The sequence below is a fragment of the Fringilla coelebs genome, assembly GCF_963513975.1.
Source record: "Fringilla coelebs genome assembly, chromosome: 6".
In the NCBI taxonomy this organism is placed as follows: domain Eukaryota; kingdom Metazoa; phylum Chordata; class Aves; order Passeriformes; family Fringillidae; genus Fringilla; species Fringilla coelebs.
The window spans coordinates 44,591,163-44,713,058 of NC_140034.1; the positions used below are offsets into that span (position 1 = coordinate 44,591,163).

General features: G+C 43.2%; 3 protein-coding genes across 10 annotated transcripts; 2 read left to right on the top strand and 1 right to left on the bottom strand.

Annotated features, from left to right (window-relative positions):
* Positions 1–3,075: 3,075 nt before the first annotated feature.
* KMT5B (lysine methyltransferase 5B) lies at positions 3,076–31,300 on the top strand. 4 transcript variants are annotated; one of them, XM_084208246.1, is made up of 10 exons: positions 3,076–3,847; positions 10,559–10,798; positions 11,454–11,601; positions 20,802–20,967; positions 22,181–22,290; positions 24,142–24,308; positions 24,952–24,971; positions 25,133–25,269; positions 27,018–27,214; positions 28,547–31,300. In XM_084208246.1, exons 2-10 carry the CDS (start codon positions 10,645–10,647, stop codon positions 30,010–30,012), a joined length of 2,565 nt encoding a protein of 854 aa, XP_084064372.1. In that variant the 5' UTR covers positions 3,076–3,847; positions 10,559–10,644; the 3' UTR covers positions 30,013–31,300. The 4 variants fall into 4 exon arrangements, with proteins under 4 accessions (XP_084064372.1, XP_084064371.1, XP_084064373.1 ...); XM_084208245.1 differs by having other exon boundaries at positions 10,562–10,798; XM_084208247.1 differs by having other exon boundaries at positions 10,562–10,798; positions 27,018–27,205.
* A 29,933-nt stretch (positions 31,301–61,233) lies between these two features.
* Positions 61,234–98,227, top strand: CHKA (choline kinase alpha). 3 transcript variants are annotated; one of them, XM_084207711.1, is made up of 12 exons: positions 61,234–61,628; positions 64,913–65,024; positions 71,902–71,955; positions 75,614–75,727; positions 76,354–76,487; positions 76,755–76,859; positions 77,226–77,284; positions 79,338–79,425; positions 80,307–80,415; positions 80,893–80,999; positions 81,318–81,399; positions 98,095–98,227. In XM_084207711.1, exons 1-12 carry the CDS (start codon positions 61,318–61,320, stop codon positions 98,098–98,100), a joined length of 1,281 nt encoding a protein of 426 aa, XP_084063837.1. In that variant the 5' UTR covers positions 61,234–61,317; the 3' UTR covers positions 98,101–98,227. The 3 variants fall into 3 exon arrangements, with proteins under 3 accessions (XP_084063837.1, XP_084063835.1, XP_084063836.1); XM_084207709.1 differs by lacking the exon at positions 98,095–98,227 and adding an exon at positions 82,175–83,522; XM_084207710.1 differs by lacking the exons at positions 71,902–71,955; positions 98,095–98,227 and adding an exon at positions 82,175–83,522.
* Positions 98,228–108,691: 10,464 nt separating this feature from the next.
* Positions 108,692–121,577, bottom strand: RNH1 (ribonuclease/angiogenin inhibitor 1). 3 transcript variants are annotated; one of them, XM_084207301.1, is made up of 10 exons: positions 121,494–121,577; positions 117,522–117,627; positions 116,285–116,455; positions 114,156–114,326; positions 113,333–113,503; positions 112,379–112,549; positions 111,714–111,884; positions 110,607–110,777; positions 109,692–109,862; positions 108,692–109,472 (listed from the first exon to the last, which is right to left on the bottom strand). In XM_084207301.1, exons 2-10 carry the CDS (start codon positions 117,605–117,607, stop codon positions 109,385–109,387), a joined length of 1,371 nt encoding a protein of 456 aa, XP_084063427.1. In that variant the 5' UTR covers positions 117,608–117,627; positions 121,494–121,577; the 3' UTR covers positions 108,692–109,384. The 3 variants fall into 3 exon arrangements, with proteins under 3 accessions (XP_084063427.1, XP_084063428.1, XP_084063429.1); XM_084207302.1 differs by lacking the exon at positions 121,494–121,577 and adding an exon at positions 119,229–119,267; XM_084207303.1 differs by lacking the exon at positions 121,494–121,577 and adding an exon at positions 119,010–119,061.
* Positions 121,578–121,896: the final 319 nt, after the last annotated feature.

Sequence of the window (121,896 nt, forward strand, 5' to 3'; positions counted from 1 at the left end):
CATAGCATGCTTTAAAACTTTTATGGCATGAGGGTGCCTCCGAGCCTGGCCAGCGTGCTAAAGAGCCAGAACATACATGACAACTCAGCTTTGACACTGGCACAGGAACACTCCCTGATGTCTGTGTCACAGCTGCTGATGCTGGGTCTCTGTAAAAGTCAGAAATAAAACCCCAACACCTGCATGGCAGAGAGAACTGTCAACCAGGTGATGGACTTTTCAATCCTGGTTGTATGTTTGCAGTTCTCCAAATTACCCACTGCCACAGCCTGTAAATCAGATTTGCAAATAAAGTCAGAGTGGGCACACAGGCACAGAACACCATTTGCTCAGCTAGAGCTGTATCTTTTTCAGCTTAAGCTGGATTTGGCTTCACATCAATGGCAAGGTTTTGTCGCAGGGGTGGTTTGGAAGAGGGAGGCTCAGGGCTGCATTCTGACCCTGCAGCCATGGGCAGAGGTCTGGGCCCACACAAAGCCCCAGAGATCACAGTGCAGCAGCAGCTTCAACATGCAACTCAAGTCTAAAGTTCACCTTTTGCTTCTTAAAAGATACGGCTTGTACAAAACCACTCATCACATTAATATTTTAGTAACTACAAATTTCCAGTAAAAACTGGATGACCAAAAGTGTTTATGATATTAGAGCTGTGCTGTCATAGCATATATGGGATGCTGAAAATGTACAAACTATTCCCAAAGTGGGAACACCTAGAAAATCTGCAAAAAGAAAATTTCTTTATAACTAACAATTTGGGAAGACTATTTTGGGAATTTAAAACTACTGATTCTTGCCAATGCACACTGAAACTTATGTAGGTCTTGGTACATGCTGAAAATCTTTTGGTCTAATAGTTCCTCTCCAGAAGTAACAAAATCAACACAGAGATCTTGAGTAAAATGTGACTGAAATTTTTACACCTTTAATGAATGATTGCATCACTCCCATCCTTTGATAACCAAGTAGAAACAACAGAGTTTTATTACCTGAGATTTTTTCATGTTCTGGTGAGGGTTTAGGCTGATGTGGAAACATGGACTTAGAAAGCAAAACCAATGTTGAAACTAACCTAAACAGTTTCTAAACTGAAGTCTGAACATACTATACAAAATATAATAAATTACCCAAATTACATTTAGTGGGAGATAGTTGCCATGTATCTGCTGGTTTCCAAAAAAACCCAAAACAAAACAACCAAACAATACAAAACAAGCAAACAACAACAACAACAAAAAACACCACAAAAAACCCCAAACAAATAAAACTCAACAACAAAAAACAAAGAGGCACATTTAACATAGTAAACTTATTCTTGAAGCATCCTATCATAATTTGACCATGGTTTGATCACCCAGCTTTCTTATTTTCAAAGACAGCATTTTGTTCTATTGAATCAACTGCCTACCATGCAAAAACACTACAATGCAGAAGAAATAACAAACTGTAATTGAATTGGAAATAGTGATTATTTTTTCATTAAACTTTTGTAATTGTTACCAGAAGAAATAACTCTCAGATAAATTAATTTGGGGGGCAGGAAATTGTCCTTCCAGATGTAGCCAGAGCTTTGTCACCAGATCACCTGCTGGAAAGGATGTAAATAGGAGTTTTTGTGTGCTGCTTTCAACCACACTAAGGATTCATCAGCCATTGCCAGAGCTATAGAAAACTCTTGTTGCCATAAAGACTGAAGGCAGCATCTTCCAATCTAACAATATCCAACCTTCCAAGAGGACTGTAGCCATTCCCATAAACCTACAGAGCAACCTGGTGCACTTAAAAGCAATATACACACGTTGTTACTAATATTATCACAGTGCCACTGCTTGCAATGCTGCTGACAGTCCATTCTGGTTTGAACTAAATATTTTAGATGTTTATAATTCACCTGTAAAAGTCTATGTTAACCTGGTTTAGCAACTGGGCAGGCAAAATCTCAGCTTCAGAGGCAATTTCTTGTTATCAAATTAGAGTAAAATCAATTTTCCTAGCAATTTGGCTTGTTGAGATACATGGCATTTCCAAATATCGTCTCACTGGTGTTATTAAAGGAAAATTAAACAAAGTCACGTGCAAAATTACGTTCAGTTGAAAACCTTTAGCATCCTACTATGCATAAAGCTGAGAATTTCGTATTCTGGGTGAGTAGCTGTTGACAGGATAGGTGTCACATGGAAAAGCTTTCCCTCTTTCCCAGACGTTTCTGGTTGCCTTAGAACGAGTGCAAAAAATCTAAAAGCTTTGGGAAACTTATAAAAATAAAGCTCCTATTCGAGAATACTTTGTACTGGCGCAAGCTTATTGTACGACAAAATACAGAATAGGCAGCATGAAACATCAGGCACATCACAAATTCCTGAACTTCCAGCAGGAAAACGTTGGCCTCCGAGCTTTCCGAGCCCCGCCGATGTAATACCGCTCAACAGCTACTGCACGAACAAGCTTTTTTCCTCCACAACCGCGTGTAATACTGCCGGTTCCTGCCCTCGGGCGCTACCGCAGCCGTCCCTCCCCGCCCCGCTATCGCGACAGGGCGCGACACTGGCGCCGCCGCCTTTGTTCGGGTGCGGGGGGCACGGCCGCGCCCCGCCACCGGGGGGCGCTCCCGCCGCCACCGCTCCGTGCGGGCCGCGGCCACCGCGCCCCGCCGCCGCTGCCTTCGGCGCTACGCCGGGGAGGGGAAGGGAGGTGCCGTCCCAGCCCCTCCAGCCCGCGGGGGCCATTTTTAAATGCCTCTCTCAGGCAGGGGTGTGTGTGGGGGGGGAAAGCAGGTGCCGGAAGAGCTGAGTTTACGGTCCCATTCCCCTCTCAGGGGGAACTGTCTCCTCCCGGACTCCCGAGACCAGCACGGCAGGGGATCTGCGAGGCGCCACAAGGAGACACATCCCTACTCCATCCCGGTGCGCGCCCCGCGGCGGGGAGTCCCCCGCGTTTAAAGGGCAGCACCGCGCGGAGGGATCCCGGAGCGGGACTTCTTCCCGCACACACGGCCGTGCGGGACGGCCCGGGCCTCCTTCCCCTCCCTCGGCGGTATCCCTCCGCCGCGCCGGGTGGTCATGGGTCCCGCGGCCGCCGCCGTCCCCGCTCCGCGGCCGGACGCGCTGCCCCGACTGCCCCCGCGCCGCCAGCGGTGAAGCGGCAGCGGGAGGAGGCGGCGGCGGGGAGCGGCGCGGCTGTGGGCGGGCTGTGTTTCCCTGCGAGAGGTGTATCCTTCCGCGGCGGCGGGAGTGCGCGGCGGCGGGTGTCCGCGGTGTCCCTCCGCCGCCGGGAGCGCAGGGACACTCGGCGTCTCCCCGGACGGGGCGAGGAGGTCGCGGGCTCCGCCGGGAGGAACAAGAAGAAACTTCGGGGCGCGGCGGCCAGCACGGCGCTTGCCTGGCTCGGCAGGGCGGCGGAACGAGGGCTCCCCGCAGGGAAAGAGGAGAAGGACGAGGAAGCGGCGGCCGGTCCGCGCCGCCACCCCGCGGGGTCTCTGCGGGGGAGCCCGGGGGACTCTTTCTCGCGGGGCGCGGCGGAGGGATCTCCAGGCGGCTCTCCCCGCCGCCTCCCCCCTGCGCCGCTCGCCCCTCGGCGCCGCCATCTTGGATTTTAATCCGCCATTTTTTTTCCTCCCCCCACTTGGAATTATTTTTTATCACTATCGCCGCTTTTTTTTTTCTCCCCCCTTCCTTAGTTTTCCTCCCCACTCCGCCCCTCCCTGGCTCGGTCTTTACTTTCCCCCGTTCAGCTTCCTCCCTTCCCCCTTCCCCCCCCCCCCCCCCCCCCCCGCACCCTTGCCTTTGATGATTCATTTTCCCCCAGTGGCAGCGGGGGCAGCGCCTGCGGCGGGGGACCCCAGCGCGGGGCGGTGAGTTTGGGTCTCTGGGGAGGGTCTGTGTGTATTCTATGGGGCAGGGAAGGCGCCGGGGCCGTGAGGGGACTGCGCCCCTGAGCGCGGGGGGGCCGTGAGGAACCGCACCCGGGGTCCGGCAGCGTGCGGGGCCCCCGCGGGCAGGGTGGGGGCGGCTGTCGGAGCCCTGACAGCGGCGGGCGCAGCGGGGACCCGCGGGCGGAGGGGCGGCCGCGGGCGGGGCCGGGCCCCGGGGCCGGGGGCGGTGGGGGCCGCGCGGGGCCGGGGCGTGCGGCGGCGCCGGCGCGCGGAGAACGCCAGGGGGCAGCAGCGGGCGCGGGGGCGGCGCCGCCCGGGCCAGACCCGGTCCCGTTCCCCTTTCCGCCGGCCCGGCCCTGCGCTCTGGGCCGGGAGTTTCTGCCAGTTCCAGTAGTTCTGCGTCTGGGTTGGTGGTTTTAGTGACCGTCTCGATCTTGCCTCGTTTTGATGGAATGGCCGGACTAGTTGCCTTGGGAGTTTTTTGGTAGGTTTTTTGGTTGGGGTTGTTTTTTGTGGTTTTTTATCGGAGGACACATGCCATTAGGGAAGGAGTAAGAGGCACGTATTTGTCCAACATCTGTATCTGAAACTTTAAAGTGAAGTTACCCTTAAGAAGTTACTTTCGGAAAGGCGAAAACCGGTGAGTGAGAGGGAGAGTGCTTGGTGTTTTGTCAGGGTGTGTCACAGGCGGTGTGAGAACCTGAAGTGTAGAACTTTGTGGAGTTTTCCGCTGCGTTAAATTCAGCGCAGAGCAACATGTCTCAGGACAAGACGACAGTCTTAAGTTGTGCCGGGGGAAGTTTAGGTTGGACCTTAAGAAGAATTTCTTCACAGAAGGGGTGATTAGACATTGGAATGGGCTGCTCAGCCAGGTGATGGAGTCATCGTCCCTGGAGGTGTTTAAGGAAAGACTGGACGTGGCAATTAGTGCCATGGTCTAGTTGAAAGGGTGGTGTTCAGTCACAGATTGGACTCGATGATCTCAGAGGTCTTTCCCAACCTAATTGATTCTGTGATATGAGACGGCAATATGATCAGTGTTTAATAGTGTAACTATAAATACATACTGGCAGGTTTTTATCAATGAGGTTAAAATGTATTGGTAGGATAAGTTCTCATGGAGCCATGCCTTGTTTCCATAATCTGACCACTATAACTATGGATACAGCTGCTTCAATTTTCATTAATAGTGAAACTTTTCTCTTCAGTTCTTTGCTTTCTTCCTTGCATGTAAAAATATGACAGGAAATCAAGACTTACCTGATTGAAAAGTTGGATGTTATTGTTTCTTTGTCAGGCTGTTTTCTTATTAGGATCAGGTAGACACTGCTTTATACCCACTGGAGCTCACAAACTGGAAATTCAGACTTATTTAAAGTAATTGCTTAATGTATTGCATTTAAATGAATGAGTGGGATGATGTATCCTTGTATACTCTGTAACAGGACTGATTAGGGCTCTTGAATGCTTTTTCTTGCTCTGTTAGCACTGTCCTATTTCAGGACTACACTTCCCAGTATGCTCTTCCCTGCAAACAGCACATGCTTTAAGGCAACAGACTGTTGCCCAAGTCAGCATGGTAAGCGTAAGGTGTGATACTCTTGTGCCAAACCATAGCTGTGGTTTGAGGATGCAAAGAAGTCCCGGCTGATGTACTTCTGACCACTTCCCTGACCTTCTGTAGTCCCCCTGCCCCATAACATCCACTCTTGGTTCAAGCCAGCCAGGTTCAGATTTGTCTGGTGACTCCCCCAGTTTGGTGACCGAATCATTCGGTTACTTGGCTCTGCATTTGTTTTGCTGGCACAGAGGGAGGATGGCATGGAAGAGGGCACAAGCAGGTGTGGGGGCAGCAGTGCTACTTTTGGAGTTATACTGGTTTGGAGTCTTCATTGAACTGTTTGACCCAGCCATGGTGGAGCTGCTCCGAACTGAACCTGAACCCGTGTAAGTCACATAGCTGCACACACACAGAGCTAATTTGTGTTACAGAGAAATCCACGGAGCACTGGAATTGGTGGAAATGTTTGTGTGAATTGGCAAGTGGGAGGAACGGAGGTTCTCCCTCTCCTGGAAGCAGCCAAGCTTTTATATTGTCTCTGTGACTGCTGAACGCTGGAGTTGTTGCAGTGACTGGAGGGAATCACACATGCTCAGCCCCACCCTGAGAGAGCACCCGGTGGGGGACATGGCAGGGCAGAGGAGGAGGGGTCAGGAGCTGCTGAAGTGTAATTTGCTCTTTGACACTCATTTCGTGCTGGTACTGGATTGTTTCTGTGCTGTGCTTGGATTAGTATCCAAATTGACGCACAAAAATTGTGTGGCTGCACAAGAAAAAAAGGGAATGTACAGGCTGAGCTATTGATGAGAGACTGGAGCCTGGGTTTGGGTCGGTTTTGGGTCCAGGTGTGCTCTCCCCAACCTGCATCCTGGGGCTGCAGTTCTGCAACAGTTTGGACTGACCTGAGTCGGTTGTGACACAGTCTTAGAGCCTCCCCATGCCACTATTGATCCATATCCACTTCTGCACTGAACTTATTCTCAGCCCTAACTAGCTGAAAAGAAACACTCAAAAACATTTTTTGGTGGTCCGGTTTACTGAACCTCCAGATTCAATAGTCTTAAGTCTTCTCAACAAGACTTGAGACTGTTCTGAATAGCTTATTAAAGCTGTGCAAGTTTTCCTTCAGCTTTGATTTTTATCAGTCATTTTTATTCTGGTGATCCCATAGGAAAACAAGTTGCGCAGTTTTGTTCTGCTTCCCAAATTCCAAGGTCTGTTTACTTCTTGCAGGGCTATCAGTAATGAAACCTTTGTCTTTTCTCTTGATACCTCTGATTTGTCCAGAATAGCTGAGGCTGGGTTTTTTGTTTTGTTTGGGTTTTTTTTGTTTGGTGTGTGTGTCTTATATTTGCTTTAGATCACTGTCTTGTTGAGGAAAACTTTCTTGCAGCTATTGTTAATTAAAAAAAAAAAAAAAGGCAAGCAAGCCAAAATATAGGTGTTTGAGTTCTTAAAAATAACTTTTTAAAAAAATCCATAAATTATATTTTAATGGAGGTCTGTTGCCTGTCTGTACTAGTTGTGTTTGTGCTTCAGTTGTTGAATGGTGCTTCTGAATGTTACTAACATGCAAATAATGCTCAGAAAGTGTTAATAGGTTTAATAAATTTAGAATCAAGTAAATGAAACTTGAGTTTTCATTTTTAAGAGTACTGTTGCAATGAAATGCCAGATAGCTCAGTGAGAGGTACCAAATGCAATTAATTGAGCTGTATTTTGGCATTTGAGGAAATGTGCCTGTCAAACTAGCATAATACAATTGCTAAAGGCAGTGTGATTTAAACAGTAATGGTGTTATTAATAAAGGGTTAAAGCAGCATTGTGGTCATTTAAATTGAAATACAAAAGGTCCCTTGGGAGCTCTAATTGTGGTGGTAAACTTCACAGTATAGTGAAGTCCTAAGTGGTCCAGGTGCGGTGTTAGATTTTGATGGCAGAGCTCTGTAGCAAGAGTTTTGAAGTATGTGGTGGTGTAAATATATTTGAGTGTTTTCTTGAATGGGAAGGTAGTGTTCATCTCTGCCTTTTCTCCCTCAGTTCCTAAAGGACTTGTCAGTATGAATCTCATGTAGAAAGCAGTGTGAACAAATCACATCAGAAGATCTGTTAAATACCACATGGTGGTGGTTAGTGGTGCATTTCTTGCTTCCTTTCAGGTTTTCTGTTGGCATTAGCAATTGAGATATTCATGGGGAGAGGAATCCTTGCTGTTTCTGGCTTTTGGTATCATGTCTGGAAAGCTGGCTTTGGGTGCTGGGAGAAGGAATCACAGAGTCACAGAATGGGTCAGGGTGGAAGGGACCTCAGTGGGTCCTCTGGCCCAGCCTCCCTGCTCAGGCAGGGCCATCCTACAGCACATGGCAGAGAGCTGTGTCCAGATAGATCCTGAGTATCTCCAGTGAGGGAGACTCCACACTCTCTCTGGGCAGCCTGTTCCAGTGCTTGTTCACCTGCGCAGTAAAGATGTTCTTCCTTGTAATCAGGTGGAACTTCTATGCATCTGTTTCTGCCCACTGAATTGAATAGTGGCTGAAGAATCACACTTGCAGTCTTCAGGTTTGTCATTTGGCTGATATTAGAAAATAGAGGCAGCAGGAGATTGAGACAGAGGTTTTCTTGCTCATTAGGCGGATGAGCCCAAACAAATAATGATTTTTTTTACCAGAATTTTGCTATGCATCATTAAATGGCCTGATTTTCTTTGAGGAGGACTTATGTTGCTGTCTACATCAATCTCTTTTGGAGCAGAACAAAGTGTTTTTCCTAATGTTTAGTACAGTTTGAGTATCATTCTGTGGCCACATTGCTGCTTACCTTTGCAGTGGTACCTTCCTTGTCATTGCTGTTATTGGTTAAGCAGAAGCACGTTAGCACAGACAGTACTTACCCTGCCCAAAGGGCTCTTGCAAAAGATGGGTTTCCTTCTCCGTGCAGAGAATGCCTTTACTTCAGCCCACTGTGGCTACTGGACCTGGTGATTGTCAGAAAGTACCACAGTAAGCATTTCCCCCAGACTGCTGGATACAATACAGGATTCACCTACAGTCAGACTTCATGGTAGGTTCTTTCACCTGTCCTGCTTCTGAGCTGTAGCACAGCACAGTGTGGAGTTCAGTCCTGGTGTACAAAGACACCAAGACTGAATTTCATTTAAGTCCTTAATGTTGTTTCTGTCCTAATGCTTTTCATTACCAACGTTACAAAAACATGGCAGAATTAGGGTTAATTAGAGTATATAGACCTGAAAAATTAATAGATTGAGAAGTAAGACATATGAAGTTTGGGAGTTTACATCAGAGTCAGTCAGTGGCAGATCTTCACAGAGTTGCTCTTCTGACAGGTGGGATGCTTAACAAGGAAGTTTAAAAGGGGTTGTTTGGTTGTTTTTGAAGTTTTATTGTGTTGGGTTTTTTTCAGATGTATGTTATCATAAACTTAGATGTGTATGTTATCAGGCAAGCTCTGTGAAATAAAAAAAGCCTATCCAAGGGTGTTTTGGTGGTACTTTGTAAAAGGGCTAGGTCTACCTATAGTTGCATGAATATAATTAATCTTGAGGTTAAAGAAAATCCCTTCTATTACCGGCAGCAAGAACATTCTTTGTCTGCTAAAACGATCTCAATTCTTTTTCTTGATATTGATGCAGTAACTGAGCCAGCTTTTGCTCAGTGTGATTCTGTTACACTTTGTTGATAGTCTTTACTGCCCTTCTGTAACAATTTGTAAAAGGTTCGAAAACCTGTCAGTTTCTGGGTTATATGTTCTAGTAAGATGCTTGAGCCAATGCGTCTGTTAATATACAACACACTTGTCTTTACTGTGTTTCCTGAATTGCCTCAGTCTTCTGCATCTTTGTAACTAACTTAATTACAAATCATCTGGCCATAAACATTTCTTTAGGTAGCTGGATCACATAGGTGCCTAACAGAAATCTAATCATTTACTACTCTTACCTGATAAAAAGCAGCATTTCTGTAAAAGACAGTACTTCTATCATCTGTCAGTTTGTTGTGACTTTCTTCCATCAGATTGAAATGTGTGTTGCAATGGCCTGTTACCAGCTGTGAGCAGAGCATTGCTTTTTTATATAATTGCAGTAAAGTGAAAAGGCACAATTTACTTCTTTGTGAGGAAGCAGTAGGGAGGAGGGTGTATTAAAATCAAAAGAATGAATTACTAATGTGTAAATGCAATTGTAAAATAATTCTATAAATCAGATCTTTTCCTGCAAGTTATACACAGTGAGACACAATTGTGTACAAAAACATTATTAGCTTTCTTATAATTATTTATGCAAAAGACATTGAGACTACAGGCAAAAACTAGCATGTGCTTTGCTAGACATTTGTGTACTGTAAAAGTGCAACTCTGCTTGTGACCCCTACATAGTATTGGCATGTTGAACCAGGTGTGTTGTGACTGGTTTGTTTTGTGAAATGGAATAGTAAGAGTAGTGGCCTGTATCCTCTAAGTTGTCATTGAGGGTTTCTTTAGCTCTGATTTTTCAATAAAGATGTAACATCTTTTCCCTAACCCCATTCCAAAAATGTCCATTTTCTCGTTGGGTTTTTTCCTTTGTTATTCTAAACGGTGCTCATCTTTAGTTCTTGGAGGAGGCATGTAAAATGGTCTTTGCTGTAGAGTTCCCAGTAGGTCATGAGTTTCATGTATTAGGAGATAAAATCTTTATTGAATATGTATTTGAAAATACTCTGGGTCTGAAGTCACGTAGCTCTGGGCCTTTTAACCCACGTGTACCTATGCTTGTACAGGTATATCTGTGGGTATAGTCCAGCTCTTAAAAATGAACTGCCGTTAGCAATTTATCAGCTTCAGAATTCCATCCTTGTTGCCAGATGCCATTGTAAGTTGTAGGACAATACTTCACCTGTTCACTGTTCTGTATACTGGTGCTAATGAACAGCTTTTCTTTCTTCCTGATGCAAATGCTGATTGCCATCTTTCCTCCCACTTTTTCTTTGGGGGGGTGGGAATGAGGGTGCGTTTCAGTTTTTACTTTTACTACTATTATTATGATTGTTGGGGTATTATTACTATTTTTTTTAAACTCTGTGTCTTGAAAACAGTTTCCCACTAAGTTCTAATCATGTTTGTTTTACTTCCAGTAGGAATTGGAACTGAATTTATTCATCAACTTCTCCAAGCTTTTTGAAAAGTGACTAAATGCAACTGAGTCAGATTGTCTGTGGGTATGAAGTGGCTGGGAGAATCCAAGAACATGGTAGTGAATGGCCGGAGAAGTGGAAGCAAGTCATCTAATGACCATGCACAGACCAAATTGCAGCATGCAGGAAAGGAGAATCCAAAGACGGGCAAAAATGGAGTTGAGAGAAGATCAAGCAGATGTATGTACATGTTTCTACTTCTTAGTGCTATGATTCACTTCCTAGTTTGCCAGCCAGTCTTCTGTCTTACTTAATTCATGAGGGAGGTCTGCAGTCAGCATGGAGCTAACATAGAAATATTAGTTATGTACGTATTTTCTGGATGTGTTAACTCCCTTCAGGAATATAGATTTCTTCAGATCACTTTAAAAGTCAAGTAAGAATAACTGGGTGTAAATTAATTTTGAACTGCTGTAGTTATAAGATGCATGATTGGCACTAAGTGACAACTAGTATGATTTGAAGTGGATAACATAATTTTAAGTACTTGCCCAAATTTCAGTGAGTACACTTGTAGAAGTAAATTCCCTTTTTTAGTCAAGTCACTTACATCAATAGCCATTCTGCAGCCATTCTCCTTAAAACCTTAAAAAAGGTTTTAAGGAATATGGATTCTTATTTTTGCTATTGGTCTGGGATGAAGGATTAAATGCAAATTGATCCTTTATTCAGATGTCCTTTACAGTCCTTTATTCTGCTTCTCCAGGTACTTCATCATCTTCCTCAACTGTTCTGTATTTTTTTCCTCCAGCCTGTGTGTCTGTCTGTCCCCAAATGTATCTGGGCTCTATAATGTCCCTTAAATGATACCTAATTTGTGCTCTCTTATTTGCAGGTAGCAGTGCTTCAGGATTTGAGGGACAAAGTCGTTATGTGCCTTCCTCTGGAATGTCTGCCAAGGAACTCTGTGAAAATGATGACCTAGCAACTAGTTTGGTTCTTGATCCCTATTTAGGTTTTCAGACACACAAAATGAATACTAGGTAACTTGTCTTTATTTTTCTAGAAAAGAATTCATCTTCTTAGTTGTTGTAAATCAGCAAAACCGTGGAATTTTGTGCATGTTTTAAGAAAGTGAAAGAATGTGAATTTGCAAGTAGCTTCTGCCTTCGAAAGAGTGTTGCATGCGAGTCTGGAACTCAGCACTACAAATGCAGCCTTTCACAGGGCTCCATCATAGGGCTTTCCATTAGTCTCATGTATTTGTGCTGTAGAACAGGTTGGTAATAGGCACCATTTTCTAGTTTAAACAGTTAACTAATTGTAAGTTTGAAACCAGTAGTCATTTGAAATTATTCCAAGGCAGAAGCCAGTATTTGGTAACTTTTCTGTTTATTCCATGTGCCTGGATGCTTTATTTTTTCTTCCTTACTCTTAAACATCTGAAGAAAGATGTAGCTCCTGAGCAGTTCAGCGTTGGTGCTACTTGATCTGAAGTTCTGGCAGACCCCTGCTGAAGGAATTGCTGCTCGGATGTGTCTGTATGGATAAGATCAATGTGTACGCCAGCTGGAAACTTGCTTACCAGAGTAGCACCTACTTTTGCACTGTTACACATCCGTCTGAATGCTTTGATTGTGCATTCTGTGTGGTCTCAGGGTTTAGCTGTTTGTGCTTCTCTCTCTGTTACAGATGTATCACTGATGATAACTGTGTTCTATAGTTCTCTCTTAAGCTTGTCTTCATGCAAGATCTGTATTGATAGCTCAATGGAGAAACTGTATATAAACTATAAGTTTCTAAGGACAGGAACTGTATTGCTTACTACTGTGCAATAATAAGAGCTGGAGTTTCCTGGCAGCGCATGGGAAACAGACTCTCAGCCCTTCAAACTGTTGCTGTGACTATTTTTAAAGGACAGTTCACCTGTGCAGCACAGTCACATGCACACAGTATCAGTTAAGTAAATTGCATGTATGCAATGAACTGATTCATTCAAAAATGACTGCTAGATGAATTGGTGTAGTCACATGACATAAATAGTTGTTGGTATAGCCTGAAAGCATCAGCTGCACATGAAATTGAGTGGTGTGGCCCTAATAACTGTAACGACTTACCCCAAAGAGATCTTTCCTTTTTGCTGGAGAGTGCACCATCCCCCTTTAAGAAGAATGTTGTTTTTCCTCTTCCCTCCCAGCTGTTGGTTACAGTTGTACAGTCCAGGGAGATATTCTTACAGTTCAGTTTGAAGTGTCTTTTATATTTTCATCAGTTAGTCAAGCTAAGAATATATGCTGGAAGGATTTTTTTCTTCTGTTGCATGAATGATAGACTGCAGGTTTTGCACAGGTTGTTAGTTCATACGCTTTTTGCTGTGGAAATGCTGTAGTCATTGTTTAATAGTTGGAGAAGCTGCTGTCATGGATGTTGTTTTATGTTGATAGGTTGTCAACTAAAATACTTATTTAATTACTATTTTGAACCAAAAAGCTACACAAAGGCCATCATCATGTATTTCTTCCTTTCTCAGACTTGAAAAACAGTTACAGGCAGTCTTCAAGGACAGTAGTTAATAGTCTTGGAGCACTATGAGAAGTAATTAGGTGAGGCTTGCAGCTCCTACCAGATGCACACCTTCTGCCTCTATCATATTGTCCTATTGAGAAATTTTCTGATGTTGTAATAATTAAAGTCCAGGCATCAGCATAGTTCTTGCTTATCTTTTTGGTGCAGTGATGACACGTGCTTGTTACTGTGGCTGTGATGCTTAGATTATCTTTTTCCATCTAGTAAACTGTAGTCTTTCTAGGGCTCCTTACTGTTGTTTTAATGGCTTTGAGGGAAGGTGAAGGGAAACCAGGTGTGAAAAAACTATACTGCTTCTGAAATGCCAAGTGCCAGTATATTATGCCAAATATTATGATGTAGTAGAATTGAAGATTTGCAGCTTATGTTTGGGCATCTTCTGCTTCAGTGCCATGGAGTCATATTAGTTACATAGTTCATGTGTGGAGGTATGCTTAAAATAAAACAGCCACTTATGGTGATAGCAAAGATTTCCTGTTCCCTTGTTCTGATTTGTTTGAAGATGCCCTGTGAAAGTGTCTGTGCCACTGTTCTGCTGTGCTGTGTGGGAAACATGTAAGAGGTTTGTATTTTTGCAGCCCATTGTAAGTTGATGATCACTTAGTGAAGTTCTTCCTCTTACTTTGGAAGCCAGGTCTGTACTTTAGTATGCATGAGTGTCTTCTCTGTAAGCACTTTTTTTACTTAATTCTTCCAGTTGAAGAGTTTGTAAATTTGATTTGTCCAGAGTATATTGATTGAAGAAAAAAAAAGTAAAGTATATAGGTTGATGTTGAAATGTCCTTTTTTTTCCATCTTTTTTATATTGAGTTAATGATCTTATGGAAGTGTGATGACAAGAACACAATTGTTACTTTACCTGCTGGGTTTTGGTGTTTTGGTTTGGAGGTTTTTTCTGAGCGTATAAAAATAAAGTCCTGCAGTTTGTGAATGCCCACCATCTTGGGAATAGGGTTGTTGGCTCTGTAAACTATCAAGTCAGGAATGTCTGAAAGAACTGAAGACTGTTTCTTAAAAGCTTACAACGGAATCCTCTAATGTGTTTGTCCAGTGTTCCTCTGAAATGTCTTCTTGTCACTAGGGATTTGAAGGACAGTATAACATGTGGCTCTGGAAATGTCCTCAGTGGCTTTACCCAAAAGTATTTTTTTCATTCTTTTGATTTCCAAGAGAAAGCAGGATGTTTTCAGAGCTTCAAACCCTTTTTACAGGCTCAGTTGTCATTCTTTTATCAATTTTGTAGCTCTTATCTCAACAGAATAGCAGCTTAGCAGTTAATAAAAGAAGCCCCATGTCTTAGAAAGTATGTTCTTGTCAAGTATTACTGTTCTAAGAGGTTTTGTTGCTTCTGGTACAAATCCTGTTATATCAGCCTTTGCTAGTTTGTTCTGGTAAAAAACAAAACTCATTTTGCAAGTTACACTTCCTGGGCTGAAAGTTTACAAACACTAGAGATTAAAACTGACACTTGTAAAATGCCAAGTGAGTTCTTGCCTGTCTTACCATTTCTTATTTTTGGGTGCTTTTCCCTAGGCTGAGCACTGAATCTTGAAGTTACATGCCTTAGTGGCTAATCTGCTCTTTATCCTATCTGACAGACCAAGGTGTTACTGTGTAAACCTTAAGCCAGACTCCCAATCATGTTGCTGCTGTTACCAGTCAGTATTGTTTCCTGGTTCCCTAAAGAACCAGCATCATGCTAGGGGATACTGAGAGCACTTCCAAAATGTGTCTCCAAATCTACAAATGGTTTAGGAAGTCAGATATGTTGTGGTCTGTTTGCTGCTCTTAGTGCAGTTACAAACAAGTGCATGATGTGGGTGGTTTTGTCTGAATACATGGGACTAAGGGACCAAGGCTTAAGAATTTCCGTGTTTTCCTTTGGAAACGTTAGGTGCTTGGGGATGAGGTACAGGAAGCTGCTTCTCTCGACGCTGCCTCAACAGCAGTCACTTAGGTGACCAAACTTGACAGGGTACATCACTCTTCATCCCTTAGTCTCCACTAGGCAGTAGAGACAAAAAGCACGAAGCAGTTCCATTGCATTTATGAGCCTGTGCTAAATCTCCTCTGCATTCTTTAGCTCCTTTCAATATAATAATTGAAGAGTTCAGTATTCATCTTGAGTAAGGTCTGGAGGCTGAAAAAGTGATGTGGATTCTGCTAAATAAGGTTATGTGGCCATACAGTCCAGCTTCAGTGTTCTACTGCTATGGAGATACTGGATTAGAGGTACACAACTCTTATGTAGTGGTAACCTGGCTCAAAGGGAAGCTTTTACATTCTTCAAACCTCAGTGTCTGTGTACTTTACAAAATCATTCTTGACTTTTGCATAAAATCTGATTTTTGCATTTTTTCTATATTATTTTTACTGATAGCTTAATTCAGTAAAGTCCTTTACCTTGGTCCTGCTTGTCTTCCTTCATTGTATATAAATCACACAGTGGTTACATTGGAACCAACTGTTTTGCTGTTCCCAAATGTTTTGAATTAAAAAAAATCACAACCAAAAAACCACCCTAAACAATCATGCCCTGCCCCTCAAACCAACACCCACCACTTTACTTTTACAGTTTTCTTATTTGTACTTTTAGCTTCAAGAAAAAGTGTTACATCTTCAAACATGGAATGGTTTGCATCCAGTGGTCATGTTAACTGCTAAATTAAATTCACCATGCGGAGTGTCAGAATAGGATATAGGACAGTGTTAGGTTGTTGGTTTGGGGGGTTTCTGGTGTTCCCCATATTTATTTTTTAAAAGTACTTCTTTACTAAATTGTGAGAATTTTCTTTATTTCTGTTCTCAGCTGTTTTGGAATTTTGACCACACCGATGTTTATTTAGTGTCAGTTCAAGAAATTTAAGTAATGTGGATTACTTTCTTCATTAAAAGTACTATTTTGAAATTTGGCCTTTAAAGAACATTAGTTTTTTTTTCTGTATGAAAACACTGGCAATAAATGCTGAACTAGTTGATCATAACTTGTATAACTAGCTTTGAGGAAAAAATACACTACAGGGTTGAGCAGGGAGGAAGCCAAAATGTATGTTAATTAAGTAAGTTGTTTATGCTTATTTTAAATAGATGATTTTCAACTCTTGTTCTGCTGTCTTGAATGCTTAACAGGCTTGCAATTTCAGCTTTTGTGCTCAATCTCTGGCACTAAGTGAACATAAACTTGCTGTTTTCCAGAGCTGCTTAAATAGAAATACCATCCAGACAAGGTGCCTGTTGTTAAAAGGCTAATGGTTTTGATAAATTCACTCCTCTTGATGTTCTCTAGTCAGAAGTTAAGAAACAAGGCTTGGAAGTAAAACTCTTTATCATGCACTGGTATGCTGTGTGGAGTTCCATCCTGGATCTCTTGCAGGATCAATTTATCCTTTCTGTTCAAACTCAGTGCTCTCAGTGACTGAGACTGAGCAAGGTACTGTGCTTCTGAACTTACCAGAAACTCTCCTTTAACTTCCTTTATAGGCAAGCATCTCACTGACCTTTGGCTTTATACCTTGGAGTTCCAAGAGTCTTTAAGTACTCCTGAGGTAAGAGAAACTTGAGAGAGAAAGAGCTTTGCTTCCCCAAGCCATTTTCCTTCGTCTTCCTTGTTGAGACCATGTCAGTTTTCCCTTAATTGGGATGAGATCATCTTCTATCTGATTTTGAAACTGCAGTAGCCACAGCTTTATCAGATCTTGTTGACTAGGCAAAAAAAATATATTTTCTAGGGAAGTGTGAAAAGTTTCTGTGCTGCAGGTTGTCAGGAAAAAGGGCTGATACTATTTCTTTTAAGACCCTGTTGTAGCTGAGGTTTTCATTCTTAGCTCACTTGTAACACCTGACTGTCTTGCAGCAGGCTTCATGTCCCATGAGACCTGACCTGTGAAGCTGCTCATAGGGTGGTTCAAGATCTGTGTCTGTGAGCAGATTCAAACACCAATGTGTCTTGTTCAGTTTCCATGATGGAATTTAATAAAGGTACTGTTCAGAGGAGGAAACCAAAAGTCTGGATAAACAATTCTGATTTTAATTGCCTTTTTTTTCAGAGACTGGGTTGGCTGGTTTGTTCTGTTGGTTTCCTTGTGCTTTTCTATCTCTCTTCTTTGAACTAGTCACTTGTTTTACTGATACTTAAAAGTCAGTCTCTTTGGCTCATTTTATATGTATACATTTAGCTGTGGGGCCTTTTCAGGCTCTCTTCATGGTGGAGCTCAGAAACAGTGTATAGATTCTTTCAGCAGATGTATAGGTTTTTGGGGGTGTTTTTTATGTCATGTGTAAATGTGGAAACCCTGTAACACCAAAATGGTAGTATACAAGGTTGCTTCTCAAAATCAATTGGCATTTTGGTTTCAAAAAACTAATGAATAAACTAATTACTTCATTTCTCCCAGGAGTATAATTATCTATCAGCAGACCCAAATTCTTAAGGAACATTGGACTTCTAGGGTTTCTTGGCTTCTTCAGTGTCTCAAATGAGAAGGTACCTTTTAAAGTATATATGGAGATATACCTGTGATAAACTAAAGCTTTCATGAGGAGTCTGGTCTGTAGTATTCTGAATTTGCTTACAAACTTCATGTGCTCTCAGTGCAATTTACATGTGCTGTTGAACTGTGAACAGCCCTCTAACTCAGGCTGAGGGTGCACAGTGTTGTTCTGTTTCATCTGTTTGGGAACCCTTGGAGTGAAATGTTGAACATAATGTTGGTTTCCAGCCTCTTGTCATGCACTTGTGGATACTTCTTGCTTGTTTGTATTCCTGTTTATCTTTTTTCATTCCCTCTGTCTTGTCACTATGCAAGAGCAACCTTTTGACAGAGGTACTGCAGAGAGTAGTTGGTATTAATTCTTGAACCTCTGGGTGCAGAGAGTCATGTTCTCTGAAAAACCCAGTTCCTGTTTGAAATGCCTGCGATGCAGTCCAGCATTCATCTGACCTTGATGTCTTGGGGGTTTTACAATCTCTTCATCCCTTTCTTGTTTCCAGCCGTCTTTTTGGCCTTTGAAGGGCTTGGGCGTACACTGACTATCTTACCTTGTAGGAATGGTGTTACAAAAGTTTCTGCTAATCCTTTAAATGAATTCCACCATCAGTGTGGTGCATGAGACAAGAATCCATAGAGACTCCTGCTGAATGTGACCCATGGAGGTGTGCCACTGACTTTCAGGGGCTGGGGCCAGGTTCCAAGCTACCTCAGTTAGCTGGTCAGGTACACATCGAGTCAGCCTCTGAGAATAATGTGTTGTGAAACACCTAAAATATGATCGCTTGGGCCTGTAAGATGTGCTTCGAATTGCTAGAAAATAGCATGCATTGTTTCTTTATCTGTAGGTCTTGAGAGCCACTGTTATGCTTAGCATCTGCTCTCCTTTTTTATCTGTATTTCTTTCCACAATGGTGGTTCAACTGAGATACTGCTTTCTTAGCTAGCCTAGAGCAGGCTTCTTGGTGATAAATAAGTATGATGATGTCTATCAGCACATACATTGCCTGTCTCAGGTGCTAATGTAATTTTGAATGTGATGGCTTTTCCACCCATCTTTGCTCCTGCAGGTCTCTTAGCTAAAAAATGGTGTATTTCAACATGTAAAATACAGTGTAACAGAGAGTGTAGTTATTCATGTAGCCCAGCAAGAACAGACATAGCTGAAGACCAATTCTAACTGGAAATCCTGTGGGTTTTTCCCTTGTGTAATGTTTGCAGATAGAGGTGTAAGCAACATATTAGTGTTACACATTTGTGCAAATTGGTGAGCTCCCTCCTTCTCTTGCTGGGAAAGTTGTTTCTGGTTGAAATTGAATGTGAGTGCAAGTCCTGTTCTGAAACTAGTCAGGTTCAGTTCAGGCTACATGATTTTAAATTCCCTTCATGCATGAGGAAGCTCTGTGAGTTATGACTTTCAAATCTGGGCAAAGTCTTTCTGGTTTTGGGAGAGCAGAGATATTTGTATGTGTGACTGATGAGTTGAGGAAGACTTTGGTGTGCTGCAGAACAAAAATAATGATTGTGTCATCTCTAGTCTTAGGGGAGTTTTCTTGCATGATAAGGTTTCATCAGCTTGTTAGGTAGTTAGCTTATTGGGATGACAGTACAAGTATATTCTTTATTAGAGAACTTGATTTGAAACTTCATGGCATGGTGTGTGCTACAGTTGTAAGCAGGCATCTGTTTCTTGACTGATTCCTGCTGTCTTGTTCAATGTCATATCCCAGCCAGAAGAGAACTGAGCCTGATGTCTGCTCAGAACTCCTTACTTGCCATGTCCTCTGAAAGCCCACAGATTTATGCTGAAAAATTTTCTGGATTCAAAAGGGTCTGTAAGGGTCCTTAGTTATTATGTCACAAGGAAGTTTTTCAGATGGAGATTTGAGAGATTTATAAAAGCAGTAGCATGGAATGCTGAAAACCTGCTGAAAGTGATTCTGCTCTTCGGAGATCTGTCTTCATTGTAGCAGGTGCATAAATACAGCATCTTCCTTCTAAGGAAGGAAACTGAATCCGCATGGTTGTTACTATTTCTCATTAAACTGTTGGTATTTTACAAAGTGAAACAAAATCAGAAGGTAACATTTTTTTGTTTCCTTTATACGAGTTGCATGGGAGAGGCAAATCTTATGTGGTCATATTAAAATAAGTTACTTGTAACATTCAGTGGTCTAAGGTGACGGTAAGCCAGTTCATATGGCAATTTAAAAAACAGGGTGTCAGCGAGGAATTTGATCGAGGTTTCCTTCCATCAACTTCAATAATTTTTCCCCCTTGTTTACTTTTGTAATGAAATACAGATTTCATTTGGCAAGCAAGAGGAAATAAACTCAACATAGTAATGCACTTCCAGCAACAAGTAACAGGACTTACTCTTAGATGTTTGGTCAAAACTCATCGTTTGTTTAGCACTTCTGTCATATGCTCTGTAAGCAGAACATTCCAGTTGTAAAAAGAGCTGCAGAAAACTGTCTCTCATGATCCTGGGGAATTTTTATCTTTGTGAAGAGTCCCCTGGGGTGTGGCATGCATTTAAGAGTACCAGACCCCACCTCTGCCCCACAGCAGAGCATATATGGGTATGTGCTCAGTCAAAGACAATTTATAGGGATTTGGCAAAATATCTAAGTGCTACTTTCTCTTGGTGATTTTGCAGCTCAAAAATGGAGCTTCCACTTCTGGCAGTCATGCAGGTTTTCTTCTGTTACTTTTTCCTACTGAAGATATGAAGGATAGCTTTTCTTAAATCTCAAGCTTTGGGAAGAAGGCAGAATTCTCTGCTAATGTACAGGTGTTTGTTTCCATATTTACATGCCCAGGATTTCCTGTTTGGGGGGAAGAATTCTTACAATCGCACCAACTTCTGGAACCTTAATCTTCCACAGATGTAGCGTCTGCTGTGTGTTAGTATTTGTAGATACTTCTTGTGTTGTCATTAAGAGCTGTATTTTTTTAATCTGAATGCACATGTTAAGTTTGCAATCCACATAAACCCATGTAGTGAATTTATCAGTATAAAAAGGCTTTGGGTTTGGCAAAGGTTGGTCAGTGTCTTTATGCAGGGAGTTAAATATTTATATGGGTAACAAAAGATCTGTGTGCTGTAACTGAGGAAGAATTGAGAATGACTGATGGTGGACTGGAATAGCTTTATTTTTTTATTTCAGATTTCGACCTATTAAAGGAAGGCAAGAAGAACTCAAAGAGGTGATTGAACGTTTTAAGAAAGATGAGCACTTAGAAAAAGCCTTCAAGTCCTTGACGTCAGGTGACTGGGCCCGGCACTATTTTCTTAACAAGAACAAAATGCAGGAAAGGTTGTTCAAGGAACATGTAGGTGTATTTGTAATTAATGTGCTTTTTCAGATGGTTGAAAGGCAAAGAAAAAGTAAACATTTCTTAAGATTGTAGCAACAGTAAAGCAACAGTAAAGTTGAGTGCTCTGTTACATGTTGTTTTACTGTTTTTTAAGAGAAACTTGATTTGTTTTTTAAAGCCTAACCAGACACACCCTCTTTTTTTTTTTTTCTTATTAACTTGCATTGCCTCTTATTGTGTAGAAAGGAAGGGATTTTCCCCCCTTCATCATTTGTTTCTGTTGTGTTTTGTTTGGGGTTTTTGGTTTTTGGGCAGTTTTGGGGGTTCGTTTTAGTTTTTTTTAACTTACAATTGGGTGACAATTAAATTGGGTGACAAAGGAAGATAAAGGAAAAGGGAGTAGCCTTGTTACCTCAAAATACCCCATTTGTTATGGGTGTAGGGGCTATACCCATACGGGCTGTTCCTCCTCCACTTCCCACACCCCATATCCATTTTGTATGTATCATGACGGTTTTTGATTTTCAAAGTTCAAAGGAAAAAAATCACAGTACTGTTTACTTAACCAAAAAAAAAAATGTTTCTTCAAGAATGAGTCTATTGTTTCCAGGTACAACCAAAAAGAATGTGGCCTACTTTAAAATGCACCAAATCTAGTAATTCAAGAAAGATTTAGCAGAAAAAGTACTGCTTTGTTAGAGTGGTTTTTAGAGGAACACAGTCACACCTCAACTTAAAAAAAAAAAGATTCAACAGTCCCTGATTTCAGCATCTAGGTTTGTTGTGGAAGTAATATCACTTTTCAGAACTTCAAACAATAAAATGAATTCCTAGAGATTATTGGGTCTCACTGGTTCTTTAAGATATGAGATTTCTTGAATGCAACTATTCAGTGATTTTAAGAAAAAAATTATTGATTTTCATTAGTTGGACCAATTTTGTGCCACTACAGATATCTTTAATTTTCTTAAACTCTTTGGATAATCTCAATACCCATGTGAGGATTCCTACAAGTCACTGTGAAGAAATAAGATCAACGTAATATGTATGGCTTAAATGTATAGAAACATTATAGGACTTACAGAAATGCATTTCTGCAGACAGCATCCTGCTCCAGTATCTATTTTGTGTGTGTTTTTGTACAGTTCACTGTCATTATTTATATAAGAAGTTCCTCACTGCTTTCATTTTACATGTAACAGACGAGTACTGGGTTTTTTCATTACAGGTGTTTATTTATTTACGAATGTTTGCAACTGACAGTGGGTTTGAGATACTGCCTTGTAATCGGTATTCTTCTGAGCAAAATGGAGCCAAAATTGTTGCAACAAAAGAATGGTAAGAAATACAGTTTACTGTTGTGTTCTGTTTCTGTCAATTATTTGAAAGAATCTATAAAAATATATTTTAAAGTGTGATTTAGAATTAAAACTGCAACCAGTGAAATAGATAGTTTTGTATTGTTTCTTGAAAATTGAATTTTCTCTCTGTTCTTGCTAAGTACTTTATACAGGATCCATGCCTCTGGAAGGTAGTCCTTTGTATGTTTAGGTTTATGCATATAGTGTTCATTATACTTTTTTTTTTAAATCTTATTTTCAGTCAGGTAATTGTTTTTCTCTATTCAAGAGTTGTTAGACTTCCATGAGAAACATGACATGGCAGATTTGTTACACAGCAAATAATTGTGGGGGAAATGAGTTTTTTGCCTTTTTTAAACAAGTGTTGTTTGCATATTTTGATTGTGCAAGATAGCTCTCTCCTGGAAGCACAAGGCTGGAATACCAGCATGCCCCATCTCATTTTGGCACATCTGAGTTTCATTGTAAGCATGTGTGTGGCAGCACCAGCAGATTCTGGCCTAATTCAGATTTTAAAATCACTTCAAATGTAGATACCAATTGTATGAGCTTTGCTTTGTGGCAGGGCCCGTTCATACCAGCACACCTGAGATGAGGAAATGAGGTTATGTCCACACTGGGATTGAGTGGTCGGATACCCTGCTGGTGGCACCACAACCTCCATGTGCTGTAGAGGAAGCTTTAAATATGCTGAGGACTCCAGCTCTTCATGACTAGAGCTGAGAGTTCCACAATCATGATATAACCCAAAAAATACTGATTGGGTTTGAGGGTTTTTTGGGTTTGTTCGGTTGGTTGGTTTTTTTGGGTTGTTTTTTTTTTTGGGGGGGGGGGGGGGGGGGGGCAGGTGGGGGTGGGTTGTTTTTTTGTTTTGGTTTGGTTTTTTTTTTTTATGATGATGTTTGATTTCACCCCTTGGCTGATTCTTTGAGATAGAAGCTTTGCATTGTAGGTGTGTTGAAAATGGATGAACTTTTAATGCTCAAAATCTAGAGTAGCCTGAGAAGTGAGCAAGACAGGAGGGTTGCATCTTAAACCAGCTGGTATCTAGAAACCTGTCAAGATTCAAAACTAGAGATTAGAGTTCTTAGCACTCTCTGTCAAAGGAGAAATTTGCACTTAAAAGGCTTTGCTTTTAGTTTGTGTCCTTCATATACCTTTAGTATCTCCATGGTCATCTCTGTTAGAGTAATGTAGAATGGCCACTCTGAAGAGCAGTGGAAACAATGCCCATGCAAGAAAATGGAAACTCATTGCTCCTACTAAACTGAGCATTCAGTGCCTCTGCCCTGCTCTAGTCATGATGGCACATGGGCTGTCTGCACACAAAGGCTTTGTGGTTTTGCTGATTTTTGTAGGTGTCATTCCCCCTCCTCACTCTATGTCAAGGACCAGCTTCATGCTGAAGAACTACACATGAGTAAGGAAAACATCTTGCTTGAATTCCTGCCTTTGTTGGAGTCACTACTGGACCTCATTTAAAAAGCCATGGAGCTCTAAGCATTGTCATTATGCTGGGTTTTCCTGGTCACAGGAAGGAGTTTAGGAAACACAAGCAAGAGCAGCTGGAGGAAGTCACAATTTCTCAAGTGGTGATGGGGAGGGAGTGTACACAAATGAAAAGATCTTGCTTTTGGTTTTAACAATTGCAGAAGCTGAAGTAATCAACTCTTGCAAGCAGCCTCAGGAAATTGTAGAAACAATGGTTGTAATTGTTTCTGACGTCAGATTTGATGTAATTGATTCTATAACAACTTTTCTTTCTGTGAAATTATTTTGTAATTTTGGCACATGTAGTCTTATTTCTGCTACTCTTTTTACATTAAAGGAAACGGAATGATAAAATAGAATTACTTGTGGGCTGTATTGCTGAACTATCAGAAATGGAAGAAAACATGCTGCTGAGACATGGGGAAAATGACTTCAGTGTCATGTACTCCACACGAAAAAACTGTGCACAACTATGGCTTGGTCCTGCTGCATTTATCAATCATGGTGAGTAGTAAGTATAGAAAGCTTGTTGAAGAGCATAAGAAATTCGGAAGTGTTGAATATGAGCCAAACAGCACAAGAGCTTGGAGAAAAATGTCTGAATCTGGCATACTATAGTAATGTAGGAAAAATCATACTGGGATTTTCCCAGCCAGAGCTGATCACCTGTGAAACTCAGAGAAGGCTCTGGGAAGCGATGCTGTCTTCTTTGAAAGAGACTTTGGAGCTACCAAATTAGTGGAGCATATTGTGGTTACCTCAAATTCTTTGTGAACTCAGTCAGCAGTAACATCTTTATTAGGTGAACTTCTTATGGCTCTTGAACCTTTTGCAGAAGCTTAGCTGATTGTGTTGCATTTCTGTACCAAAGGAAGAGCAGGTAGGATTTAAGATGGAACTGTTTACTCTAAAGAGGAGGGAAACTGGACATTTGTGATAGCATAGGGAAGAGCTCAGAAATGCAGCTATACCAAAGCAGGAATCTTTTGATGTATGGCTTTGTGCAGTACTAACTTAACTCCCAGTATTTAGTTGAGATTCTGCAGTCTTTGAAGTCAAAGTGAATCCTTACTTTAGATATCTACAACTATTCATGTTTCAGGTCTTATCCACAGTTAATTGACTTTATCTTTTGGACCTTTTTCAGATTGCAGACCTAACTGTAAGGTAAGCAAGAAATTATAAATAAATAAATAAAGTACTCTACTTTTTATTTCTTTGTCCTTCCAATTTTTCTTCCCCAATTGTTTGTTTTTATTTCTTACTCAGATACTGTGCAGCCTTAATGATTAACCTTTTTTTTCCCTTCCTGTCATCTGCTTCTCCAGTTCGTATCAACAGGCAGAGATACAGCATGTGTGAAAGCTCTAAGAGATATTGAACCTGGAGAAGAAATCTCTTGTTACTACGGAGATGGGTTTTTTGGAGAAAACAATGAATACTGCGAATGCTACACCTGTGAAAGGTATGCATTGATGTAAATGGCTTTCAAATGGAATTGGGCATATTCATGATCTATTTTGTGAAACTGAAAGTCCTTTATTGTGAGTACTCAGCTTTTTGGACACAAACTAATGGCTTCCTACCTGTTCGCTGTGTTGTTACACAATGATGATGATTCTTGAGAACTCTGTGTTCTCTTAATCTCTTGATTCTCCATTCTGGAGACTAGCCCAAAATGAGGCAGAACAAAATAGGGGTGTAGATTCTTAAAAATATTTGTACTGAATAAAGTAGAATTGGAAGAAAAAGCAGTTACAGCTTTTGCAAGACCATTGTGAACTGATCCCCAACTTTTCCTCTTCTTTGCACTTGATAAAGCAAATTCTTTTTTTTTTTTTTTTTTTTTTTTTTTTGCGGACCTGAAGTTCTCCTCTGCTGGCAATGGGCAAAGTAGTTTTTCACCCAGTGCTGTTATAACTTGGGGATTTGTGCATTTGTAAATATCTAATATCTACTGGTTTGGACAGTATTTGCTTCTCTCTGTTCATCATTCAGTATTTGTTTTTCACATGCGCTGTCCCAACCGGGTTTCTTCACATCAGTCAAAAGAATTCCATAGTTGGTTTTTGCCATGTTGAAACTTCTGCTCACTATGAGCAGGGAGGCTCAGCATCATCTGAGAGAGCTTCACTCAGTTCCAAGAGGAGCTGCAAAGAACTCACTGTTCTGTTTGATCCAACTGTAGGAAGAAAAGCCCTATAAAGGACAAAATATTGCTCATACTGAGAAATAGCTTAATGCACCTGCATGCAAATAGTTTAATAATCCTGCTTTCATTTTTATTGGCTACTTTGGTCACTAACAGATCTTGAAATTTAAGGGAAAACACTCTGGCATGGGCCTCCAAGCTCATGTGAAGTTATGTCATTCCAAGTGAAGGTGCAATGGAGAGCTGCTAGTTAAAAGTACTTCAGTCCTGGAGACTGTAAAGTGTTGAATAAATAGGCACCAGAATTGTTCGTCCCTTGTGATATGGAACAATGTGGGGTTTTTCTCAAGTTCTTTAGATCATTGATTTCAGTGTAATATGGCCATACTTTCTTTTTCAGGACAAACTAGTTTTATGTGTCTGAATGTTTTCATTAACTTGTTGTTTTTGTATTTTAAGTACATGAAAATGTTATTTTTTAAAGCTAATGTTTGAGTAATTCTCACTTTAGGAATCTGCTTTTCAGTTAAAAAGCTGTAGCAGAGGCAGTCAAATATATAAGATTTTATTTTGGGGGGGGTTAGTAAGGACTCTTTTTTTTGCTTGCTTCAGGACTGATGAGGCAAGAGTCACTTTGTGTACCACAAAAAAATTAATATTTAAATGTCTCAATTTTAACTATGCTGTAAAGAGTGTTAATTTGCAAAGTTAAAATGGTGGGATCTAGGGATCTGTGGGTATGTTTGGAGCAGTGGGAGATTTGGCACAATACAATTTCTTTCAAACCTCCCCAAGTCATTACCAGGAAGATTTGCACCTCTCTGCATATGTCCATGTACTCTTCCTAGGTGATCCTGCTGTTCTTGCTGGCCAGCTGAGACATTTAGGCACCCAAGATGACAGGTAGAAGAGAAAACAAGCCCACAAAATGCTAACTAGTTCTGTGGCTATTGGTGTCATTGATCCAGATTACACCCGGGATCCAAACTACTGTATATGAAACAAAGCTCTAAGTTTACATTAAGATTTATTAATACTTTGTGTCCTCTTTTTATTTGTAGACGTGGAACTGGTGCTTTTAAATCAAGAGTGGGATTGCCAGCACCTACTCCTGTGATTAACAGTAAATATGGACTGAGAGAAACAGACAAACGATTGAACAGACTTAAAAAGTTGGGTGACAGCAGCAAGAATTCAGATAGCCAGTCTGTCAGCTCTAACACTGATGCAGATACCACTCAGGAAAAAGGTAATGCAAGTAAGTAAGGGGAAGAGCTTGGAGTCATTAAAGGCTTCACAAAAACATGGAAAACTTCCACAGTGATGGAATTTCTCTCTTAGTGTTGAGATGCTTCTCACATACTGGTCACTAAAACTAATTTATTCAAGAATCTGAAGGCAATTTAAACAGCAAATTCATGGGTTTCCACAAGTGTTTGAATAACAATAGGTGGTATGTTCTTTTGTTTTCTTTTTTTTTAATATCAAAAGCAAATATTTATAAACATGGTAGTTAAAGTCCTGCTAGTAATTTCTGTATTTCAAAATACAGTGAACTACCACAGGCAGTAGTATGGTTTAGGAAAGAAAACTTACATAGTTTGAATTCTTAGGAAAAGGATTTTTAAATAAATACTCTTAGTAGATATTGCTAAACAAATAGTTGTTTCTTTTAGAGGTCTTTTAAATTGGGCAGCTCTTCCCTTTCCACATCCAGAATTGATAGTTCCGGCACCTCTTGTGCAGTGAAAGTGCACAGTTAGTAATTTCAGAAGAAATTGGAAAGGATTTTTGTTTGCAATCTTCCTGCAAGACTTCTCTCCATGGAGTAGGGAGTGTGATTTATTTGGTTTCCCCACCTCCACCAACCTCAGTATGGGCAAAATACAAATAATTTAAACTTTGATTTAACTGGTAAACAGGTTTGGAGCTATGTAAAATACTGCAGTTCCATCTGTCTGTTTGCTGCTGTGATATTAAAAAAATGAAACACAAAAACAAAACATAAAACCCAACCAACCAATGGAAAAAAAAAAAAAACCTGAAAAATGTCCCCAAATCTTTTTATGCTCTCTTATTACCAGTATTTAGAGTTGCACCTCTGTTGAGCAGACAAAACTCCTTTGCCTTCCACAGTAGTTTCACCTGAAATTGAAACCATTACATTAGATAAAAGTATTTGGGGCTTTTTCCTCCTTCTCCATGAAAAAAATCCTGGAGATAATATTAGATCATGCTGACCATCCGATTTCATTGGAATAATACCCAGCAAAAGCTGTGGATAGTGTCAGATAGTTTTGGGGGGTTTTTTAATTGGTAGAAGAAGAAATTCAGTAAAAACACAGCTTGGTACACTGGGGGTAGTGAGGGGAAGTGTATCTGGAAATGTTGATGTACTTGTGGCCTGTTTCGCAATTCCTTTCATGTGTTGAGTTGCAAGTTAAGCAGTCTTATTCCTTACTGCATACTGTCTGTCCTGTCTCATGGATTATTTTGAGGTTCCCCAAATAAATTAAATAACTGCAGTATTTGGGAGTGGGAAATTCAGGATATAGTAGTGTCATAACAAAACTGTCTTTTTCTTTTTCAGCTAACAGAAAATCTTCAATTGGCGTAAAAAAGAACGGCAAAAATAGAACATTAACCAGACAGTCTATATCAAGAATTCCAGCATCATCAAACTCTACCTCATCTAAACTAACTCATATAAATAATTCCAGGGTACCAAAGAGACTGAAAAAGCCTGCAAAGCCTTTACTTTCAAAGATAAAGTTGAGAAATCAGTGCAAAAGGCCAGAGCAAAAGAATGCTTCTCGAAAGCTTGAAATGGGAAATTTAGTTCTCAAAGAGCCTAAAGTAGTTTTGTATAAAAACTTGCCCATTAAAAAGGATAAAGAATTGGAGGGACCAGTCAAAGTTGCAGTCTCTAGCGGATGCTTAACGAGGCATGCAGCGAGAGAACATAAACTGAATTCTGTGAAAGGTGCTTATGAGCATGGTGATATTGCACCCTGCACATACATCACAAGGAGGTCGATGAGAACAAGGATGAGTTTGAAGGAGACCTCTGACACAAAGCTTGAACCAAATACATTGGATAGCTATAAGAGTAACTTGACTGGAACACAATCGGACATTGCAGAGCAGCAGTCTCGTGCGTTAAACGACAACGATGTGGCTCATGGACCATCACATAAAGGAGAGGGTCGGTGCCAGAAAAGTGATGCAGGTACATCAAAAAAGAAATCTCGACAAGGAAAGCTTGTGAAACCATCTTCAAAAACAGAGGAAACTGATACTATGCACAACACGCCTATGAAGGATGAAGTACCAGATTTGATTAGTTCTCATTCAGAACTCCAAGAGAGGAATAACGTGGTAGACACACCTGTTGGGTTTAAAGACTGTATCCCTGGATCTGGTGGCTGCTCTGTAACAACTGACAATTTTAAAGCAAAAGACAGCTTTAGAACTGCAAAAAGTAAAAAGAAAAGACGAATCACGAGGTATGATGCACAACTTATCCTTGAAAATAGCTCTGGGATCCCTAAACTGACTCTTCGTAGGCGCCATGATAGCAGTAGCAAGGCAAATGATCAAGAGAGTGATGGAATGAATTCTTCAAAAATAAGCATAAAATTAAGTAAAGACCATGAAAAAGATAATAATTTATATGTAGCAAAGCTAAATAATGGGTTTAACTCAGGATCAGGCAATAGTTCAACAAAATTAAAAATACAGCTAAAACGAGAGGACGAAAACAGAGGGACGTACCCAGAGGACCTTCATGAAAATGGTGTATGTTGTAGTGAAACTCTCTCCCTTTTGGAGTCGAGAATGGAAGTAGATGATTATGGTCACTATGAAGAGGAAACAGCAGATGAATCTTCATCAGAAGAGGACGATGAAGAGGAAGATGACTATGATGATGAATTTGATGACTTTATTCCTCTTCCTCCAGCGAAGAGATTAAGGCTTATTGTTGGCAAGGATTCAATAGATATTGATATTTCTTCCAGGAGGAGAGAAGATCAGTCTTTAAGGCTCAATGCATAAGCTTATAGGTCTTAAACTGACCTGGATGTCATTTCTAAAAAAAATTTAAAAATAATAAAAAAATAATAATAGAAAACCCAACAAAAATTCCATTTGATTATTCCTCAACTAAAGAACTTTCTGGAAAACTTAGTGGCAGCACTTCTTTATTCACCTATCAGCGTAATATTGTAGAAAGTGTACAGCATACTGACTCTTCTTAAGTCTGATTTGTGCAGATTTTTATTGTACTTTTTAATAGCCTTCTTATGTGCAATTCCAAGTTAGAGGTAATGCTCTGTTGTAAAATAAAGGCTCAAGCAAAGTTACGAAATTGCATCAGATCTTTCCATGCAGGACAATGAGAATACAGTGTGGCTACAGAATTATTTTTGATCAGTAGGAGCGTTAGTTTGCTCTTACAATATTTGACTAAACAATTTACAAAATCATAGTAGCAGCATATTAAGGTTTTCTAGTATATGTTAACATCACCAGCAATGATCTACAGCTTTCCAATTTATTTGCTAGATGGTTTTTCCCCCTTGGAGTTTGTCAGTTTTAACACTGTATGCTGTCCCAGACGTACTGTTTGTGGCCTTTGTTATAGTAGCAAACCGTTGGTTGGAAGTCAAATTGATTTCTTTAAAAAAAGAGAAAAAAAATATGAAAAGGTGTTGACAATTTGCTGACTTTTTAGTACATTATATGTACAAGGGTAGCAGTATGCAGAATAAAGTTTGGATATGGTGTATTTATTGCTTGTTACGTAAATTAAACACCTTGTATTTAACACTTTTCAATACTTTTAGATAAAATTGTTCTTTGCAAGAATGATTGGTGCTTATTTTTTCAAGAATTTGCTGTGAAATAATGTGATTACGACGGGCAACATTTATCCAATGAACTGCAGCTATCCTAAATTGGTTCTTCATATTTTTCTGTTGCACTTGTAAAATGCTACAAGGAATTTAAAGAAAAATCTATTCACTTTAACTTATGATAGTTTTATCAAATTAAAAACAACTAAGTCACAGCTTTTGTTCTGTGGTAACCTAAGAATTGTTTGTCTTTTAAGAACCAGTTGTAAAAGAATGAAAAAATATGTATATGTTGTAAATATTTGTGTGTTGTGAGAAATTTTGTCATAAGAAATTGAGATAACTTGCCAGAAAGGTTTTTAAGTTTAGAAATACATCCATGCCAATAAAATAGGAAACTGTAAACCTAGTTTTAAACTCTGCATCAGTTGGAGTTCTTCACTCATACATAATTCACTTAATACTTCAGAGTCTGCTTTATAACAATGAAGAGCATCAGGGCAATCTTTGGCTCTTTGGTTTTTAATAAAAGAATGTTAGGAAACTTCTGGACACAATGGATTGTTTGTATGTATGTATGTATGTCAGCTTTCTAAGCCATTTTTTTCAAACAGGTCTGAAACATCAGAGTTGACATAACTGTGTATTGCTTTGGTCTGTAGTATTTGTGTTTCTTCTCGACTGTGGATTAACGTTTTGAGTTTTTGTATCTAGAAACACAAATTTCATACTGTGGATTAAGGTTTTGAGTTTTTGTATCTAGAAACACAAATTTCATACTAAAACAGGTGCTCTTGGGTCAGCTGAATCCACTGTTGGCTGCTCAGGATGTCAAGTCCAACTCTCTCTGCCCTGAAGATCAAGAGCTTGATTTACGCAGCCACTGTGTTACCCAGTGGTGAAAGCATTAGTGGAGAGAATTAAGTGTAGAGTGAACCTAATACTTGTAACTTCGTCAGTCTTTGGGAAAGGCCTTGTGTCATGCCAGGGTGTGTATGTTTTTAGAAAGTGGGTGGATCTCTCTGTGCAGTCCATTCAGTTCAGGGAAGACTACACAGACACTTTGGAGAGTATGCTCACAGCCATGGTGACTCGTCTTGTGGGGTCTTTAATTGTACTGTGTCATAAAATGGGTTAAAGGAGAGAGAGATGGGTTATTAAGTGCTTGCCTTAAAGTCAGAAGTGTCCAGGAAACAGCTGATGACAAATGACACTAACGCAGCTCTTTCTTCTAGAATTCACAGGCGTTGTGGCTGGATGCTATGCTCTACAAGCATTTCTGGCTGTATGAGCGAAAGCTGAAGGTAGTCTCTGCATACTTTTACCTGCAGCCCTTCTGTGCCCTGTGCTCCTGCTGGCAGGTTCATACTCCTCTGGCAGCCTCGCTGGATGTAGTGGTGGGGGGTTGGTTTGCAGAAATGTCATTCAACTGGACATGTGAGGGAAAGGGGGTCAATGCAGCAATTAAACAGTGCCCACCATTGTAGGTATTTATGATCAGTGTGCGTGAGAGTGAGGTTAGGGCTTGCTAACCTAGTATCAAGCAACGAGAGCAGATGATGAAACAGAAGAAATTTTAAGTGAATCTTGCCCTTAGAGGAAGAAGCTGTTTTCCTGGAATGGATGATCCTCCTAACTCATAGTTCAGCCAGCCCTTTAATGAGAACTGCTTTCCTTTTCCTTTAGGGTGAAGGTAAGTACAAGTAACTCTGAGCATCAGGATCTTTGGATTGGTCTTGTTCACTGAACAACGTTCCTGTCTTGGAGAATCTGGAACAAAATCTCCTAGTCATTTCCATGGCAATGGCAGGCTGTACAGATGTTTGTGGTACAGATATCTTGAAAACAATTAAATGTGTTCCCCGAGGTGGGGCAGGTGGGCAGGGCTTCCACTGTCTCCCCAGCTCCCCCCCAGCTGGGGAGACAGTGGAAGCCCTGTCTCCCCAGCTCCCCCCCAGCTGTCTCCCCTTCTCCTGACACAGGAAGTGGGCATTTTTTCTTTATTCATCTATGTGTGAATTGGTGGATCTCAATGTTTCCATAACCTTAGTAGCAGGGGAAGGTGTATGGTTGTCACCTGTATAAGAACCTGACAACCTGGCCGTGTTTCTTGTCCAGATTGCAAAGCACTGCAGAGCATATAGTGCTTTGACTGTCAGGGACCCTGTTTAGCCTTGACATCTCATTGCCCAGGATACTGGTAAGAAAAGATGCCACAGCTGAGTAGGTTTGGGGTGACCACAGCACCTTTTAGCAGGCTGAAGAACTGGAGGAAGCGTATTATAGATGGGCTTTGCCAGCTTGTTGTGTGTTATGTGTAGTGGGTTGTTCATCTATAAAAGAAGCATCCCAACCACTCTGAAAATGGCAGGCTAGCTGGCTGCAGATTTGGGAGCATCCTGTCACGCGCAGTTATGCTGCCAACCCCTTTCATAGCCAAAGTATGTTCATTTCTCCTTTTGGCTGGGGTTTTTTTCTGGTTTCTTGTGCATTTTGCCTAGTACTGCCAGTTTACCTTCTTTAAAATCAGCTCAGAAGCAGAATTTCTTTGCTGCTCATATTTGTATGGTTGGTTGCCCTTTCTAGAACGAAAGGTTGAAGGCTTGGGAGCTGCACAGAATGAGACCTACTGAAAGTCAGCTAAATTTGCATTGTATCTTTGGGAATCATGCCTATTCCTAAATCCCTCTCCCTCATGAGTATTCTCGTGTTTGGGCTGGGTCTTAAGTAAACCCATGGCCTTGCATAATCTCTGTTGGCCCTTCCTAAACTCTTGATTTCACAAAGTAGGGAGGTTATTTTTATAACTATTTTTATTATTGCAAGGTATACAGGTTATTTAAATGTTACTCCTCCCCACAAAGGAAATCCATTACTTCTTCCCAGGCATCTACATTTGATTTAACAGTAATTTTAATTGGATATATCCTTACAAGGAATTTGATCAGAACAGTTCCTGCCACTCAGCTGGTCAAGTGGTGTTGTAGGAGTTCTTGTTGCATGTGCAGGTATCTCAATGCTGAAACAGCTATCAGGCCAGTGAAACTGTGTTGCTTGGGAATGGCTTTAGCTTAACAAGCAGAGGTTTGTGTGTTGGATAGTGAGTTTCAGTCAAGTGTGAAGCCACTGATGGATCTAACAAACCATAGGTTTTTCCACTGGTGCTATATGATGTTCATCAGAAGTCAGTTCTATTTAATAATTAAATTTTTAGTCTTTTTTTGCTTTGGTCCCCATTCATTTAGGAATTTGACTTGGTCCTTGTGGGTCCCTTCCAACTCCTTCTGTGTAATTCCCATGTTTGGCCACACTATAACAGCACTGGTGGTAAACTGGTAGATCCAATAAAATGTGGCCAGCAGGTCAAGGGAGTGATTCTTGCCCTCTACTGTACTGTCATAAGATCCCACCTGGAGTGCTGTGTCCAGGTCTGGAATGCTCAGCACAGGAAACAGACAGGTCCAGAAGAGGGGCACAGAGATGGTCAGAGGACTGGAGCACCCTATGCTCTATGAGGCTGGACATTGAGAGAGACCATGAGGACAGGCTGAGAGAGCTTGGAGAAGGGCCCACAGAGACCTTAGAGCACCTTCCAGCACTGAGAGGGGGCCTGCAGGAAGGCTATTGACTGCAAGACAGGAGGTTTAGATTAGATGTTAGGAAGAAGTTCTTTACTGTGAGGGTTGTGAGACACTGGATCAGGTTGCCCAGAGAAGTTGTGGATGCCCCATCCCTGTCAATATACTTGCATGTTTATTCATCCTGCCCCTTTGGCAGGATACTCGCACCCTGTTCCTTTCCAAGACAATTCCTACCTTGCCGCAGAAATATTTTTCAAAATGCTTTTCTTTTCCTCTTTTGAGTTTGCAAAGAAACCCTGAGGTGAATAAAACTCAAGACAATGCTGTCTAAAATTCCATAGTCAACTTGCAAAAACATTCCAAGTGGTAAAAAGATAAAACTTAACTGATCAACGGCAGACCAAAATCCATGCAACTGACTTTAAATACAATTTTTCACAAAGTAATAACCTCTCATTTTGAACAAACCTACAAATAAAACCATGAGGCTGACTATGCTAAAGCTTCCCTAAAACTCAGTGTAGAGAAGCAGGCGTTTTCAGAAGTTCAAATTTGACCAGATGGAATTTAATCCATCTTTAGAGAAAAGTCCCAAACTAATTTAAAAAGAAACAAGAAATTCAAACCCTGCTTTTATATCCTCCAAGGAAGACAGCTGGCTCATCTCACCTGAGCGTTGGTTTAGGATAGCATAGGTTTAGGATAGTATTTTGCATCTGGAAATTGCACTGTAAAAGGCTTGTTACATTTTACTGGTTCATTGCCCGCACCTGCGCTACTTACGGGTTTACCTGTTGCAAACCAGGCTCCAGAGGGGATGCCAGTAATACTCAGCAAAATTTTCCTGTCTGAGGTGACACCGTGTTTCTCCCTGGACTTGCCTGTGCTGGCATCTGCCAGCTGCAGCTATCTGTGCACAGTTACAGCAGAGGTGTGACTCGGAGCTGCTATCTGGGGTCAGGGTGAACCCGCAAAAGTTGCTCGCTATAGCCCACCTGTTCCTTCATAAAATGACTCTACAGCGGGATATTGGGAGTCATGCTGGTTTGTACCAATAGGAAAAATCTTCAAAAGCCAAAACGCTTAATGCAGCTTTGCTCCGACGACGGCTTCTCCTGCCCTTTCTCTCCTTCACTGTTCTGGACAAGCTCTTTTATCCATGACTGTTACCATTCCCAGCACAAGATGGCACTAAAATTCCAAGAGAGGGACTTCTCAGCCGTGCAGCCCTGCTCCCGGTTAAGCGACCAGTGTGCATTAGTTACAAGTTGTTTGGCCATTTATTGTTTTGTATGTGAGGTGTCCCGGGAGTGCATCTGAGCATTACATGAGGGAGGAAGAGAACCAGCCATGCTCGGCAAGGACAATTTGGGAATAACTTGGTGCTGAATGCTGCTGTGCTCTTGCCGGTTTTAATCCTTTTGCATTCCACCAGGAGTTTGCCCTTCAGCATTTTCCAGCCTTCTCCATGCCTGTCTCTCGAGTTTCCTCTGTTTCCGTTGGTCAGAACAACTCCTGCCAAGGGCAGGCTGGCTGCCCGCATGTGCTGCTGTGCCCTGCATCCTGCTGGGAGCCACTTGCCACTGTGTTAAAGGTCCTTGTGCAAGGGCCACTACAAGTACAGGGGCAGTGGGGCATGAGGGGAAAAGAGTGGAAAAAAGCAAGCAGCGTATCATCCTCCTCTCATCCCCTGAGTCTATAGGAATTCTTTCTTGGTCGAGATCCAGTATTAACACTTGCCTCAGGAATGCTGTAAGGGTTCTTGAGGGGGAAGGGTTGTTGGCTGGTCTTACAGCTCCCAAAATCAAGTGAGAGCAAGTTGGCTGCTGCCTGTCCTGTTGCTATGCAGTACTTTTAAATTAGTATTTGCTGTGGGGTTGTACCTCCATGCTATGTGCTAGTAGCTGTAGCAAGATCCTAGCCATCTAGGCAACATCTCTTTCTGGAATACTGAACTCTCTCATGTTTGGTTTACTTGCTATTCTCCCCCACACAGTGAGGTATTTATTATCTGAGCAGACCTGGTAGAATAATTTCTGTGAAGTCTTAACAAAAATGATGGATGAATACAAAAAATGAAAGATGTAGCTGAACACTACCTGACCTTCCTTTAACCCAGGCTATGTGGCTGTTTTTCTTTGTTCTGCACCCTGCCTTGCTGCTCTCAGAGAAACCATGGGGTTTAGTCCACAGACTCTTACTTTTGCCCATTCCTTTTTTTAGATCAAGAATTAACCAGAACAACGCAGCAACGGTCTACCATATATCCCAATGGTCTTGAAGGAGATCAGAGTTACAGTTAGCAGTTAGTTCCTTAAGGGAGCAGAGCAGTGACACACTTTGAAATAGCATTGATCTCCTAAACACTGATTAAAATGCAGAGAAAAGACATTCTGTAGAGGTTTAAGAATTTCCTGACTAACTAGGACATCCAGAGAAGGGTGACAATGGTCAGGGCTGCAGGAAATCTTGGTTGGCTATTATAAGTTTCTTGTGTGCCTTTGAACTGGATTCCAGAATCCAAATTTTGCTTGTTTAGTAAAAGCAGAACAATATCTAAATGCTGATCTGCTCTGAAAGTCTGGCTTAGGTTGGGTGCTCCAGAAAGTCAAATTGACTCACAGAAACGAAGGTGAGAAGATAGGAGGCTCTACCAAATCTATAAAATCTACCAAAACAGCATATTTAGGTGCTTTTAATCAGTGACTGATTAATAATCAGTCATAATTATCAGTGGGTTAAGGGCCCTGAGAACTGAGCTTTTCCACAACTAACTGGGAAATGCCTCTGCCAGACCTAGCAGGCTGGGGAGGCAGAAGGGGACCTGCCCCCCCTATGCAGCCCTCCCAATCTGCACACATGATCTGTGGTTGAGGTGAGCTGGTGACAAGCACAGCGCTGTGCACTGTGGAGTCTGAGCCATCCCATGCTGCCATTCCATGCTGCAGTTCCAGCAACAGAGGGGCAGTCTCTGGAGGAAAGGAGCAGTTTGTTTGAGTGCCTGGGAATCAAGACTTCTTGGCTGCATTGCTCAGGGAAGATTGCAATGGTATGCTTTTGTGCAGTCCTGAACTTTTCCACCTTATATTTATTACTTCTGTTCTTGTGCTTCCTTCAGACTTGCCTTACTAGACTTGCCTTACATATCACGAAAGCATTTGAAGTCTGGCTCCTCATCTGTGATCTGTCTGCAAAACAGATATGATCTTGCCCCTCACCTAATAAAGCCTTTAAGTCCAATAAAGCTATAAGCTCCTCAGGACAAGGACTTTTCCTAGTTACGCAAATTTTTATGTATGTAGTATGAGTCTTGAATTAGGTACCTGTATCTTACATAGTTACAACAGTAAAATTATCAGAACACTTCTTTTTATTTTCTTGTAGCTTGTAGAAGATATAGGGCAACAGTGACTTTCCTACATTCCTTTTTATCTTTTGGAAAAGCTTTTACCCTAGCCCCAACCTACCATATCTGTACAAGTGAGACTCGCACCTCTTCTATGTTGCCAAGCAGATGCAGTTGCAGCCAGTAATCATCCATTTAGACTAATTAAATGTTGCAAATCCATTATGGTTCTCTTGTTGGCACCTGTAGACACAAAAAAATTATGTGCCCCTTACAGGGTCTGACTTATGACAGGCTTCCCAGTGCTTGGCAGGCAGGAGTGCTGCTGCACTTGACTTCAAAATGGTGTAAGAAGGAGGAGTCTTGGCTGTGGAAAGCAGTTGTAAAGCCAGGAGGAATGGTTGTGTGTCTTGTGACCTTTGCTGATTGCGTGATTGCCTGACATGGTATCATATGATAACTCTCAGAGACCATTAAGAATCAAGCAAGGCTTTCTCACCAGGATGAAAGGTTCCACAAGGCTGTCATAGCACGTGCAAGTAGACAAGGTGGATGACTTTGGTCAGACTCCAGGGATTCAGAAAGTGTTTGTTTGTTTGGTTTTTTTACACCCTGCCACTGCTTTCTGTTTACAGACAAGCCTGTCCCCCTCTCTGTAAAATGGAAATAATTATTTTCTCATTTTTAATTGTGTGCATTTAAATCATCACTTTTCCACACCAGAGGTCATCAACTGGGAAAGGATTTAAAAAGAAGAGGCATTACTCATACCCCAGTATTAGCCACTATGGTATATACTCATGAGCTGTTAAGCTCAGCACAGCCTTTCACCTCTCTAGGGCTGGTTCATGTGAGTATTTACTGGCTGCAGTAACACGCCATTTTTCACCAGCTGGTTCTAATCTTATTGCAAGATCTTCTGAGCTAGCTTCACTGCAAAGATTTTAACTGGACTTTGGAATCCTAAAGCAGCAAAGATTAGTAAGTGGTGAATATTTCTCACCATGAGAGTATGTTTCAAGGTCATTCTTCCATTTCCTCCATTTCCTCACACACAGACTCTAAAATTCATTTCTCTGGCTAAAAATTGTCAGTCCGTCAGTCCTTACCAGCACTAAAGACTGGAACTGGTGATTTCTGTCCAATTCCCAGCAAAGAGGAAATTGTACTTCAGCATTCACTCTGAAAAGTGCTTGCAAGCACTGTTTCCTGGATCCTTGCCTGCTGTGCCACTGGACCACTCCAGTGGTTTGAGAGTGGAGGATGGTCTGGGTGGTGCTTGGAAGCAGCACCAAGCAGGGAGAAGACAGTGTTGCTGTTGTCTGCACAGGCTGGAGCAGTTGCTCTTGGCTGAGTCTGGAGGTCACAGCTGGCTTCACCAGCTCAGGCTCCTGTAGCCAGGACACAGATTTTCTAGGAAGGGCAGCACGGGGGTCTTGCACCTTGCCCTCTCCAACTTGAACCTGGAAGCACGGGGCCTGTCTGCCGGTAAACTCTGGGGGGGCATTATTTGCTTGAGGACTGGTTTGGGTTGTGATTTTTTTTTTGGTCAATTTTTCCCCAGGAGAGGGAGCAGTCCACACAAATGATGTCGAGACCTCATTCCCAGCACGGCTTCCGATTCCCTCCGTCCCAAGCCACAGGGCAGTGGCTCTTCAGCAGCTCCTCTGGTCACTATGGTGACAGTGGTCAGGCAAAGGAGGACATTGGTTAATTCAGGAATTTAGGGCTGCTTTGCTGAAAATCTCCTTTTTATTCTAGCAATAGTAACTTTCAGAGGTTTGCTGCTGCTTAGCTATCCATTTGGAGGTTGACTGCTTCCCTAGCAGATGATTATATTTCCAGTAACATATGCATAGAAAAACAGAGGAAAGTTGGGGGTTGTGGAGTTCAAAACCACTGCTGCCAAAGTTCCTGTCTTCATGGTGTCTTTTGTTGTGTCAGGAAAAGTTCCAAAGCACAGTAGCCTGGTTACCACTTAAGGAATGGATTGTGGTTTTTTGTTGACTTACTTCACTATTTTTTCCTTCCTTTTCTTCTTTCTTTTTTAAATAACAAAGGTGGGGGATGTAACAGAGCTAACTTTGTGATACCCAAGCCTCTGCTGCATTGTATCCCAGTGCACCTGATATAAAACCACGACTGATGCATGCTGTGATTCTTAGCACTGCTGTAAGCTGAACCACTCTGGGAAAATTTCCAAGGAATAATGGGCAGAATTCTCAAGGACAAGAGATGAGGAGGACAGCACAAGGTATCTGTTCAACAGCATTCCTGGGAAATTAGTGTGCCAGGGAGGCTGTCACAGTGGTGACTGTCATGAATAATAGCATTACTCTTTCTTTTGGTGTGCCACTGGAAAGATTGAAGAGGTTTTGTGTATGGATGACCCTCAAATTAAGGGCAAAACTTGAGTAGGGGATTTTGCAGCAAAGACTTGAAGTTATAAAGCTGTTAGGGGAATGAACTGTTTTCACTGGATGAGATCTGCAGCTGCCTGCTTAGAGATGGTCATCTCTGGTAAAGACATTCCCTGGGAGAGATGCGGTCTTTTAAAAACACATAGCTGCAACAATTGCATCTCTGCAGTGTGCTATCTGAATGTCTAATACAAAGACTACAGACACATGCTGTGATTTTTAATGCTACTGTCAGCTGAACCACTGGGAAATTTTCCAGGGAGCATCGGGCAGAGTTCTGAAGGACAGATTGAGGACAGCGCAAGGTATCAGTGCTAACAGCACTCCTAGGAGACTGCTGTTCTAGAGCCATAGCCTGAAACAGGGTAAACTTTTAAGAGTATAGCCTCTTTTAAGTTAGTACAAGCAGCCATGCTGAAGCACCTGCAAAAAGCTTGTGTTGTGAGCAGCCCCCTCTGCTCCCATTTAACAGCATGTAGGCCATGCTTACATGGTCTTTTCTGTACACGAGAACAGTGGGATGTGAGATGTGGGTGGAGGGGTATATTACACCTGAGCAGTGTTGCAGTTCACGAGGCACTGGTTGGAGAATGACAGTTTGCTCTGTCTCCGTTGGTGAGTGTTATCTGAACCATCAGATCATGTAGTTCATGTTGATTTTGCAGCCTGGAGGGTGACACTACACAGAAGTCAGGGTAAACATTTCACACAGCAGCCAAAGTTCACTCTTGCAGGTCTGAGTTGTCATCTCTGCTTCCAGGCTGCATTGACAAAGTGGTATAAAAAAAGGAAGGAGGTGGAAATGGGTAAGGCAGTTTAACTCATATCATGATGTGTCCATTCAAAGGGCAACATCAGTCAGCTGAGCATGAGTAAATTCCTAGTTATGAAGGCCTGACCTTGGACTCTGGACCTCCGCAGCTGAAGAATCACTATAGGGCCATAGAATTACATTTTTATTGAAAAAAGCATGACATGAATGTCAATATAAATACCATCTCCACCTCAGCCTTGTAATGTGCTCTGAGATAACAGCATGTATTACTTCATTCTGCCATCTCAGCACAGATCTGTTGGCTGGTACCACCCAAGGGACAAGACTCTTAAGACAGTTTATAATCTTAGTCTTATAATATTTTTGTTCAGAAGCCATCCCTAGGCAAGGAAATTACTGCTTCCTGTTAAGGCTGGGTGTGCAGCAGATTTTGTCTGTTGATGTTGGCCAGTCTCTTTAGGCTTCAATTTAGTGTCTCTTTAGCTCTTTGTTTCCATGCTTCATTACTTAAATTGTGTGTCTTAAGTTTTAAAGTTATTTTCAGATGTTCCTTCCACTTGCTGGCATTGCAGTGTCTGGATATGTCTGTATCTAAAAACACAACAGTGATGCTTAAACTGTCACAGTCATGCATAGTGGGTCTCCCAGGATTTTCATTGTGTTCCTTTTTGCTTGAGTCTGGGCATTTATTTAAACATGGAGAAAAACTACCAAAGAGAATAGGTTCTTTCAAGAAGCCAAGTTCAACTGAAGTTTTGGATGTGGCCTTAGATGGGTTCTGAAAACTGCCAGGCTCTCTCACTTTTACTTGCATACAAATCTATGTAGGGAAGAAGTTTCTGTTTAAAGGGTTGTGATTTTGTCAGTTTGTGTAGGAGTCTGGTTAAAGGGCAGATTCCCAAGTGCTATTAGAAGAAGGAAGAAGGAAGAAAAGGACATTTGTTTAGATAGCTCTTCTCTGCTGCCCATCCTCTCCACAGTGCTGCAGATGAAAGATGTTTTCAATTCTACTGTGGGATAGTGAAAGCAGCCCAAGTTCACAGAGCCCAAGGGTGGCATTTTTCAATAGTACCAGCTGCTTCATAAGCCAATGGCTGATTCGACCCTGACTTCCATGGTAGTGGCACCAGGCCAACACTGTATGCTCCAGCAAATCATTCCCTCAGGCTCTGTAAATCCTGTGCTATTGTCCTGCTTCTGGGGCACTGAGAGAACACCCTATGTCACTCATGCACTGAGAGCAAACTATGCAGCAAGGCTGGTGACAGTGCTTTAAGCTGCTGCACTAAGCATGCAGGGATGGAGCTGAATCCCTAATTTTGGAATATCAATAGTCAGACCACTGCCAGTGAGAGAGCATCACTTGTCTGCTTTGGCATTTACAAAAGTGCACGTGCCATGCTACCTGCTGAACATGAGGCTGTGGAAAAAACAGGCCTCCTGAGCTGTGAATCAGAAATAGAGCAGCTGACACCATGGACTGCTCTTATTCCCAGTTGGAAGTACTATTTGCTGCAGTTCAAACTGACACAGCCTCCCAGCCCTTCCTGCTCTGTCTCTCCTCTGCTCTTACAGTCAGCATGTACAAACCTTTTTGTTGCAAACTGAGACGCTGTGTGAGAACACAAAGGCTTCACCCAGAGCAGAAAGGCAAAGTCTCTTTGCAAAGACTTCTCCTTATGAGGGACAGCAGAAACATTGGTCCTGTAGCCATGTTTGAAAGCTGTTGTTTCTCCTATTTCTACCAATGTCCTGCCTTTCAGTTGCTCTGGAAAGGGATAAAGACTGGATGAGTTAGCAAGAGACAACAGAGAAGGTGAGTGGCATTTGCATGAAAGATGGTAACAGGAGAAAGGGGGAGAAGGTACAAAGAATGGAACAAGCACAGAGGTAAAAGTGACCTTGGCAGGAGAGAATAACAGACAGTGATGGCCCAGGAGAAGGAAGGGCAACAGCCAGTGGAAACGGGAGACCTTGGAAAGATTAATGAGACTCAACTGTACGAAGGCGGAGACACCTTGCACTGAGATTTCCAGGCAACTGTGCAACCATTTTCTCATGCAGTGGAAAACACAAACAATCACACCATGTGGTAGAAAGCAGAAATGCAAGAGTAAGGGATTTTTCTGTTTCCTCTCCCAAGCTGGTGAAAAATTTTGCCCTTTCTCCACAGTTAGGTTTTCTTCTAGAAGCCATTTCTTCAGAAGACATGATCAATTTTGCAGCTCCCCAGAGCCTAGACTTTAACTATACATACAGTATAATGCCTTTGTTTGAAGAAGTGCCGAGCACAAACAGAAATCTAAGATTTTATGACTGGTAGACTGATAATGATTTAAAGGAAATTCCTCTCTCTGTACAAGTTAAGACATGTCAAATTAACTCCTCCTCTAACATTTGTGGCACCTTCCATGCAAACTAGTCTGAGCAGGTAACATTTTTCATCTTCTTTGAAGTTCTAGTCAGTGGCAGCCCCACTAAGAGACTAAGTGAAATCTGTCCTAACTCCACCACACACTTGGCAGGTTCAACAAAGCTTGTAGTGTGGATGTCAGTGCACTGTTGAGTTAATAAAACCTTGAAGCTGCCCTAATTTTGCTGATGTAACTCTCTCTTGGGCCCCAGAAGAGGTATGCAAGAGCTCAGGTGGCTGTTTCTTACCTGTATCCTCAAGTTCATTCCAGTGTACACGGAGGACAGGTCCTACTTTCCCTTTAGCAATCTAGATAGGGCTCCATTACTCAGCTTTGCTTCAGGGAGAAGTTGAGGATGGATTTTCTTGCCTACAGGAGTACCAAACAAACAGGAAACACCTGACTGGGCACTGTCCATCCTGTTGTAGTTCAGAGCTTCTCTAAATGTGTCCTAGGCAGATGGATTTCTCCCTTTGCTCGGGATTTGTGTGTGACATTGGGTCCTAGAGGAGTAGCTGCAGCACAACAGTGGTGTTCTCTGTGCAGGGCATGCTCTGTACAGTCTGTCTCTAGGTACAGCATTTGGGAAACCTGGCCAAGGCAGCTTGCCTGGCATGCTACAGTCCTGGACGTTCCAGCTGGGAGTGCCACCCTGCCTCTCAGCAGTGCTGGGGCTGCAGCTTTGGAACCCAGGCTCCTTGGCTCAGGACTGCAGCTCTGTCTCTAACTGCCGCACTGGGGGATCCCCACCCCAATGGCTTTGGCAGAGACCTTTTCCTACTGAGCCAGGCAGCAGCAGGTTGTCTCAGGAGTGGTTTCATGATACATGATACTCAAATGGAGGCATCCTCTCCAACAAGGCTTTCCAAATGCCATACATGCCTGGGAAAGATTGAGCTACCCTCTGCCAGTGCTATAGGTCAACAGTGACAACGAATGGGTTGAACATTGGAAGAATCTCTCCTTTGAACACCAAGATTATTGGATTTTAGTAGATTGCCAGCATAGAGAAAATTAGAGTTAAGTGAATTGATTTCTTCCTTCATCTCATATTTATATGTTAAAATAGTATTTTATATTCAGTAAGTCAATTAACTGTGCCTGCAACTGTGTATGAAACACTGAAATTTGCTTTAATTCTTCTTTCAGAAGACTTTGCACATCCTGCCTGTGTACAAGATATGTACCTACAGCTTACTTAGGAGACCTGTATTTGCACAGGATGACTAAAAGGTATTTTGGAATAGGTGGTTCAGTTGTCCCTGGTTGTGTGTTCCTAACTCAAATCTCATTAATGGGGCAGATGGTGGTATAGAATCTCAAGTGTTTGATTTGGTTGATGGCATCTGGTTTCAAGTAATACAAGTGAACCCAGAGACAAGAAAGGAGATGTTATTGACTGGTGTTTTTCCAGAGGTTTGGGCTGCTAAGTTGGCAACTAGCCCTGCTTTCATTTCCCTTCAAATTGACACCTTTACCCTTCCTGCCAATTAAAGTGCCAGCTACAGTGATTTAAATTCTTCCCTTCTAGAAGTGAAGTTTCTTAGCCAATTATAAACAAGCAAAAGATGTTTCTTGAGAGTCATTTTATCTGTCCAGAAATGATTAGAATTAATCCAATGGACAGAGGTATTTCACAGTTAGAATAGTTCAGGAAGTGTTTTTAGGATGTATTAAAGAGGTCTCCATACTGTATCTCCTTTCCCACAACAGCCCTAGACACTGGAGAGCAAGTCCTTGATATGCTGGGCTGGTGATTAGTGTGGTAAGGACAAAGGTCTTTTACCAAGCACTGGTTTGCAGAGGTGGTAAGTTTAAAAGATATGGGAAATCAGATAAGTGCTCATGAGAAAATTTAACTCATAGTGTCTGCTATGTGTTTCAGTTTTGGATAGGTAGGGAAAGATGGAGACAGCATAGAAAAGATTATTACAAAAGCAGAGATGGTGTTAAAACTATGATAGCTTTTCTTGCCTGAAATTGGCAGATGAGCAACTTTTTTTTCTGGCTGTTGGAAGCTGTTGAATTGATGGGTGGCAAGCATTTGGCCCCACAGCTATGGAGGGGATCATTCTCTAAAATGATCCAGCCTGCCTTCCAAGGTTGTATCCAGACCCACAGCATGTTTAGAAAGACACTGGTATGTTGCTGATTTGTGGAATTTTCATTTCCCATGGTGATTTTGCCTCACAAAGGGGAGCTGGGGTTAACACTGGAGCTGGAGAGAAAATATTGATTTGTGTGGTGCTTGGAGAGGAGAAGAGGGAGCCCACTGTTACTGTCTCAGAGAGGCAGTGGGCTGGGGGGACTACTTCTATGAAAAGTGCAAGCATTTCCTAGAGAAGGATCTCTGAAGTACCTGCTGACTGAAACATTCCACGCATTCCAGCACTGTGCTGCTAAGCTCCCACAGCAGCAGCTCATGCTGCTCAGCCTGCAGCAGCCTGGCCTTGGCAAGTGTGTCCTGGTCAGGGACTGACATGCAACTCTCTGTAGTAAATTTGCTGTGTGGAGTAGCACTGTAAGCTGTGAATTTGCAGCTGCAAGAGAAGATGGATGTAATTTTAATGCGCTGCTGTTGTGAACGGACCTGCCAGGAGCAGTGAAGAGCTTGCAGTGGACTACCAACCACAGTGTTTTCTCCAAAGATTTCCTGGGTGCTTTGTGCACAGGCCAGAAACTGTACTTCTCTGTAGCTCTTACCCCTCCTGTAGCTGCTCTTTCAAGTTGTGTTTGCATCTACTGTAAGGGGCAGAAACTCACACCATCTCAGTGTCAACAAGCTTGTAAATCATCTACTTAATAGTCACAGGTGAGATAACATATTAAATACTAAAGGCACTAAAAAATCTTTCCCACCTCACTCACCCTCCCCTCCAAGTACTGAATCTTGTCCAAAGCTGCACAAACAGGATTCTAAGATAAAGACCTTGGGTAAGAATTACTAAAACAAACAGACCGTGGCATGGTTTGTTAAAGGACTGGCTTCTCAAGGCCAAAGGGTGGGTGTGGAAGAGCACACCATACACCTCACAGAGAGGAAAGCTAAGAACATTTAGAAAGTACATCTTGGAACAGAGCCCCCCCCTGCCCCCCCCCCCTCCCCCCCCCCAGAAGTCTGTAATATTTTAAATAAGTTGATATAGCATTGGAGGAGAATCATACAAGTACAATGCAAAATATATTGTCTGTGATTTCAGTAACTGGCAGCACAAAAGCTTTCTAAGAAGTAGAGGGATTCTATTCTGCTTAGCATGATGCAGTGCAGTGGAGTTATTCAGAGCTGATGCAGTTCTAGCATGGAAACTACATGCTCCAAGCTACATTTCTGTGTTTCCTTTAAGAATGCTTTGAAAGAATTTATCATTCAGCTGCAAACTACCTGATTCTAAACATAAATAAAGGAGCAGGAATTTCCCAGCTTACTTCTTCCCTGCCCTGCCATGTGCAGGAAACCTCTCCATAGCAGGACAGCTCCTGGGGGCATGTTAGATCAGTCACCATGCTGTGCCTGTCTATCGATGGCTGGCTCAATGTCAGGGTTTCTTTCCTATTTTTGTTATTGCACTGATGAAATCCACTGCTAGAGCATTATCTGCTATTGACAGGGGACACATTCTGATCTAAAGGCAAAAAACTTCATGTCTGTGATCTTGCTAGCCTATGACCAGCACCTGAGGGAGATATTTGAAGGTGGAATATGATGAGCCACAGGACTACAGTTTTAAGTGAGTAACACCTCAAAACTTGTTCCTTTTGCAGGTCGACTTTTTTCCCCAGAAGAATATGTGGTCTATAGCTTTAGTCAGTGCCTAGGGGTAATCTCTACATCCCCTTGACTCAAGGCTTGTTTAACTTTCCTGTGCTGCTGCAGAGCTATTGTTAGTTTGCAGATAAGGAAGCGTTATCATTTTAGCACAGTCTAAGAGAAAAGGATAGGAGGGAACTATTAGATTCTCTCTCGTGTTACTCTCTATCTTGTGGCAGGATTGTCCTTCACACTGATCTCTCAAATGTGGTAATAATAACAGTAAAGTTCTATTTTTACTGGTTATCAGCCAAAAGCAACAACTAGACTAAACCAGAAAATACCAACCTTTCTGTCTTTGCAGCATGTGTGCTCAATCTTTGTGCTGATGCTGATACTTCTCTAGCTCTTTTCTGAAGAAACAAGGAGACACAGACACCTTCATCCCTCCTCAAACAACCTGGTCTACCTAATCCTGGCCATCACGTAAAAACAGGCCCTCTGCCCTCTTCCCATCAGGCCAACACAGATTCCCACCCTCCCAGTGCAAATCCACAACAGCTCCCTTCTGTCCTAGCTTGCTTCTGCCATGGTAGACTTTTCCCAGCTAAGTGTTGCTGCCTCTAGCAGTTGCTACCTCTTCTTCATCTGTATGTGCATGACAGTCTTCTGTCATTTCCAGAGGGCCGTATCACAAAAATTTGCCAGGTTTGAAGCCAAGGAAGACAAATGATGTGTCTGACCAAAGAGCCCCTGTAAGGGCCAGAACTGGGAAAACACATGGACTGATCCTTGTGCGAGCACTTTGCAACTCTCTGGAGTGCAAATGCTCTTTAAGGACATAACAGAGGTGTTGAAGACTATACAGAAATCAGGTGGCTCTAATCGCATATGTTTGTCCTTTAAAAGAAAGAAACCTTGCTGCAAAGGTTACAAACCAAAAGGAAGTCTGGCCTCCTGCTGGAAAAAAAGAGCATTCTCCTGGCAAGCTTAACTTAACTTTCCCTTCATTTGTGTGAGAATATAATCAGGAGGGTAAATGCTGTTCAGAAAGAATTCAGAGTCACTTTCCATGGTGTACATCATCATTCTAGATATCTGCAAAGTAGAGGTGTACACCAAGCTAGCCAGTCTGGGTTTCTTTAATAGACAAAGGAAAGAAACTAGCAGTTGTTTGAAGAATTTTCAGGGTTAAGTGAACCTTGCCCTTGGTGCTGTTGACTGCCCGCAGGATTTTGGGCTGAGCCAAGACACAGATGTCTGTGGTGAAATCCCAACCTTGGTGTAATAAAATCCCAGGGGAGATCCTAAGACCCAAGTCATTCTGCACTGTAAAAGGAAGATGTAGATCACAATAAAAGTGTAAATGAAAATCCTATTAAGAAAAAAAAAAATCCTTTTCAGATTGTGACTCTACCAGCTTTACATGAAGATGGATGGTTTTTCAGTAGGGAAAAATGGGTGTAACAGACCCTGTAGGCTTCAGTGTGGGGGACGAAACATTGCAGGCAGCAAGTCATGCATTTCAGGGCCAGCTTGCTGGACTGTGTAGCCTTACAAAACTGAAGCTCCTGTGAGGCTTGCCAGTAGGTGCAAATGATAGAAATTGAATTTTCTAGGAAGACAGGTGATGACTGCAGAGCACTTCTATTTTTATTTTTTGAGGTCACCCTATTTGTTTTGAAGTCATTCTAATCCAGGACAGGAAGGGACCAGGAGTTGTTTTTTTTGGCTGCAAATTCAGTTTGAACTTTAACTGAGCAATGTCTTACCGTGGCATGCAGCCATGCAGCCACGAGGAGCAATTTTGAAGGGCAGCAAGAGGCAGGATTGGCAGCATCCCTCAGGGTGCATTGACAGACTGGTCATGCACAAGTGCCAGAATGGCTTGATCCAACCTGCTGCCATCACTGCTGGACCTCTGCCTCTCACCTCCTTGGGATAACAGGACTGCTGGGGCTGTGCCAGGGAACAGCAATGGCCAGGCAGGTAAGGGGACACTGGTGTGCTTCTAAAGACAAATACAGGATGTCCCAAGCCAAATAGGTTAATAACAGGGAAGAGGTGGCCTGGTTCTGCTCTTGTGTTGACACACTATGTGGCTGTTGGTTTTGTCGTCATGTTCTCAACAATGAACCTCCAGGAGGAGGGGAATTGTCCTCTTGTACAATTTTCTAGTCACAAAACAAGAGGATAGCTGCACAGTTCAAAGATTCTGTGCGGGGAGTATCTTACTGACATCCTACATGCCCTGTCAGTGTGCTAAGCAACTTATCCGTCCCTGAATCAAACCATTCTTAGCAATAGCCTTGGCAGCCATAGCCTTGGCATGCACATGTGAAAGAAGGAAACCTTTTACAAGGTTTAAATAGACTTTTTCATTATTCCATGACGAAAAAAACTTATCCACTAGCTCTTCATTTAGCATAAATGCAGGTTTCAAAGAGCCTTGCAAAACAATGTGTGGCAAAATCCATGTGCAGGAATAAGAAAACAAATTTAGGACTTATGTTTGGAAGAGCTTATTCTTATTTGAATGCTCTGTAAGACAATCCCAAAACCTCCGAGGAATCTTATGGATATTGTGCTTGGATTAAGTCAAAATTAAGTAGGACTTTTTCCTGTTCTTGTGCAAACCTGGAATTACAATAATTTTTGCTTTAAACTGTTGATGAGCTAGAATTATTTCTCACAGCAGAGCCAATTGCTGAGATAGAGTATTTTGATACTTTGCATGCCCAGAAAGCATACTACTCTTAAATTGAGAAGCTGGGAGAACATCCTCTACATAAAGTAATGGCTGTGTCACTGGTACAAAATTGCCCGCTTGAACCCAGCACTAGAGAAGGGGGGAGAGGAAATGACACAACAATCACACCTTGCTTACAATACTTTCTCTGCTCCCATGTGGTTCTGAGAACTGCAAACTAGCTCAGGAGATTTTTTGTTTTTCTCAACAGAAAAGGTGCACATCAGGTCCAGAGCAGCACTTCTTGTAGTTCCTAAATTAGTTGTTACAGTGTATGTCTAATGTAGCTGTGATTCTGTTGGGTACCACACAGCTTTGGTTCTCCAAGCTGCCGCTGAATCTGCTGCTGGCATTTCTCCAAATGGCAGCACAAGCTTTCCCAGGCTGCTGCGGCACAGATCTCACAATGATACACAGAGGAATGAGTGCTGTGGTCACTCTCATCCTCCTGCCCAGATGCAGCAATGAATCACTCCATGCATCATCAGATGCTTGGCTGTGAGGCATGACAATGTTTTGATGAGCTTTATAGCTGAGATCCCTGATGTCCTACTGGAATTCACAACAAAGAGGTCCCATATGCTGCTGCTGGAGGTCCTTTGCTCTTCCAAGGTAGTGGATTTGCCAAGCCCATCTCAAAGTTTGAAGAGAAGCTAAGGCAGACCTCCACCTGGCCAAATCCTATCCCAAAAAGGAAGGTCATTTTGAAGAGGACTGGCAAACTGAATTCCTGCGACTGATATAGGGGGAAAAATATGGCTACAACAAGCTGGGAACCACCATCTTTGTTTCAGCTGTAGAAGCTGGATTGCAATAGCAAAAATGATCCTTAACACCTCACTAGTTAGTCAACCAGCGGACAAAGGAACCGATTGTGCAACTCAGAGCAATCTGCTAACTACATTTGTAAGGAAGAAGTTTAAAATTGCACAACATACTGAGGAATATCTGTAGGCATTTTGTCTTACAGCTCTTGGCAATTAGAAGGAATGGAGGGATAACTGAATTTGCTCTGTTCTTCATTCCATGGAGGGTAGGGAGGCTCAACCACAGCAGATACTGCGGGCCAAAAGTATTCAGTTCAGCATGCATGGGATGTGTCCATGGCAAGAAGAGTCCACACAGAGTTCAAGGAACAATTTTCTGCTATGTACTATGGCATTGTAGAAAGCACATCACAGTAAAGATGCCACCTAGAGAATGTTTTGTTGGGCTAGTTAGATATTAGAAGAAAGTTCTTCACTGGAGGGGTGCTCAAGTACTGGAACAGGCTTCCCAGAGAAGTGGTCATGGCACCAAGCCTGTCGCTACTCAAGAAGCATTTGGGCAACATGCTTAGATTGTTCAACCTTTTTTAAGGTTGCTCTGCATGCAGTCAGAAGTTGGATTTTACGATTCTCATGGGTGCCTTCCAGCTGAGGATATTCTATTATTTTAATTAGTCTGAATTCAGTGACTAGATAGGTATTATTTATTTCCAAATGTTATGATTTACATAATGTCTCATGCGGTGCAATGCTCTAAGCATTGATTCCAACAGTTGTTAAAAATATTATTAAGAAAACAGTGCTAGTCTGAAAGCCACGATAATGCATAGATTTATTTTCTGTGCCCTTAAATAATAGAAACAATGAGCTATTCTAAGAGATAGAAGTAGGCCAGGTTGAGCAGTTTTTATGTAAATGTACTTATCTTAAATTGCTCAGAAGAGGATCTTCATTTTTGTGGTATAAACCCTTTTCTTAGCAACTTATTTAGTCAATACTGCAATTACAAAGCCACTCTTAGAGTATCTACAACACATGAAGATTTAGAGCACCTGGCTTATGTTATTCATAGTCCACTGATTCAGACTGGTTTGAATGGAATATACATGCTCTTTTCTCTAACTGCTGCCTAAGGACATACCTAGACAGCAGTGCCCAAGAGACTGGGGAAAATCATTCTCACTTAGATCTCTAACTGTGAAATGTATCCAGAAGGATCTGTGCTTGTCCTACTCAGAAGAACAGCTGGGATTCAAGGCTAAGCAAGGAAAATCACTGTATTGCAATGGAAGAGCAGGTTGCCTGTGTAGATGTGGCTCACAATACCTCTTGTTAGAGTAAAAACCAGTTGGATGCTGCACTCCTTTTCCCTTCCAACTATTTGGAGCTTCCTCCAACTGATGAGAGACTCCTATTTTCCAAAGTGTTGAAGACAGTTTTTCATTTTGATGTTCAATGTTTCCTTAACTTCACATTCCTTTTTCTGCTTGTTCATTTGTTTTTCTGTAGCAAAATATATAAGCAGGAATCTATAAGCAGGAAAAGTACATGCAAGTCCCCCTCCCTTCCTGCTTTTAGTGCCCCATAAAGAGTAACTTCTTGTGTCACACTGTCCTCCTCCCAGATGTTACATCTCTCTGGAGTGTAAATAACTGAATAACTTAGTACTCAAACATGATGCGATACCTTTGATTTTAGCACATCAAAACTAGGTTCTGATAGAGAGTGTCAGTATCAAAAGTGAAGGCAAATGCTCTGTTCTTGTGAATTCAAACTGAAGTGAGCACTTTGATGTCGATCTCAAAAGAGCACGGAGGGAGCAGTCCTCTCTGAAGTGGTTCAGTCAGCACCTGTAACCTCTTCAACTGCAGCTCTATCTCTCATGGGAATCAATATTTGAACCAATATTGACTTAGGACTCAGGCATGATTTATATGGCAGTCTTGGTATTGCAACAACTGCTGTGTTACTCAATCAGATTCCCAGATGACTGGTTAATACATAACAAACCAGATTTGTAAATTCAGTTGGCACGTGTTATCATCAGAATGGAAAGGGGAAATTAATTCTTTCATCTTGCATTTAATTCATAAATCTGTTAAATACCTGTAATTGAGTACTATGTGCTCTGCTTAAAGAGGCAGTGGGTTTCATTCTGTTTTCAGAGGGTTTCTAACCTGTATTAATTTATTGGTGACCAGTATTTTATAGTTATCATGAGTAATTGTTATCATGAGTGTTTCAAAATGGAAACAAATTAGGATTAAACTAGTTACTTACAAAATTTCTCATTAAAAAGCTCTGCAGTGTACAGCACTATTCTGGTAATAATTAACAGTCAGCTTAATTCTGGGGTCAAAAACCAGTCTACAGCTGTTACGTTTAGGTAGTTTAAGCATATCACAATATCACTGTGGCTGTCTATAAAGTTACCCTCACCTCCCAGGCATTATCAGTGACTGTTTCTGAAGGAAGGCCATTCATCCGGATGATTTTGAGTGTTTCACACAAAAATCCACTCCACTCATTTTATGCCAATATAGCAATTAAAAGATTATTGAAATTCTAAAGACCTGTACAATAACAAGATATAGTTAGTCAAAGATACTAGGTCAGAGGACTGACTTTAAAAATGTTATTTGATCTTTTGGGAGAATTTAAACATATATATATATATAAAATAAATGAGCACAGAAAATTTAGAGTGATGTTTCCTCCTATAAATAGCATTATGACTTAAATCTCATCAGATAGGCTAAGAAATTGTCAGTGTCTATGTAAAACCGACAAGACCTGTAGTTTTCTAGGTTTCAGGCTAGAGCACCTGAAATCAATGTGTGTGCATGTGTGTGAGGAAGAACACGACCAGCCCCTGAAATACTCAAACCTCTTTGTTTTGATGACCCTCATGTGTTTACCCTGTCTGCCCTCCACGTGTGTGCTCCAAGTCCAGTGACCACGTCTTTGGCAGTCAGTTCACCATGAATAATCACAGTGTCTATTTGGAATCATTTTCTAACTCAGTGACCTTTCTTTAACCTCAGACTGCTAATTGTTATCACTGGCAAGAAAAAAATGGGTCTGAGTGAGGTGAAGAGGTGAAGCACTTGCCTAGAACATGTGTCTTGCCCCAGGCAGAGTTCCACTGCTACTATTGCTGCAGGCTTGGCTCCCCAAAGAGTCCAAAATTTCCCTCTGCCACCTCCTTATGCTGACTGTTAGAGGTTTAATGGCCCATAAGAAAATAACCAGCTAGAAACCATTCTTTGTCTTAAATGAGAAACTGCCACGATGCCATAAAAGCGAAGCCAATTGCTTAAGTATAATCAGCACCTGAGTCAAAACTATGGTGTCTGGAAACGATATCTGGAATCCACCTTTTTACATCCTAACATAGGGGGAAACTGCACTATGCTTGAATAACCAGCAGTACTGGAGTTGCAAGTTCCAGCACAAATCAGTTATTTCAGCTTGCTATTAGTCCATTGCTATGCATGCTTAGCATAGTGAGTTGTTGCATAACAAGCAAAAACAGAGTGGAAAAAAAGGTATTTTAGAAGTCCAAATCATTCAAAGATAAGTCGGTGACCCACCTCATTATTTGGATTAATAATAAATTTTGAAATGCTTTAGAAATGTATGCACATTTCTATTTTACTACTGGCTGTTGTTCAAGCAACATATTGATGTGGGTGTGTTCTGGAATCTTTTTATTGTGTTGTACTTAAATATAGACCTTTTACTATCATGGTAATGGCAGCTACATGAACATAAGAAGGAAGTCTTCTAGTTGGCTTGCTCCTGCCTAGTCTGTCCTAGTGTCCAGTCAATGCTTTTGGGTCCTTCGCAGCACAGAGACTCTGAGCATTTAACACAAGCAATGACAGTGCCTGGTGCCTTTTTATAGTGCACTATGTGCTCTGTCCTACATGATTCTCTGCAGCCTTTTATTAGTGGCCATAACTACATCTACTGTAGTTAATTCTGTGGCTTTTTTCACCCTCCCTACTTTACCACATCATACCCTCCTGAGTCCACCTGCTGTCAGGGGAACACACCTCACCTTGTGCAGGCAATTTGTCCATGTTGCACAGGCAGAACTAGAGGTGGGTCTGGAATGTTATTCCTTGCAGCAGGTTTGTTTGGTTCCCAGCTATACAGTTCCACAAGGCAATTCATAATGCAGAAACTATTAGTCTAATGCCTAGCCACAGCAGACATATTGGAAAAGATACAATTTAGCATAGTTTAGAATTTTCTCAGTGTTTTCTGGTAATTTTTAACCCTAGGAAGAGTTGCAAATATGTGCTATCAAAGAAAAGAAACTATATTCAGTTTCTTTTTCCACTGAAATTTATCCCAGTGAGGCTGCAAAGGATGTGCAAGGAAGGCTACAAATGGCAAGTGGCAGGCCTGTTCTTGGACAAGATGGCAATAGGGTTCCACCACAAGCTGGGGCACGAAGGGGAAGCAAAGTGCCTGTCCCTCTGCAGCTCATGTGACTCTGTCACAAAAGGACACTGCTGGCCACCCTCACACAGGACATTCTTCAGCAGGCAAAGTTAGCAAGCAATAACCACCTGATGGTTGAGGACCCCCTGCCCCCTCCAGTGCCTTCCACGCATTCCTACAGCCTGCAGAACCTAGCACAGCCCTGACCTGACAAGCTGCTTCTCGCTCAGAACTAATAAAACCAGAGAAGATTAAGAGGGTAGAGAGAGCCAATTCCGTGCAGGTAGAGAACTGGTTACTATAGCAACTCTTCTTCTTTGAGCATAGGCTGGGAGGGACTCCCTCACAAGGGGATTTCTGTGCAGTCCCCAGGCTGGGAAGGGAGGTTGCTACAAGAATCTCGTTTGACAGAGGTTTCATAGCTGCACTCTTGAACTCAGTTGGGATCGTGGCGGAGGGAGGGGGGGGGGGGGGGCAGCGGTGCTGGGATAGGGCTGTAGAAGAGTTTGACTCTTGTCCAAAAGTAAAGCAGATGTTGGAGAGCCTGTATTTAAAAGTGATACTCACGTCATGGTGTATTGTTCTGTGGGTTGCAGCTACATCTGAAGCTGGTATTGTACCACAGTACATGTCACAACCAGGAATTTCAAGGCTACAGTTGTTAAAAGACGTAAGAGAATATTTAGCTTATTACTACTGGATTTTAAAATCTGAGATCCTAAGAAGGTTTCCCAGATGTATTTCTTCAATAAGCCAAAATTAGTGCAGAGTAAGAAATTAAGCACCTTGTAATATAATAAAGGCTTGGTCAATTTGACTCTGGGAAAAGTCATTCTCTGGGACTAGGGCCAGGTAATGTTATCTTAGTGTACTGCTTGGAGTACCTGGCACTGTACAAGCTCTAGGTCTCTGTGGTTACCTTAGACCAACATAGCAAATGAATGAGCATATTATCCTTTCCCAGGGCTGCTTTCTGGTGGAACACACCCCTTGCATTCACAGGAGACACAAATACCAAGCAGTGCCTAGGGTAAATCCCTCCCCTTTACCCTCCTTAACCCTGTGTGCTCTGGCAGGTATACTTCAAGGGCCAAAGTTGCACCTCGGCTTTTTGCTAGTATTTGGTGCTGGAAACTAGGAAACACAGCAGGAAAATGAAACAACCTATGATTGTCTCAAGTTTAGTCCTGAATTTCTCTGTAGCACAGCGTCAAAGCATAGAAGATGCAAATTCTTTTGGGAAGGGACAAGCAAAGGGGGCTTTGGGTGAAATATTATGCTCCTCTATTCTCCCTAGACTACTTATTGTTTACTTTTCCATGCAGCATTTTTGCTGGAGACACAGATCTAGGAGAATGTTGTCTGCCATGATACCACCACCCTTCCTCTCACTGAGGAAGAGGAAAAGGGGACAGCTGTGCAGCCTCTGTCTTGCAGCTGCATCTTGCCTAGGTGTCTAACACAACTACAAACCTGAAAACCTTCCAAATCCCTGTCTTTCAAAGTAGCATTTTTTTGGCTGTTGATGCAGGGAATAAGAAACAGCAGCCTTCATTTTGTTTAAAATTCAGTAAGTGTTTTACCAGATGTAGAACCAAGGAATTGAAAAACAAAAGCAGGCTCCCTGCTCCAAGTGCAACTTGAATGCAGGACTAGTCTGGGAGTACTTTGCTATGGCTAAATGCTCCCCTCTGAGCAGTGCACTGAGCAGGTAAGCCAAGAGGCAGAGGGATTCAAGGACAGCCCCAAACTCTCACCCAGACTGAACAACTGCACAGTTGCCATGTCTAAGTCTTGGGCTCAGCCTAGCTTCAGAAAGGGGATTCAAAAACTCAGTATCAACCTGCTACTGGTCCATAAAGAATCAACAATTTATCAACAACTACTATTATGATGTCTGCAAGCTTTTCAGCTGAAAGATGTATCTGCACTCTGTCATTCTCTCTATGCCATGTGGCGGATCTGGCCTTAGATGGCATTTGATCTTGCCTGTAAAATCTACTGCTGCTTGGAATAAAACAGAGAGACTTGTGAAATAAAGTTGAATGCTTTATGAGTCAAAATTGTAGACTTAGCTTTTTTGTGAGCAATAAGAAATATCTGCTGTAACAATGCAATTGATGTGAATAAAATCCCATAAAATTGCATCATTCCAACAGCAGTTCCCTTTGCTGCAGGTATATAAGTTTTACAGAGAAATGGGAAAAAATATTCCAATAATCTTTACTGAATGATACAAATTAATAAATTAACAAGACTCATCCTGTCATAGATATGACTGACTATTTCCTGATTGAATATATGATTAAGGCCACATTCACAGGAAATGAAAAATAGAAATTTTCTTCAAGACTTGCAGAAGTGTCTCCATTACTTCAAAGGACATAGTGGATTCACTGACGATTATATTCTGTTCAGCCATTGAAGAAATAGATTACATGCTCATGGTATGGAGTTGAAGGCAAAGTAAATTAGAGAGAAAGAAAATGTGTTTTACTGTCGGAGAGGAGGGAGATTTCTGTGACGAGCAGTTTTGTCCCCCTCCATGCTGACAGCAGAGGTCATACAAAGTCTCAAGGCTCTGCTCACACAAGAAGAGGGAGCTTAGTCCAGCTTGTACCTTGCTTACAGCAGAATTAGTCATTACGTGTTTGTCTGTAGCCTAACCTTCCTTATCTCAGTTACTTCCTTCCCAGGCTTTAAAGCCAGGTTATCCAGGGGATACAGGCAGCTGAGGAATTATTCTCTTAATAGGTCTCATTTATTAGATGCTACATCAAATTAACCTATGAGATTGAGGTAGAAGTTGAACGTAAATACAGAACATACATCTGCTACAAAAGTGTGCTAATGCAGCTTGGTTGCTATGGTGTAAAATGCAACATAAGGATCATGAAGACACGTCTGCCTTTTCCCATTACTGAAGAAGATGGCTGGGTGATTGACTAATCCATGGGATAGGATATTGCATTGGTCCTAACAACAATGTGCTTCTAAATGGAAACAGACATCAGTTGCTGCTGAGAATGCAGGTAATCAGGCTTCACAAACCCAAGATCAGTACTTTAATTAGTCAATCAGTCTTGGAGCTTCTGAGCCACTAATTTAGTACTTAATTCTCTTCTTTAAGATTTTTTTTTCTGATGCCTTTTGGGTTTCAATACATTCTGAAGTTAGCAGAAGCCATAGTTTTGTTAAATTTCATTACAAGCGTTACCTAAGTGCAATTGATTCCTCCTCAGGAGCAGGAAAATATTGCACATATAAGTAGAAGAAATGGGTTTGTTTTCTTTTTTCCTAACTGTTTTATTTGAGTGTGGACTTAAAACTTACAACAAGTACATCTTAGTAGCTCTCTAAGGAGAGTATCTCACTCTTGATCTGTGTAATACATACTGCATGAAGAAGAGCAGTATAAATTTCTGATGCATTGCTCCTCCTGAATGCTTTGAGCCAACTTGGACAACAGCAGAAAATTTTCTTGGATAAGAGCAGATTTCTTTTCCCAACATTCCACATACTCTGCTGAGTTTTGAATCACACTTTCAGACCATGGAGTTCATATCTCTGGCACTGCTGCCTAGGATTTCAGTCAGAGCAAGCTCATGCCACAGCTGCCACATTGCTTCCTGCCCACTCCAGCCAACCATACTTGAAATGTACAATGCAGGGTAGCGGGGCTAAAAGAACTCCTACCCACAATGTAAACATGAGCATAATCTTAAGCAATAACTAATATTTACTTTTAGGCATAATGAAATAAAAATAATTTTGGCAAGTAACATATCTATTTGCCTTCATATCAACTAAACCTGCAGTCCCTTATGATTATTCACCTTATGCATATCACAGGTGTTTTGTTAGGAGTGTTTTCTTCTCGCCTTTATTGTGCTGTCCACTCTTGTGGCTCCCCAGAAGAGAGACCATGTTTGTTGGAAAACACAGTGAACCATTTTCAAGTGAGTTACACCCTTTTTGCAAAATCAACAATGAATAGCTGTAAGTTGCTCACTGCTAAGAAAGCATGAAACCAATAAACGGTGTCATGAGCAGAGCAAATGTCTAAAGGGAACACGCATGTGGCCTTCACATGGATCCAGGGTTCTTATCAAAAGGGAAGTCATTAAAGGACTGAAACCCAAGCTAAATTTACACTAAGAAAGGGCGTGTTGTAATAAAAAGGTTATAAAAAAATAGTTCATAATTTTCCTATCTCCTTTTAAATTCTCTGATATATTGGAAGAGATTATTGAAGGTTTTGAAGCAAAGCTTTTGGACACTCTCAATGAAACGGCAGTAGCAACAAGATGGAGCTTTCTTGTCTAATAAAAGTGGGTAGATTTCTCTATATCCACGAAAAACAAATGTTTCTTTTCTCTGGTTTTACTGCCTTTTCTTTTTACACTAATAGCAATCTAGAAAAAAATCAGTAAAATAACTCTAATTAGGAAAAAAACCCAAGTCCTGTTATTCATGTTATCATGACAAACCAGTGTGAAGCTCGAGCACTTGGAAACAGAAGGGCCTGTGCGTAAGGCAAATTTTTTTGCTATTTTCATCACTTCTTCCCACATGTTTTTTTTCTGCTTAGCTATTCAACATCAGTAATGTTGACAGGTACTTGAACAGGGTCCTGAAAAAGAAAGAACTCCTCTGCAGTCCTGAGTAGCCATCTCCAGCAGTAACTGCATGTCTCCTCTCCAGCATCCTAATCTGTGCCTGAGTAAAAGGATTTTTTTTCATAAATGAAGAGCTGAGGTATAAAGACAAAAGAAATCTCTGTCTCTTCTGTCCCACTTTGGCACCCCTAACTCACACATCACTCTTCCTCTTAACTAGGGTCTGGTATGCCTCAGCCAAAACAGCTTTGGTTGTGCTGAAGCTGCTTTGCCAGCACAAAGCCTGCTCCAAAGCCAGTTCTGGAGGTTTCCTACCATTTCCTAGAAAATCCGTAGGCTCCTTGGGGGTTTTCCAGCACTAGAGTGCCGAAGTGAAGCATGTAACCAAATGAGAGAGCAGCCCATTCGGTGAAATACATTGGGGAAGGGTGAGGGAAGGAGCCTATCAGGAGCTCCCTCACAACCCAGCAATCCCCAGCTTTAACAATGTTCAACCCCAATAACGGCAACTTTTATTACAAAAGGCTGCAAGTCTCTCGTATACAAAAAAAGACCATCAGGGGTGAACAGCCAGAGGAGAAAAAAAAAAAATCAGGGAAGTGCAGAGCTAGTTCAAGGCTTGAAGGGATTTATTGCTTTACTGCTCATTTATGACGAGGTGATATAAGATATTAGGCGCTGGAGGAGCGGGAAAGCCGCGGTTCCTCCAGCGGGCTGTGACATCACCGCTCCCACACTCGGGTGCTGAGGGGGAAGGACCGTAAGGCAGGTGCTGGCGTTTCCCAAAACAGGAAACAGTATTTCCAATGCCAAAACTATAAGAAACTCAGCTCGAAAGCACTGTGTGTAGACATTATTCTTGCTCCCGTAGCTTTACCCTTCTGTTCAGGCACGATCCTCTCCCGTGCCACGAGAGACCAGTTCACCATGCGGGCATGAACCAGCCCTCACAGAATAACTAAGTAACTCGGTAACTTTCAGTAAGGAGCGGACTTTAAATAAACGTATTGTTGGTTGCCGCGACCCACTTCGCACTGTGCGGAGATTTCCCACATATTTTGATGTCACGTCACAGACTGAATAACACAGGCGCGTTGCACGCCCCTAAGCGCAAGACCAGCCCTGCCTGAGGGGGTGCCGGCTCCATCCAGCACCACATCACCGCGGACCCAGCGGCGGGAGCTCCACGGCACAGGCACCGTGAGGTGTGCCCTCTCTCCCTCCCTCCTTTTTTTCGTTCCTTCCCTCTCTCCCTCTCTCTCTCACCTTCCCTCAGCGTTGCCCTCAGGCTCAGCCCCCGCCCCGCGGGCGAGCGCCTCGTGCTCCCCTTGCGCGCGCGCACCAATCACAGACGCCTGGAGGGGCCTCGAGCCGGGTGCGCGCGCCCGCCCTCTCCCTTTCCTACCCACCCCCGCTCCAAGGGCGGAACCGAGAGCTGACTCCAGCCAATCACAGGCAAACGGTCGTGAAGCGTGAGGCGCGAGCGGGCCCGCGTGCCGAGACGCCGTATAAAAAGGGGGCCGGGCACGAGCGCGGGGCTCACTCGCCGCCGGCGCTGACGGCGGAGGGACGCACGCGAGCTGCCGCCCCCGTCCGCTGCCCTAACGGCCGCCGCGCCCCCCCCACGTCGCGCCATGAAAACCAAGTTCTGTAACGGCGACGCCGACCCGTCCCCGCTCGGGCTCCTCCTTGGCCGCGGGTCCGCCGCGACCGGGCAACCGCCCTCGCCGCTGGCTCACCCCGACCCCGAGGGGAAGGATCCCACCGTGGCGGGCAGAGGCGTTGGTGTCGCGACCCCGCCCCCGGCGCTGCCTCCGCCGCTCGAGGAGGAGTCGCCGCCGCTCGACCCCCGGACGCGGCGCCGGGCGTATCTGTGGTGCAAGGAGTTCCTGCCGGGGGCATGGCGGGGGCTGCGGGAGGAGCAGCTGCGCATCAGTCCCATCAGGTCAGCGCGGAGGGGGAGGTGGCCCATCCAGGGGGCGGGGATGGGGGCGCGCCGCGGGTCCGAGCCGACACCGGCGGAGAGGCCGAGGGGCTCCGTCTTTAATTTAATTTTATTCTTTTAAATCCCTCCCGAATTCGGTTTAGTGGGCGGCGGGAGCGGGCTGGTGGGTGCGGGCGCGGTGCGGGGGTCCCGGGGGCGGTGCAGCTGCGCTGCCGCGCCCCCGGCCCGGAGCGGGCGTGCGGGGAGGCGGTGGCTGCTGCTGCATCGCCACGGCCCCGTCTCGGCCCTGCGCCGGGGGAGGGGCCCCTGCGCCCGGCCGGGAGAGGGATAGAGCCGGCAGAAACCGCTGCACCGCGCCCCGAGCTCCCTGCCGGGGGAAAGGGCCCTGATGGGCTGGCCCTGGCTGCTCCGCAATAGAAGTCGTCAGGTAAACGCTGTGTACCGGCGATGTGAGTCATCTTCTACAGCCCACAGTAACGAGTGCTTGTGACTCAGCACGTTGGCAGCAGAAATATGTAAATTGGGGACGTTCTGCGTTCTGGAAACCATATGATGTAATGTGTTGGAGATCTTTGCCTTCTTTGCAGAATTAAATAGCATCTTTACTTTTCTCTAACTAAACCTATGTTAGTTCAGAGTTTTCCCTTTGCACACTGCTTGTCTCACATCTTCCAGACTGATTGTTCTAGCTGATCAAACATAGAGTCGAGGACAGTTTCAAAGGATACTGTTATCCGTTTGCTTTCCCTATCTTTCTACTTTTGTCCTACACAAATCATGCATACATCTACCCTAGTACCTAAGGGAGCATACACAGTTGACAAAGCTCTGATGTGTAAAAGTATGGTTAAAACACATCCTTCCCATTTCTACATTTATTTTAAAAGCCTTATTGAAAATATTAGCAACTCACTGATACCCAGTGCAGGTAGTATTTGTTTTTCTATATTGTTTCTCCTCACTTGACATGATCATAAGGCGTTAATGAAGGGAGAGAATTTTTGCAAAACCAATACAATTCCTAAACAGTAGACTAGTCTGATATGTTTAGTTTGAGTTGCTTAATTAAATGTTCATGTGTATTAGTGTGTGTTGCTGACTTTGGCTCTTACTTTCTAAAGCCTTACATTTTACCGCAGTTATCTTTGCACTTCTTGGAAACCTCTCTTGTGAGACAACACTTCAGAATGGCTTGGTGGTTTCCAAATTTGGCAGAAGAGAAGATGAGCTGAAACTTTAGACTGTATAAAGCCATGCTAATTGGTAGTTGGGATTTTTTTGGCAAAAGTCTTTTCACCACTTTCATCTATGGAAGATCATATTGGTTTGCTGATTCTGGTTTCAGTCAGTGTGCATTCTCCAATGTGTCCATTAATATTTCAAAATCCTGTTCTTGTACAGCTGTCAGTTAAGTAGCTGGTAGCTGTATCTGTATGAGTGAGATGTGCCCTTCTGACCTTTAAACAAGCTGTTGAGTCAACTGACCTTTCAGAAGAACAGTGCCTTTTATTATGCTCCTGTATGGATTTCCTTGATAACTTTTCCAGGTAACTTTTAAAGTCTTAAATACTGTAGTGAACTTAAACTACAGTGAAACAAACTTCTGTTAAATGGAGTCCAGCATCACTAAGACACTCCACTTTAGCTTGTCTGGTATAAAAAAAGAATTTCTGGGCTTTCATACACTGTGTGAGCTGAGCATTTAAGTCATTAACTATACAGATTCTTGAGCTTTAGTCCAGTATTTGTTGCAAAGTATTTTTCAGTGTACTTAGTTCTTCTATATAATTATTTTTATTTTCACCTAAGTTTTTGTCAGAGGCTTAGAAAATCTGGCAATATTTTTTTTCCACAAAAGTATCTAGCACAGTTGTTCACATAAAGCCAGAAGTGTAGTTAGTATAACTAGCAATTTTTGGATTGTCTTTGAGTAGCTGACTTTGCTCTTCTTTTGATATCCTTTCCATCTGTCTGTTGGGTTTTTTTCCAACCTGTTCACCTTCATGGTTCAAAGTTACTTCATATCTTGTCTCTAAACATCCTTTTTTGGGTGCCTGCCAAGCCACCTGGTTCTTTTCTGTCTCCTTTCTTAACCATATTGTGCAGCTGCTGTTTTACCCTGCTTTCTTGAGATTTCTTTTTTTCTTCTCAGTTGTTGACTTTGGATATGTAGGCCAGCCCCTGTCTCCTTCTTGGTAGCCTTTTTTTCCAGAAAGTCTTTTCTGCTTCCCCACTGTGTTGAAAGAGAGCCCAGAAGAATATTTGAAAAAGCAGTGAAAGGAATGTCAGGTTAGGACTGAGAACTGCATTTTAGCCACTACATTTTGGATCTGCTGTGGATTCTTGTAATCCGAGGTCACTGCAAGGTATTATATGTTATAGGCAAAATCACTTGCAGAAGCAAAATTTGAAAATTTCATTCATGAACAAAGGGATAATGAAAAGATTGCAGAAAGGCAAAGCAGTAAAGAAAATGTGGGTTGAGTGGATGGGTGTTCTTAAGAGGTACAAGAACCTCAAGGAACTTAGGATTTCATCAAGATAGACACAAACTAGGGCAATCTGTGCTTCAGTCATTCAGATGATACACAGACACGTTGGGTTTTTTACATAATTACTGTGTAACAACAGTATTTTTACAGGAAAAAGTCACAGCATTTTTGTTTTCTGCAGCTTTATTGATCTAGATAGATACTAGATCAGAGAAACTGATTGTGATTTTAGATTTGACAAATACATGAGCAGCTTATTTCGAATAAAGAACTGCTGTAACTGTAAAATTCAAAATTGAAAATGCGTCCCTAAGAAAGACAGCAGAAGTGAGACTTCCATCAGCAATGCTGTACCTCAGGTATTCAGGTTAAATCTTTATAGCTGAATTTTGTAGCTGCCAATCCTAGTGATAGCAACTAATAATTCAAATTTGAATGGTTTTAAATTTTTTCTGCCATTGTTTTGCTTGTGCAGCCAAATAAGACTCCAGCATCACTGAAAATAATTTACTTTGCTCTACATAGTTGTTTGTTGCATTTTACATCCATTTGTTAATAGCTTGAGCTGTAATTTGGATTAATAGCTCTGGGTGGTGAACTGTACACCAAAAAGCACGAAGCTGCCATTTTTTTATCGAAGCCTCGTATGACTTACTGGTACTGTTGGAAAAGTTTCTTGTTAGAGTAGATCAATTAATCACACCAGAAGGATGTTTACTGCACCTCTAATCTGTTGAAAACAAAAGGTGTGGTTTTCCAAGCTAGCTAATCAATGTATTTCTCGGTCTCCAGAGGTGGCCTCAGCAACATGCTGTTTCAGTGCTCGCTACCTGACACCATTGAGACAGTTGCAGATGAGCCACGGACAGTTCTCCTGCGTTTATACGGTGCAATCCTGCAGATGGTGAGTACATACAGGGCTTTGGGAGTGGGAGGGTTTCTGTAGCTTCACTCTGTTTGGAGATCTTCATTTGTGGCGCTGTGCAGCTTTATCCTTTAGGGAATCTTTCTGTGGTGGGGGGTGGATTGCAAGCTGAAAGCAGTTTTCTTTATGGTTTGTTATTGTCTAGAACTTACACTCCTTTCTACACAGATCCCGACTGGCGTGAATTAGCTGAAGGCTCATTTGCTGTTTGTTTGGGCACTAATATTTTGTTTATGGTCTTAAGTTTGGACTGTGGTGTTTCAGAAAAATTTGCTTCTGTACAGAATGTAGGACTTTGACATAACTAGCTAGAGTGCAAGAGACTAAACTGCTTAATTTTAATCTTGATAGCACTTACGAATCTTGGAGATTAGTTGAAGGTTTTGTCAAGCTTATACACTGCTCAAGCATTTTATTAGATATTATGGGTACTTGTGCCGCTAGAAAATTTGATCTGTAGTTTTAGACTAAGAATGAAACTTGAACATCAATACTGTAGAGTCATCTCATTCCAAAACATTCTTTCCTGAATGTGTGAAATGCCTTATATCTGGCACAGAAGCTTAACCAGATGTTTTGTTGAATTCCCTTAATGTTACTTTTATTTGGTTAGTAAAATGTAAATAGTATTGAAATTTGCCACACCTTAAGTGAAGTGGTTGGCAAATCTGTTTCAAATAGTAACATTTAAAAGCAAGACTATTTTGTAGTCTTGTAAAGGTCTCTTCTAAAGCTGACAGACTGTTACTCTAGCACTGTACAGCAGATCTTCTCTTATCCATCTCTGCTACGTACTTGATTATATTGTAAATAAGCAATCATAATGTAAGTGTTTAACCTTATGAAAAATTGCAGCTTCATAACATTACATCTGTATGTTGGCATTTGTTTGTTTCACTTAGAGGGTCTGGTTTTATCCCTTAATTTTATATTTTCCAGTACTCAGTCACTTGCTTTGAGCAACTGATCCATTATCTGCAGAAGATTTTCTGTTCCTGAGATTTCAGCCCATTCTTCCTGCTTCTGCTGTCTTGACCAAACTTGCTATTAAAAGTCTCATTAGATACTGTTGCTTTATTGACATTGAAGTGCTCCTTTATTATATTATGTGAGTTGTTAACTTTTCCTGTGATAACAAATGGTACCAGAAATATGTTAGATATCCCAGTGGTTTGGAATAGCATGAATTGCTTGGCTACAGCAAGCAATATGTGTGTTGGGAAAGTTAAACAAGAAAAGTGTGTTGAAGTTCAGTCATTCAAGCTTAAAAAGTTTTTAGTTTCACTCCACTAAAAGCAGAGTGAAAAAAAGGGGGGTGTGAAACTTTGTTTTCAAAATGACTCCTAGGATTGATGCTGAGTTGGGGTTAAGAATTATTACTGGCTTCAAAGTAATGCTGAGTTAGCATGTAGAAAGCTTGAGTAGGAACATGGGCTGTAAAACTATTGTAGTGGTAGAGCTTCTGTTTCCCAAGAGCTGTAAAGAAATATGGCCTTTCCCTTATTTTTCAAGGGAAAAATAAAGTGGACTCTAGAATTTGGCTCCCCTCTTCTTCCCTTTGAGTATTTTTTAAATTGCCTCTTCTCTGCCCCTATCCAGTGAAGAAATCAAAATAAATTTTTGGGCTCTAAAATCAGAACTAATTTGGTTTGAAAATTGAAAGTATGTTCATAACTTTCTAACCTTTCTGCTCTTGGTGTTGAAGGATCTTTTGAGATGTCTAACTTCCTTTATTTCCATAGTGGCAGTGAAATGACTGCTCTTGTTGGTGCAGTTCACTAATGGTTAAGTAAGCAGAGAAAGTCCCAAGGTAAAACTTTGATTGCATTGAGGTTCACAATTTTTGTCAACAAACATTTGTCTCTTCCAGCCCCTATACCTTAAATGCAAGTTAAAATATAAGCAAACTGTTTTATTGGGTATTTTGAAAACCTCACATAGGATTTCTGAGTTTCTGGGTGGCATAAGCAGAATGTTATGACAAGCCTGTTAAGTGGGAGTAATTTGACATTTTTAGTAAAGTTGCTTAAGTTAAAAACCCGGTAGGAATTAAGGAACACAGCTTAAGTAAGTTGAGTTTTGAGACCTTATGCTAAAATCACAACTTAATTCTCAATTACTATATTGTAACTGCCACTGGGTATTAGTAGTTACCACTTGTTTGTTTGAGCCTTTGTAGCATGTTTAACTCTTGTCCATTTTACCTTCTGTTGAAATTGGAGCACAAACCAATGATATCAGTTCTTTATCCCTTTACTGTATATACTGTGTATTTATAGCAACCTGCACCAAATTATTGTATGTACAGAAGACAAGTTTAAGTTAAAATTTTGAATACAAGTGAAAAATGGATCTCTAATTACTAACTTAATAATAAATGATACTGGCACCATAATTCTTTGAGCCACCTTTTAAAGGAACCTTTTTTGCAGTTTGAAAATAGCTCCAGTTTGCTTATTATGACTCTTGGAAGACACAAATGTCAGTACATGAAACTCATCCAATATAAACCATGCCAGCTGGCTAAAGCTGCCACACAGGGAAGGCTTTGTGCCTTCCTCTGTCATAGCTGATATGTTTAAGCCAATTTTTTGTGTGCATGACTGTTTTGGGGGGAGCTGGGTGGAGATGAACTGTGCTGGCTCGGCCATTATTATGAATGGTCGCACTGGCATGGATGTTTATAAATCAAGGACTTCTCTTGAGTATATCCTTGAGCAGAACTTTTTTTTTTAAGACAAGTATTGTACTTGTGACAGGTTAAAGTACTAACCACATTAAAACTCCAATGTTTGAGGCACAATGCAGATATGTCCTACACTGAAAAAAGGAAAATGTCTTACTCTGCTTCACTTATTCTTGCTCCAGCTTAGTTGCTAAATTTAAAGAGGAGCATTGAAAGCAAAACTTGTGGCAAAATGTCTTTAACTGTTGGCTGTATTAGTGTAAACAACTGAAACCAAAGGTTATCCAACAATATGCCATTTAATGTCCAGACTTGAAAATTGGATTTCATATTCATATCACTATAGTGTTGCTACTTAAATTTAAAAGAGCATCTTGAAAATGCTAATGGGATTTCAACATAAGGTGGTATCAACACAAAATAAGCTCAAATCAAGGTGGAATTTAAGTTCACCTATCAAAAGGTAACTTGGATTGGTTCCCATTCTTTTGCACATGTTGAAAGGACCTTGAACTCTGACTCACTGGGCCTCTGTTACCTTTACAACAGCCAAAACAAAATCTTGTATACAAATGAGGAAAAACAAACCAGGATACCTGGTGTTCCTTTCTGGTCTCTCAATTTCTATTTGAGCAGATGCAGAATGAGTATAAATGGTTGCCACAGTTCTGTGGTAAATCTTTTTCCATACCTGCCTTGCTGCCTTTTATTTTGTCTAACTAAATAAAATGCAGACTGCTGTGTAACTGTAATTATCAACGTCTTCTGTGGTTGTTGGTGTCCATGTCTGTTTGTAGCATGGAGTAACTACAAATCCCTGGCACTGGCAGACGGCTTGAAAGAAACCAAGCACCTCTTACGGGGATATATTTGTGTTGGGTGGCATTAAGGGTGTTCTGGGGTAATGTACCACTTTAGTTGTATATGCATGTGTTCTCTGCTGCAGGCTTGCCCATGCGATCGTGCCTAGAGCACTCTGGTTTCCAGGTGACAGACACGATTCACGGTATAGTATGAGATCTCTGAAGTGGAGCATTCTCTACAGCTTTCATTTTCTTTAGTACTGGATTTCATTGTTTAAAAGTAAGCCTTAAGTAGCACCAGCTACTGTCTGTGCATCTGAATGTTTACAGCAATAACAGAATATCAAAAAACTGTCCCTTCCTTTTCTCTGCTCCCTCATAACAGAATGGTGACTTGAAATGTAGAGGATTGGATTTGTGGCTTTTGTAAAGCTTGAATTGGGAATTCTTCACATGCTAGGTTTTTAGGACTTCAGCAAATTATTATAGGTTCCTTCAGGTCTGACAGGGATAAGTGATCAATGGCAGATCCTTAGAAGCAGAAATAGATATTGCTAAATCTAAAGCTGGTTTTGTTCCAGTTGAAGTTCAAATTGACATCTGCCGACAGCTTCTAGAAAAGTTTCCCCTGCTCAGGTCCCCTCTACCCTCTGAGGCAATTCATTGTAATGTTGTGATTTAAGATTTGAATTCTTAGGGATTTATCTAATTCAAAGTATTGCAGTATTTTGAAGTATTGAAAACTAAAGCTGCGTAAGATTAGGAAAACTGAGTTATTTTATTTAAATTTGTAAGCAGAACTCCAAGTTATGTATGAAAAAAAAGAGATAAAAGTTCCTTCTCTGTACAGAATTCTCTGGTCAAGCATCATTTGGGTTTTTTGGCAAGAGACTTGATCTTTCAGTGACAGGAGAAATTGGGGGCATTAGGACGAAAATGTTGAACTCAATTTTCTGTATCAAATTGCCAGATGTATAAACACTGTCTGGTCATCTGAGCAAAGATCAATGTGTACTGTTTCCCATTCAATTTACATGATCACAAATTAGACTCTAAACAACTTCTATTGAATATAGTTGCCCTCCCTTACTAAAACTGTAGTGAACTTTTTCAGGGCTTTGAGAATAATTCTTCCCACAATAAAAAAGCTGAACAAATATTTGAAGAAATCTTGAAACTGTAGAACACACGTCCTTTTCTAGTTAGTTTCCATGTAGAGAGAACAACTAAAAAGTTCTAGCAATTGCTCAGCAATTCTTTTTCAGGTAATTAAAATCACCTCATTTTTGTTGATGTAACTAGCTCCCAGAATTGGACATTGGTTGGAGTGGGCTATTAAGAGTTATGGAAAAATTGAAATTGATTGATTTCACCAAGAACAAGTGAGCTAAATAGGTTGATCAAATTATGAGATGCCTTATTTTGAACCACTGTTCTCAGAGGTGTGGAATCAGGAAATAATCAAATTCTACTACTTTAATCTGTTGAACTCTTAAGCTTCTGGTACATAATATTGCATTCTGCAAACTTTGTTCTTCTTGCCCATGTATAGTGAAGAATTTCCTAATCCTAGGCTGAGTACATGGCCGCTTGTGAAGACTGATCCTCTCCAAGCTCCCATTCATATTTGCAAGTTATTTACGTATTTGTATTCATTTTTTTTCTGGAAAGTAATGCTTCATGCTGAGGGAACAGAAAAGAGGGAAGGGATGTTGCAGAAGTCTCCTCTTGTGATGACTTCAGTAAAGCCCTAACTGTCCCTTCCTAATGGTTGAATGCCAGATGCCATTAGGCTGTCTCCAACACCAATTTGAGGTGGACTTTTGGAACTGGCTAGCCCTTTATACAGTCTGACCTCTGGAAAGCAGATGCCAGTTCAGGTTTTAGGGAAAAGTCTAACGTGCTTACCTTCTGAATGAAGTGAACCATTCTGAGAGCACCATTTATCAGGAAAGACTCCTGAATGGTGAGTAACTTTCTGACTGTTCAAGAAAAATCTGAGAGTGGTATTGATGTAGACCATGCTTGTTCAGAGAAGCCCTTCGTAAATGATTTTAATGCTACTGAGTAGTTACGCATTTAGCTGTAGCGTATATGTTTGGACTTTATTAATTTCCTTGAAAGCAATATAAAGTAATAGTAGTCTCCATATTGTCTTGTTTTAAACATATATAGTAGTGTTATGGGAAGTACTTGCTGAAAGACCATGGATTGTTGTTAACTATCCTTCTTCTATAGCTTCTGAAATACTGTAACTGCAGAGTTTGTTGTACTGTACTTAAGGCAGCTGGTGTTGCTTAACTGTATTCCATTAAGTTCATATTTCCACCCTTGTTTTGGACATGTTAGAGCTTTGGAACAGGAAGGTATGCTCATGGTTCTGTGAATGCAATGTTTGTGTTCAGAAGGTGGAGATGCAGGCTGCCTTTATGGGCCTCTAAAGCTAGTCTGGTTTAAACAGTCAATGGTGGAATTGCAACATAAATAGCAGCCACAAACTGTCACTAATTCTAAGCAGATATTTGCTTTCTCTTCTCCTTACCTTCAAGCCCTTTAAAGGACAAGGTTTTTAATACATCTTGTGTTTTTAAATGTGCAGCTCTATTAAAAGCATGTGCCATTGAGGGTTCAGTTGCTGAGGGTATCGTTTAATATTCTGAAACTGCTTTATAATGACTCTTAACAACCCTAGCACAATATGTTATGCATGGAACTTGTTAAAGTTTTGCTAGTATACTGTGGCTCCTACTGAGACACCTTTAGCTTACATGGGCAATTCATTCTAAGAACAGTCTTGGATTTGCACAGCCAGTGGTACACTGGACATACATCCAAGATGGCACGCTCTAAATAAGAAAATTCTAGCCACAAGACATTTGGAAAATAAGGTAATAAGCAAAAAAAAAAGTGCTTTGAAACCTTCATAACATGACTCTTCCAATAGTCCTTGTAAGGCTTTTATCTAATCTCTGTAATGCATCTCAAGTGCTTTGGCTGGAAGAATCTCATCCCAGATGTCATGCAGAGGGACTTAATTTTCTCTTAATTAAAAACATTCCTCTGAGCTTATGGTGCATTGAGATCTTGATTTGAAAGACTGGGAAACAATAAAAATAAGTGAAAATCAGGTATTTACATGAGTGGCTTGGTCTCAGCGGCACATCCTTTTGAAAGATTTTGGAATTGTTGAAAGTGTGGTGGTCAGAGGTCAGATGGATACTAGTGCTTGTAGTTGTCACAGATCTGAGACAGTGTTGAGACTTTTAGTTAACTGTAGGTGGTACTTCTACTCCCTTTGTTCTGGTGGCTGCAGGTTAATAACTTTAAATTTCATCTTCTCATTGTGTTTGCTTTTTCTCATTCATAGAGGTCCTGTAATAAGGGGGAGTCTGTACAGTCTCAGAAGGAAAATGACTTGCAAGTGAGTAATTAAATTTGCTTCTTTCACAGAATTTTGTAGATTATAGGGAAATGTGGTGATCCTGCTCGTTTTAAACCAGTAGTTATTCCACCTGGACTGTGTCTAGAAAATGTAAAAAGTAATGAAGAAAAGAAATTTATTTGCTCACAGAAGCAACATTATGTGAGTGTCTGGACAGAGTTTGGAAAGATTCAAGCATCCCACATGATGAAGCATCCCTCAGTTCTACCCTAAACCTAAATGGTTTCTTATAATTTTGAATATTGATATTAATACTGCTATTTCTAGTATTAGACTTTTCTTAAGTAGATGAACATCAGTTCTCTGCTTTACCTAATCCCTAATTTTTTAATACACTGATGAACTCCTTTGAGGAAAGTACATGGAGCTGGAGAGAACTTGCTCTTGAACGTGAAGTGTTCCTGATTAGCACTGTGCTTGGAACATCTCTGTTCTGCAAACTTTCAAGTTCCTGCATTTGGAATAATTTCTTCTCCTAGAGCATAATATTTAGCTGAGTGTATCTTTTCCTAAAGTCATCTGAACAGGATTCGGTGATTTAGGTTTCTACCCTGGCAGTATTTTTTCAGTAAGGGATAGCATTGCAGCATGCTAGCCAGATGCCTTGGTTGTTATGTACTGTTTTCAGCTCATAATGATTTTGGCAGTGACTAGGGAAAAGTACATTTTACTCAATTGATAAGTGCTGCTTTTCTCCCCTTGTATTTTTGCCGTCTGGGAATGCCATCTGAAATATTTTCAAGCATTTGTTTAGTTTTGGGGGTTTTTTTTCCTAGTGAGTTGAAACTGGTTTTAAATTTTTTGTTGTTGAGTGACTGCTTTTGAAGTTTTGTTGAACTTTGTGAGCTTTAGCTTACTGGAACAGCGTCAATCAGTTGAACCAAGATTGAATTGAAAAATGTACTGGTTTGATACCTCAGTTTTATTCAAAGATGAAAAATGGAGATGGCTTGATTTCTCCTCTACCACAATCATAAAAAAAGAGTTAAAGTTATAAAAAAAAAAACCCCAAAAGTCCAAACAAACCCCACCCTGGTGACAGAAGCTCATAGAACTTTCACAGTACAGGAAACAAGGTTTTGAACTTCAGAACTTCATTTGTGGTATTTGTTGCTTGAAAATACTGATTCTCTGCTGATAGGTTTTCTGCTATTAATCTCATAGTGCTGAAACTTCACCGTTGAATCAGTGTCAGGATGGATTTGTTACTTTTCTTGTGTCTAGGTTATGGGAGGAGATGATATTCTTTAGAGATAATAAAATTCTCTGGGTTCACTAACAAAGTCATTGTAGCTTCTGAGCTGCCTGGTGTGTGACAATTGTCTAGACATTGGATAGTCTTCTGTAAGCTCATAAGGCCTTGTATCAGGAATTTATTTGTTTTACTATAGTTTTGCTATAATTAGCAGTAATTTTCTTTAGAATTTGACTACTTTATGTATTTTACAGTGAAATTTTTGTTAAGGCAGGAAAAAAGCAGAAGTTTCAGTTCCAACTGATGTGTATAAAGGCTTCTGATCTCTCCTTGACTATATGGGAGTTGCATTCTGGGAAAGTCTTGTAAAAAATGTGTATAATTGTTAGGTTTGAAATAAAACAGTGATCTCTAAGTATTCATTTAGAAACATGAGTGGTCCAATCTTCTCTAGAAATCTAAATAGAAGTGCTTATGGATGAATCTCTGAAACTGGTCAAAATTGAGAGTTTTAGATCTTTAAATGTTGTCTTGGCAGCATAACTATATTGCAAAGTGTTTGAAGGCATTGAGGTACATAATGTCCTTGGCTACAGAGCTTGATCCTTTGAAGCCACCAGGTGAACATTAATCTGAAGAGTCAGATACCTAGATTTGTTCCGTGTCCATATGAAGTATGCTACAGAATTTCTTTCATGTCCTTTCATAGCTTATTTCCATACCTACCCTGTGTTTGACTATAGTGTATGGGGTGGAGACTTGCTAAAAGGTCCCTTGGGTATTATGAAGGAGAAGCCTTTGTCCCTGAGATTACATGGATGGTATTGTTCCAAAACTCTTATTGGACTTGTGTTCAAATAACCATTTGGTTTCAGTAGAGGAAGGTTCTTCTAGTGCTTGTCACTTCTGATGCATGGAGAGATGCCTTAATGAATAACAGGGGCTTTTTGTACTTTCTGTTATCCAAGAATAGTGATATGGAAATAAGGAACTGATACCTTAATGGGAATAGACTTAAAAATGCCTGGTGTTGTACCAGGTGCAGTCAAAGTCAGTGTTGGTTAATAATAGAGTGGACATTCAGTAGCTTGTAACTAATTTCCTTCTTGGTACTTGGTATTAAGTTTCAGAACTGAATGCAAAGAGTTCTGACCTGTGATGGTGCGGGCATGTGAAATGATTAAAAACATATTTTTGGTGTGTTAGTGGATAAAGCGTTTGGTGTTTTGAGGAACTGGGATGAAAAAACAGTGGAGAACATAGATGCAATACATACAGATGCAAATTGTCATAAAGTCTCAGTGCTGCAGAACACAGTTACATGAGTCTTTACTACACTTCAATATGAAACACTAGAATTTATTGAAGATCTCAGAATAATGTGTGGGACAATAATAAAAATAATTTATCAATGGTGCTGCCTGGAGTGTACTCAAGAGTGGAACTTGTATAGAGTTATACAGTCTGATACTGTGTTGACTGCAATAATACAAAAGGGTCTATGGTCAGAAATACCTGAGAGGTTTCTTAATGTTGTGCTGCTCAAAAGTAGGCAGATGCTTGGCAGATCTTTGGGATTTGAGTAGAGCTGGATTCTGGTGAACATAATTGCTAGATGTAGATATTTATAATGTGATCTCTGTGCTTACTTACAGATAATCTTACCCATCCAGAAATCTACACTTCAGTGATTTTTAACTGTTTTTGAGACTAAATATTTCATATTTCTATTTACTTTTAAATTCATATTAAAAAGTTGTCTGCTTGTCCTTGTTATGAACCAAGCCTATTGATGTATGAAAACCTTAGAGAAAAGTTACTGAAACTTGAGGTATATTTGGTGGTAGAAAGGGAAGAACATTTATTCACACACACACACATATTCCTTAGCAGGAGCTTAAATTACTTCCTCACTTCAAAAAAAAAAAACAACAAAAAAACCAAAAACCTTGTGATTTCCTTTCATTAAGCACATTCTAAGTTGTTCTTCTAAATGAAAAGTGTTGTTCAATTCATTCACTTGTGTAGCTAAAATGTTCTTTTGAGAGGTAGTGTTCTGAAGAGTGTTAAAACAGTCTATGTAGGATAATATTTGTAGTTCCTGTGTTGTTTCAGTGGGATGAGCTCCTCCAGGAAAGGAATTTGCAGAGTTCCCACAGGGTTAGAGAGGAGAGGGTGTTTTGGTTTTTGCAGTTTTCCTTTGACCTGGTTCACCAAAATTAAGTAATATGGATTTTCTTCCCCAGCTTTAAACTTGAAAGCAAAATACTTGTATTGCTCCCATGCTGACTAAAAGTTATTAGTCAAGAAACTTTGATTTAGTAGAATGTTGTCTTTTCAAAGCTAGCCCTAAAATTTCTCACTTGGTAATAGTTTAGCTGTTGCACACACCCACGTTAATTTCTGTGCCAGCACCAACTAATGCTTTGATTTCTTTGGTAGGGAGCAGAAGCCATGGTTCTGGAAAGTGTTATGTTTGCCATTCTTGCAGAGAGAGCGCTCGGCCCAAAGCTGTATGGAATCTTCCCACAAGGGCGACTGGAGGAATTCATTCCCGTAAGTCCTGCTCATAATTAGTTAGTGGGCTGCTGGAAGCTGTTTTGATTGATCATGACAAGAAGGTCTCTGGACTGCCCAGAAAAGCAGAGATGTGGGAATGGAATACTTGGCTGCCTGTAGTAATTGCTGTCTGTAATTTGATACAGTTAGAGTGGGTGTTGGAGAGCCCCATTGTAGCTCTTGCCAGGGGGAGCTATCTAAAAACTCCTCAGCTCTAGCAGAGGCTAATAAATGAAGATAAAAAGCCTATTAGACACCAAACATAGCATGGGGAAGCTGTGGAGTAACACATCCCTTTAAAAGCAACAAGAGCAGATGCTTTTGATGTTCTTAAATATTTATACTTGATCTGCTTTGTAGATATTCTTAGTGTGAGATGTGATACTCCCCAGGTCTTGAATCTAGAAGTGAATTCATTAAGTTGTTAGTCAGGCTGGCTAACAGCTTTTCCAAAGGCAGCAATGTTGTAAGTTCATCTGTGAGCAAAAAAAAGAGTATTGTTTGAGTACCACACTAGTATTTCACACTATACTGCATGGAACCTAATGCTAGTGTTCATAACTAATCACAGTTCTGTAACTCATCAATTAACTGTATTGTAAGAATACTGTATTTTATTACAGAGCAGGAAACTGACCACTGAAGAACTAAGCTTACCTGACATATCTGCTGAAATAGCTGAGAAGATGGCCAGATTTCATGGCATGAAAATGCCATTCAATAAGGAACCTAAGTGGCTTTTTGGAACAATGGAAAAGTAAGTTATGCAATACTTCATGGGGAAAAAAGGTGACCTGTTGTAATTTTGATAAGCAGATCATTCTTCCTGAATGCCTGAGAACACAAGCTTTCACTGTACCCAGAAACTATCACATGAAGGACTTCAGTTATCTTGAAGAACAGTAATGTTTTCTTCAGCAGTTCTTTCATACTTCCTTGATTTTAGTTTAAATGGTATCATAGTATGGGAAGAATAATATACTCATTGTTACAAATCCTTTTTTATTGTCTCTTTCCTTACCAGGTATCTAAATCAAGTGATGAGAATTAAATTCACCAGAGAATCCCAAACCAGAAAACTGAACAAACTTCTCAGTTACAATCTCCCCCAGGAAATGCAAAATCTAAGGTAGGCTTATTTTGTCCATTACTATCTTCTAATCTCCACAGTTTCTGGATGGATTTTTATATACTTGTTCAGACATGTTATATAGTGTAACACTTTATATTCATCTTACTTTGCAAGCCAGGGATTCTTTTTGGTTCTGTGACCAACCTGAGTCTCATACAGATACAAAATTCTATGATGAAATTGCTGATCTGACTTACTGATCATGAAGTCAAACTTTATTGTGCTGATGTTTTGTTCCTAATTAAGAAAAGAGGCTGTTGCTGGGAGGGAATAGTGTTTCAAATTCTTACAAGATAATTACCTGGAAGCACAACTGAACTTAGTGATTTGTTACTTAAAAGATGCTCTGTTGCTTTTTTCTAGATCTATGCTTGAAGCTACTTCTTCACCAGTTGTATTTTGCCACAATGATTGTCAGGAGGGTAAGCTGTTAATATTTCAGTATTGCTCAGTGACGTACTCTTGAGCCTTTTCTGGTGGTGACTTGTGTGCTTCTCTGAGAGGTAGCCACGTTGTGGAGGTACTACCTTGACTGGTGTGCTACACTACCAAAGCAAAGTATGGGCTTCTGCAGCCCTTACAAGTTTTTTCAGAGAACTCGTGTCATGACTGGGTTAAGCCAAGAATGTACTCATGCTCTGTTAGTAGAGGTCAGCTGATGATGGGAGCCTTATGTGTTTTCTGTTTAGATCATGCCTTGCTTTGCTGCAATATACATGATCAGAGTAGGGTATACTGGAATCATTCTAAAAGAAAGATGCCTAAGAAGTGCAGTGAGTGGTGAAAAGGGAGAGTAGGGCAGTTTGATGTGGCAGTTTTTAATTTGTACTGGTAAGAAACATTAGGAAAACCTTATCCAACTTTTTTTAGTGTTGTCTGGGAGTCATGGAAGGAATAACAATTTTCCTGAAAAAGATGAGGAGGAAGCAAGTCTGAAGGTGTGTTGGGTATGCTGTGTCACCTGACCAGTGGGTAAGCTGGGCTGAGCTGGAAGGATGCTCTAGCAGGACTGTGTGCAGGGCTGTTTGTTGTCACTGGGCCCAGCTTTGTCAGCTACGGCAGAGGAACTGCCCTGGAGGGTAGACACAAGGATAGGCAGCACAAGGGGAAAAGGCCACTTGCCTGAGATGTCAGTAGTGGAGTTTGAGGTCTCCTTGCTGATGTGGCAAGGTGCACTACTGGAGGTGTCTGAGCATAATAGGGCTGAGGCAAGCTGGGGTGCCAAGGGGTTTGGGGGATGTGTGTGAAATACTGTGCTTTTTTTTCTCTTGCTGCAGGAGTGTGGCATGGAGAACAGATGTACTTGCAGAGTCACACTACTGCAGAACTTGACATTGCTCTACATTTATTTACTAATTGCTACCTGACAGAGGCAGACTTCATGTCTTTTAGATGAGTTATAGTGACTGTGTGACTTGAAAGACACATAAGCAATTGCCTAAACATTCTGTACAGGTACTGGTTCTGCCACATATTAGAACAGCGGAGTGATCAGACTGACTTTCAGGCTGCTGAAAAGCAATTTCTGTCCCAAGTGTTGCGTGATCAGTGATAGTGCTATGCTGATATAAGAGATGCTGTGAAATTTTTAGATATCAAGCTGTGCAAAGAAACAATGCAGCAAGGACTGCTAAGGCTGACAGGGCCACCTGAGCCAGCTGCAAGCTGAACTGGGGAAAGAGGATCCTTGGGAACAAATCTGCCTCTCCCTGTACAGAAAAAACTTTCTTGCTTTCAGCTTTACAAGGCAGAGCTATATATCTCAGCTTCCAGAGAGCTGGTGAACAGCCAGTGCAACTTGGCTTTAACTAAACCCAGCTAGCAACTCAGCCCCACAGACCCACTCAGTCTTCCCACTGAGACTGGGAAGAGAATTGGATGGGTAAAAGTGAGAACTCACAGGCTAACATAAAGGCAGTTAATTAGGGAAAGCAAAAGCTGCTCAAGTAAGCAAACTAAACAAAGAAATTAATTCACTGCTACCCACAGGAAGGCAGGTGTTCAGCCATCCCCAGGAGAGCAGGGCCCCATCACATGCAACAGTGACTTGGGAAGACAAACACCATCACTCCGAACATCCCCTCTTCCTCCTCCTCCTTCCCACCCTATATAGTGAGCATATAGTATGGAATATTCCTTTGGTCAGCTGTTGAGCTGTATCTCCTCACAACTCTGCCTGCACCCTGGTCCCTTTTTGGGCTGGACTGTGAAGCAGAAAAGACCTTGACTCTACAGAAGCACTTGCTCTACAAAAACATCCCTGTGTTATCAACACCGCAAATCCAAACATAGCCCTGTGCCAGCTACTATGAAGAAAGTTAACTACCCCTGCCAAAACCAGCACAACTCTAACTTTTCAGTGCAGATATAAGGGATAACTAGGATTAGCTGAACAATGTTTCTTGAGATAGACAGTATTGCTTTTTTTCTGATTTTCCTGCATTATTAAATATGCAGTATTATCTTAATTTTCAGGTAATATCTTACTTCTGGAAGGCAGAGAGAGTTCAGAAAACCAAAAGCTGATGCTTATTGACTTTGAATACAGCAGCTATAATTACAGGTAAACACTTTATTTTCTCTTCAGCCTGGGAGTGTGTTCCTTTCTGCATGCTGCAGGGAGGCCAAGTGCTGCATTACTGATTGTTTGTCTATTTTAGTGAATTGCGTTCTGCCTTGATAGTGGTGGTTAGCAAATATAACTAATCAAAACAGTTCTGATGCTGTTGAGTTTAGGCACACAGCAGAAGCAAAGTTGTTGTGGCTTCTTGATTGTTCAGACTAGAGGGTTTGTTATGCACAAATGGCATCTTGCTTGTATGTCAATTTCTTTCTAGTGGGAAGCTGAGGAAAAGGGTAGATATTGTGTGCATGTGTATGTAGGGCACCTTTGCTTTTGTGTTTTTTCTTTCTGTCCTTTCTAATGGCTTTTTCATCTATGCAGATGAGAATACAAGTTTTTCACTACATGGTTATGCAACATGCTTGTTTTTCTTCCCTAGTTAAGAGTTTTTAAGGATGATCTAACTGTATCTAGCCACTGGGATTAAACCACCATCCACCAGCTGGAACATAATAAAACAGTGAATTCCAAAAATGTAAAAGTGGAATATGTTGAAAATTTTAATATGATCTCTTTGCCTGCAAGAACCCCAATGTTAGAGATGTCTGACTTCACACTGAGATGTACTACATACTCAAGTATTTTTACTGTGTCCATTGGTATAAAGTTTGGTAGCAAAGTCTAATATTTTCATGTAGCTGATAGCTTTCATTCTTAACTGCCCCTCTTTACTGTTTCATAATAACTTGCAAGAAGTTGTTTGCTGGTTATCAATTCTCCACCTCCAGCAAAACTGCAGTAAATTCTGCAGTAAATTTGGCTTAAAAAAACCCCAGACTACCAGTTTGCAATTATTGAGGTACTTTGTCTTTCTTTTTCAGAGGATTTGACATTGGAAATCACTTCTGTGAATGGATGTATGATTATTCGTATGAGAAGTACCCATTCTTCAAAGCCAGTGTTCTTAAATATCCTTCAAAGAAACAGCAGGTAGACACAAAAGACATAGTTAAATGCCAGTGTCCAGTCTTCATATCTTAACTCTTTTTCAGTTCCCTTTTGGACTTACTGTGTCCCAAGATATTTCCTCCATGACTTCAAGTGTAATACTTTGTCTAATCCTGACTACCTTTTCTTTAAAAATCATAGTCACTGAATAGCTATTCAGGATAGAATATTTACTATGTGCAGTGTACCCATCTACCACAAAAAGTCCAGTAGTTGTAGACTGCAACTATGAAATTAGTTGGTAGTAGCAATATACTACCTGTCCTAATATTACAACTTTTCTTAAACCAGAGTTTCAAGCAATTGTTAGGAGCACAATTAACCTTAAAGCTAACTCCAACACTGTTGATGGTTGGAAAAAAATAAATGCCAACTTATTAGAAGGTCTGCCTAGGCCTGAAAGAAAAAAATGTATCTTGAGATGAAAAGTTGTAACTCAGTTGTTTACTTGCCTTCCAGCTTCATTTCCTCTCCAGTTACCTGTCTGCATTCCATGATGGCTTTGAAAATCTGAGCGATGAAGAGAAGTCTGAACTAGAAGAAGAAGTGTTGGTAGAAGTTAACAGGTAACCTGCCTTGTACAACTGTATCTTCAGACTTCCACTGACTTGTACATATCTCACTAGTGAGAAACTTGAGCCAAGAGAGATTGAAAGCTGTTTATATGGGGTAAAGAACAATCTGTCCACTGTAACATTAGATATGTGATACACACTAATAGTGAACAGAATACTACTCCATGTGGCATTATTTTTGTAGTATCATAGTTGAAGAAAAGATGTAGACATCCCCCAACTAGGGAATACTGTTGTAAGAGGATATGGAAATAAGGTGTTGTGACTTAGCTAGGTATTTATTTTAATAACATAGCCTTGTAATTTCAGGTTTGCCCTTGCATCACACTTCTTCTGGGGTCTGTGGTCTATTATACAAGCAAAGATTTCATCCATTGAGTTTGGGTACCTGGTAAGTTTTATAATTGTAGCTTTACACAAGTGAAAGCAAATAATCTAAATAACCCGTGGTACTTTATTGAAAATGCAATGGAATGGCCTCTCACAGCAACTAATATCTTCTAGGTGATGTAAAGCTTTTAAAAATCCATTTGTTACGAGTTTGTGTCCTTTCCTTAAGAATGTAAACAACATGTAAGATCATAAAAACTTCAGAAATTGTTCCCATGGTTATGTAGGAAGTGTACAGCCTTGTGTCTGGATACATTGCAGCATTATTCTGCAATAAGACATCCCAGGCAAGAGAGAGGCCAACATGCAGTGAGAATTTCAAATTAAGTGCAAACTCAAAGTGCACATGTTGTCCCATGGTGATGTTCAGTGTGCAGAAATATCTGTGCCAGGTAGCAGCTTGTACTTGAGATCAGTCCAGCTCTTGGTCTGTGCTCAGTGTGCTGTAAAGTGATAGGACTGGAAGGTACATGGAATATCTTACTGGAAGTGTTGCAGGAGCCAGCCTTTTCAGTGGCTTTTTAGTACTTGTTTTTTTTCTGGCATTTTGGCAGCAGCTAATTGTGTTAGAGTTGAAACAAAACTGGAGGAAATTTTAAGAAGCTGGAACACCTCTGGAGAGATTATCCTTCTTAATAGAGCCAATTAGTACATTGAGATGATGGATTATGAAAGTAACACAGTTAATTCCTCATTGTTTCCTCATTGTTTCCCCATCCCAAAAAAGAAAACAGTTGTTTCCTGTATTGAATACTGAATGTCCCTTATTTCTCCAGGAATATGCGTTATCCAGGTTTGATGCCTACTTTGATCAGAAGAGGAAGCTGCAGGTGTGAATGTGGGAGGAGTGGCCTGTTGGTTACTGTATGAAGAGGGCAGCTGAACAGAACTTTCACTGTGCTTAGGCTACTGTATCTCTAATGAAGGTGTCACTGAATTCCAGTTCCTGGGAATGCAGGTGTACAGTACTGAGGACTATAAAAATTACTTGTTTACAGTTCCGTAAATAGTTGGAATGAGACTGGGAGGCAAAAGTAAAATACAACCATGCAATATCTTTAAATCTTTTTAATCTAGGAGCTATTTTGTATTATGGGATAAGCTTAAAATTAGGTGTCAATACCACATGCATCAGAGCAAACTTGCTGTGGGTACATTTTTGGGGGATGCTGGCATTCTGGTTTGTGTTGTAAGTGGAACAGCTGTAAAAGCTGATTTGTTGTAGACACTGCCTCTAAAGGAAAAGCGAAGGAGACAACTGCTAAACTGTGAAGTAGGCTTAAAAACTTACTGTGAGTTTAGGTTCACCATGCCCCAAGAACACTATCTTCAAAGCTGCTGATACATTACACCACTTTAACCAGAAGCAACTAAACACATTGAAGCAGTGTGCTTTAAAGTGTGAGTGACGCACACAGGAATGTTTCTCTTAGGCTGGTGTGCCTGGGAAGTGAAGTATGAATGAGCTTTGAACTGGACATTCTGAAGGAGTTTGTTTTGAACTGTTTGCTCCATGTCATTCAAGAATATGCTTTAGCCCAGCCTGGTTCTCTTAAAATGCTGTGTCCTGCACAGGGGGTTCTGTGGGCTGGCAGCACGGGGAAGAGTGCCTTGAATTGCTCTAGCAGCTCCCCAGAAAACTGGATTGGCATTGACAGTACTGGTAATTGAGGCCCATCTCTCTTCTTGTGTTGCCACAGTATATGGCTGTAATAAATAGAGCCAAGGACTGTGGAGAGCACTTCAGGAAATTGCTGTTCTGCCCATCCAGTTCTTATGTGGCTTGAGAGGTGCTTTTCTTGCGCCTTCAATTCTCATCATGTTCCAGGAATCCAGTGAAGTGGAGCATCTTGTGGGGAACAATAACATGTATATTGAAACTTGAGTATAATCTGTGTACATGCCGTCTAAAGACTTCTTTTGATTTTTGGGAGCTTGTTTATTTTGAATGTTATTTGTTTGTGCTTTCTAACACACTGTATTATAAACAAACTTCTAAGTTTACCCTTTTTGACTTGTATAGCAAATACTGTTTGAAGCGGCTGAAAAAATGCACAGCATTTCATGTACTGTATAGCAGAACTTGTAAAAGCTGTCATGTTACTCTCTTGTACAGAGAATCATTTTCCATACATTCAGTTATTAATACTTTATAATAAATATAAAGCACTTAAAAACACTTCTGTTGATATTCTTGAGTCTCTGTTACAGCTGCAGGATAAAGTAGATGCCATTTCTGGCCTTAATATCTGTTGAGTCCTTGCAAAGGCAGACTGAGATACAGGCTTAGCGCTCTGGGATATATCTTCTACTTAAATGTCTTCAGCACTTATTGTATAATTGAATTCTAATAGAAAGAAAGGTGTTTAAGGCAAGCAATGAAAAGCAGACTGGACATCAGTTTCTAAGTCTATAGCTTTAGAGGTGGGAAGAGTTTTGGTTTAAGCACTTCACTCTATCTGCCCTGTTGACTACCCTCAAAGCAAAGTTAAAAGGTACCAGCACACATGGAATTTTACTACAAACTGTGTGTGTATGAACAGTCGGGTCTTTTCTCTAGGCTGCTGAAGGCTTCATTTACAGTATTGTTGCACACAGCAAACCCAGTGGAAATGGGAGTATACGGAAAAGGTGTGGGAACAAACAGTTCAGAATGAGGCTTTGCAGATAGTTTAAAATATTATTGATATGTAGTAGGTGTCTGGAATCTTGGAAAGTATTCCAAGGGTAAATTCAAGTTCTTGAGAAACCACGCATGGATACTGACTCATCTCTTCACATTTCTCAGAACCAAATAGGGAAGGGGACTCAGTCACAGTAGTGCTGACTGTAATAAAAGGTGTGATTGGAGGTGATCCCCTTTAATGAAGTTGCATTGTCTCTTAAATTCAGAGAGGAAACTCAGGTTCTCTGGTGAGATGCTTTGGGTAAGGCCCAGAACTGCAGTTGTACACCAGCACTTCCAGCGTGATCTCTCAGGGTGAGGAAAGACCTTGAAGGAAAGCAAAGCATGCTCCAGCATGTGCCTTCTGTAAGGTAAATTGTTTTTTAAAAAGATGCAATGCCCCTGAGTGTGGTGTGGTAACTTGGTGGGGGTATAGGGAAATCAACACCTGTGAGAAGAGACAATGCTTAGTTACTTCCTTGTATTTTTTTCAGACTTGCCTATTGATGGCAAGTTCCTTCTGTTTTCTTGGAGAACTTGGAGTAGATAAAGGAACTGGAGTAAAACCTTCTCCTACTCATAGTCCCTGTATGTTGAAGCTGATTTATAGGCTGATAAAGCAGCTATTTAAATGTGTTGGCACTCCATAAGACTTAGTATAAAGCTAGTTAAGTATTTCTTAGTCTTTCTGATTTGCTTTTCAGAAAGGCAGTTTAAAAACTACTGATTGATCCGCCTTTCAGTTAATTTGTAAAAACAATTTGTGCTTGAGCTCTTGCTTGAAACAGCTAGGTTTTATCTCCACTTCGTGAATTCTTGTCCCTGGACTCACTATTAACTGGTGAAAATGTGACTTTTGGTAGAAGAGTTAAAAGAACAACATTTGTTACTTTTAAAGGAAGCTATTGCTTCCTTTAGCCAGACAGCTCATCTCAGCCACCACTTAGAGGTAATTCAGTGAGTAATTGCCCTAGTTTAGTGTGTACCCCCATCACTCCTACAACAACTTATATCTTCAAAGCGCCTCACTACATCTCATTAAGGATTTTCCCTGCGCAGTCCCAGGGCCTTCTCTTTAACTGGAAAAATAGGTATTTCTGGACTGAATTGCATACAATCAATTAGTAAATTAAACATCTTTGATAGTGATGATGCTACTAAATAGAATAACAGTATTTTTGGAGTTGCTGTTCTCCATAGAATTGATTAGGGAAAGAGTTTATTTCCAGCTCTTCCTCAGGGTACGCACTTAGCAAGGAGAAACTGGAAGAAAGCAACAGCAGCTTTTGGTCTCTGTGACTGGGCCTTTTCACCAAATGCAAAGGTACTTGGCATAGTGGGAAGAAGCTGAGATTTAACAGTATTTTGATCTCTTATGTTAGAGAACTGCTGTGTTTTCACTGCTAGGCTTTGTCACTTAAGGGTCAGAAGTTACTTTGGAAAACCCCTGTTCCCCAGCACTGAACATACTTCTAGGAAAATTTCACTGAGATTGTTTGGGTGTTTTTCTTCACAGCAGCTTGGAGGAGTGATAAGTGTTCTGAAAAACACGGAAATGTGCAAATCAACTCTATTTCACTGAAAATTTGCTACTATCAATAAGAATTTCTACTTTTTTCCTGCATATTGATTTGGCTGAGGTTGCACTGCAGCTTAAATGGAATCAGCTGGGTTTCACTCCTCCAGGTGTATGTAATTATTTCTCCTCAGTGATTATGGCTGTGGAAGCCCCTCAGAGGCACTGGGGCTTGCAGCCATGTTGTTCAGAAACCTTGTGTGTCCTGCAATTTTATTAGACATTTTGATGGGAAGGCAGGAACCTGGCTTAATTCTGCAAGAGTCTCTAGGACTTGGAACTGAAGAATGAATCCTCTGATTTGCAATAGAAAATGAGAAAGCTAATTCATTCCCAGAATAAAGAAAGGTGACTGTCCTTAGCCCAAGTGCCAGCACCTCAGTTTTATGTATTCTGCTTTCCAGCTGCAGTGCTGTGAGTTCCTGAGGTTCAGCTGTGTTCCTGATGAGTGAAGCTGTGTTAAGTCACACTGAATCTGCTGGTGTCTCAAGACACCAGCCTTGTCTTGTCTGCAGACTACATCAGCCAATCATCACAGCTTTTCCAGGCTGGTAAAATCCCAAGTCCAGCAGTCTCTGCTGCTGTTTCTCCACCCCCGTTCAGTTATCCCACTTGATACAGCCAGCAGCTGCTGGGCAGCACAGCCTTGCATTCTTTCAGTGGCCTACAGAAAAGCAGGTAGGGGAAGGATCACTGTTTTCTGGGCCTTGCCCGGACAATAAGGCTTTTGAGACTTCAAATCCTCCCCTGAAAGATCCTTGAGGCACCCTTGGGCGAGTGCCCTAACCAGGCAGGGAGGATTGTCCCTGATGCCAGCCTGGGTCTATGTGAAGCAGCAAATGGAGCACTTCTGTGGAGATGGATAAATGGCCATAATGGCTCTGGACTGAAATAAAATACAGCATACTCTTACAGGCTCCTGGCAAGAAGCAAAAAGGAGCTTCTGTACTTGGTACCCAGGCAACAAAGCTGATCACTAAAAAACAGGCTACTTGTTTTTTCCTAATGCAAGATTCACTTTCTATGGCTTTCATTTTCAAAGTATGCAGAGCTCCTATTACCTCAGCATTAAGTGCTATTGTATTATAATGCACAATCAAGGCTATGTGTGTGTGTGTGTGTATACACATGACTTCTTACCAGTCTCATTAAATAGGGATTAGCTAATGAAGTCTGAATGCAGTCCAGTCTGCCTTGCATGAATACACTGGGTCCTGCCTTTGGAGAAAACATCCTGAGCAGAAGCCGATTGAGATATGGTACAGGCACTGGAGTGCTTGTCTGAGGAATGGTGCTAGAAAAGGCAGGAGAGCAAGCAGAGGTGAGGGGGTTTGTTACAGGTCACAGGCATGCTCTGGCAGAGCCAGGAACAGCACACAGTACTTGAATTCCAGCCCAGCATGCCGGACTAAATATCTTCGCAGAAAGCCTTATAGATGCTGCTTCTGCTGCCAGTCCTAGGGAATGTTACTTTTATTTATTGTTTCCTTCTTATGAAAATAAAATATGCCTCAGGAATCAGCCATCCTTCCTAATTTTCAGAGCTGAAACAATTCTGAAGGTCCTTTAAAGCCAGGGCTGGCAACTGCTGTCTAAAGAGCTCTGACATTCTGTGAGGGCATCCATAAGAAGCTCCCAGCTCCTGCCAAGTGAGAAATAAAGCAGAACCAAAAGGCTTCAACTCTTGAACAGAGTTGAAGCATTACCAGCTGCCTGTGACCTGCCTCAAGATAGAGATCTCTTCCCCAGCAGGACACTCAGCCTTTGGTTGGGCAGAGGAAAAGCACTGCCTGCAATCATCTCAAACATTTCCTGACCTCTGCTCTGGTGTTTGCCATCTGGAAACTCTCAGAGCTTCCTCTGCATGTGCTTTTTTTCCCCCTGCTGCTGCACTTCCTCCTACAGCCTGTGCTGCTACGCTGTGTTTGTCTAGATATGAGTATTGAAGACAAAAGGTATTGCAGTTTCTGTGTTAAAAACCCAAATCTTCCATGCTGAATAACCCCTCCAAGCCTGTGTCCCTTGTTTCTTGCTGCATCTTACTGAAGAATAATACACTGGAAAGCAGCAGAGACTGTGGCCCTAGTAACCCATTGCAAATGTACATAAAGAGAACAAGGAATGGAAAGGAGGAAAGAAGCCTGCTGTAATTACCCAGCACAAAGAACACTAAATAATACAATCATTTCCTCAGGAAGAGATTATAGAGGATTGTGTGTAATGTCTCAGGTCTGAAGGGTTTAAAAATTCACCTTCGAATGAAAGTCTAATTAGGAGGCTACAGCTGCAAAGACAAATGGTTATTTCACAAATCCCTCATTAGAGTTGTTTGGAAAAATACTAGTTTGTCTTTAGAAATAAGATGAATCATTTTTCCGTTCTTTAATCATAATTCATTTACATTGAATTATGTTTTGGATGAAGGCTCAAGACAAACTTCAGATTTTTAAATTCTCTGAGGTCTTTTCACTTCAGTCTGAAAGCATGAGCAATCCAAAGTAAAATGGAAGTTTATCCTAATGTCTTCATTTATTTTCCTTTCTGACCTCTGCCAACTAGTTTTGATTTTTTCTATATTTTTGCTCAGTTTAATTAGAAATATGCAGACTTTTGTAAAATATTTCTATTAAAAGTATTTGTATACCTACAAAAGTACTGAGTAACTGACAGATAGTGATGCTTTCTAAGGAGCAAGTGGGTCTCATGGTTATGATCCCTTCTACTGTTCAATTCAATCAAGAGAAGACAAAATAAGAACTAGTAAGTCATACTTAAGCAGAAGTTTCCATGGCTGAATGCTCCAGCTGTGTTATATGCGAAACCACACTTTGTGTCACAATTTGTGTTCTCACTTCCCAAGATAGTAAAGACAAAAGAGGAAGGGATGGAAAAGAAAGGCAAAACTGGAGAGGTGGTAAATAGCAGTTTTAAAATGCCCTTGTTGCACAAGTCCCCGGTTTTCACTGGGCATCCTCAGGGCCTTGCTCTGCCAAGGCCCCTGCAGGGCACCGTGAGTTGGTGCTCTGCACCAGAGCAAGATGGCAACACAGAAGCATGGATCTTGCAGGGGCTTCCCAATCCAGCTCATGCTGCTTCTGCGTTTGCCTGGCTGGCTCACAGACTCTCATGCTGTGAGCCTGGCACTATGCCAAGAGCTGCCAACAGAAAAAAATGGCTTCAAATGAAACTGGGATGTTGGAGTGGGGATGTCCAGCAAAGGTTCTCCAGGCAGGAATGTCCTGAGGAAGGGAGTGCCAGCACCCTCACTGTCTTCAGACACCCAAACTAGGCCTCTGGCTTTCACTTGCTGCTCAATACAAGAATGCAGCATCCAGAGCACTAACAAAACTGCAATCTCCCACTGAAATATTTATGTATTGCAAAGAGTTTCCATCTCAGATGTCAAACTTCCTGGTAATGTTTCACTTTTATGTTCACCTGTGGGAGAGACCCAGGCTTTCAGAATTCAGCTGTAAATTCTCTGGATACAGCTTTTTCAGTTGGACTCTTCCAGTATGGGTTTGCATCAGACACATTTTAGCACTCCCACCCTTGGCATAACAAGCAAGTTCACACTACCTTGAGAACCTTATGTTCTTCTGTCAAGTCTTGGACTCCTCATGTCAAGTCTAAGTAATCACTGAACAGTGCAGTGGACTAGAAATCTTGGCAGGGATCTGACCAAATCTGTAAGTTAATTACTTTCTGTTCTCACAGAGTATTCTGCTCCAGGACTAACCTTACCTCCAGTACTTGTGTGTCACGGGTTGCTTCAGTGGTAGTGCAAGGCTGGCATTGTGCATCTACTGAACAAGTTTTGTTTTGGAAAGCTGCTGGTATTGCATCACTGCATGGGCTCTGGCAAAAGTGGATGCTCTGTGAGTACAAGCTTGGTGACCTCTGAAAAATGTAATGGGATTATGTGTTTGGCTCAAGAAACACATAAAATTGCAAAGGCGCTGGGCAGGAGATGCAGGAAATGGGGCTTTAAAGCTCATCTCCACTGGGTCAAACCAGAGATGATCCTGTGGATCTTGGTATGCTGCCAGCTGAAGCAGCAGTAGGTGTCAATTCCTAAAGAAGCTACTTTAAAAGCTCTTAGTGGTGCTCACCAGAACCCGACCTGAGTGAGCAGGCTTCAGGGTCTAGTGGAGCTCAGTGGAGCTTCCTACTTGGTTTATTCTCTTCTTATAGAGGGAGTGCAGTGGGTCAACAGCTTGTTTACACATTTTTGACCCAGAAATTGCAACATAACTTTGCCTTTCCTGACTCTGACTCTTCCCCAGGGAAAGCTTTAGTCATAAGCTTCTCCTAGTATTCCCAGTGGCTTTCAGGTCACTGGGAGTGAACTCATTGGTCTTGCTTGCATCCTCCCTGAAGAAGGAGGGGTTCCCTGAAAAAAGCAGGACCAGGCAGTTGATGTACAGGCCAACTGCTCTTTGTGTAGGATTTCTAATCCTACAGAAGGATAACACAGAAGATGAGGATGTCACTCAGAAAGGGAAAGGTTATTTTAATAGTGCTTTCTTCTCAAGCCCTAGCTATATTAGATTTCTTGGCTTAATTGTTACCTGCCACCAATACAGAGCAGAAGACTGGTCACTGCCGTTGTCACCAATGCATCCATATTTTTATTACATCAAGATTTCTGTGAACAGTGCAAGCACTGATGAGTTACTGAAAAGCTGTTCAGCCCTGTTTCTAGGAAAAAGTTGTTTGGATGCTGCCTTAAGGTATAGGGAGAGGACTGCACAAGCTCTCTAAGTGTATGATAAAATGGAACATTTTTGGCCCAATAACTTGAATCTGTTCTTCCTTCAGCTTCTGTGTGCCTGGCGATGGCTGCAGACTTTGCTTTTTCTTTTTCCATGCCAGTTTCCCCCTCCTGTTGCTGGAAACCCTGGGAACCTTCAGTTGATGGCACCAGTTTGTTTACAAAGCAAGTCCTGTGTACACACATACATTAAAAGAAACCAACCCTCACTTTCCAGGCCATTCAGTACCTGGATGTCCTTTTCAGCAACTGATTTTGGCTTCGGTATTTGAAAGCAAAAACTCTGTTTGTGGAGCTAGCCTGACCGACTGGACTCAGAGTGTTTGTGGAGCAGCTGATAAAGACGCTGGGCTGACAAAGGGAGGAGATCAACCCTTGGGGCAGCTTCCTTCCAAGGCAAACCACCAGCTCTCAGTGACTCCCCTGTCCTCAGCCTTAAGAAAATCAAAGCAAACTCTGCCTTCCAAGGTCACAGCTTAGGTTTCACTTGTTTCACACAGTGCAGCTTCCCTGCACTCACACAAGGCTATTGGGATATCTGACTACATAACAAAAACAAACAAACGCCAAAACACCACCCCTCTCCCCCAACAAATTAGCTTGGGGATGCCTTGATTAAAAACTTTTTGAGTTTTTGTGAGCCTAGTTGCTCCTTTTGGGGTTGACCTGAAGTCTCCCTCCTGCATGCTAGAGGGCAGATCTGAAAACCACTGAACTTGAGAACAGCTCAGCAATGTCTGGATGCTCTTGATTAAAATGGGATGATAGGAGGAATCCAGGGGAGAGACCTCTTTTTAAGCTGTTAAGAGACCAAACTAAAGGCCTCCTGGGATGTATATCGGAGTTCAGTCCTGTGCTTGCTGCAGTGACTGGGGGGAACATCTTCAGTCGATGTAAGCAATAATACAGCATGGGCTGTGAGTGGTCCCTGCTCAGTGCCCTCCCAGGCACTGGAGCTGGGATGTTTCCTGATGGCCCTTAATGAGATCTCCATCTAAAGCCCTGCTCTCGAAGCTGCAGGGAAATTGTGCAGTTCATGGTTAATGATTAAGATGTTCTCCTGGGAGCCGTGACTCTGCTTGGAGGCACTGGTTTGTTCATTAACACACGTTTAAAAACAGATGTCAAAGACATTCCCCAGAAGGCACATATTTAGTGTGGTTTTGACCCAAAAACACAAGTCTCTATTTCTCTTAGGGAAGGAATAGTTTCCCTTCCAGTGAGTGAGAATAGTAAGTTTTCAGACTGCACGCTGAGGGTATTTTCTCAAATTCCCACAATGCATCACTTAGGAAAATGGCTCAGTACAACACAGAGCTATGAAAGAGATGAGAATGGTGAGAGGGATATGTCCAAAATGTCATACCTGAACCCTTCTGAGTCCCCATGCAGAAAGCCTTTAAAAAAAGGCACAAAGGTACCATTTCCCTATTAAACAACCTGGAGACTTTGATGATAGGGGCTAATCTTAAGTAAACAAAGAGAAACTATTGCACAAATGGGGCAACAAACAATCTGGGGCACCAACACCATAGTTATTTCTAAAAATTTCTATTTCTAAACCCTGTGTGTACACAGGGCACGACGCAGTCTGTACCACCCAAATTCATTTCAGGACTCTTCTTATTTATAGCTTTCAGTCCTCATTGAAATGTGAGCATTTCCAACTGCCAATCTTGCTTTACTAAAATTAAAAAAAAAACCTGTTCAATTGCTGCCCTTGAAAATAAGGGTGCAAGAAACATTTGCAGGTTTCTTCTGAGTTATAGTAAGGAAAATTCAACATACAGTCAGATGTGCAAACATGCCACTCTGGTGAGGCTTGAGTTTTCCAGGAGGTACTCAAATTTCATCAGAAATTAGATGCCCTTATGATCGGATCTTTAACTGCTGGGGCACCAAAAAATGCTCAATAGATTTAATTTTTTCTCTCACCTTTGCCCAGCTGTCTTTGGATGGCAAACCTTCCTTGTAGGAGCCAAGGTGGCTCCAGAAGAGGGCAACAGAAGGGTTTGTTGCCAAAGCTCTTTGGGCCATGGTCTGAGTGAACCGGTGTTTTTATCTCTCTTCAAAGAACAACAGTGAAGTCAGTGCTTGGCTGGATCCCCGGCACATGAAGAAGCCCTCTCCCTGCAGGCTCATTTGGCTCACCATAGCATTTCCTCCTTTTGCTTACATTGCTTCTTCCTTTCCCCACCTCAGCCCCTACATGTGCCTTTTTTCTAGTGTAGTTCTTCCTGCCGCTTGTTATCCCCACCGGGACCACAGCAAGATATTGCTTGAGCCAGAAGCTGAATGGTGCATGCATCCCATTCAGAAATTCCTTCCCTTTGCCCAGAGGATTTGCACTTGTTGTCCGAGCTCCACCGTGCTCACTGCAGCCAGGCAGTGCCAGCAGGGCTGTCTGGAGGTGTGGGTGCTGGGCTTCCCCTGCCTCAGCAGGAAGAGGAAGCTGTGGGAGCGAGTGTGAGGGGGCAGAAAGCCAAGCTCAGCTCACTGGGGATGCTTGCAGTGGGGCACCTGTGGCTCCTCAGCAAAGAAAACCTGAGCCTCGGCTCTCCTCAGCTCTGACACGGGCAGGTGTGCAGGGAGACAGTGCTACAGACTAAGCAACGTGGGCCAAACATACTGCCCTTGATCCCTGTGCCAAATCCCAGAGACATAAGGAACTCAGACTTCTGTTTCTCCAACCTGTTATTCCCCCTGCCACTTTCCCAACCTCCTGGGTTTTTTTTAAACCCTCATTTTAACCCAGGATTGGAAATGTTATGCTACTACCAGGTAGCACCTTTCATCTTCTCATTTCTGCCCCAGCCAAAGGGTGATTGGATAAAATGGTTTCCTAGCAGGGTCTTTGGTGAGAAATGGTTTGTAGGGAGATCAGCTGCACTCCCACACGGAGTAAAGCTTCCGCCTGCAACTAATGAGTGATACCGGAGCTCCACAGGTTTAAATTCTCTTCCTTCTTTATAACAAGATTTCTAGGTGAGTTCAATCAATGTACCCTTATCTCTAGCATGAAATAATACTCACCTCCCAGCTAGTTTGTTGTAAAAGGTAAATCAGTCATGAAGCCTCTTAGCTTCAGTGATGAGAGCCTTGGAAAAGGAGATAAGTGCTGTGTGGGGAAGCAGATGCTTATCTAGAGCCAAGCAGACCTTGGAGGCTGCCGGGGTCAGGCTGCTGCTGTGTTCTCCAGAGGAACCGATTGCTCCTCCTTTGAAAGGTTGTTGTCTTGGTGATGCTGCCGTAGGCCTTGCAAGAGCTGACACAGTGACACAGACATGACACCTGGTCCCCTGCCAGCTCCCTGCAGTTTTTTTAAACACATATTTGCATTCTGTTTCAGTAGGGTAAATACAGGGGGAAGGAGGCACAAATTCTGACTGCTGGCTGTCGGTACAACTCCCTGCTTTGCTTGCCTGAGTGGGGCCATGGGCTGCCACCACCTGATGAGACTGAGTGAGGACCATATGGCAGTGGTGTGACATCACATGAAGAAGCAGACACAGAGCTGTCCCAAGCACACACTACTTCTGTACTTCTGCAAGCACAGAAAGAATCTTAAAACACACAGAGAAGTTCCCAGAGGGATCATATCCCCATGCAGAATGTGTGAGTGGTGTATGGGGGGGACACAGCTGCACGGGGGCAGGCACAGCTCGGGGTGCTTCCTGACTCCCTGTTTTTGACCTCTCATTGCATGTGATGGTTTACTCTTGTCTGGGACTGCAGTTTGAATGGGAGAGGTTACCCAGCATCAGGCCCTGTGTGTCAAAGGGAAAATTTGGCATTTCTGGAGGAGCAGGGTGCTGTATTCACAGGAAATACCTCTGAAGGAATATTAGTGCAGCTGAGAACAGCTGTCAGGGACAGCAGCTCCTGTCCAAGGTCATCAGAACACTCCTGATGAAGGATTGTTCTTATCAGGACTGCTTTGGCTAGGTCAGATTAAAAACAATCACATGCTTGTTATTTCCAGAGAAGATGCATCGCTGGTTTTCCCAGCAGCAGCCACTAGCACGCAGGGATGGTGGGGGAAGGCTGGGGACAAGCAAGTGGGCTGTTCCACCTCACCAGCAAACACCACTGTACCATCACTGTCATCATACTCATCCAGGAGGGTTAGAATCCTCCTGGACTGGATTTTTCAAGTCAACAGCAAGGAAGAAACAGCATCCAGATCTGCTTTGGTCCTCAGCAGGTTTCATCAGCTCCTGAAGATGCCCACCCATGCCAGGGAGGGTGGCTGAGGGTACACAGGCAGGCAAGCAGGGCAAGTCTCAGCACTTTCGACTCCTTCCCATGACAGCCCATCAGAACCTGGCACTTTGAAAGATCCCCACTCCCCAATCCAGCAGCTGCCACTGTCCCCAAGGACAGCTGTACAGGCCAGAAGGAGGGGACCCCAGCAGGGGACAGGGCAGGGAGCTGCCAGCCTGGCTGCTGCAGGCAGGGGAGGGAGGACTCACATTTGGCAGAGATTTTGGGTGGCTTTTGTTTACCCAAAGGGCCCATGTGGGGCATGAGAAGCACAATCAAGAATGACTTTAGGGTCATGGTGGGAGGGCTGCCAAAGGCCCAGCGGTATGGAGAGCATGGGAATAGTGGGGGAGATGCCTGGGATCGATGCACGGCTCATGATCTGGGCAGCTGCCTTTTGTCTCTTCCTTTCAGCTGAGCAGACATGTCTGGAGAGCAGGACTTGCACTGCACAATGACTGGGCTGGCAGGGACGGGGAGAGCCAGGGCTCCACTCCCTCCCTTGCCATGGAAAGCAGGTGCTTAGAGAGAAGGAGGGAGGGAAGGGTGGATATGGGAGGTTTGCCAGGCACCAAAGCAGCTGGGAGATCCTGGGGAGGAGACATGTGGCACGTGTGGGCAGATTAACAAGTTGAGCCGATCAAAGGCTGCTCAATCCTGCATCCATGTGCCTGGGCTGGCTGCCAGCACCTCTGAAATGATTTTTCCTGGCCAGCATCTAAAGGAAGGTGCCATTAAATGTGGCAAATCCATAATAATTTTGTTTCTACCAGCCAAGCCTTGTCTGAAGGCTCTCCTGGCTGGGACCAAGTCTCGGATGCCAGAGCTCTCAAAGTGTTCGGTGACACCTCCTGGCTACCTTCAGAGTTCCCTGCATGGCAGCATAGCACGGGACACTGTGGCTTAGGAGACTTGTAACTAAATGCTGAACTGGTTTGACCCCAAAATTTGTCTCAAGAGACGAATCTCACACTTACTATAGTCTGAAGAGATCTCACGTGAGTGTAGAATAAAAAGGATCTAAGAACTTTGGTGGTCGGGTGTGCTTGAACTGGACGTGTTGCTTCAAGTCCAGTTACATGGTATTTTGCCATGGCTACACAAACATTAAATAAAGAAGGTCTCTTCAAGACTTCTGTTTTTAACAAAAAAGCAAAGTGTGTGACACTTTTGTCCCTCAAGCAACTACAGGAACTCAAGGTGAGAAATTCCCCTCCTTCAGCCCCGCCCCCCCCCCAGCCATTTTTAGGGAAGAGCTTATCTTAATTGCAATGCAAGAAGTCTGTGAAGAGAAACCCTAGTGATGCTGGGTGCTTCTGCTGGCCCCAGGCTGAACTTGCACTGGGCCCTTGGAGCTGGATCCTGGCTCCAGAAAAGCAGCTGTGCATTGAGCTCATGCAAATCTGCTGGTAACTGCACGAGAGCCTGGCACTACAAATCCAAGCTTGGAGAAGGAAGCACAAGCCCTGGAAAACACAAGGAATAATCCAAGGTAAAAAAGGCCTCTTGCTCCCTTCCCCAGACCAAAGGGAAAAGCCTTCACATCTCTATTCTGTGCTGCTTTCAAACAGCTTCCACCCCCTGTGTGTTTCCTGGGACTCTTCAGTGCATCACCAATACTTTTTTTTGCTAATTCAGTAGGCTTTCTGCTTTATAATCCCAAGAACATCATTGCCTGTAGTTACTACAGGTAGGCAGGAGAAGATATGTAAAGACTCTAGCCTGCAGCTCACTGTCAGAGCTATCCCAGGAACCCGCAAACCAGTCGAACACAACCAGGACAGGCAATTGTACAGGAATGAACCTCCAATTCACATTAATAGCTCCAAACCTAAAATTGCCAGAGGCTAATTATAGAAGCTTTGAGACTTTGAGAAGTAAAATTATCTTAATAGTTTAACTGTATAAACACACTGACTCATTATATTGAGGGTGGAATAACAGTCTCCTGAGGAGAGTTTTCACCTGTGAGCCAGAAGCTGGCTTCTTCTCCACACCTTTGCCTTGAGATAGGGAAATCTGCATCAGGAAGAAAGGAAAGTTATGGATCTGTAGTAGTACTTTGCTCCAGTGATATTTTCCTGGTAAGTTTTACAGAGCTATTCGCCCAACTGTCTGTACTTCTGCCCGAATTTAAATATTTTTTATTACATAATAATATATATTTATATAGAAACACCATGTATTTAGTTATAAGCCTCTTTTCTCTTCCTCAACTCAGCATCCGCTGGCTGAATCTGGAATCATACCTGTTGTCCATTCATGCTCATATGAAGGCAGCACAGCACCAGACCCAGTGAACTTCAAGTGAAATCAAATATATTGTGTTTGGGAGATAAAAATCGTCCACTGTAGAACACCTGAGCAAGTGTTTGTCTTGGAGTGATTCATGATGATGATCTAGTCCATGACCGGCCGCTTTGTGTCCCAAATGGCTGTCGTACCTTTAAGGTGTGTGGCCGGGGGAGGGGATGGCCTTGAGCTCTTTGGCGGCTTTTTCTAATCCTCACTCCCCAAAAACGAAGTGCGGTGCAGTCTGCTTTTGCTTGGCTAGCTTGGTTTTGTTAGCCCAGGCAAGAAGCTTTCCCTTCCCTGGCCCTGGAGAAGCTGCAGCAGCAATCCTTCGGCCGTCTCTGAGGCGAACCGCGCACCCCGCTAGCCCGAGGCCAGAGACACGGCACCTGCGGCACAGGGGCCGCTCCCCTCCGGCCCCACACCTCGGGAAGCCGAGCCGGGGAGAGAAAGGAAACCAAGAGGCTCCAGCCCAGCTCCTTCCTCTGCCGTGGAGAGGAGGTCGACGCCAGAGAGTCAGCAGGTTTTCATCTGTCGCCCGAACTGCTGCGTGAAGCTCCTGTTTGTTGGGCGTTTTCTCCCTGAGGGGGACGCCGGCGCCATCTTGTGCCGCGGGTCACATCGTGAGCCGGTGTTTTCCCTCGCATTTTGGGGTTTTGGTCCGGTGTGTGGGCGGGGGATGAGATCTGACAGTTCTAGCATTTATTTACTTTCTTTTTTCCCTTGCCTTCTGGACATTCTGATTGTTAATAAACTGTTGGGTTGGGTTTGTCCCCTCCACTTTCAGCCATTAATTTCCTGTTGGTGGAAAGGGATTGTTGGAACCTTTTAGAGAGACGACTCATTCGAGAATGCCTTCTCCTAAACTTGTCTCTAAACTCAGACAGTGGTACATCCTCAAAGAGGCCAGAGAAAGCCTCTGCCCCGAGTGGCAGTCAGGGTGACAGGCATCAGAGCGCTGCTGCTGCATGTGGACAGCTTTGGAGATTGGAGCCTAGAAGTGCTGAAATGGTCATGGATGAAAGGAGTAAGACCCCAAAGATAACCAAATTACATTTGGCCTCTGCAGGAAGGGGTGGACAGAGGATGACAAAAAGAGTTCTTACTTTCTGTTTTCTCCTTGCAGCTTTAAAATCCTGTTTACCTGGAGAGCTTCCACCACCCAGGAGCAAACCTCCTGCAAGCAGCCCTGAGCCGTCACCCACTGCCATGGCCCTGCCTGGCCTTTGCACCTTGGAGAGCTGGACACTGGGAACACCTCGGCTCAACTGCAGAGAGCTGGACACCGGACTCTGGGGACACCCCATCCCAGCTCACACACCCCCCTCCAGCCTGCAGTGCATCACAGCTTTCCTCCTCAGAGCTTCCATCTTCCTGCCTGCACAGGACCCAGGAGCCAGGCCTGTGCTGCCACCCAAAGACATTCTGTAGGGCAAGCAAACACTAGAGGAACTGCAAAGATGGGGATGGCTGCAAAGTCACTCATTTCAACTCAGCACCTCCCCTTCCCTCCCCTTTTCTACTGGCCTCCTTTCACTTGCTTTCCATGCCAGCATAAGCCTCTGTGACCTTACTCCTTTGTTTTTGTGATGCTCTATGCAAAACCCATCCACACATTTAACAGATTTCTCAGACCCCATGCACACATTAAACAGATTTCTTGGGAGGTGAAACCTTATATGTCTTGTGACTAGGGCATAATGGCAGGATTTTTAAGCAGTGCCACTAAGAAAAAACGCAAAAGAAAGGAAGACTGGCGTTCCAACCCACACCTCTGTAGGCAAGTCAGAGGATGGTTCTTTTATGAGGGAATCTGCCACTTTGAAAGCCTGGGAAATCAGTCACAAGACAGGCTGGGAATATAGGAAATGATAAATGGGTCTCTCTTATCACATCATGACAGTGAAACAGGTGAAAGGAAATTTTTAGTTGTGAAAATCTATTTTTCTTAATTTATTTTCCCCTATGACATGAAATGAGCATGCCCCAGAAATTCCCGAGGGCAAAAATACATCAAGATTCAGAGGAAGACTAAATAGATATGGACAGCAAGAATATCAGGATTCATTAGAATTAATGTCAGTAAAAATGTCATCAGGTATATTAAACTCCCTGCTTCAGGGTGCAGAAAACATTTGAGCCATTAGATCCAGCTGGAGTGGGGAGAAAAAGTGTGGGGAGGCAGATCCAGCTTCAGCCCTCTGTGAAGATCTATCACAGGTTCCTGCAGCAGGAGGATGATGTGAGATAGGCATATGTCTGGTCTGTCTCACTGGTGTTCTCTCGGACATGGAGACGGGGCAGGGCTCCACAGCCACGGCCACCTTGGTGCTGCCAGGTTCTTGCCCTGCCGCTGCAGGGTGCTCGATGCTGGGAGCAGCTTCCTTCCCTGGAGAAATTGCTTGTGCACGGAGGTCAGAGGTGAGATATGACCCTTGTGTCTGCAGCACAGGAGAGGTGCCCGTGCTCAGTTTGGGGATGGCTGTACTGCCATGGAAAGCCTCTGTCTGGTGCCAGAGTAGAGAGGTGGAGGATACATTCCCATTACCAACCTATTCTGTGCAAGCACAGTAGGGCTCACACCAAGACAGTTTCACTTCAATATCTCCAGAGTCTCTGTTTTCACTCTTACTGTAACAAATTTGGAAGTCCTAATAAGCCATGTCTGGCAGGCTGCTAGGAAAAAAAATGGTGATGGCTTTCTGAGCTACTGGAGAGGATCTCAATATAAATTCAAGCTCCCAGCTACATTTCTTTTTGAGATTAGACAAATCAATCTTTTTGTGTCTTTTTGTTTTCTAATTGTGCATCCATATGGTACACAGCTGAACTCATTCAAGGGATGCTACCCGCCTTTAGGGCCTGTGTTCATGTGTTTCTGTTCACAATCATGGGCTTTTAGGGGAGTCAGAATTGGCCTCTTCTATTAGCAACGGGGCTGGTGCCAAGAAGGGAAATTCAGGTGCTTTCTTTCAGTGGTATCGCCCTAAAAACTTCTTTTTCTGTGGTTCCACCCAGCTAATGACCTAGAGCTCTTGAACATCAAGTGGCAGTAAGTCACTCTGTCCCCTTTCTCAGACTGCCTTGAACAGGCTGTGTGGAGGCCATGACCCCTCTGACCTTGCTGAGTCCTGCTCTTCCTCCATGCAAGGTTTGCCAGGGCTGTGTGGAGGGCCGGGAATGCTGGAATTGCCTTGCACAAGGGCACGAACTCTGCCAGCTGCACACTTGCTCCATGGTGGCTTTGGGCTGTCACTGCACATGCTCACACATGGCTTCAGCCCTCAGTCACCTCTTTGTGTCCCCCCTCTACAGCTGTTTCTCCAGCATGCAGCCATTTCCCACATCCAGTCCAAGCTCCCTGGGTTTCTGCTTGCTACCCCAGGAAAACTTGGGGGCCAAATCAAAGGGGCTTTGAAATAATGTGCAACTGAACACTTGTCAAGGAACATGATATCTGTAGCAACAAGTGGGAACTGCCACTCAGGTTCAGAGCCTCAAGCCATCTAGTCCAGCATTGCTTTTAGGAGCAGCAATTGCTCCAAAATTGCCAGCAATTGCTGGCTGCTCCTGCAAGGAGCAAACATGGCTAAGACCAGAAAAGGGTTATGTGGCCCCAGGAAAGCCATCAATCCTTGGCTGGTTACACCCCTAGCTAATACCTGCAGAACTGTGAGCTTGCACCAGCTCTGAGGTATTGACTTGTCTTTATCCTTCTGGTGGTACAACTCTAGATTTCTGGGTGACCCCCTTCCCTCTACCTCCAGCTGTGCTCCTGGGCACCATGGCATAATGTGGAAAGGGGTTCAAAGTACAAAGCCTTCAGTTTCATGCACTTTCTTACTGCCAGCCCATGGTGTCTGCAGATTGTGTGCAGGAAATAGTTAAAAAATGAAACACAGACTTTGGGGAGATCAGTTCCCCCCCCCCCCACTACATCAATTATGCAGAGCCCAAAAATAAAATGCCCAAGAAATTGGTAAGGCACCCATTTGAAAGCTAAAATGTTTTGGGGATTCTGGGCTATCTGATTGGTTCTGAGCCTTATGATTGCTGATGGCAATTTTGGGGTCTTATTCGTGTTGCAAAGGGCCAGCCTCTCATCTGGCTGTACCATGAGGCCTGGTGACTGCCTCGATCTGTTCCTCAGAGGGATAAGACAAGGAGTCATCTCCAGGAGCCACTACACATTTCTTCTCTGGGCAAGGCACCCTTCTTTATGGCTACTGAGCTCACACCTTGTCTCACATCCCACGTCAGAGTGTTTTTCTCTATCTTAGCATCCTGCAGGGAGCAGAGTGACCCCAAAGACTGGTCTACTGCAGTTCGTCACCATCCATTTTTGCCCTCCTGCACCACACACTGGAGTCTGGGGATGTGGGATGAGACCTGCCTCAGCAGCTGGATCCAGATGGGAAAGCAGGCAGGAAGGAAGGTAGGAAGGGTGGCAGGAAGGGTGGGATGGTTCTGGTAGTAGGGCAGGAGTCCTGAACTCATGCTGCTGAGGTTCTTGGTCCTGTTGAAGGAGGAGATGGAGCAGGAGCATGGTTTGTTCACCTCAGTTTGTAACAACTCCACCTAAGGAAAATGAAAACAAGAGGAAAAGAGAGGTATGGATCTTTTATAGTCTGGTTGTGTTGAAGTTCTCTCCTGTTCCTACAGTGATAGTAAGAAAATAAGGTATGTTTAGACCTGGTACCTTTGCAGTAGAGCTAGGGGGCCCATGAGGGGTTGTGTGGTACTGCCAGGACTCCTGGCATAACATGAGCACCTAGTCCTGGTTCAGGCAGTGGGAAGAAAGAGCTGGAAAGAGCATGGCCTTGCTCAGGAGCTGCGTGTTAGCTCAAGCTGGACAGTGAATAAAATGCACAGCCCAGCCTGTGCTACAAGAGGGAGAATAAGCATTGGCTACTTCCCTCACCCCTGGCCATGCAGGACAGGCTCTTTCAGATTTTAATCCCCCTCTTGCTGTGCTTTTCTTTCTGCCCCTGTCTCTTAATCAGAGAGGAGCAGCTGCAACCCTCTAATAGCCTCTAATAGTTTGTTCTTAGCAGCTGTCGGTGGAATTTTGGTGCTGCCTCTTCTCTCCTGTTGCTGAGGTGGCTATTTCCCCACAGCAGAGCTGCCTGCCTGGGCTTTCTCCTCCCCAGTCAGCCATGGCCAGCTGCTGGAAGGTCACTGGGGACTTGAGGAATTAATTTTACTGGAAACTACATCCAGTAACCAAGACCCAGTTTGGAATGGGAGAAGAAACTAGATCTGTTTGATCATGGAGGAAGGAAAAGTGTGGGAAAGGCTTGCAGTTGCTTTTTTTTCAGTGAAAATTAAAGATATGGATAAAGGAGAAGGAAGTAAATTAAAACTATGGATCAGGTGAGAGGAGAGATTTTGCAACAGTTTCCCCAGTGTCTTCCAGTGTTTTCACTTCTCTTAGTCTCATACTTCAAAGGCTCTGGAGCTCCTCTTAATGCACAAAGAAACAAACCAAGGTCCCTGTCTCACACTGTGATACCTCTCCACCATGTTTTGCTTGCATCCCAAAGAGCTCATCTCCTCACTTCCCTGTTGTGCATCTCTCTAACTGGTCTAGTCCTGGCCCTGGTGCACACATGGGAAGAGCTTCTGTTGGAATGAAAAAACAAGATTTTCTGATACTTGGATATAAATGGAAGTCCAATGCTGCATGTAAAATATCTTGTGTTGTGTTTTCCTCCATTGTGTTCTAGGTAATTCTATTCTACCTTGTACCTCTAGTATTTTTGGACTCTGTTGCATATATGGTGCACACCTGGGAAGACCTTTTGCTGGAGTGAAAGGGGAATATTTTCTATTACTATGATATAAATGTAATGCAGGAAGGGCTTACGTTTAAGGGAAAGAGCAGGATTTGATATTACTGGGATAGAAATGGAAGTGAAGTGTTCTGTAGAAAATATATTGTCTTGGGTTCCTCTCTCTTTTGGGAATAAATTCCAAAAAAGGCCTGTCATTTGGCTGTGTGCCAAATGAGATGGGAACTATTGGATTGTGATAAGGTAGTTTAGTAATGCAAAAAAAGGGAAACAAAAGTTTTCTTGTACATGAGCAAAGGGAAACATTCATCTCTAATTCCCATCAGTGAAGATGCTCTGGAAGGCAAACACTGTAGCATAACAAATGCCCCCTATTTCTTCTCTCTTCCTTAGCTTTTATATCTGAGCTGATGTCATATAGGTATGGAATATCCCTTTGGTTGCTTTGGGTCAGCTGGCCTGGTTGTGTCCTCTCCCAGGACCTTGCCTACTCCTAGGCCCTTCATGGGGGAGAAGGAATGCCACAGGGACAGCGCTGCTCAGCAGTAGCCAAAATGCAAGTTTTGTTAACTCCCAGCTCCCATAGCCTCTTTCATTCTCTGGTAACTCATATGGTGGTGCTTCTCGGGCACAAGTCATCTTTTCAGACACTGTTCCAAAATCTCTGCCTTCTGGCCAACTCATAACCTTTTCTAGGATTCCTAGGAAATAGGGTTTTCCCTTTCAGGCTCGTTGTGTAATCAGTGCTACCCACTTACTCCATCTAGCGCTGGTTATGTGATGTGTTGAGGGGATGTTTCCTTGAAACATCCAGTGTAGGACACACAGTTGTGGTGCCAAAAGGAGATGCTTCTGTCCCAGCAACTGCTGAGGTGTCTTGAACTCCCTCATAGGCTGCTAATTTCTCTTTTTCAGTGGGAGTATAGTGGGCTTCTGGTCCTCAGTAATTCCAGCTCCAAAACTGTAACGGTTGATCTTGGGTTTCTCCTGAGGTCCTTTGCCAGAGGCCCCAGGTAAGCCCCTGCTCCCTGGCAGCAGTGTAGGGTGTATTTTGCATATCTTCACAGCAGACACTCTCATTCCAAACAAACTCATTAACTCACTGTCATTCACCAAAGACAAATCACCCACCAAGGCAGGAGCCAATATTGGTGAAGCTGGGTCAGAACAGGGCAAACATGGGGATGGAACAAGATGGAGAGGCTGCTGCTTCATTTACTCCAGCATAACGCTGGAGGACTGAAGTTTTGGGTGCCTACTTGGAAAATCCGGGTAGCAGAGTCACAATGAGAGTTGCTCCATACCTGTGCCCTTGCAGGTCCTGGGAGAGGCCCAGCAGGCACCAGGCAGGACATGAAGGAAAAGGCTGAGCTCTTGAGGGGCTTGCAGGAGAGTAATTCTAACCCCTTGCTGGACTTGGTGACACCAATCCATGTTGACTTGTGAATCCTTCCAGCTCTGCAAGCTGTTCATAGGCACAGCATAAATGAATGGTCCAAGAGTATGTGTTTTCCACCTGCTTTTGCTTTGCAGTTGTTTTAAATCTGCTTTCTCTGTCCAAAGTGGTTGGTTTTTGGTTTGTTTTTTTGGACAAACATATCCTGTAGCATCTTGATGCCAGCAGTGAATACTCTTTACACACACACTTCTGGAGCTGGATCCATGGTCTCAGAAGCACCAAAGCCATCCCATACCCTTTCAGTTGTGCCAGGCCTAAAATCCAGGAACCTAGAAAGGTTTGAAGCACTTATCAGCAATGAACCATGTGAAAAGCATGAGTGGTTATCTCTTTCAGAAATGATGCCAAAATACAGGGAGATTACAGTGCCAAGAACTCTGGAGGGAGGTGAGAAAGGATGTAGAACACCATCCTCCAGTGCTTTCCTTCCTCCCTCACCTGGTTTTTACTCCTTATCCCACCCGGGCTTTGATGAACTTCCCTGAGAATTCTTGGATCGGTCCCATTTTCCCTTTCCAGCCTTGGAAGCTTGCTTGCTTTCTCTCAAGTGATCCAAATCCAGCCAGATTTCCTCCCCAGAGCATTCATTAGGTGACTCTAACCCATGTCAGTGGAATTAAAGCTATCTTTGATCCTGCTGTAGTTAGGAGGCAGGGCTGCATGCTGCGTAGTGTATCTAATTTAGATTTGCTTTGCATCCTGTGGCACTGAGCAGTGAATGGATCCCCTGGGAGCCTTATGTGTAGAAAGCAACAAGTTCCTACTGGAGTCAGGGATGAACAAAACAGTTTTCTTTTCCCTCTGTGTGGGAAGTACCACAGAGCAATCTCCTTGGTGCTTTATATTCTGGTTATCTCTGAGTGCAGCCTCATGCCTTGGTTTGCAGATGTGGCACGTGAGAGGGGAGCTGACACCTCTAACCTGACTAGGAGGAGCTGGTTCAGCTGAGCTGCACCCAGAAGTGATGGAGGCAGCACTTCCCAGACAATCCCAATATGGCCTGCAGAGCACTTCTGTACCCAGGAGCAAAGAGGTGCTTTAATCATCTGCCAGGCATAATTGGGGTCTGAACTAAGTGTTTCTGTGAAGTGTAGGCGAGGCAGAAGCAATACAGAGGGGATGTAAAGAAGTTGGGGTGGGCGGTGCTAGGTCTGTGCACAGTCCTGATGGCACCGGGCTGTTCCTGGCATGTATTAATCACCAGTGAAGCAGGAAGCAGAGCAGCAGGGGAGGATTTGCCTGAGCTGCATGTAGGGTGCCTGTGCAAGTGACAGCTGTGCTGGTACTTTACTTCCCTCTGCAGATATTATGGGCTGCTGTGCACCAGCCTGAGGGCAGCACAGCCTGGAGTAGGACTTTTCCTGAGTGTTTGCGCTGGAACATCTTCAAGGGCTTAAGGAAGTGCCAACAATTCACCTCTCTCACTGCATACCTGCCTCTAATTGCAAACCAGATAGGCTCTGACACGATATTGGCCAATTAAAGTTTCCATCCCCCCCAGCCACATGGTCCTGCATCCCACATGCCACCGATTTGCCCTCTAGCTTGGAAAGGCTTATCATCTGTGCAGTCATCTGACCCAGCACTGCTTCTTCCTCTGGCTGGGGGCTGCATTTCCTCTCATAATGGATGAAGCTGGCTTTAGCTGAGAGAGGCAAGACTCACATATTCATCAACCTGCAAATTTGCAAGTCTTTGCCAAGCTGGGAGTGCGCTGGACTGGCTGGTGTTTAGGTTGTGAGTGCTAGAGGAGTGGGCATCACTCAGTCAAGAGGGGGCTGTGATGCTGTGCCCCAAAAGGAGAAATGTCCATGATTCATTTGCAGCTTTGAGGAGGAGAATGGGTAAAGTAAATCAAAATTCTTCTCACCTTATGGGGAAAGGGACTTTCCTGCTTAGTCGTTTGTTTGGGGCTTTTTTCCCATGTTTTTTCGCCTTTAGTAAAAGATGAAATAGAAGTGTAGTGGAGGAAGGGGTGACTGATGAAATCAGCACACAGAAAGGAGGAAATATATTGTAAATGATAGTTGAAATTATCTGTGCAAAAAAGGAATTCAGGCAATAAGTAAGTCCCTTTTAGGCTGTTTTAGTAGAGGTTTGGGAGTGACTCAGATGGCAGGAACTGTTTTCAAAGCAGGGAGCTGTGTGTGGTTAACTCTTCAAACACAGTGGGCTTGACTTCTCCTTTCAGATTCAACTGGAGCTCTGTAATTGCTGGTAGCATCACTGTTATTTGAAGCTGGTACCTGGGGCCTTGTTGGGCTGGAACTCCTTCCCAAAAAACCCAGGTACCAAGAGAATATCAGGGATATCAGGGCACCCATGACTTGATATTCCAAAGCAAGTGGGAGGTTTGGTTGGGGTATAAACTGTAAGGACAGTAATATTTGTTTAACTGCTTCTGACAATATTAACTGGAACACTGTGACCTCCCAGCTTAAGATCCTATGCTGTGATGAATAAAAAATTACATTTATTGTAGAATCTGGAACTACTAGCAGAAACCTGAAGTTTTACTATACCCTAAACCACTGTTGCTGTTACTGAGGTCCAAAATACAGACCTGTTTTCTCTGAATTGAAGACCTCTGGGACATGTCTTTTAAAGTTCTAGTATTTGCTTAAAGTGAAATACTTGTATTCCTTAATCTTCTATTTTGGCTGCATAATTTTGACCTAAAGCTTCATTATATAAGGTGAAACTCAGCCCTTACTGATAGAAAGTCAGTACTTGCAAACCACAGAATCAGGGGGTCCAAGCATTTGCCCTGAGAGCCAGGATGTGACTGCAGTGTTCCAGGAACTGCTGAGTTCTCCAGCTGTGATCTTGGTATGAGTGAGGCTTTTCTTGCCAGCCTACTACCTAGTCCACATGAAAGGTTTGTGACTCAGTTCCTGATTTCTTTAGTTTAAAATGTTGACTGTCCACACATCTAAACCACAGAAGCAAATTCCTATGTCTTTCAATTCTCCCAAGTTTACAGTTGTGACAAGATTTAAGGGGAACTGAGCTGGACCAACAAATAGATGAACAAAAACAAATGAGTTTTTAGGAATAGAAATACTTGATTGAGTCTTGTTCATGAGCACAAGCGTCTCTTGCTACTGTGGCTTGCGCCTGGACCCTGGGATTTCTACCTGCATTTTAGAGCCAAGCACAGGACCGACGTTGTCTTAAAGAGCAGCACAGGTTCTGACCGCACAAATTTATCCCTGTCCTGCGGGAACTGGAGAGCTCTACCAAGCTGGCCTGGCCTGAGATGCCCTGAGCTCATGAGGAGGCAAAATATGGCTCTTGTGGTTTTCCTTGCTGTGGCTGGCAGCTGAACACATGGCATTTGCTGCAGAGACTTTTCCAAATTCTGTCTGCATTCTTGGAGGAAATGCAAAGCCACTCTGGGATCAAAGGCAGGCATGGGACTTCGCCCCTGGTGGGAGCAGGCTGTGCCAGGCTGAACACCCCCAGTGTGGCCACGGTGGCAGACCCTTCCCAATGCTCATGTGCCTGAGGGGGCAGGAACAGGAGGCATTTCCAGGCATTACAGCTGCAGTGCAAGAGCAGAGTGCCCCCCCTCGGGTAGCCAGGATAGAGAAAATCCACTTCTGATCGCTGTGTCTTTTTAGAGGGCTGTTTTTACACCCTCCCAAATGCCTGATTTTTCTGGCTCTCCCTACACATATCTTTACCCTCTGGAGCCCTGTCTTCTCCCCCAGAATGAAATTAATCTGGGCATCTCTGTATGCCAAATCCAGGAGAGACCATGAACTGAAAACACTGTTTATGAGCTCCTTAGAATGGGTAAGTTTTTATTCATGGAGACCAAAGTAAAAAGGAGTGGGCTTTTAGCATTTTGGGCAGCTATGAGAGACATGCCTTGAGGAAAAAAACAAATCCTATCCTTCACACCTGCCTGAATACAAAAGTAAACTACTTCTCATGCACCATTTTAGGTTTGGGAAGGCTACTGCAGAAACTGCTTAGATCAAATCTTCTAGGACAAAGAAAAGCCAGTTGTGTCCTCTACAGGATGAATGTGAGCAGCAAAAAGCAAAGCCTAGAGAACACCTTTATCTTGGGTGCCACACAGAATTTGCCAGTGAAGGAAACACCAAGTGACCACTCCAGGAAGACACATTGGGGAATGGGATTTTTTTGGCATTCATCCTGCAAGGCCAGTCAAGGACAATGCCAGGCTTGCCTTCTATATTTTTAAATCCATATTCATTCTTCTGTGGTTTAGGTGTGCAGCAGTTGCATTTTCTGTTGGAGCAAGGGTTTGTTACAACTCTGGGCATGAAACCCCAGTGTCCCCAGAAAACTGAAACGTCTTCTAGGCTTGTTCTTTCCCTAAAGCCTTAACTAAGATCTTCTCCTGGCATGTTTCAGCTAGGGACTTACCAAAAACAAACAAGTAAAACAAGGTGTTGGTAGTGTTGCAGTTCACAAATAACTACATTGGTCTCAAGGAGAAATATACAGATATATTTTATTTTTATAAGTAGAAAAATTAAGTATAAAGTTCCTGTAGAACTACTCTTTGCCAGATCAAACATATCAATCATTTAATCATTTCCCATACTAGCAGAAATGCACACAGCATCTTTTGTTTGTAGGAAAATCACTTTTCAAAGGACATGAATTTTGACATTACACAGCTGAACAGCTGCTCATTTCTTTTTTCTCTAGTGCCTTGGCCACCACTGTTTTTCCAAGAACTCTTTTAAGAAAAGACAGGGGAGAGCTCAATTTTAGATTAAAAACATTTAGGTTTTTTTTGAAAGCCTTCCCCAGAGACCTATCAAAAGCACCACCCAGTAACAATCCAGTGGGTAGTTCTCTTGCCTTGGGAAAGGAGCCCTCTTTAAAGCCCAACTAATATTAGAAGGGATTATAGGATTAAAGAGCTCCTAAAGGCTAAAGACCCACTTCTACAAGACAGTAATTGTTTATTTCAAGGATAGTGATGCTGCAGCTTTCATGAGTCTCAGAGTTAGTACATCCAGAGACGCAGAGAAGGTCGATCAGCTCCCCAGACACCCACTCATGGAATCCACAAATGGTTTTGGTACAAGAAAATTCCCTATTAAGTTAATTAGTTATACATATGAAAAGTTCAGATTAAGAAGAGGACATTGCTCTGACGTTGTTCTGCAGGCAGTCACCACTCATGAAATGATCTTCACTTCAGGCTTGGACTCTTCCAAGGCTCTCAGTTCATCATCCACTTCAGAACTCCACAAAATGTCATACAAACTACACCAAAAGAAAAAGGCAAGCGAGATTTAGTGAGCATCCTCCTGTTAAGGGAAGAGTCAAATGCACAACTGGCCAGTATGGGCCATGGTCATATGCCAGGAAGGGCCCCATCTAGCTTTAAGAGCAGCCAGAAATTGGCTTGACAGCCCAGGACCCCCTTAAGTCCCTCACCAGCACCAGCCTCCCAACCCTGCCAGGGCTACCACCATCTCTCACATTAACTGCTGCACGTTGCAGCTGGGCTTTTTCAAGGCTTCACAGATCTTCCTGATGCCCTCGTCTTCCAGAGGGTTGTAGCTCAGGTCTAGCTCAGTGAGGCACTGCTTGGTGGCCATGACGGTGGCGAGGGTGGCACAGCAGCCTGCTGTCAGGTCACAGTTCCCCAGCCTGCAGGGAGAGGAGGAAGAGGCCAGCACAGTGAGCTCTGGCTCCCGGAAACCCTGCCCACACCTGGGCAGCAGGTGTGGACATCCCCAGCATGGACCAGAGATCCTGGCAAAGATGGCATCTCTGAGACATCAGCAGGGGCTGGCCTGTGGTCTTGCCACAGAAACAGCTACCTTTGTGGTGACTGCTGAACACCTCAAAGGCCTCCCTAAAGCATAACAGCATGTGGCTATGGGCACAGAAGGAACCCACTGAAGTTACTCCCAATTTCACCATCATGAATCATCTTCTCTTATTACTATACTTGAGACTTGCAACCACCTCTCTAAAGAGGGCAACTGAGGCCTTTCAGTTGATGACCAAGTAACTTTAAATGGTGAAAAGACACTTTCTGGGACAGACTTGCAAGTCTTAATGATGTCTCCCAGTCTCCCATGACCCGTCTGCTTCACTCACCCACTGTGAATTTAGGTATCAGAGCACAGCTCCGGCTTCTGCCCAACAGCATGGAGAGAACAAGCACTGAGCACCACACAGCCCAGAGCTGGGCCCAGCTGGGAAGGGAAGAGGCTCATGGGGAAGGCAAAGCCCACCCCAGGGCTGGAGGTAATGCTCCAGCTGGCTGCCTGCTCCTTCTAGTGGCTGGACCAGCACTTGTGCTGGCATCCATAAGGACCACAGAAGTAGAAGACAAAGGGTGAATTCAGACAGCAAGAGAGAAGACAACTTCTGAGTGCACCTTACCAGAGGGACTGGATGTTGCAGGTGGGGTGCATCAGCCCTTCACACAGGAGCTCCACGCCTGCATCTCCCAGCTTGTTCTCGCCTATGTGCAGTACTTTCAGATGCTTGTTGGTGCTGAGAGCAGAGCTGACAGCCTTGCAGCAAGCAGCGGTGAGCCCACACTCCCTAACCCTGCAAGGCAAAAGTGAGATGAGATCTAGGCGAGACATCCAGAGACTATCAGGCACCGTTCACTTCTTTACATTTATTTAACAGGAGGCCAGACAGTGGGAACAGAGGAACCAGGGCTTTCCTGCAATCACTGTACTTCTCTCAATGTCTGTCTGCTCAGTCCCTTCTAGGCAGCCCCTCTCCCACTCTTTATGTGGGATGTCTGTCTTGGATCATGCACCTAGGAAAGGTGGCACCTGCCTAAGAAGCACAGGAACAAAGAAGGATGAAGTGTGCTGCTCTAACAGTCACTGTTGGCTCCACTGTGCACTCCTGAGGCACCCCATTGACTTCCAAGCCACCAGGGCAGGGGAAGAACCCAGCTGGGGGCAAGAGCTGAATCTGCAATGTAGGAAAATTCAAGTTCAAAGTGAAAGAACAAATTTCCTCTCCCAGACCATCCCTGCCTAAAAGGTAAGACAGTTGACAGGATGATGAGAAATGTTCAATGTCACTAGAGCTTTCTTTTGTCTCATTATTGAGAGAGTTTAGCTCCAGTGGAGAACCTGAGATATCTGATCACAGTACTCATTTTGCTATTTCATCAGGCCTTTCAGACTTCAAAAGTGTCTTAACTGTCATTTGTTGCATGATAAAACAATTAAGTACAAGCTCTGCAAGTGATACTTGGTCTCCTTTTGGTTGTAACAGAATAACTGTGAGGGGGCACATCTTCAAAGTGTCTATGAGTTTAGAAATGCAAATCCTTTTAAAGCCTTTAAGTCTAGAAAAGCCCTTTTTAACTCTATAAATCCTTTCAGTAACAACCAGTAGGAGTTGCTTATGGAAACATCACAACTGAGGATCTATCTGGGTGGGCATTACTTCACCAGACATCTTTCTTCAGTGAGGCCTCTAAAGAAGGCAGTAGATATGTGAAACTTGACAGCAGCTCACCATAGCTCCTGAAGTTTAGATTTGGGATCCTTGAGTGCCTGACAGAGCATTTCCATCCCTGAGTCTCTCAGGTTATTGTCTATCAGACTGATCTCTGTGAGGGTCTCCTTTGTACTGATGAGTCTGGAGAGATCTTTACAACTAGCACTTGTGAGATCACAATCCCATAACCTGCAGGGAACAAAAAAAAGGTTATTTTCTCCCAAGAATGACTTAGATTAGAAGACAGAGTCATGTTTTAGTATTCTGAATTTCTGGTTACATTGTCTCATTTTCTTGTATCCTTTCATACATCATACCACACAGCTTCTTCCTTTCTTTACTTTACACTTGCTGCACGAAAAGCTCTGCTTGTAACAAACAAAACAAAGAAACAGAAATATGCAATTCTAGTAGACAGCTAACTCAACTGGAAGCCAAGACAATGCCATAATAAACTTCTATTTGCCCTCTTACCAGAATTTGATCCAAGCAATTTCAGTGTGGTCCTACTTGTTCCTGGTGTTCTCCACCCATTTTTTTGGGAATTAACTGATTTGCAGCTGAGACACTTTTTTGACCATAAAGGGTAAATGAGAAATTTCCACTTTGGAGCAAACAAGCAGCACAACCTAAACAGCTCAGAAGCTGAAGAAGGGATATAAGAAACCTCTGCCCACCCTTACCACAACTTCTGGATTTTGCAGCTAGGATGCATCAGTCCCTGGCACAGCAGAGCCAGACCGGAGTCCCCGATCTTGTTGTCCCCCACAGAAAGATCCATCAGAGATGACTTGTTCCTGAGAACAGCACTAATCTCCATACAGCTATCGCTGGTTATGCCGCAGTTCTCCAGGCTGCAGGAAGAAGCACAGTTGGAGTTGCTGCTCCAGACCCACCCATGTTAGATACACCCCAATACCCCAGTTCAGACTGAGAAGGGTCTATGGGCTGGTTCCTTGCTGCAAACCAGTGCAGCTCAACTAGGCACTGCTACATCCTGCAAGGTTCAGAGAAAATACAGATGTCCAAGATGGGACTCTGGGTGAGGCAACACACTGCTCCTGCATTTCACGAAGCTGCAGAGCGCTTTGACCCAGCCATTCATATGCATTAATGCAAGGATCCTTCTTGCCAAGTTTCCCTTTTTATCGGTTATCCCTTTTAAGAGGAACTTTTGGCAGCATTACACAGTGAGTCCCTGCTGAGCCAACCCCTGCTGAACCTCAGGAGCAAGATAAAATGAATTGTGTTTTTCCCAGAAAGCCCTTCACGGGCTTTACCACAGGAATGAGGCCAAACCCAGCACCTTTGTTGTGTAGCAAAAAAGGGCCCTGAATAAGTATACTCAAAGGGCTGGTAATTCCAGTTTAAGAACTAGAGCCACTGAGAGTGATTGTTCCTCTGCTCTGAGACAGAGGTGAGTAGCTTCCCTTAGTAAGTGGTGGCTTAACCTGGAGTGCCAAAAACCCCAAAACTGAAAGCCCCGGACATTTGTGTGCAGTTTCCAGTTACATAAACCTGAGCCAGCCAAAAATCTGGCCTACATTTCAAGCATTCCTGACAATTTTTCCTGTCCTATGGATGGTATGACTAGCAGCAGCACTAGTTGCCATTAGAGATGACCAGCTCTTCCTTACTGTAGTAGCTCCAGGTTGCAGCTTGCCTCCACCAGGCCCTGGCACAGCTGCTTTACAGCTGTATCTCCCAGCGTGTTGTTGCTCAGGCTGAGCTCCTTCAGGGTGGGCTTGCTTTGCAGAGCAGCATTGAGAGCTTCCACAATATCAGCTGTGAGTTCACAGTACTCCAGCCTGCAAGAAGAAAAGAAGTCCAGGCAAAAAGACAACCCTCCTTACACATCCTGCTACCAACAAGAATAAGCTGACCCTGGTGTGTGTTAGCCAGAGCAGAAAACATGCCAGTGTGAGTTGAGATCAGGGAATGCATAAAACCAGAGATAACTGTAAGTTTTTAACAGCATCTTTCTGCTCATTTCAGGAAGCATTAATTCTTAAACTAGATCCCAGGGGACCCTAGCAAGACCATTTTTTACACTAGGCCTCCATTAAACCAGTATTCAGGCAGCTTGGAGGACAGGGCTGGGCTCTGCACTGCAACACCATCAAGAGACTCAACTCCAGGCTCGCCCAGGGGGAGCTGGGGGCTGCAAATACACTCAGGTCCTGCTCAGTCATGAAACAAGGACTAAGGGCAGCAGAATCTGATGTTTCCTGGACATCTGAGAGGTCTTGCATTTACAGCCACCACTGCCAGGAGGCTAAACAAAGTCTGTGGGAACAGACACCTGACTTCCAAATCCACAAGATTCACCTGCATGAATAAATATGACAATTTCAGGTAAAACTAGAGAAAATCCACACCTGGCAACAAAACTCCTGCTTGTGTCAAGGGAAAAGTAAGCATGGCCTGGGCAATGACTGAAAAAGCCCGGTGACTACTTACTGCAGCTTCTGCAGCTTACAGCTGGGGTTCATCATGCCTTGGCACAGCACCTTCACTCCAGCAGTTCCCAGCCTGTTATCCCCTACATGCAGCTCTGTCAGGGATGGCTGGGCACTGAGGACGGAGCGCAGGGTCTCACAGCTGGCACTCGTCAGATTGCAGTTTTGCAGCCTGCAGGAGAGAGGCAACAGGGGTGAGGGAAATCCACTCCTACAATTACAGAAGCAGTTCTCAGAGAGCTTTATCTGCTAAGGTTGGAGCTCGGAAAGGACACCACAGTTCTGATCGTGCATAACCCTCTAGGAAGTGATTTTTCTAGGTTAGTACCATTATTTTACAGGTGTGACATAATATTTTATCAACTACACCTGTGCCACGAACAATAGCTCGCATGCTTCCTTCAGTGTAATCGCTCATACAGCATCTCCAGCAGGATAAGGATTCACCCTACAACTGGTTTATAGAAGTGGCTGAAATATCAAGAGGCTGACCCCAGAGATAAAGCAAAGGCATCTTATGATTTCTTGCCCCCTCTAGAAATGTGATCCAGAGTCGGTAGAAGTTAAAATCTCATCCAACCAAGGATATAATTTAGTTTAATGGTATATTACAAGAAGGATCTATGAAGTTGATCCTTCAGCACTCAGGCTTGGAGAAGTAGCATAGGAATGGTGCTGGTATTGCTATGGGATGTTTATAGAGTTATTGGATAAGACTTTGGAGCAGTGGAAAGGTGTTGTGCAGGGAGGTTTGTCTTGGGTTTGGTTGCTCTTTTATTTCCTCTCATTTCCTCTAATTCATTCCTCTTTATATTTCTCTTTCTTTTATTTCTTTTTATTTGGTTTCTCTTTTATTTAAGACACCTTACCAGAACCCCAAAAAAGGAAAATTTTATTTCTACAGAACTGAAAAACTCTAATCCAGCTTTTACTTGAGCATGTGGAAAAGTCTGAAGCCTAGGGCAAACTCTCTGAAAAATTACTTAAGTCTTCCAGTACAGAGTACCACAGTTACTTCTTGAAGGCCTATCAGAGAGCTGCAGTTTCAGCTTCACAGCCAACTCTCTTTCTATTTGCCTAAGTCCTATTGCAGGAGGCACAGGGACTTCAATATCTGAACCAAAACTCATATTATTTTTACAAGGTAGTGTCCTGAGGATCCCAGATTCCCTTCAGGAGCTGGAGGACTCCTGCAACCTGCAGAAGAGATGCTAGACAGAGAAGGCAGAAGCCCTCTTTGAGGCTTTTCTTTGAGGGCTTTTGGGGAGCAGAGGCAGCAGCCACTGGCTCTGACTAAAGCTCCTGCACCAGGGTTGCTGAGGGAAGCCCACTAAGGCTATAATGTGGTGGGGTGCCTCCATAAAATGCCTCCCAGAGCCAGGGAACTCTCCAGTTTGTTGCATTCTGAGGATCACTGAACGATGACAGATCCTGGGCTGGCACCCCCACTCCTCAGGGCTCAACCTCAAAGGCATCTGATGTGAGTCCTTCATTGAATTTGTGGGGAATTTCCCACAGGTGAGCACCTTGTACATACTCCTTTAGGTTTGTGTGCTTGTGAATGGGAATATGCTATGGCAAATGGACTGTTACTGTTGCTGTCCCGAATTATTAAGTACTTTAGATATGTAAGTTAGGCCTGTGAGTTACTGTTGCATTATAGTAAATTCTATATGAACCTTTGTTAAATTCTTTAACTCAAGCTATTAATTAAGTGCTGTTAAGCTGATTAACTACTTAAATTGTTATATTTAATTTTTAATTTATAAATTGAAAGTTAAAATTTTCAGGCCTAAAGTATTGGTCCAGTCCAGAACTCAGTTTAGCAAGGATTCTGAACCTTGAAATTAAAAAGGACTGTATTCTTTATTCACCCTTTCCTGTCCTGACCCTTCCCCCTTCCCCCGGCCTCCATGCAGATAATTCTTCAGTTGACATTGGTTATTGACTTTAGATTTTTGTTTGCTTTTTCTCTAAGTGCTTTAACCATCTAGTACGTAGTAGAGTGAACCTTGTCAACAAATTGTGGTGCTTTCACTTTTATATTAAACCTGCCTTTGATTCTTTAAGAGACCTCAAAACACTCATTTGTGACAGCATGATAGAGCAAGACAATCAATGGAGCTTTACCATAACTTCTGTAGGCTACAGCTTGGGGTCAGCAACCCTTTACACAAGTATTCAACACCTTCATCTCCCAGCTCATTGTTGTTCAGCTTCAGCTCTGTGAGGGATGGATTTGTATTGATGATGGAAGAGAGATCCTCGCAGTTGCTGCTGGAGAGATTGCAGTCATCCAACCTGAAAGACAAGGAGAGAAGGAGCACTTTAGTCCTCAAGAGTTGCTCTGCTCTCCTGGGCTGGAGCACTGCTCATGAAAGCAGAGTGGGCAACGTTCCTGCGGTTCCTGGGATGCCTCCACAAGTGTGTGCAGGATCTGCTGGGTGTTGCATGGCCCAAACCAAGGTGTGCTCTGGGCTGCACCACAGGATGGGCTGGAGGGCAGCTTCACAAGCCTTGTTCCTCCTCTGTGCTGCACAGAAGAGGGCACAAATCATCCCCCTACAGCTGAGGAAGCGCTTCCACTTAGTGACAGTGACAAACCACCTTCCAGCTTACAGGCTGTCAGACTGGTTCTGCACTGAGAACTGCAGCCAGCCCCAGAGACACTCATCAGCAGGTTGGTGTCTTGCAGGTGAGTCATGCTGGTTCGCACCATCTCCCTCCAGCAGGAATCTCAGCACACAAACCCTGAATTTGCAGTTTGGCAGCAGCTTCCCCCACGGGATATCAGCATTCTTCTAGGTGCTGCTAAATGGATGAGGATGAATTTAACTGAAAGGAGAGCCAAGGAAAGGATCAGGAGCGCGTGACAGCCAGGGAGGTATAGAGGGAGGCAGAAAAGAGAGCAAAAAGAAGGTGTCATTAAGAACCGTACAGCCCCAGGCACAGCCACAGCCAGGAGTGCCAAAAGTTGCCTGGTCATTTCTCCTTAAACAGTATGAAAACTGAGGCTCTAGGAGGGCTCTTCTTCCCTCCCATGGCAAGAAGACATGGCTTCCAATGGGGTCATGTTCAACACTGATGAAACAATCCCTGCAGCAGTCACCCTTATCCATTGCCTCTGGAGCAGCCCAGCCTCTGCCAAGGAGACACCCATCCCACTGCCTTCTGCCACCCAAGGCAGGCCTTGGGAAGTCAAGACCAGGCCCATGAAGCTTTGCCTGCAAAAGGCACCTTTGCAAAACAAAAGGAAGTTGCCCTCACCAGGTCCAATGCCAGGTCAAACAGTTCTGAAGATGAAAAGCACAGGAGAGAAATCCAACAGTTCTTACTCAGAAGAGAAAATACACAACTAGTGACTTACCTGATGGTTTTGCAGGATTTCATTGTGGTCAAAAGTTCAGCCCATCTAGATGGGCTCAACTCTTCACACTGGATGTCAAGCTCCATTTTGACTGTTGAGATAAGACCTGAAAATTAAAACAAAATAAAACCACCTTTTTTTAATATTGACTGAGAAGCAACAATGTTCTTCAATCCCCCCAGCTCTCAGCCATGAGTCACACTGTGCAAAGGGGACAGATTATAATTTTCCAAAACCTTCAAACACCAGTACAAGGCCAGGAGAGTTGGAATGGTTTTGTCTGGAACTTGGGAAGGCCTTCCTCTGAGAGGAAAAAAGTACAGGAATCCTGAAGATACGGCAAATGCCTGTTATCTGGAGGCTGCTTGTGTGAGAATAAGACATTGCCCTTCCCCCTCCAAGGGAGCTAAACCAGAAGGAGATTTATAGGGGCACTGGTGCTACTCACTACTGCACTGCTGAGGCACACAGACACCAGTTCCACCAGCATGGTACACCTGACCCATTGTGGACCCTCAAGCTGTACTTAAAATTGGGGTATTTTTGAGACAATTTGGGTGAATGAGGATTATGAGCATGAGAACTGCCTGGGCTCAAATTAAAAATCCTGCTGGACATGTGTCTGTATGTGAGAAGTGAAACTTGCGTGGATGAGAGAAGTGTTCCTCCACAATTCAATATCCAAGGTTTGAAAGATCACTCTGGTTGGGCAAATCCAAGTACAGAGAAACTGGTAAGCAGATTTTGTTGTTGTTGTTGTTGTTCTGCAGTCAAACTGCATTTCTGAAGTGATGTAAACACAGCGCTGTGCAGAAGGGTTCCAGATAAAAGTGCACAAAAACATGCCAAGGCCAGTAGGTTTAGCTCTAGGTTTAGTCTACAAGGGATGGGGTTAAAGGCAGCGCTGTAGTAGGCGACAAAATGCAGCCTTGGTCTCCTGGTTTGGCCAGCATGACTCAGACTACGGGGCATGAAAAAGAAATAATCCCTGAGCTATCCCATCGGAATGTGAGCTGCAGGCAGCCACCGTCTTCCCTCACCGACGGGCCTCACAGCACCGTCCCCTCCTGCCGCCGTAACATTGCGGGGATCCCAAACTGGCTTTTCCCAGAGGCCAGCTCGGTACCAGCGCTCCCGTCAGGACGCGCCCACAACAAACCCGGCACCCACGTGGGGCGGGGCGGCGCTCGGCCACCGCGACCGGACCGGGACACGGCGCCAGCGGCATCGTGAGCTCACGGACGTGCTCGGCCTCTGCCCTTCCCTTCCCAACGCAAGCGCTGCCGGGAATCCTGGCCCACGGCCTCCGTGGGATCCCACCACAGCCCCGTGTGTCGCGGGGTGATGGGGATCGGAGCCAGCGGCGACACGCGAGGGGACAGTGGCAGCCAGGCTGTCACAGCCCTCCCCGCGTCGCTCGGGCACTCTCCCGTTTTACCCCCCGCCCGGATCGACAAAGAGTTCTTCCCCCAGCCCCGAGTTCTGCACCTTCCTGGTGGCCGAGGGAGGGGATCCCGTTCGGGGTCCCGGGCAGCGGCCCGGTCCTATCCCGAGGGACTGCCGCCACCGCTGCCGTCCCTGCCCGCTTCCCCCTGCACCGCCGCCTCCCGCGTCGCCTCCCGCACCGCAGGCAGCGCTTTTCCCTCCCAGACTTTCCTCCTTCCCTGCTCCCTCCGCCCCGGCCCGGCCCGGCTCCCCAGCTCCTACCGCCGCGCCGCCACCGCGCAGCTGCCGCCGGCTCCGCCTCGTATCGCGGCGGGGAGGAGCAGGATCTGTCCCTCCTCCCCTTTTTCCCTTTCCTCTCCCTTTTCCTCTTTCTCTCCCTTTTTCATCCTCTTTTCCCTCCGTTTTCCCTCTCTCCCTTTTTTTCTGCCCTCTCTGACACTTAACGCCCTTTCCCCTCTCTTTTCCATTTGTCTGTCCCTTTCTTAATTTTTCCTGACTTCTCCCTCCTTCCCACTCCTCCTCTTTCCTGAACTTCTTTCCCCTCTTTTCCTTTCTTTCTTTCCCCCTCCACTCTCCTTTATCTGTTTCCTTAATATCGCCTTCCTCCCTTTTTCCTCACTTCCTTCTTTTTCCTTTTTCCCTGATTACTTTCTACTTTCCTCTCATATGCTCCTTCCTTCCTTCCTTCCTTCCTTCCTTCCTTCCTTCCTTCCTTCCTTCCTTCCTTCCTTCCTTCCTTCCTTCCTTCCTTCCTTCCTTCCTTCCTTCCTTCCTTCCTTCCTTCCTTCCTTCCTTCCTTCCTTCCTTCCTTCCTTCCTTCCTTCCTTCCTTCCTTCCTTCCTTCCTTCCTTCCTTCCTTCCTTCCTTCCTTCCTTCCTTCCTTCCTTCCTTCCTTCCTTCCTTCCTTCCTTCCTTCCTTCCTTCCTTCCTTCCTTCCTTCCTTCCTTCCTTCCTTCCTTCCTTCCTTCCTTCCTTCCTTCCTTCCTTCCTTCCTTCCTTCCTTCCTTCCTTCCTTCCTTCCTTCCTTCCTTCCTTCCTTCCTTCCTTCCTTCCTTCCTTCCTTCCTTCCTTCCTTCCTTCCTTCCTTCCTTCCTTCCTCCCTTCCTCCCTTCCTCCCTTCCTCCCTTCCTTCCTCCCTTCCTTCCTCCCTTCCTTCCTCCCTTCCTCCCTTCCTCCCTTCCTCCCTTCCTCCCTCCCTCCCTTCCCTCCCTTCCCTCCCTTCCTCCCTCTCCCTTCTTTCACCATTCTCTTTTGTTCCTTTTACTGCCCTCCTTTTTTCTGCTCTCTCTCCTCTTACTCTATGTCTTTCCTCTTTTTCATCTCACCAACTTCTCTATTTTTGTCCTCTTTTCCTCCCTTTCCTTTTACTCCTAACTCCTGTTGCCCCTTTTTTTTTCCATCCACCCTGATCTCCCTGATGCTCTTCCCCCCTGAGTGGGAGCACTGGGATGCATAGGAAACAAGACAGGAGAAGGAGAAATCCCTATCATGAGGGGATGCACAAAGGGTGGGAGTATCAAACATAAAATGTGGTAGTGCACCAACCGGCTGGGAGGTGTGCCGGGACCTGGAGCAAGATGGGAATGCGTGCAGGTCACCCAGGGCCGGGTGTGCCGGGACCTGGAGCAAGATGGGAATGCGTGCAGGTCACCCAGGACAGAGGCACAGGGGCAAGGTCTTGGCTAGGGGAGACAGGACTTCCCGAGGGAGCTCAGAACTAGGAATTGTTTGAACTGGAAACAACAAAAATATCCTCAGTGGTCTCCCTGCCTTCCAGTTTTCAGACAGCTGTACATGGGGGACAGCTTGGAGGGCTTGGCAAGTCCCTGCTCCCCATCCCTGTCACCAGTCCTATCCACGACGCGTCTTCTCTCGTATCTGTGTCCCTCATTAGCACAACACATTGGGCAGAGAGCTGCACCTCGCTGGCACAAAGGCCTCTCTCTCTGAGCTCTTTGGAACGAAGCTGTGACAGCAGTGGAGGATGGGCGCCTCGGGCTTGTGCTGCTGCCAGGCCTGTTGCCCTCCCGGGCTCTCCCCGTGTCACTGCCCCCAGCCGACCCCAGTGACCAGTGGGTGTCCCGCACATCCGCCCCGAGGCAGGGCGAGGGTGGCAGCGCTTGGTCAGGGCTGGAAGGCATTCGTCATCCCTTGGCTCGCTTCCTCCTCCGCCTGCCGGCTACTCCCTGTCTCGCTCCCTATTGTTTCCCGGTAGTTTTAGCCCCGGTAAAAGCTCATTCAGATTTTCACAAGACGGAACAAAGAAAGGTTTTGAAGTGCCGAGAGGCAGTAGGCAACACCCCGACTTGCCTTCCTCCATCCACTCCCAAAATCTCAGCATCTCCCCCAGTTTTTTCTTCCTACAAACACCCTCTTCCCATAACCCTGGCTCACACAACAGTGCAACTAAGCCCAACCAGCTGATCCCTACAAAGCACGGCTTTAAAATCGTTCCGTGCTCCTCCCCGGAAAGCAGCAGGGAAAGTTTCGGGAGTTTCAAAGCCTGTTTTTGCCGCTGCTACGTACCTTGCTGTTGTCGGTTCTGTGCGGGAGCGAGGGGGGCCGAGCTGGCGCCTTCCTGCTGCCGTTACCACGCAACCTCTGCTGTCGTACACATGGTGCCTGCTAGAGGGAGGGAAACAGTTTTGGGCTCTGACGGCTTTTTTCCTCCCGTGGCAGCTCTTCAGGGCCTTGCAGAGCAAGCAGTGTTCTCACGATTGTGTCTGGCTTGTGATGAAGCAAATGTTGCAAAAAGCCCCTGATGGTGACAGGCAGCTTTTACTTCTCACACCAGATCATGTGGCCACTTGCCATGGTTTAGCCCAGAGCAAGGGAGTAGTTGCCACTGAAGGAATCATCCAAAAATGAGGCCGCCTCAGTGTTGAAGTGTGGGTAGAGATGATGGAGTTTGTGTAGTCTCTCCATTCTC

Bases quoted from the DNA above. Each gene is read 5' to 3' on its own strand.
- KMT5B (XM_084208246.1), top strand. From the start codon at position 10,645: ATGAAGTGGCTGGGAGAATCCAAGAACATGGTAGTGAATGGCCGGAGA. The intron at 11,602-20,801 runs GTAACTTGTCTT...TTTTTATTTCAG, and splicing joins ACACACAAAATGAATACTAG to ATTTCGACCTATTAAAGGAA. The intron at 24,309-24,951 runs GTGAGTAGTAAG...GACCTTTTTCAG, and splicing joins TGCTGCATTTATCAATCATG to ATTGCAGACCTAACTGTAAG.
- CHKA (XM_084207709.1), top strand. From the start codon at position 61,318: ATGAAAACCAAGTTCTGTAACGGCGACGCCGACCCGTCCCCGCTCGGG. The intron at 65,025-71,901 runs GTGAGTACATAC...TCTCATTCATAG, and splicing joins ACGGTGCAATCCTGCAGATG to AGGTCCTGTAATAAGGGGGA. The intron at 81,000-81,317 runs GTAACCTGCCTT...TTGTAATTTCAG, and splicing joins GTGTTGGTAGAAGTTAACAG to GTTTGCCCTTGCATCACACT.
- RNH1 (XM_084207301.1), bottom strand. From the start codon at position 117,607: ATGGAGCTTGACATCCAGTGTGAAGAGTTGAGCCCATCTAGATGGGCT. The intron at 113,504-114,155 runs GTAAGTAGTCAC...TTCTTCTTGCAG, and splicing joins TGTAAGCTGCAGAAGCTGCA to GCTGGAGTACTGTGAACTCA. The intron at 109,473-109,691 runs GTGAGAGATGGT...CTTTTGGTGTAG, and splicing joins TGCAACGTGCAGCAGTTAAT to TTTGTATGACATTTTGTGGA.